Source organism: Musa acuminata, chromosome BXJ3-4 (genome assembly GCF_036884655.1).
Source record: "Musa acuminata AAA Group cultivar baxijiao chromosome BXJ3-4, Cavendish_Baxijiao_AAA, whole genome shotgun sequence".
In the NCBI taxonomy this organism is placed as follows: domain Eukaryota; kingdom Viridiplantae; phylum Streptophyta; class Magnoliopsida; order Zingiberales; family Musaceae; genus Musa; species Musa acuminata.
The window spans coordinates 35437868-35571231 of NC_088352.1; the positions used below are offsets into that span (position 1 = coordinate 35437868).

Below are 133364 nucleotides of genomic sequence, written 5' to 3' on the forward strand. Positions count from 1 at the left end.
CCCCCCCCACCACTCTTTATGCGTCACCGCTCATCAACCTCAACCTAACTCACTCCTTTGTTGCTGACTCAACCCACGGCCCTCTATCGCTGATCATCGCCCCCCAATAAATTTACAAGGATAAATTTATCATAGAGTATTAAATAAAATTTTGAAATATAATTTTACCAAACAGCATTTACCTCAATGCACACTTATAATATAATTTTCAGCATTCCATAATTATACTTTTCTTCAACTGTATACTAAAAATAAAAATATGTCCCCAAACAGTCTTCATATACACAAGGATTGCCTGGTTGAAAAATAAGTCGCATGGATCAAATCAGCACTTTCTAACTGGTCATGACTTGCAGAATAGAATTTAGACATTGTAAACGAAATAAACAACTGCCACATTTTGTGGATACTACAATTATCTACAACTTAGAAGGGCAAAGCACAAAAATCCATCGGATTGGAGAGAAAAGGCCTGTTGCACACACATGTTGTAACTCAACCCTACCCTTCAAGCACAATGCATGATAGTACAGTATGAATTATCAATAAAACCAAAGCAATTTGGGCATCAAGGATTATCTGATAAATAAACTATACTATTATATTTTGTTAAGCTAGGCTAACAGCGACACCAGTCACTTACTATGACTATTACTTTCAGACAAAATCCAAGCATACCTTCCCACAATTGCAGAATACATCCCTAGATCCAGATATGAAATGAAAAATGCTGGAAATATCTTAATAGTGCACACCACAGAATAGCATGGGACTTGCTCATTTGCATAAACCGCTACCGTAAACCATCACTCCCTTAGTTGATCGATGCAGGTTGTAAGTCGAGGGAAGCCAATATGGATGAGTTCAACAACTGCAACCTCCAGACTGTGACTGCGACTGATATGAATTTGCATTTGTCGCCCTCAGATTTACATCGACCATGTCTTCCTGCTTTGTTGAAGAAAGATTTTCCATCCCTGGCAGAGCTGCAGCAATCTTTCGGAACAGCGCCTAAAAAGACCAAAGCAGCTGTTAGTGATCACTTCAATAATGGATGCCAAACACCAAATTCCTTAACAATCTGAAATGAGGAGTTGAGAAATCCTTAGAAAAATGTATCAGTGAATAAATTGAGTAGCATGCCAGAAATTAACCAAGTGATCTTCTGAGTTTCCTGGTATTGGTTGACGACCTCCCCACTTTGTTAGAGCCTCAATCCACTCGGGGTAAAAATAGATCGAATCCTATTTCACTTTAAAAATGTTGTCTGTCTCTCATACATCACTTTTATTTAAGGTTCATCACCAAAGTGATTATTTGGAACCTCAAAAACAAACTGTTACAAAGGAGGACAGCAAACTCTGAAGGATGTTTTGGCTCTGCTTTATCAGGCATCTCTTTGCTTTAATAATAATTTGTAAAGCAAAAGTGTAAAAATATGTTGTTGTCAAATTTAATGGTTCATTCTTCCATTATCTGGCCAAAAGAAAAGGACAAATTTACAAGGGAAAAATGTACCTTTATATTGAAGCCAGCTTTTGCACTTGTCTCAATAAACATAACACCAAGTTCCTGTGCCTTGGCTTCTCCTTCCTCTATAGAGACTTGTCTATTTCATAGGATGAAAATTATAACTCAACTATATGAACCATGAATTACAATTAAATAAACAACATTAAAGCCCCAGGCAAACATGCAAAACTAGGAAGAAAAAGTTGTCATACAATGATGAAAAACAAAGTTAATAGCTTGTTTCACATGGTGAAACAAATTTGATATAAACCCAGCTTCGACTTGATATAAAGGTGTGAAAATAGCAATAGACAACAAGTATTACATATTTGTTCTCAAACATTCAGCATAGATGTTCATAATCAGATGGATTTCTCGCTTACATGTCCCTAGAACAAAAACTAAAAGAAACCAGATGACAACTTCCATCACTATGGGAACATTCACAAACTACTTCTGCACAAATTAGGGTAGCAAATCTGATACTCTTTACTACGATTTTCAGCTAATCATTGTAATACTATAAAAGCAAACCTGAAAATGCATTTCCTTTATGGTGGTATATTTAAGGCACTTTATATTGATGTCATAGAACATAACTAGTTTGACTATCATGGGAAAGAACTTAGTTGATGCAGTCAGCTTGAATACTTTAACCTTTTCAAAACTTCTTTTCTTTCCAGAATAGATTTCATATCTTTGCAACCCATGTTAGTCAATTGCTCAATTTGCTTGATGTAGGGTAGTGTCCTCGAGCACTAAGATTAAGTATTCTTAGTAAATTTACGAGTTAGATCCTGAAAAGTGGTTGGCTAGTCATATTGAAATGTTTAATCAAACATACAGTGAAAGAAATTTTAATTAAGCAAAACCTTCAGCATCTAATATATTGGAAGTGTCAAGCAGTCAATTTTCTTAGGTGTTCTCATCACTTTTTAAAAGAATAAATAGTTTTCAAAGTCTCTGATGGTTAGTTAATTAAGGGAGTATTCGTTTTTAGGAAAAAAAGAGTAAATATTTGAATTTTGATTCTTAATGGTTGCCAGGACAGTCAATTTCCAACTCCTCCCATTCTTTTTCCTTAATATGCTGCTGCTGTTCCCATCTTGGAAAAGTTGACAGTTATTACTGGCACGATCCTAGTGGTGTGGCTGTGTACCAATAGTGTTGTTACAGTCGGTTACCTAGACAGACCCGGTTAAAGCCCTAAGCACCCTTCGCCCAGGAGGCTTACCTTGATGGGCTGCATCTAGTTGAGCACCCACTGCTTAGGCAATCAGCCCACTTTTAATATCTTATTTTATATTTGTCCGTCAATCCTTCAATTTCTTCATGTTCATTTTTTATCACTGGTTGTTTGCATTAGCAGTATTTTCTAAATTGTAAAATTTTTAGCTTTCTATATTCATGGTTAACAGATTAAATTATGATGTTTGAATTTTAATACTAGAAAGATAAACTACCAACCATATTTTCACAGCACATTGTCTCATGAAATATTGTGTTAGAAATTGTGGTGGCCACATATTGCATGATTGCTATTAATCAATGGTCTTACATTATGTAGTATATGAATTTGACCAATTTTAATGACCACATATTGGATCTCTGCTCTGTTTTTTGAGATGAGACTCAAGAAAACTTAATGCTATCTACAGAAGTATTTTTTTCTAAATGATAAGGCAAGAAGGAATTAATTTCATCTTCATTTTATTTTTTTTAATTTTGTTTCCTAAACAAATCACCTAGTCTATAAGTTCACTAAATTACGAATAAACATACAAAGGCATTGATCACCTCTTGTCAACCAGATCCGTTTTGTTCCCAACAAGGACGATGATAACATCACTTCCCCTCTCTGTTCGAACCTCTTCAATCCACTTTGAAGTATTTAAGAAAGATTGTCGGCCTACATCACAAATAGCAAAGGAATAAATAAAAACCTCCTATGACCAATATAGGATGATATAACCTAAAAGGAGAACATGATCTACAGTATGAATCTTGACTATGCATACATCCTATATTGTCAGCAATCAGAAACAAAAAATAGGGGGAAATCATTGGTCATTTTTCAGTTAAAATAAATGCATGAACTAAATACACAAACATCTTGTTGAATACCCAATAAGATTTACCAAGAAAGCATACTTGCAACATCGTACACAATGACAGCAACCGAAGAGTCTCGAATGTAACTTGGGATCAGGCTCCTAAATCTCTCCTGCCCAGCTGTGTCCCTGAGAATAATCAGAAGTCAGCAATAAGAACTTCAAAAGAGACAATCTTTTAAATATAAAAAAAATTCCTGAGTCTAAGTTCTTATTAATACATTATATATTGCTTTAGATCCATGCTAGCCTGCATTTGTAATATATTTTCTCCACAAGAATCTGGCTTTTATTCTGTTCCCTGTTCATAACTGCTGGGCCTTTGAAAATCCAATTTTTACTCATAATGATAAGTCAAAACCCTATTACCAGTTTAATTTCACTTGAGAAACAAAAAAAAAAACACACAACAGTTTTTTCTACAAGAAGCAAAAATATCTAGGTAAATATTGAAACTAGAATGAAATGAACAAAATACAAATAACTGCCCAGATGTTCAATCATGAGGACTTATAAAACCTAAATGCACCATATTATCTGACTAAACTGGCTTCAAGTTTATCATTTATCATACACCAGATTCACTGTTCTAACAATACTAACATATCCTGCAACATGAAGTTCAGGAGAACAAATTGACATGGCAGAGAAGGGGAGAAAAGACCTCATAGACATCCTAAAATCTCTTAAATATTACAATAAAGAAAAGTAAAACAATCACAGTGACAATGAGTATAAAGCATAATTTTCAGGCAGGTCATGAACCCAACTCGAAGTTTGTATCAATCTCATCTATTAACCAACATAGCACACAGTAATATCAGATTTTATCATTTTGGTCCATTCTTATCAAATATCTTGAGATATTCAGTCATAACAAGTGGGTCAAGAGCTTATATACCTCAGTATTCTAAATTTACAAATATTACAATGGGCTAAGATATACCAATATCTCATTCTTCTCAATATGCTGAGACTAACGAGTAACAATATTGCCTTCATAAATTTCCAACAGAATAGTAAGTACCAGATGCAAAGCATATTTTCTTGTTAGCACCCACTTTGAGCAAGTGTTACTTTGTCCCTTAGATGGATCCCCAAATTATAATTTTGCACTAACACTATTGACTTTAGAAACAATTTCCAACAGAAGATTAGTGAGTACCAGATGCAAAGCATATTTTCTTGTTAGCACCCACTTTGAGCAAATGTTATTTTGTCTCTTAGATATATTCCAAATTATAATTTCACATGATGATAGAGAATAACAATGTTAAGAAGAAGAATAACAAACCATAAGCACAAGCAGTCAAAAAATATTTAATATCAAGTGTTGTCATAGTAGTAATAAAAGGACAATAAGATTTGTGAATGGTGAAGAGCATAGAATTGAAAATGTAGCAGTGAAGTTATAACTCTACCAAAGCTGCAGTCTGACTGTTCTATCTTCAAGGTACATAGTCTTTGATAGGAAGTCTATACCAATTGTAGCCTGTTCATCATGTTAATACTTAAGAATGATAGAGGCAAGATGAAGAATTAAAAGAGAATATAAACACTAAATTAAACTTGCTTAGGGAAAAGGTAGAATGATACAAACTTACTATATTGTGAGTTTTGCTTTCCATGAGTAAGAAAAATAAACAAGAATGCCTATGTTGACAAAATTTATCATCATACAAAAGGCATAAACAACAAATAGACCTCATTCCTCATTTGTCATGTGATATTTGGTATCACAGGATCCTATCTTGCACCAAATTTAATCCTAGAGCTTGTTCTACATCATATATTGATACCAGAGCTTCTAGTTTAGGTAAGATGTTCCATCATCGACATCAATCCAAATTTTCAGTCATATGAACTCGAGAGTCGAGACAAATTCATACACTAGAAAAGTTGCCATATGACAATTTTAATTTATTTTTCTTTTGAGTAAACTTTATTAGTTAAGAGGGGATTTACAAATGCCATAAGTTGCCATATGACATCTACTTACTTTCCTAGATTACTCAGGAAGAAGAAAAATGAAACCAAACATAAAAAGATAGAAATAAAAAACCTTGGGAATTATTGAAAAGTTTATTCCTACAAGAAATTTAAATTTGACTGGAGATTTTACAAAGAAATTTTTGTGAATGCAAAGATTATCCTGAAAAATAATTTTGAAAGTAAATCATCCCTGAATAGGCAAAGGAGGTTAATAAACCTTGATTTTAAGAAATTAACATTGTTGATTGTGATTTTATTTATTCTTTTTTTTTATTGTACTTAGTGGTCTACAAAAAGGAACAAAAGGCATGTATCAGAGAAGATGATTTAATAAGTGAAAATTTTATTTCATATGGTGTGAGACAATCTAATTAGGAGTGGTTCATAAAGTCAGCATGAGTTTGGCATTTATCCCTGGCACTGCAATGTCATTGTTCATGCATGATGTGATTCCGATTCTCTCTCTCTCTCTCTCTCTCTCTCTCACTCTTCACTATACAAGAACCTTCAAATGCTTCTCCTACATATATGAGTTATGAAGAGAAATACTATTAGCAATCCCAATGAAAACTGCAATCAGCTATAATATTTCAAAGGATAGATATTAATAGATCTGTCCAAGTATTCGCAGCAGCCATCTTCTATGAAAGTTTCAAATATCCAATTCTTATAAACAACATTGTGATCCCAGTAGTGTAACAAGCAACTATGAATATTTTTCCACATCAATTAACATATAAAATTACAAATATGAACCAGTATGTTGTGTTACTGAAGCTGAAGTTTCAATCATTAATTGATCAACATTTGGAAACAGATGATCACCAATATAAATCAGAAAAATATAAAGTTTGTATCACTTCAAAAGATCATGAGGCTTAAAGTCTTCAATAATAGAGAGTGAATATGACTTGGAAGGTTTAGCCACAATGGAACATATAATCAACAAGTTTCACAGAGAAACCTTGTTTCAAAAGACATCATGGACTGTTGACATAGATGTCTTTGCATTTGTACATTGAGAGGAAAAAACCTAAAGCATTAAGGTTCATACATTAGTTTCTCTTGATTCTTGCCCAAACAAAATTCTTCTGTGACAGATATACAAGTCTTAAGCCAATAAGTCTCTATAATCTTTTAAATCATTAAGCCAATAATATCCAATTCAAGAGCAACACCACGTATTCACAACCATCCAGATCCCAAAAACCTGAAGGCAAACGGGTCATAATTGAATAATTCGAATAAAACCTAATTTACAGATGTCGAATCAAGAAATGCACAGATCGATCTCGATCCAACATTGCCACAAATAACGAGACCTTAATCAAGAACATTAACAAACAAAGGAAGGGCAGAGAACAGGATTGGTGGAACAAGAGCACGAGGAGGCCTGATCTCGGGTTTCAAGAAGAAGAACAAAAGTAAACAAAGAACGTAGATCGACCTGGTATGTGTTGTCGAACTTGTCGTACATGAAGCGGGTGATGATGCTCGTCTTCCCCACGGACTGATCCCCCAGGAACACCAGCTTGTACTTTGCGAGCGCCGACACCGGGGCCATGATGATCCGTCCGAGATCGAGACGCGAAGAAAGAAGCAAAGGAAATCGAGATCTCAAACGAAAACCCCTTGTTGCATATAATATCCCTTTTCCTTGGCAATTATTGTTTCCGTTTTATTGGCCGCGAGCGGCGAAATGCGTCAAAGCGCGTCGCTTGTCGAATTTGTTGTTCCGCTGGAACAGTTTTAGGCACTGTGGAACTAGGAAGAAGAAAAAGGTGCTGCTCGCCTGTCTGATCCCGGCCAGGGTTCGGAATTTGTTAGTGGGGCACCCACCTGGAAACACTGAGCATATAACATACGTCAGTGATACGATTACATCTGCGCCGTCCATATGAAACGTTTTTAACATCAGTATAGGGTTCTCCTAAATGACGAATGCGAGATTCGAACTCATAATCTTAGATAATTTATTATTATTTTTAGATAATTAACCTAAACAAACTTTTAATAGTAAAGTTTTATTATATGATACCTTCATGTTTTTTTTTTAACTAGGATTGTCCCTTTTTTTAAATCAGGATCAAAATATCTTTTATAGAATTTAAAAAATATCCGATATTCATTAATCCTTGATGACTCTGATTTTAATTGAATCAATTTGTTTGACTTCAATTGGAATGATTAAAACTCTAAGTTTTTAATTTATTATTATTATTATGGCCTACATCTCTTTTTTTTTTCTTTTTCTTTTTTCTCAAATCACTTCTCTACCCATTCCATTAACACAAGAGCAAGGTGCAATAACTTAACGATAGTGATGGTTGTCGTTACGATCTTCGTCGTTATCATCATTGATAATAAAAAGTAAAATTAGAACGAGTCATAACTTTCTTTATAATAGTAGCTAGCTAGTGGGTATCCCCTAGAGAGAAAAAGAAGGAGTCTCGTTGACGGTGTTGGTGGTGGTGTTATCGACATCGGCTTCCTATAAACAAGTTGTCGCTAGAGAGAAGAGGAAGGGGGTCATGATTGTCATCGGCAAGAGGGTAGGAGGTGGATATTACCTTCCCACTAATAGTACATGAGCTTTCTTATTGTTCACCTTTACTATGACTTGATTGGGCATCGAGACTCCATAATCAGCATAGCTATGCGTGGTTGTCATCATCGACCCATATGTTGAGCCTCAACGATTAGTTAGGCAATGGAGCTATAGCATAACTGTCGCCAAAGTCCTAGGAGGTGCAAACGTCCTTATTCCCATTAATTGTTGTCGCCTTCAACGAAGACTTGTGAAGCCTGGGTGATTAACGATTCATCATCGTATCCTCATTTAGTTTGGTGTAACCTCGTTAAATTATTTTATGACTTATTACAATATTGGTAAAATATTTGTAGTATAGTCGAGCATTGTAGCATCGATTACAGCAACCTATCATTCAGTGTATCATGAATCATTCGCTACAATAATAACAAAATGTATAGTATTAAATGAATACATATTTGTAGTTTAGTATTATTTATTTGAATGACATTTAAGTATATGATATTTAATACAAGGCTGATCATCTTCCAAATGAATTATTTTGTTTCCTAGATGACAAACACTTTTAATGAGACATAATCTTTGTTGATATCAAAATTAAAAGTAATTTTAAATAGTCATCCAATACTAGACCAAGTTGAAGGATCTATTTCTATACAACTTCAAACATCAAACATACAACTTCAAGAATCTTCTTCTATACAACATCAAATTTATAATTTTGATTTGAACAAAACATTTGGAATGGATGACAATGAATATAGTTATGAGATATTCGAAGAAGCGTGCGTTTAGTAAAGAATATCAAACAAATTTAAATATAACATGAGTATAATTTTAATAATTTCACTCCAAACCTATCAAAACTTCTCTATAATAATTATAACATAATTCTAAAATGTATACTATCATTTTTCTAATTTATTTTTAATTTTACATGATTTACAAAATTATTTTTTAAAAATTTATTTTTATACAATTGAAGTGCCCTAAATTCTTAGTTTCTTATGTGATTTACATTTTAGAATAATTCAAAGCAAAACTTTGCTCCAAATTTTTAAATAAAATTATAATTTGTCAATAGCTTTAAAACATATATATATATATATATATTAACATATAATTTTTTAATTAATTATTAATATTTATTATATTAAATAAACATACAGGATGCTCAAATATGAATTCGAACATAAGACATCATACATAAGCAAATTATTTTAACCATGAAAATTGCAGAGTAAAGATTATATGGCTGCTTAGATTAACTCGGAAAAAGAAGGAATTCATACAATCCCTATAGAGTTACCAATGAAATTGAGTTTATTTTTTTTTGCTGAATAGAGAGGAAAATGGATGGTGGCTTTTGCTGATCTTTCTTCTTCTTCTTCTTCTCATTAAGTCACTGCAAGCGTGCAGGTCAATTGGCACACAGCAGCAACCTAAAGAGACAAGTCTTTCTTCGCTTGGCCCAAATACAGAGGAAATGAAAGGCAGTTAGCTGCACAGCAATCTGCATCGCTGTAGCAAAATAGCATTATTCGCTAACTCTCAGTTACTACTTGTTTCTTTTCCTTTTGTTTCCTTGGGTTGTGAGAGACGACGGGATAACAACTGTGGTCATATTTTGACTTATAAATCTTAGTCAAGATAGGAGTTTCTAACATAATTAGAATCAAAGATTTAATTTTATCTTTGCATAAATAAAGAACTGATGATGTAATAGCTTAAAGACATGCAATTAAAAGGGGAGATGAACAATTGAAAATCCTCTGTTCCGATCTATGATTTCAACAATGTGGCGATGGTGGTCACAGTGCAGTGACTCTGCCACAGGATTGCTCCATGACAGAGATGTTTGATGACTGCTCCAGCTTCAGCTTCCATGGCATCCGCCTCAACTCTACAAGTGGTAGCTGTTACATTCCCCTCATTGTCAGTCAGCGTCATTCTGCTCCTTTGCTGATGCTGCTGAACCTATTCACCTTCCTACAGGAGATCTAATGATATATATATATATATATATATTGCTTGACCTCATGGGGATTCAAGATTTCTCAGTGAGATCTGTGTGTGGCACCACAACCTCACTGCTTCAACGCGTTCCGCTTGGCGTGCACCGGCGAGAGCTCCATTTGGCTTGCTACGTTTGTGGTCGCAAACCATCAAAGGGCCGTTTAATGTACGTCTAACGCGACGACAAGAAGCTAGCGGCCATTTACGATCAGAAGAGACAAATTAATGGGGATGTGTCTGCGACTGTAGCGGCATAGCCTTCTCGTTCATTCAACAGCGAGAAGAATTGAATGTGGATGGCTCACATTCATCAACCCCAACTCTCATGGCACGAGTACACAGGTTCAACTTCAAGGAGCGGCAGGTGGCCAGGCGCAGGGCAAGAAGAGCAGGGAGTAATGGGGGGCATTAAATCTGCGACTGCAGCGGCTGTTGCCTCCGCCCTCCCCCCACCCCCTTCGTGATCGCTCGACACCCATGAGCACTGTGCACACACGTCCACGCAACGAGAGCGGAGAGGTATATGTACCGGGGAAGCACGCTCTCGGGAACCAGCGACAAGTCACCGCAGTAATAATTCCCAACATCCACAAAACATTTCCAAGGAAATCGCTTTTGTTTTTGGTTTTTTGTTTTTTGTGCTGCTTACATCGGGGTGTGGGTCCCGCTGGAAGATCTCGGTTCTGGGCCGTCTGATCATAGGGTAATATTGTGAATAGGGAGAAAGGTTCGTGGGTGTTTTGGTAATATGGTGGTATTCGAAATAAGCTTCGGTGGCGGCACCTGAGGAGATCGACGGGGGAAGAAGGGGGGGAGGGGGGGAGAGACGGGGTGGGAAATGACGGCTATGCCCCGATCAGCCACCGGTAAAAGCCGTAGTAACCACCCTCCTCCGCCTCCCGCCGGGCGCTCCCCTCCAGATCCCACGAGTGCCGCCCCACGGAGCCGCCGCCGTCTTCGTCGTAACGGCAGCTCCACCGGCCGGAGAAGCGAAGCGATGAGAACGACGACGACGCCGACGAGGCCAGCCGGTCCACGTACTCCTTCAGCCACCTTCGCCCTCCCCCCGCCGCTTCTGCCACCTCCTCCCCCGGCGCCCGGGGAGACGCGTCGGCCGCGCTGTCCCCTGGCTTCACCACCTTCTCCGTCCGCCTCGTAATCCGCGCCACCACCGCCTCCACCTCCTCTTCCACCAGGAACTCGAACGACGACCCTATCGAGTACGTTCTCAGACTCGGTGGCAGCGGTGGCGGGTTGTTCCCAGATTCTTCCCCCGAGGAAGTCCTCCGGTGACTGACGCTGCCAATCTCGATCCTAAAGCTGCCGGATCTTGAGGTATCCCGGTCGACGGCGACTGGCGGCGCAGCCGATGACGGCGGCAGCTGAAGGGGCGGGATGGGCAGGGCGATGGAGGCGCGGCAGAGGGGGCAAGAAGGGGTGTTCCTTAACCAGGGTTCGACGCACGACGAGTGGAAGGCGTGGCGGCAGGCAGGGAGGAGGCGGAGCTCGTCGTGAGGGCGGAACGGGCAAAGGCAGACGGCGCAGTCCGGCGAGGACTTGGGGAGGGAGGCGAGGGCGGAGGCCAGCGTGAACACGGGGAGGGAGTCGATGAGCGCCGCATTCTCCCGATCGGAGAGGGCGGAGTCGGCGGCAGCAGCGGAGGAGCCCGAGGCGGAGCGCGAGCGGGCGAGAGACACCGACAAGGCAGTGACGGCGGAGGAAGAGCGGCGTCGGAAGGAGAGGAAACGGAGGAGGAGGTGGATGGAGAAGGAGGCGACGATGACGAAGGCGATTATGGCGGCGATGATGAGAAGGCTCGGGCTGAGAATTCCCATAGGCGAGGGGTGGGAGGCGATGGAGGGCTGGCGATCGACCTCCACCGCTGACATCCGGGGTCCAACCGCCGGCGCCTGCGGAGGCGGCGGCGTAGCTGGAGGAGGGGGAGGCGAGTCCATGGCGAAGGCGGGGAGAGAACCAGAGAAAGGTTTCTTTTGTTGCCTTATATATATTCTAACTCTCTCTCTCTCTCTCTCTCTCTCTCTCTCTCTCTCTCTCGCTGTAGTATATGTTATTAGTTCTCATCTGACACAATTTCTATTAAAAATAAAAAATAATGGAACAAATTTTTTATGTATATTTTCAGATATTTATCATATATAACTATGAGCACTAGACATTTATAATAGCATTCAAAGAAATATCTCAGTAAATATAATAAATTTAAGTCTTAAAATAATTTTATTTCCACTATTTTTTTCTTCAAGTTCCAACTCTATCTTTCCTTTCTTGCTATCTTTTATAAAATCAAAATATTCATAAGAATTAACACATAACAACAACATTAGTAATAAATCATACTTTTCTGACTACTTGAGATCAACTATGTGAAATTGAGCTCAGTAAAAAATATTTCACATATATATATATATATATATATATAAAATAGAATTAAATAACTACAAGTTGACTGTTGAACTCTTTGCAATCTTCCAAATGGATTTATTTCTTTCTAAAAGCACTTGCATGACTTTTGGAATCCCCTAGGGTTTCAAAACCCTATTTCCCTAGGTAGCATGACAAAGAAAAGATGTTTTTGAGTACCCTTGAGCAGAATGGAAAAGGTAAAACCCTATTTCTCATATGAGCAATTTCTCCCTTTCTTCCATCAGTTGGTTTGCTTCTGTTGATTGCTTCACATTATAGGGAGCCTTTAACTCAGAAAGTTGATAGACCTCCAAAATCTATGGTGGAAAGCCTGAAATGGATCATTGCTAGATCTCAGTTTTATTTACTGGAACTCATTATATGCTGCAGCATTCTCCATGATGTACATTTGAATCAGTGACAGAAGGCATTCATTCAGCTCTGCTCCTAGCATTAAGTAGCATTATGAGAGCAGAATAGTTTTCTTGTGCAGGAAATACCAGTCCAATTATAATTCGTGTGTTTAAAAGAGGAATCAATGGATGAAACAAGTATGCTTTGTGTGGCAAACTCTGGATAGATGATTGCATGACAGGAGCACTAGTAAGCGTGAAAAGAATCCTAGGCAGATCACAAAGTTTCAGGAACAGTGACACTTTGCGTTGGATGGACCTCTAACAATTAATTCATCCGAATGATAAGTTTGTATACTCCATTATGGAAGCAAGAAGAAAAAGCAGCAGACATGTCTGTTCTGATTGATGGAGGAGTTTACTGGTTAAACCAAGAACAGCACTGTATGCTGCAGTAGGTGGGGCACTCAACATTGCATCTTGCAATGGATCACAAACAATATTCTCATCACATAAAAAAAGTCCACAATTTTCTTCTTCCTGAGAGAGGGAAAAGCCAAGGAGAACAAAGGTTGAGGAAATTGTGTACAAAACAATGAAACATTTTAATGTGGAGAAAAAGAATATATAATCTACATTGAAATGAAATATTTTTTATAATCATCTCGATTCACAGTCTCTCTCATAATGACTGGACTGTGGTTTTGATGCTATAAAAGAGTCTCACATGTTAAAGAGATATTCTGTCATAATTTCTCTAATTTGGATATTCAGCAACTCGGGCCATGTTGGCTTTAGTCATCACCTTGAACCGATGATCTTAATCTGTCCTCCTCACATTGCAAGCAGTTTTTTCCAAAACTACTATATGAGATTAAATAACAATTGATTTTTGATCATAACCATGAGCAGAAGATTATGGTTTGAAGAAAAGAGGCATAGAATATTCACTCAAACTTGTGTCTTAGAAGTTAATTAATCAGCATCATGACAACTAAATTAGCCAATGTCTAATGATAGTTGATATTGTGACAACTGAGATGGCTATTGCCTTGCACCAATGCAAGAACAGCAAGCAACCAAGCTAAAGAAATGGTGGATATCAGTGTTTGACATGGAAGGATTCTTTTGTGCTGGTTCTAAAGTCATTCTCCAAAGCAGTGGAAGAAATTTATATCAGGTAGGTTGCAGTGAACATGCTTGTGGAACATAAACTAGTGCCCCTGGAGGCAGAAGATATGGTGGTGGAGAGGGGGAGGCAGTCGTTTCATCTTATAAAGAACTACATTAAGCTAAGGTCAGTGATAACATAAACCATGTTCCTTAGCGTTGACAATGATAAGGAGAATGTGAGTAATATTTTTTTAAGTTTGCAAGTGCTAATTAACAAATCAATGGAGGAGTGCAGCAGGTGTGCTGTTTGTTCTCTGCAAATTCTAGACAGCAGCAACATGTGCCCACTCCTCACAAGAATATTTGGAGCTCATAGATTACACCAGGCTGAGGGAATGTACTTTTTGGCTTGTACAGCAAAGGGGAAGAAGTGGCATTGGCTTCAGCTAAAGTGACGAAGAGTGTTGTCGATGAGGGAATGCACTCTGCAAATTCATGGATGTCTGAATCCAGCTTTGCCAGAGTGTTGATAGTTTCTCTTGTTATGAATCATGATCAAGACATTCATCTACTGATTAATTACTAGAATCCAACTCCTACTAGATATTTGTAGTTATGTTTCCTTGTAAGTGCTACATGGAAGATAATTATCATTAAAATAAAATGTAGTGCATGAGATTACCCTCATTGTAGGATAAGAAGAATGCCAATGCAAGTAGTTTTACCACTGCCAATAGAGAAATTATTTTCGTTTAAGGCTTACCCTTCGAAGCTCCTCGCTTGAAGGGGATGTCAACATGTATATGAATCCTTTGGCACTGAATTATGAGCATTGAGCAGAGGCTTAATCAAGTACTCGCGCAATTGGTACAAACTTTGTTGAGGCCCCATCTGAATCATGTCTTAACTTTGTATTCCTTGCAGATTCAATTGAAGTCTCTGCAAAAGTTGGAGAGTGCATAAATGAGCAAGAGTTTATCTACACTAGAAAGAATCATAAAAATTACCTTTAGAAGTTACCTAGTGTGAAGAACATCACATCACAATTAAAGATCTCATCTTTCTCAGAGCACATGAAGGTCTTCCAGTGAGGCCAAGAGGTACTCCACATATTTAAGCTCTGTGATTTGCATAAATGTTGATCTTGGTAGGTTCAACCACCACCCACATCTCACATGGATCAAGCATGGGAAACAGATGCTGAGCAGCAAAAAAGAAAGGCAAGTCAAACATTCGTCCTTTTAGTTCTTGCCATGTGTGTGTTGTTTCTGGACAAAAGATTAAATCCACCATAGTCTATCCCCCCACCTCACTCTTCCCCAACAAAATGTGGGTGTTCTCATTGTGGTTGTCATCTGACATTGCTACTGAAATATTCCTCTGATGGTCTATAATTCATCTGCATCCTAATTCTTATCCAAGTATGTATGCAACATGAGAGCTGAGGAGAAAGTAGGATGCCCTTTCTTCGTCTGCAAACATGCCTGGTTTAACAAAATGGATGTCATCATTAGTCCACAGGTGATAGAAGCAGCCTTTTTGTTCTCTTTGGGACTGTCGGTGGAGGAGTGTGGTTAGAATAATGATACATAGAGTTCTCATGTCTGCCCTTTAATCTGCTTCTTTACTGCTCCAACAAGGCTTCTGCCTCTCCACACTACTTGTAATGTGGTAAATGGGGAACACAAGCTCTTCCCTCCAAATACATTGTCATGATGCTCTCTTCACTAGTGGATACTTGCTCTCATTTCTTTTTGAGTTTCTTCCATAGCCTCATAATGAAGGGAACAACAAAATTTCATATGATGGCTCAATCAAATGATTGCTCTTGCTGTACTTCTAAAGCTTTTTTCTGCAGATAAAAAAGAACACAAGAACTGAGTGAGGAAGCATGCTATGCCTGGAAAAAGAAGATAACTGTTCTTTTTTTCCTACTGGAATGGTTGGCTCAAATTTCAACCCATGAGATTGTCTCAAGCTGGTTCTGAGACCAGTGTTATTGCAGAATATTGAACAATGAGTGGCTTCAACATTTGATTCAGTTGTTGAGATAACAACAGTGCTGTTGCCCATCTTGGTGTAATGCTGTTGACTCTGGCCATAAAAATAGTGATGATTAAACATTCTGACTCCATGATTAGCATCTCAAGGCTCTTGTTTGGTGCCAAAATATTCCATGGCCACTGACATCATTCCAATTCCCACCCCATACTTAAGAAGCAATTCATTCTGATCTATACAAAACTTTGACCAAAGTTGGTGCTGTGGATTGTCCCCTGCACACCTAAACTCTTTTGGACTAGATTGAAACAGGCACAAAGTTCTGCCACTAGCACTTAATGTAGACTTCTAACCAAAAAACAATTGCAGGAACTATAAGAGTAAAGCATATCAAGGAAATATCTGGGGTGAATGAGGAACAAAATAACCTCATAACTAGTAGTTGATGAACATTTATTATTATTTCCTTTTCATAATTTACTTCACTGATATTGTCTCTCAAACTTCAATTTATTTGTTCAAATGCAGCACATGAGGCATGAACTGAAGTTTGCTGGTGATGCTGGAAACCTCTTTTTGTTTCTTGGATTCTTCTAGGTACCACCCAGTTAGGATAATGGATTCAGGTAATGTTGTGGTCCAAGACATACAATTAGCAGGATGTAAAATTGATAGCCAAAATGTATGATAACTTTTAAACAAAATTCTCAGTAACTAATATCATGGGAAACTTGAAGCTGTTCAAAAAAGGATATCATCAAGTTAACAACTGGACTTGAATATTTATATGTCTGCCTGAGCTGCCATGCCCAGGACTACATCATCCCAACAGCACAATACATGGAAATCAACATGAAACTCAGGAACCAGAGCCTCTAGAATATATGGGTGCAGTAGCTGACCGCAAAACTTCAAACAATCCCAGAGGGTAAAGTGTTCCAAATTGTCTGATAAATCCTTGTTTTACATCTGAAGCACTTGAAGCATTCTGTTTGGTTTCCTTGAGGAGCAGACCATATCTTGAAATATCCGGAAAAGCCTATTCACATGAGAATGGAGTGTATGACCCATCAGCAGTACTTTAATTAGTAATACCTGGGGCTCAAATAGCAGAGAAAATATGGAGTAACAGGATCCTCCAGCAAGAGAAAATAGTAACCACATATTACTCGTATGCCAAGAATTGAACACTCATTGTAAGATCCTAGATGAACCAGCAGAACATTCTTCACAGCTCAGAAAAATTTATAAATGTTATAAAGACATCTCAAAAGCATCTATTGCAGAGAAGGCTGAGAAGCACTAGCAAATCAATGAAAATAAGCTTCCAATAATGGTGTGATTTGAGTTATTACACGCACATCAATAATACAGAGTTTTGTAATCTGAATTGAAGAGGCCACAAATCCAAGGACCATATAAGTGGCAGTTTGCTGTCTGCACAAAAATAAATAAAGATATCAACCTCCAAGAGTAAGCAAATGGAAGATATCTAAGTATGTTTTGTAGCAAATCTATTAACAGCATGAGACAATGTCTCGCATCATTCAAGCTATTTATTTAAATTATAGGAAGTGGGGTTTTAAAATGAAGTGATGTGTAGGTAAAGGCATATGCCACCCATCTAATTATGTGCTTTGGCTGGGGCTTCTGGAAGAAGGTTATCGACAGGGTGACACATCAATTCAGAAGCTTGAAGATGACAGATCCTAGCTGAATAATCACTTTTGGAAGCAACAACATATAGTAGTCCTGGTAGAAGCAGAGCAAAACGGGAGCAATTGCCAACCAGCCCAACAGGAAGACGCTTTAGGAGCAGGAACATCAAGTTCCAGCTTTGCAAGCACAAAAGCAAGGGCTTTGTCAAGAACTATGCAAGGTACCCAAAATGTGAAGCCCAGTCGGCATGCATAACCCCTGCCAAATGGAAATAAACAACTATGTACCTGTTGCATCTGTGGGAACATCAGCGTCAACAAAGAAATGAGAAGTCAAATTACAAGAAGCAAATCTATCTTATAAGGAATAATAGTATCAGCAATATTTAGTAAAGGAGTAAGAGTTAATAATGTACGAGTACAAGTCATCACCAGCAGGCTACCAGTTAATACACCAAAAGGAATTACAAGTTCAATATGTATTTGGTGTCCAACAAGTAACTCTGCTTAAATCAATTCCCACATTCCCTGGAAATATGAATATGATACCACCCACCATCATATCCCACTTTAGTGTATGAAATTCATTTTACTTACATTACCTTGAAAAACTTCATTATAAATAAAGAAAAAAAAACTTCCTTACAATGAGATGTGATATATGTCAAGGGCATCAAAATAAAAGGAGATCTAGAAAAAATGATTCCAACAAGCAGGCTCCTAAAAAAGATTGAATGGGATTATTACTTCAAGATTGGCAGAGTTTGCATCAAAAGAGAAGTGATCTCTTTATTTGCAAACCCAAGATAATACTCGTAGTTGATGGAAATATCACTTTGTTTATATCTTGTTTATAACGCATCAGTGTCACTTTATCCAATCTAGGTAGTCAAAAAATTGTTGTGCATGTATAACTTTGTCCATTTCTTGGTGATCATGTGCAACAAATTGGACAATAAGCACAAATCTACTAGTAAAAGTAATCAAATCTTGTAATGAAAAGCAGATCAATTCGATTAAGATATTTAGTTCTTTTACATGTTCCAACTGAAATAGGATATAATTAACTCGATAGAAGAATCAATCTCACCTGCTCATAGAACAAGAATGGACCGAACGCCGCGGCGATACGGTACTCACTGCGATGCCCATGGTCAGAAATCTCCTTGACGCCTCCCACGGCCCGCGTCTGCAGTGATGCCTGAGAAGGTGCACAAAGAAGTGGTGAAAGAAGCAGATAGGGACGGGCAAGATGAGCCCCCCGGCGAGATCCTTTCCTTCCTCCAGCAGAGAGAGAGGGAAAGGAGGAGAAAGCCGAGGAGGTAGCCATTGTACCGGAAGTGGATGTAGTCGACGATGCGGAGCCCGTGGGACCAGAGGGAGGGGACTAGGAAAAGGGGCCCGTCGCCACCGCCCATTACCACGCCACCTTTGCTGATCTCTGTAACGGGAAGTTCCGCAGGCCCAATTGCCAACAAGTTATCATTTGGGCCAAAAGGTCGAATTCTATTGGGCCCAAATGACATTGAGACGAAACTGCCAGCCCGGCCTTTCCATTGGCCTCCATTGTGGACCCGGCAAATAGCTGCCGATGATGAAAGTGGGCCCTTGGGGATGCGAACCAACTGGAACGCGCTCCTCCCTGTTTGGTGGTTTTGCTCGATACAATTGATCCGGACCCAAGAACACCCAAAGCAGTGAAACCCTTCCTTTGTCTTCCCTTCTCCTCCGCCCCCATTCATTCGTACCATTCCAACTCGAGAGCCAGAGAGATCGAGTGGCCGCCGCAGCAAGCCATGTATCGTCACGCCCCGCGCCTCCTGACTCGTGTCATCGGTGGAGGAGGCGTCCGCCGCAGCGCCACTGCCCGTGCCTTCTCCACTGATCTCCCGGCTGCGCCGTCGGAGGATGCCGCGTTCGTGGAGGCGTGGCGGAAGGTGGCCCCCAATATCGACCCGCCCAAAACCCCGCTCGCCTTCATGAAGCCCCGCCCACCCACCCCCTCCTCCATCCCCTCCAAGCTCACCATCAACTTCGTCCTCCCCTACCAATCCGAGATCTCCAACAAGGAGGTTTGCGCGCTCCGTCCCTCTCCGGCAGATCCATCTAAATCTCGTCTAGAGTTTTGTTTTGAATGTTGCGATGACGTTGCATCTCTTGTTGGTTCATTTGATTTGCATGTTTTAGGATCTGAACTCGAATTGGATGCCTTTCAATTGCTAGATTGTGGGTATTCTACATCTTCTAGCAGATGAGGGCTTAATAAGTCTTCACATAAGTTGTGCCTTTGAAATACTTAAAGATAAAGACAATCCAAGGAAGCCTTAGGATTTCTTGTCTGACGAATATTAGTAATTGTAGATCAGGGGAAGGTAGACTGCAGTGTATAAATGTGTATGAATTTATCTGACTTAAAAAAAACATCCATATGTCTGAAGTATGAGGTCATGATTATGTATTTCTGATACTTAGAGAAGAGACTATTTTTGAAACTGCATAATGATGTTTTAATTTTGTACCGTCTTGTTCATCACTATTTGGTTCAGAATTTTTTTTTCTCTTATTTTGAGAATTTGCTGGAACTGAAATGAATGTACTTGTCCAGCTTTCGGATGTTCTCAGACCGTTCTAGTTTGAGCTTGATTACAGCAGTGATACTTGCTCAATATGTGTATTAATTCTTTTCTGAAACATTTGGATACAACTTGGACACTGGTTTAAAAATAACAATGTATTATTGGTTTTTCAGAAGTTTGAATGTGGTGACACCATTTTGACTCGTTCTCTTCAACTTGGGTGTTGATTTTTTTTATTTGGGGCAATGTTAAGAACCATGCATTTGGAACAAGATAGTTACTGTTTAGAAGTTATAAAAATGTTCTTCGTATGGGGGAAACCAAAGGTGTTACTTGCTGAACATTTTTTGGTGTTTTGTTATAAACAATGCTTTTCAATGGAAATAAGCTTATGACACTGAAAAATAACCTTTTTTTGCTCTAGGCTGTTCTGAACTTAAACTCTGCAATAACATCTATAGAATTCCATTTATGGGGGCATTGCTTCTTTCACAATGCAACATTTCTAACCTGATATATCGCTTGTAAATGGCATTAATTCATAACTTCTCAACAGTCACTACAAATCTTTACTGAAGTTTTCCTTTGGTACACCATTCAAAAAATGTCAACAATTGTTTAAATGCTGTGTTGTTATTTTTATGGATTCTCTATGTTGTGATGCATAAGAAGCAAGGTCTGTCATACCGGATCGTACCGCCCGGCATGAGCGGTACGTACCGGCCCACACTGCAGCAGTATTGTAGCGCTCGGTGAACCTGAGTGTACCGCTCGGTACACCTGGGTGTACCGCTCGGTACACCGTACCGTACCGGTATCGAGCTCGGGTCGAAACGTTGGTACGGTACGGTACGGTACGGCAGATCTTGATAAGAAATCTACTTGAAACTCTCATAAATAGACTTGGAATGCTTTTTTGGGCTTTTGGATGAATTCAGGACATAGGGAGGTTCTACATGCAAGAACTTTTTTGTTTTTTTTTTCATGCAACAAATTCTTATCCTTAGCAGGGAAGCTTTGATGGAATGAGCAATATCATTTTTTTTTTATCACATGCAAAAATTAGGAAACAAGTGACAGAAGAAGTTGAAGATTAATGCTAGATCAAATGCTAGAATTATAAAATAAGTGACACAGAAAAAGTTGAAGATTGATGCTAGATCATGTGAAAAAATTAGAAAATGTAACACAGAAGAAGTTGAAGATTGATGCGAGATCATATGCAAATATTAGAAAATAAGTGACACAGAAGAAGTTTAAGATTGATGAGAGAGAGAGAGAGAGAGAGAGAGAGAGAGAGAGAGAGATAGAGAGAGAGAGAGGTCTCATATAAGATTTAGAGCAGATCACTGAAATGAAGATGGCAACAAATGATGGATGCTACACTGGACTAATCTGTTTATGAGCATTATGATTTTTTTTCTTTTATAATGAAAGGCTGTGCCGTGAATCATTTGAGTACAGAAATTTTGTGATGACTTTTTTCCTATCATAGATATCTTTTTTATTATCAAGAGGTCTGAATAAGTGAATATTCATTGGTGAATATTCTAGCTTTTAGAATTTTCAATTTTTATAGAGAAAACTACAAATGATTGATTGTTCAATTTTATGTTTAAGATATAAACAATGAACATCCCTCAAGTGTTAAAGAACTCCATGCCCACATCTAATCATTTAATTCTAGACTTGAGGAAGTTGGAACTGCTAGAGAAAGGGAGAAGGATGGCTGTAATAATTTACTGATAAACCTTCCATATGAACAATACTATCAAACCTTCTTAAGTTGCTAAGTTGTTGTCTTTGTTTGCCGGAAGCAGCTACTAAATATAGGCTATTCATCCTATTGTATTCTATTAAAATATTATTTACTGTTGATAATTTTGAAAATTTTATTTCTTCGTTCTTTTAACAGCTTATCTACCTTCAGGTTGACATGGTCATTGTACCAGCAACTACAGGGCAAATGGGTGTTTTGCCTGGGCATGTTGCCACCATTGCTGAGCTGAAGCCAGGGCTCCTTTCTGTACATGAAGGGAGTGAAGTCACCAAGTACTTTGTTAGCAGTGGTTTTGCTTTCGTACATGCTAACTCAGTTACAGACATAGTTGCTGTTGAGGCTGTTCCTGTTGATCGCATTGATCTAAGCCTTGTCCAAAAGGGACTTGCTGACTTCACCCAGAGGCTAAACTCAGCTACAACGGACTTGGAAAAGGCTGAAGCACAAATTGGCGTTGATGTTCATAGTGCACTGAATGCTGCACTCTCTGGTTGAGTGATAATGTTTATTCCTTAAGATGTGATCCTCTTGAACCCATGTTGAACACAGATTAAGGGCTAACTCTCAATGTGAGGAAAGAGGGGAAGCTACAATAAGTTTTTGTTTCAACTGAAAACACATTTTGGTATTTTGATAACTTAATTGTGATCCTGCTGTAAGACTGGATTGTTTGGTATTTTGCTTGTTTTGCATTTTAATCTTCCCTTTTTTGATATAATTCTGTCGATTTTTTCTGACAGAACATCCAAGCTACTTCTTCTTTCCCACCTTTGACAATGGCATGTTTGTTGCTGTTCTACTTATGTCTTACTTGACTTCCTAGTTTTTGATGGAATATGAAATAGGGTTACGAGGAACAGCTATTTAGAGGGTGTGTCTACTGCCATGGCTCTATTTTGCTATGAAAAGCTGCTTTTGCAATATGTAAAAGATTCTACTGCCATGGCTCTGCCTTTACTACTACGATCTGCTTTTGCAATATGCAAGTTTTGTTCAGTCTAAGAACTTGGAACAGTATCATTGAATCTAATCTGGGTCATATTAGTTTCAGCTTGATTGATAGCTGTTAACCTTGCTAAATTGAAATAGGCACGTCTGCTCAAAAGTTCGACTTGATATCTTTTATTGCAAACCCATTATGCTAGTCTTCCTTTCATCTTGAGATTTATCTCTAGTCAAGCCTCATTCCATTATGAGACAATGGACATCTTGAGTGTATAGTATTGCTTCCAACAGTGATGTGTTCATGTCATAATGGTGGTAACTTCTGCACGGTTGCTAAGCAGTCTGCAGAACTATTACATTGTAATATATAGGTCAAACAAATTAGGAATTCCAGTTACTTTATTGATTTTTTGTTCAGACAAATATGTAGCTGAAGTCTGTTTTATGATATGCAGGCACAAATTATGATGCACCTTCTTGTTTAATCTTGAATCATGCTTTTGTTGTTTCTAGATTGAATAGGCTGGATTCATGGTTTGAAATGAAAAGATAGTTTGTGTCCTTGACATGTTGATTTCAAGATCTTTCTTAATCATCCAAAAGGTTAAATTGCCATATTAGCAAGAACATGGGAAATAAGGTTGCTATTGGGGATTGCCATGACTCTACTATGCACTTGCTCCTGCCCTCCAGTTTGAGTTAGTCATGAAGAAGCAACCTAAAGTATGGTTTTCAACTTTAAAATTCAGGAGGAGGCAACTCAAGGTAGTTTAAGAACCATTCCTATAAATTCATGGCAGATGAAATCCAGCACCTTCATGGAGTCTTTTTCTTGCAACATTTTGGTGTTTTTTCTATGAACCTGCAAAAATGTTCAGGCAATTGCCTTCCTTTCTCTTTTGATGTTCTACTATCTCTCTTCTCTGTTACATTTCTCTTGGTGGTTCGCACATCAAGTTTACCTTATAATGAAAGTTGTGGATCAGCCATATCTCAGGTAACAGAAGTAATTCTGATAATTTTTGCTAGTTTAATTGAATGAAGTACACAATTTTGCAGTTTGCAATGATGCACTAACTACCACACTTGTATCAAACAAACTTAAAAAGAGTTTCTTACAAGCTGTCTTTTGTGAACCTGTGTATCTGCACAACTTAGCACACTAAAACTGCAAGTTCTTTTTTCCTTCAAAAATTTGTATTGATGATTAAACTGTTTTATCTATGCTGAAGGAATTTTCATTGTTGAAGGCTTTGTTGGCACAATAAAATCCTGTGTAACCAAAGTTGGATCTTCAAGAATGCCAGGTATTGATTGGGACCTTCAGGTACTGTTACATAATTTTCTTTAACTTTGTTTGCATGGCCTGTCCAAGCCCCAGCCCACATGCCTTGTGGTTGATTGTCCTGCCACCACTAAAGTGTTGGATCTGCACCCAATGGTCAATAGTTTCTTATGCTTGCCATTTAGGTATACATTAATTATGGCTCACCAAAAACTGCTCATGCTAATTGTCCCAGCACTCTTCACAGATGGTGGGGTAAAAAGGAAATTGGATTGTGATAGATATGCTTGTTCTTCTCAGCTATGAGGTCGCACCCATGAAACCTTTTCTCTTTAGTTTTGAGACAGGAACTATTTGATCAGAAGAAGAAATGAGGTTGGGTTTGTGTTATCAACCAGATGTCACAGTACAAAAGCACCAAGAAGAACATGCAGTTAAGAGAGATTGGTAGGCATTTTTTTGGTTTAGCCTGAGACTAGGCACACACAAGTCAATGCTGAGGTGTGGTGAAGGCAGCATAAAATGGTCTGGACATGGAAAGATCATAATTGCACACCATCACAAGAACATTGTAAGTTTAGGCTTACTGAAGTTTTTTTTTCTTTCATTTTTCAGGAGATCGATCGAAGGATTGCAGAGAAAATAAATGTAAGTCAAACTTACCATGAGGAATATCTTGTCCTAACTCAAAACACAGGATCTCCTTTTTCTTTTTTCCCAATCCACTTGGTTGGTAGCTTGTTTTTGTCCTCTTTTCTACTTTTTATCATGTTAGAATAAAACAAACTCTTCTACACTGTGTTCTAGTACTGATGCAAAACATTGAGAGAAACTTATAATAATTTTAGACTTGAACCTATACTCATTGGCATCACCCCAAGTCTATATTATAATAACACTTGTCTTCCTCTCTTTTATCTAGGATAGCATCCTCCCATTTGGCTTCTTCTTTATCCTTTGGGACCACTATTGAAGATGTGGGTGTTGGATTCATCAATTTCCATGACAAACAACAAAATGTACATGTCTTTGACAATTAAAGCTGTCACAAGAGGTTCATGAGTTTGAGCTCCTGTGGACCTTGGCCATGCAAATGGATGGATATTGGCCATTAGTGTGATACTGCTGGAACCAATGACCTCTTCGATGAAGCATCTGAGTAAAGGGAAAAGGTGGTGAAAAGTGAAAAAGATATGATCTTGCTTTTTGTATGTATGTATCCACCAGCAAAAATGTCTGCTATGAAGTACAATCACAGTGTCACATGACACTGGTTGCCCACCAGGTGGTGGTGAAATTAAATATGTAAATTGAAAGCTCTCTCATTCAAATTTAATGTGTTCAGTGAATGATTGAGTCAGGCTGGATTGCAGTTTGATTTAAAAATGATTCAGTTGAAGAAAATAACATAACATGGAATTTTCTCCATTGAATCAGCTATCTGTGCTTGGTAAAGTAAGAACAGCTCTATTGATCCACATGAGAGAATTAAATCCATCTCTTGTGCTTTAGTGGTGTAAAAGAAAAGGACATTACAATTTCAATAAGTATATAGTTGTTTAGGTTACATTGGATTAGATCACTTTGACTTTAGAGAGAAAGAGAACAATTTGATGAGGCATAGATTGCCAAAACCAATGCAAAAACTTGGATAGCAACTCCTACTCTGTGAGCATTTTCTATGGTAGTAAAAGTCAAAAACATTTGATACAATGGAAAGTAAGCTACTTTTGTCTCAGAAAGACCATTGACACAAGTAATCAACATTACTAGTCGAATTAGATCTCAAGACATGCACAGAGCAAAATCCAAAACTTGTTGCCTAAGAGGTGATGTCAGTGACCAATCTGTGGCTTTCATCAGTCACAGCAAGATGTTGCAGATCGGCCATTTTCTCGAGACTGCACAGCTGAGCCAAAAGAGGACGCATTTACTAATTACCTTTGTTTCTTGTTGCCGCCTCTGATCTCTTCTCCGCTGGGGCCATCATTGCAGGGCTACTTGGTGTCATCCAAGCAGCAGTTGCCACATTCGCATATCTACCCTTGTGCAAGTCACGGCCATGGCGGGGCGACGTTGGATGGTCCTGCAAGATCATTCTTTGCTTGACGAATCAGTGGACGGAAGAGACTGGTGAGCCGAACGACGACAAAGGCTTGGCTTTCCGACTCAGCGTGTCTACGTTCCTATCCGATCCATTGTGGATTCTACCTCTGATTAGAATGTGCAAATAAATGTTTCATGAAGCAGATTGGATAGAGTAGGGAGGAAGATTGGAATGAACAACGGGAAGCCGCCCTGGCAAAAGTCCGAACTCGCACGCGAAGTGTTCGATGTATTGCTTCTGCCTCCCCCCTGCTTTTTCAATACCTAACAAATCCATGGGCGCATCTTTGATGTTGCCGTCCCTCCTCTCCTATTGCTATGTGTGCGCTACAGAGTGGAGCAGGACTACCAAATCCTCTTTGGATGCAGCGACAGCTTCCAAGAGGGGGCCTGCTGCATAATGGATGGATTCGATGCTCAGCCATGACAACAACCTCCTTGGAAGACTCGCGTCAGTATCGATTTCACCATCCTGATTGCACATCAGGAGGAAGTCACTCTGAAGGTATGCGAAGGAGATAATTTCTTTTAGTTGCATGTTTCTTTTATTGTCATTGTCTAAGCTTATAATAATTCTTAATGAAGAAAAAATAAAATGAGATTTATGTGAGACTTAATTCTATTGGACTCAATTCAAATTAGGAATTCAAGAAGCTTATGTTGATCATTGTTTGATCAAATACAATATTGGTTTGTTTTCACTTGGAAAAACCACAGTTTTTTCTTATTATTAATGAAAAGTAATATTGTCTCTATTTTTTCACAGATGCAATCATTTATTACTCCATTTTTTGGTGATCTGTTCCACCGACAACTTCAATTTCCTCAGTTTAATCTGCTATAAACACAATTAATAAAAGTAACAGTTTTCTTTTCCTACTTATGCGTATGATACATCCATGAAAGTGGACATTAGCTTGATTTGTGTTTTCTCTTTGTGCCAGTAATTTAAGCTTCTCTTATTATTATATCAGTAACTCAGAGTTTATATGTCTAGTCTTACTTAGATTCAAAGTAATCTTGAAAGCTGTAATTAGATTTTGGTTGCTACTCTTCCTTCTTGTATGAAAAGCAAATGCCATATCAAACAACATGCACCATAGAAATTATTCTACCTGTCATGAATCAAAAGATAGATTCAAGAATGATCTTTGGGTGCCACCCATTATGATTGAAACCAATTTGCAGCCACCTGACATATTATAATTTTTCATAACTGTGTTGCACGTTCTTTTATAATGTCATTAAGAATCATATTTCTTTTGTCAAGTTGTGTGTCTTCTTAATTAATTATCTAAATAAGTAAGATCACTTCTCCCAGTGATGTACCTATCGTAACACCAATTGATTTATGTCAAAATAAGGCAGCTTCTGTTTTGCTTATATGACAAACTCTAAGAAAAAGATTATTACATACCATGTTGGTATTAGTCAATTTGATATCATTATATCCTGAATTAATTGAGAAAGAGCATGCGTGAGTGTGTTTAATTTCCATTTCTTGTTTCTCTGAGGCAGGGAAAGAAGGAGAAAAGAATGGGCTGATGGTTTATTGGAGAAAGCTAAGAGAAAGGAACAACACAAGAAACAAGAACAATAAATGGAAATCCAAGCAGCAACAAGCACACAGGAGTCCCTGCTCTATCCCCCCATGTACAAACAAGCAAGCGATTGCCAGGCAACATCATCCCATTTATATCCTCCCCACATGCCTACAGGCTGCTCATCATTAGCAAACTCACCTGGAAAATCTCAACACATGATGCGGCCCTGCAGGTGAGGAGAAGTGGATCGATCCATTCGAGAAGAGAGATTGATGGTCGGCAGCTGCTCCTGCCTTGAGAAGAATTCCAACTCACCAGCCTCCTCTCCCTCTTCTTTGTGTGCTTGAGAGAGAGCAGAAGCAAGCCATCCTTTTGACTGTTCCTTTGCGCTTTTTTCTGCGTTAAGGGAAGAGGAAGAGCAGGGAAAAAGAGTTACCACTTATTGCTTCTCAATTTCTGCTTTGCTCTGCTCAACTTTGTGCTCATCAGTAAGTAGTTCTTCATTCGAAGTTTGCGGTCAAGTTCCAATCTTGATTGGCGAAGATCGAATTTTGATGGTTATGGTTGACTTTTGGTAGATGGATTGACGCAGAAGCGAGCGGGAGCGGAAGGAGATGGACTTCTCTCAGGCCGTCCTCGATCCGTCCGCCAATGGAGGTGAGCAAAAGTTGCCTCCTTTCGGTGCTTATGAACGGTCTGTTGCGGTTTATTCTTCTTTCTCCCTCTGAGATGAGATGGGTATCGTGAACAGCGGCGCCGAATCCCGGGAAGAGAGGTAGGGAGATCGGAGTCCCGGTGGCGATGGCATTACCGCAGCAGAACCGATCTATCGATCTCTTATCGTTGCAACCACAGCCTCCGCTTCCGCCCCCGGCGTTGGTCCGCTTCGCCCAGCTTCAAAGCCATCCTCCTGCCGTCGTCTCCACGGGCCTTCGCCTCTCCCCCGAGGAAGGACTCCTTTCCACTTTTTCTACCTCTTTTCTCTCTTCCATTTTCTCTGAGGAGCTCGCCGCCCATCTCAACCAACAGAAGGGAGAGATCGAGCAGTTCCTTTGCGCCCAGGTACCATTCTGTCGTCCGCCAAATATCCGATCGCTTCGTTTCCTTTGGTCTTGGAAATGAAAAGATACCCGAAATTGGATCTTCATTCCTCTATGGCAGCGAGATCAGCTGCGGCGGGCGTTGGCGCAGAAGCGGCGAAGGCACTACCGTTCTTTAATAGGTGCGGCGGCGGAGTCGGCCGCACAGAGGCTACGTGAGAAGGCAGCGGCGGTGGGGCGGTTGACGCGGCGGATCATCGAGCTCGAGGACCACCTTGCCCGCCTCCGAACCGAGTCCATGGCGTGGCAAGCCAAGGCCATGGCCGACCAGGCGACGGCAGCTTCTCTCGAGGCCCAGCTCCAACAGGCGGCCGCGGCTGCAGCGTCCCGGGCGCAGGGTGGCCCGTGCGGCAAGTCGATACCGGCCGAGGACGCGGAGTCGATCTACGTGGACCCGGACCGAGTCGAGATGAAGCGGGCGTGCCGCGCGTGTCGGGCGCGACTGGCTTCGGTGGTACTCCTCCCCTGCCGCCACCTCTGCCTCTGCGACGCCTGCGACGGCGGGGAAAGCCCGGCCGAGTCGTGCCCGGTTTGCGGCTGTGTCACAACTGGGAGAATCCAAGTCTTGCTCGGTTGAGGCGACGAATCCCAGCCGTCCAAAATCCCCATGAACAAAAGAAAATAAAAATAGAAAACGTAAAACATTAAAGAAAAAGAGAGAAGAAAAAGGAAAAAGAAAAGATGAGGAGAAGTCGGGATTTTCTAACTCATCTATTTCTTTTTCTTTTCAGCTTCAAATTTTCTACCAATTTATCATAATTTCATGGTTTTATTTCGTGTAACTATGAAGCCCATCGGCACCGTTCGTTTCGTCAACTTGGAGAGGACCGCTTGATTGCGCTCACGTTTCCAAATGGATAAGCTCATTTGTAACTAATTACCGGACCAAATATTTTAGAACATTTTTTTTCTAAAATAGCTCTCACTAATTTATTTGTCTTTCCTTCCATAATTTATCTTTTTTTTTTTTGTAAATCCTAATTTTTCCCTCTTATTTTAATTATTTTTTAAAAAAAATGTGAACCATTTCGATTGGCTCTTTTTTTGTCTCCTTTCTCTTCGGTCTCTTTTTTTTTTCCTTTTTTATCTCCCTTCAAATTTTTTTTTTTTTCGACTCCTCTTTCTCGTTTCTTTCTTGTTAGTACTCTTACATGGAGAGAGAGATGACAATGGTGATAGATGAGAAGAAGAAAGAATCTGATATGAGAGAGGAAATAAAAGAAAGATCGAATTTCAATTTATATTTTCGGTTTGACAAAAATCATGTAATAAATTTAAAAATAAAGGATATGTTTATATATTTACAAAAAGATTATATATACACCTATGTGAATTCTCAATGACATCATCCATAATAATAATAATAATAATTAGTAGTGGATTTATTTTTTGATAAATTGTCTAATATTTTATAACTTAATGCTTAGCCAACAATGTAACTTACGGTTTAATAGTTAAATGATTGTGGAATATTAATGGTTAAAAGGATATAAATGATATATCATCTAATGACTTAAGCAAAAAATATCAACATAATAATTTTTTTGGGCCATTGGATATAAATGTTTGAGGAAGTTCTCTGCCTCCTCTCAATTAATATTTTAGTGGGCTCAGATTAGTCCACAATTCAGTGATATCTGTATACTTATTGAGGGTTTCTTTTAGGATGATCAGATGTTCTAATTCTTTCATTAAACTTGCACAGTGTGTTGAGGAATCTGATAACCAGGTTGGTTTTAGTATCGAGCTTGTGTTGAGAGGAAATCCCTAAAAGCAACGAAGAGAAAAAAACTATTAACATCAAGAGAGCTTGACATTAGCATCAATGCATCCCATCCATCAGTAATGGAGGGTAGGCATATTGCATTTGATTAGGCAACACTGTATGCATTAAGTCAATCAATCTCACCATGGGAAGATTCAACATCCAAGTGCAGCTGTGGAGCATAATTATCATCAACTTCACAGGAAAATATTCGTTCTATCTTCAATCCAAGATAAGCGATTTGTGCTTATAAGGGTATAGTTGATCTACTTCACATCTATGACTCCAATTTCTAACTTCAATCCTAATGAGAAATCAAATAAAAATCAATAAAATTGAAAGAAATCTCTACAATCTCAAATTCGTGACTACAAAATAAGAAAGGGATTTACACACAGAAGCCCCATGTTCTTCGTTACTAAGAAAAACGAAAGAGAAAGAGGGATAATAAGAGCAGAGATTACTAAGATAATTATGGGGAAACATCATCCGTCAAGATTTGTGATGACATTGGATCTCATTCGTTCTTATCAAATGATAGACTCTCCTCGTTTAAGATTTGTTTCGATGTCTTTGTTTCATTTATATATAGGTATACTAAACATAACAAAATGTCTAAACTATAAAAGACAAGTAAAACTTAATTCTTATGTCTTATTGGGAGACAGACACATAGTGTGCTCTTTTTGATAAAGTTCTCTTAATTGCTTTAATGGGCTCAAATTAAATCCATAATTTAGTATGACAAGGATATTGAGATTAGTAATCTATAGATATAACGAGGGCTTTTTAGTATGATTAAATCTTTCAATACTTTTTATTAATTAAGGTATGTCTTTAACAATAAGGATAAATGAAAACCAACATATATAATCTAAAAATGTGTGTCTTCAATAATAATGATAAAAAATAATAATAACAACTTTTATAAAAGAATCAACATATTCTAATACGGTTAGATAATTAAAATGCTTCTCTTATAAGAACCGAAAAAAAGTGAGAGATGTCCGACAAACTATAATTATCATTGTACGTAAAAAAGAATATCACTAAATTTTAAAGCTAAATATATTCACCAAATCTTAACTTTATTTTATAAGCATATCGACAATCTAAACAGGTATAACGGGAGAAATTAAACGCAATCGAGAGTATAAATCTATATATAAAAAAAGGAGATCTTTTAGGTTATTATTTTATCATCAACATCTACAAAACTAATTAAGAAATAGAAGGAATAGAAAAAATGTAGAGAGAAAGAGAAACCTAACTATCTAATAAGCTACATTTGTCCTTTTTCTAGCCCTTTAATCACCTACCTCGATGTTGATTATGATGACTTCTCAATATGCCTTGTCGAGGGCATAGTTGATCCACTTCCCATCTATAGTTCTAATTTCCAACTTTAATCTCACCTCAAAATGTTAACTGAGAAACTAAATAAAAATCATTAACGTTAAAGAAATCTCTACATTCTCATGCCAAGAAGCCCAACAAGAAATGAATTTGCATACAGAATATTCTTTGTTACTCATACAAGCAAAAGCTAGAAAGAGGTGATTAGGTTACTAAGATAATTATGAAGAGACATCATTCATAAAAACTTATAAAGTTGAAGAATTCTCTCAAATTTATGGCTAATAAATCAGAAAGAGATTTACACACAGAAGCTTTCTATTCTTGATTGCTTAGAAGAACAAAAGAAAAAGAGGGATTTTGAGGATAGGAATTACTAAGATAATTATGAGGAGACATCATCCATCAAGATTCGTGATGTCATCGTTCTTATCATATGATAAACTCTCCTTGTTTATGTTTTGTTTCAAGGCCTTTACTTGATTTATATATAGATATACTAAACATAACAAAATATCCAAACTAATAAGTAAAACCTAATTCCTATATACTGTTTGAAATCCTTTTGGAGGAAGTTCTAAGAAGTTTGTTTGAAAACACATAAATATATATTGTTTGAAAGTACACAATGGACTTAAATTAAATCTATAATTTAGTATATGATGAGGATGTTGAGCGATCATGACAAAAGAATAATAATCGATACACACGTAATGAGGATTTTTTTAGTATGATCAACTCTTCTAATATTTGTATTAAAACGTGTGTTTTCAACAACGAGGATGAATGAAAACTATAATCTAAGACGTGTGTTTTCAATAACAATGATAAAAATATATATATGTAAGGAGGAAAAAAATAATAGTGACTACTTTAATGAAAGAATCAACCTATTCTAATACAGTTACACAATTAAAATACTTCAATCCAATCAGGTCTCTTAGAAGAGCCCAAACAAGGGAGAGATGCCCAAGAAACTATAATTATCACTACATTTAAGAAGTAATATTTACTAATTTTCAAGGCTCAAATATGTTCACTAAATCTCAACTTTATTCTACAAATTAGCATATTGACAACGTAGAAAAAGAGAAATTAAAAACAATCTAGAGGAGAAATCTATACAAAAGGGATATATTTTATGTTATTCTTTTGTCATCAATATCTACAAAATTAATTATAAAATAAAAATAATAATAATAATAGAGGGAAAGAAGAAACTTAATCATATGAGCACTTGTTCTTGAATATATGTTGGCGATCATACGGCTTCATAGAGGATGCGGATGACGTCCGACATCTTGTCCTTCTTCTTGTTCGTATATTGCTTGTTGAGGGCATCATTAAACCGCTTCGGATCCATAGCTCTAATCTCCACCTTCAATCCCCCACCTCAAAACGTCATTCCTCATAGAGAAATCAAACAAAAACTCTTAGATATGGAGAAATCTTTACATTCTTGTGCCGATGAGCTCTTAATTTTAGGATTGATAGATAATAAAGAATTTTACATGTAGAAGTCTCTTATTCTCTATTTCTTGAAATAGTTGTGGGCTACGAAGATAATTATTAACCGATGTTATCCATCAAGATTCATAATGTCATTATATCTCGTTTGTTTGAAGATCTTTACTTCACACACATAACTCTTTACTTATGGAGAATGTCTAATTAACCTCCGATTCTTATTATGATAAGACTCGAACGGGACGAAGCTACAAGGAAAGCCCCCGAAGCATATGCATAGTATTTAGCACCGAAGAACTAACAAGCAATTACTAAACAAGTAACGAAACATGAAACTAGTTGCAATAAGCAAAGAAAAAGATAAACTCATTTTCTTATGTATTAGGAGTTATTAGAGTTTCAATAAATAATGATGCAGCACGGGCAAGTCAACAAGAAACGCCAAAAGATGTTACGCAACAAGCAACTATTAACGTTGTTCATTGACCTAATAATTAGTATGAGTTATTAACGAGTCCTATTTTTGGTGTTAGTAGGAGTTATGCACTGAGTTCTTTCTTCGTCGAGTTAGTGGAGTGTTCATGACGTTAGGAGAGTTGGAGTCCTTTAACCCCTATGTTCAATTATTTACCTTTCTCCTAGACACTAAGCTCCTGCGGGCGAAAATAGCACACTCCTATAAAGAATTAAATGAAGAAGATATAAAGATAAAAATTATAGAAGAAACTATGAAATATATAAAATGTAATTGCATAGTTCATTTAGATAGTGAGCTCTTGATAACTATTTATAAATTTCATCAATAGCGAGCATAAGCCGCACTTCGAAGCACAAGGGAAAAGCAAAGTCAACCCAAGTCAAAGGAATAGGAAAAAAGCAATAACTAAGGTAAGTCAAGTAAAATGAATTGAAAAGAAAGCAGTAACGCTACAAGAAGTAAAAGTACTAATGTATACGGTCAAAGCCCGAGTGCTAACGAAAGCAGTTTTGTGTGTTTCAGAGCAGCAAGTAAGGAGTCCGCTGTGAGGTATTTTATGTGAAGCAATGTTGTGCCTTTCTAAGGATTTCTATGTAGGGAGAGCGCTATCACTTAATTCTTCTTTCTTGTTGAGCAGTTGCATTGGTGAGAATGAGGAGTTTTGGAAGCAAAAGGGAGTCAGCTGTTGTTGTTTGTTGAGTTTGAGTTCACGAAAACACACTTGTCTTTCCTACGGAGCGGAGGAAGCGTTGACACTTCTCCTATTTATTATTTAGATGTGCGTTTGTTGTTATATCACACAATATCTTTTATAAAGATTCTTAAATGAATGGATGAAAAGATCGAGCAGATCTTTTAAAGATCGCATCGTAACCCCCACACCCGACTCCAGCTCCTATCGTATCCTTCATGACCAATCTCGTTCCTGAGATAGAGAAGAAGAAGACGAAGATCTTTACATGGTTTGTTTTTCCATCTACCTTAAACAAATGCTGAATCTTTTGACCTGTTTCTCTTGCGTAGGCTGTATGCATCTCATCTGATATTGTTGGTGCAACGCCAGTGATCTTTGAAACCATGATGCTTCCACCCGACCAAGTCTCGGCGCGGGCCGTCGGCCTCGTCCTCGGCTCCCTCTTGATTCTGGTCTTCACCTACGCCTGCTTGTGGCCGACGGAGATGTCGATGAGCTTCTTCCGCTCTGAACGTTCGCTCGACGCAGTAAGTTGCACGCTTCATCGAGATTCGATATGATGATTCCAATCATGGAGAAAGCAGTAAAGTTACTTGTGAAAATGTTACCCAGGAAGAACTAGAGAGAGCTCTACAGGGCGCGTCCATGATGAACAGGACGCTGGTCATCAGCCGAGTAAACAAGGAGCAAGCCGAGGAGAATGGCATGCTACGCCTCTTTATCCGAAGCTTGCTAGAAGGGGAGGGGACGGAGTTCTTGATCAAACACATCCTCTTCGTGGCCGTTGATGAGATCGCTTTCGACCGGTGCACCATCCTGAAGCTTAATTGCTACCGGTTGCCATCCATGGAGCCTCTGAATCCTTCGGAAGAGCTGGTTTTATCTGGTGGTCTCGACATGATGTGGGGAACAGGTCTCCTCCTTGGAGAAGTCCTGAGGCATGGTTATAGCTTTATATTCACAGTAAGTAAATGACGACACTGAAGCGATGGAAGCTTTAGTAGCACTCACCAAAACTAATGCCATGATCTCTTCTTCTTACTACTACTCTCAGGATCTGGATGTAATGTGGCTGAGAAATCCATTCCCGATGCTAAGCTATGCCGGAGAAGACATGCAAATATACAATGGAGAACCTAATAATTCTTCCCACTTCTTCTTCGGCTCTGGTTTCTATTCCGTAGCTGCAAACAACAGAACCATCGCATTATTCGATCAGCTGTATGCTGCAAGGATCGACTCCAAGATCGTGAATGGAAAGGACATGTTGACGTTTCTTTTAAGATCTATATCCCGGGACGCCTTTCAGCGGCTGGGGTTGAAAGTGCATTTCTTGGACGCAGTATACTTCAGTGGTCTCTCTCAGGAAGCCATTGACATCACGAAAGTGACAACAGTGCATGCGGACTGCTGCCCCAGCGAGGAGGCCAAGCTTGCCGATCTGACTGCGCTCGTCGATGCTTGGAAGACATATCACAGGAAATCGAATGTCACATTGCTAGTGCGCAATGCCTGCACACAGTCAATGAATGTAAGTTTTAGATGCAACTAATAAGCGATTCAATGTCTGGTTCTTATCGAAGGCTGCATCTCGTTTTGGATTTGGTCAGACATCAGTTGCATCCAATGACGAAGATGAGCTTGGAAGAGCGTTGCAGGGAGCTTCCATGGCGAACAAGACTGTGATAATAAGTGTTCTAAACAAGGCTTACGTCGAGGAGAACGGCATGTTGGACCTCTTCCTTCGGAGCTTGCGGGAAGGCGAGGACACAGGGCTTTTGATCAAACACCTTGTCCTCGTGGCAGTCGACAAGACGGCCTTGGACCGATGCCGTGCCCTGGGACTCCACTGCTTCCAGCTCGTCACCGATGGCATCGACTTCTCCAAGGAGGAACTTTACATGTCCGACGACTTCATCAAGATGATGTGGAGCAGGACTCTCTTCCTCGGAAATGTCCTCAGGCGAGGATACAACTTCATCTTCACAGTGAGTTACTTCATCTTCGTCGAGTCTCACACCCCATTTACTTACTCACCTGTCGTCGTCGTTGCTGTCAGGACATGGATGTGATGTGGCTAAGAAACCCATTCTCCCAGCTGCATCATCAAGGAGAAGACCTGGAGATTAGCTGCGACAGATATAATGGCCAACCTTTCGACCAATCCAACTCCATCAACACAGGCTTCTACTTCGTGGCCTCGAACAACAAGACCATCGCATTGTTCGACGAGTGGTACGCGGCGAGTCGCACATCGAAAGGCATGAAGGAACAGGATGTGCTCTACAGCATGAAATCTCAGGGAGCATTTCGACGGCTGGGCATGAAGGTTAGGTTCTTGGACACTGCATACTTCAGTGGATTCTGTGAAGACAGCAGGGATTCACGTAGGGTGACGACAGTGCACGCAAACTGCTGCCGAAGCATCAAAGCGAAGCTTACTGACCTGAAGAGAGCGCTTCAAGTGTGGAAGACGCATACCGGCACAAGTATCAGATGGCCTCCCCACACCGCTTGTGCTCACTCCTGGGGATAAAACTCTGTAAGAACAGATCAAGAAAGCAAGGTTTTGGTGGTGCATTTTGTTTCAGCTTGAAGCCTATGTAAATAATATTTAGACCATAAACTCACTGATCACCATATACTTAATTCAATGTATATGCATGCAGCATATTTTCTTCATGTTATAAATTTAGTATATAATTAGGATTCATACAATTTTAAGTAACCCAATCAAAGAATCTTTCATATCGGTAAAAGGTTCGATCATCGTAAACTACTACTCATCAATTCTTATGAGAAGCTTTCATGATTGAGCCTAATCAATATCATACTGAGACTGATGATCAATGCAATACATTTTTCATGTCATAAATTTTGTATAGAATTAAGATTCATATATTGAAATTAAACCCATCAAAAAGCGCTTTACATTGGTAATGCTCAATCATTGTAAACTACAAATTTCATCCCCAAGTTTCATGATTGATGCAATATATTTCTCATGCTACAAATTCATGTATTTTAATTTATCGAATCAAAAAAAGTCTTTTTTTTTTTTTATATTGGTAAGGCTCAATCCTTGTAAAATTCTCATTCAATTCCTATGAGAAGTTGCCTAACCAAAATATCATTACAAGACTCATAATTGATGCAATATGTTTCTGATGCTACAAATTTAGTATATAATTAAGATTGAGGCTGATCAATATCATAATAAAACTTATGATCTATGTAACATATACTAAAAGCCTAACAATGGAATTAAAGCCCATAAATTTTAATTAAATCAATAAAAAAATAATTCAAAGCTGTGTTTCAATTGTATAAAACATTAGACATCTCAAAAATGGTTTTTTTTATTTAAAAAAAAGGTGAGAGAATCAATCATGTGATACCAAATCAACAGATTCGATTTGTAATAATCAATAATAAAACAAGGAAACAGTAGAATAAACAAAAGTAAAGACATAATAAATGAAAATAAATATTTTTGATGGTAATAGGTACGGTTTCTCCTGCACAGAGTTAGTGCGTGAGACGGTTTTAGAGATTGGGCGTATTTATAGATGATGGTGGTGGAGACGGTTTCAACCGCCGCTGAACCGTTCGTCTCAATCTCATGATTGCGGTTCGGTTCAGTTATCCGCTCGTCAGCCTCAACGATCCCACGTGATAAGTTGAGCGAACGGGTTGGAGTTTGCAAGCCAAATGTAATAATTTGCGATAATCGAGTTTTCTGGCTGGTCGTAGCCGTCAATCCCATCAAACGCACAGTTATGATGATCCTGCACCGTTCAATCCCTTGCATAAACTCCTCGGCACCTCTGATGCATTTAAACGATTGCGTGCTAACACCAAAAGAATGAAGTGCCACATCATCGTCCTAGAAAAACTCGAAATCCAGATACTTCCCTCCGGACTTCACGTCCGCACCCACAACCCTTTTGCTGCTGGTGGTAGTACCGCCGAATCCATCGGCCGCGCCGAACTTTAGCGGCAGCTCAGCCTCGACCGGCCGCGGTACCTCCGGCGGGGTACTGCATCGAATCAGCGCCCAGTTCACGCCCTCGAAGAAGGGATGCTGCTTTATCTCCGTGGCTCCCCTCTTGACGCCCAGCCTTTGCTGCGGCTCTTTCACCAGAAGCCCTCTTATCAGATCTCTGCTAGCGTAGCTGGTCGATGGGGCCTCCGAGAAGCTGAGCTGCTGGCCGACCACGTTGAACAGCGTCGCGCGGTTGCCTGAGCCCTTGAACGGCGTCCGGCCATAAAGGAGCTCGTGCAGGAATATACCGAAGGTCCACCAGTCCACAGCACTTCCGTGGCCCTCGCCTTTGATGATTTCAGGGGCTAAGTACTCGTGCGTCCCGACGAAGGACATCGATCGAGCAGTTGTTGGCTCGACGACGAGCTCGGGCAGGGCGGCGGCCTGCTGCCTCGGCACCTCAGACCATGGTTTCCTCGTCTTCTTCTTGCTTCTCTGAGGGAAGAGTCTGGGCATGAAGCACGCGGGCTGGATGCAGACGGAGGAAGGCTCGATGCAGGCTGGTTGAACGCAAAATGCACCGGCTGCCCGTTTGGAAGGATCGGAATCGAGCGATGAGGTCTTGATGAGAGTTGGGGAGACGGCACACCTCAAAGAAAGATCGAAGTCGGAAAGCATTATGTGCCCGTCGTCACGAACAAGTACGTTTTCTGGTTTCAGATCTCTGTATACCACACCCAACATGTGTAAATACTCGAGAGCAAGTAGTACTTCCGCAGCATAAAATCTGTCCATTGATGAAAGAAAACAAATCCAAAATGTCAATAATATGATACATGAGTCCAAACAAATATGTGTTAGTATGATTACAGCATCGCCCCTTTCAGTAAGACTTCTATTCTCAGAAATGCTACAGCACAACGATAGGGCTTAAAATAAAACTCAGAGGATCTCAAGTTTATTTTTTGTTTAGTAATACCATTTTGTTGAACATGAAATATGTTGACAAAGCTTCAGAAAGGACTCAACATGGCTTATATATATATATTGACCAGAAAAAATTATAACAGTATCATATGCAATGATATTATTGCTCAACATATATCAAGGATCCTTTTCAAAAGCTTTCTTTTCCTATGTAGCTCTCCTACAAATCTCGTGTGAGGATTCTAAGTATAATCTTCAAATGCAATACTAACTGACAATGGATACAATAGTGGAAAGAAGTCTAGCACAAGCGGATGCACAATCAAACATAGATGACAGTGTAGCCTAAAATACACGGCACTTTTCAACTGAAAAGTAGAAAGCCCATGTAAGATTGTCTTAAGACTTTCTATTAGGTTTCATTTTTTTTAACTGCAAAAGCATGTACATAGTGGGGAACCAGAAAGCAAGTAGCGAGCCATTAGCATCAGGCTTGTAAGAGAATGAAGATCACTTTCTTGTTGATCCAAGTTGTATCAGTTAAGTTCAGAAGAGATATATCTACCATCAGAACTACTATAATCTTAAAAGGATATCTTCAATTTCATGTATTACAACATAAAGAAACAATGAACATTGTCATATTTCTTAAATTCCACCTCAAATTCATAGTGACGTTTTAAAATGAGGCAATATCAAGGCGGATTAGAAGAAGCCTTATTACCTTGGACAAGTGTCATGTATAATAACCCTAATTTGATCATATTAAATATGAATACTTGGTGCCAACTTGAGTTCAGATTCTAATAAGCCAGGTTGTTAAGTGTTCAACTTTGTTGAGCATGGGAGAGTTGATACTGTTCAGTCACTATCCTATTGTTATAGGTTCTATCAGAAACTGTAATTTTTCAGCAAAAGAATGTATAATTTGAATGATCCCCATTATTAGATGCCCTTATGCAGATCAAAACATTGTGAAGCAACTACCTCATAAGAACTGATTCATTGTGTTGAGATGTTTTAGTAAAAAACTTAGAATTACACAATAGAATCTGCTTTTTTTTATTTTTTGTCGAACTTATCAGTTTGACAATGACTATACTTCCTAACTTGTATAGAGCGCTTCTGAAAAAAACTTGCACAAACATGGCAACCTCTGAAATTACTTCTATCATGATAAAGCCTTCGAGGAAAATCATGTCTAAAAAAGCATTAGTTTGTAATTTCTAGAACAGGTCATAGGCAAAATTAGTTTTTCAATCATTACAGAGGCAAGAAATAAGGTAATCTCACATCAAAAATTTGTATAAGAATGCCAGGGTGCAGGAACATGTGTAAAATGACAACTTTACATAAAGGATGTCATGTCATTTAAACAAAAGAAAAATACTTAAAACTATTGTAGCTTAGCACTGTTGTTTTTTGTGTCATATGAAGAAAACTGAGGATCGAGTCATGTCTATAGAAAGGGCATAAGCGAGTTATATTCAACTTACCAGAAAAACTAGTAATTAAACAATAGAACACTTAAAGCAACAAAAGAAAAGATCTCTGTTTTGTAATTTTTACCTTGCTGCATACTCAGAAAAGTGCTTCCCTTGCTGGCGTTGCCTCAATGTATGCAAATCACCACCAGGGCAAAATTCCATGACCAAGCATGAAAATCTATCAGTCTCAAAATGTGTATACAGAGTTGGTAAGAATGGGTGATCCAGAAGTTGAAGAATCTCCCTTTCCGTTTGGGCCCTGGTCAGCTTCTTCCTGCTTGCAAGAGAAGCCTTGTCCATCACCTTCATAGCAAAGTAGCACCTTGTGCCACTCAATTCTGAAAGATAAACACTACCAATATCACCACATCCAAGCCGTTTGAGCAGTCGAAAGTGACTCATACCCAGTATACCATCCCGAGCCCGAACCGCAAGAATAGCCTTCCATCTAGGGTCATTTCCCTTGTGAGGCTTGTTAGCACTTCCACTAAGATTACTCCAGCTGCTATCATCACTAAGACCGCTGCTATCACTAGCTCTACTGTTGCTGGTTTTAGTGCTTTCAAGCGAGTCGAGTATCATACTTCCCTTGGCACTTCCGCAGGCCCCTCCCATGGTACCATCACTAGTGACTCCTTCACTTCTATATGTGCTCGTGCAACTGTTTACAATGCTCATGGCAGTTACCACACCAGTGCTGTCAATGCTACTGTGAGGACTGACATTGCCGCTCGGGGGAAGGGAAGCATCCCAAACACACTCCTTTTCTTCAGAATCTGGTGCTAAATATGTTGCCTCCATTGTGTGTGATGCACGCGGAATAGAAAACGGAGAAGATACAGCACCTGGCTCGTTTGGCTCGACACTCTCACCTCTTGATGCAAGAGCTGTATTTGGCTTTGGTGCAGGAAGCTGTACAGAGAGATCTTCAGTGAAAGGACCTTTTACTGAGAGGCCTCTCATTAAGCAACGCGTATCAGACTTGTCTTGCTCTATCGCCACATATACCGTCGTCACGAGATCACTATCGACAGGCTCTGGAGGATGACTTGCCCCATTGAAAGAACTTCTGCCTTCTTCAAAGGAATCCATGCTCCTGAAGCTATCAACCTCAGGGGCTAATTCATTATGCTCTCCCAACATGTCTTTCCCTTTCAGTGAACTTACAAGTACAGGGACATCCAAAATTTGAGATTTGAAAGAAGTGGGTGGACATCGTTCACTTCTCAAGCTGCTTGTGTGCACACCCGGTCCTTTATCAAGTGGAGGAAGCTGCGGGGACAACATCTTCAACTCAGGAATCTTATCCATCATAAGCGGACCTTATCGTCGCCTCTGTTCCAAACAATTATATGATTCCTTCAATACCACAAGTTGGGAACTTTTACTTCTATAGAGCAATCCAAATGAAAAAGACTTCGCTGCGAGATGGCATGTCCCGTCTTCTCCCTCCCAAACTATGAATCAAGAATACCCGTCTTTTTTATGCTACAATTGCTAGAGCAGGCGATTCAAGACTTGAAGCCGAACTGAGGACTCCCCTTTCTCTTCTTTCCAGAAACCTAACATCCCCCAAAAAAAGCACTGATTAGAACAAACCGGAGCTGTTGATCTGCATCCCCAAATCAAAGCAGTACAGACAAGATCTTGCAGAAGGAGCTATTCCTGCAGATCACGATTCTACTTGGTACTAAATACCATCACTGGCCAAAAAAACAATGAAACCAAATAAAAAAAGCGTACGAAATCGTTCGTTCCAACCACTACAGTGGCGAACCACAACCTAACCAAACCTTTCAAATCTCAGTGCACCTTCTCATTTGAAGTCAAAATAGAGAGAGAAAGTCCCAAATGAAAAAATCATGACGATTGCAAGAAAAAAAAAAAGGCCTTAACCCGCACATTCGATCTTTACATAAACGCTTCGAGGAGTAGAAATCGTAACCCAGAAAAGAAAAACGAGAAGCGATCTACGTCACAGACCGGAACAGAATCAGGCGATCGCGCACCATCAAGAGGAGGCGGATCTAGTCCAGTGAAGGATTCAGAAAAGGGTTTCTTGAGCTCGATGTTAGGGTTTCCTTACCCTCTTCTCCGAGGAAAGCAAGAGAGAGAAACAGTGGCAGAGGCAGCAGTGGGAAGAACTGAAAAGAGCAGCAACGGATTTCTCTGTTTCCCCGTCCCGCTTTAACTTTAGCGTCCCGGAAGTGGGTCCCACCGAGATTACCCAATCGCGTGCGTTACCCGGTACGAGGCACCGGGTGGGAGAGCGGGCAATCAGGGTGGCTTGCGTCAACCAATCGACGACTTACATTACACGGTGGGTCGATCCGACGGCCAACGATAACCTGGCCGACGGGTGGGACCCGACTTGCTCCCTCGTCCGGCGACACCAACCCACCTGCCGCGTCGCCACCCGCACCAACGCGGACACCAACCCATGCGCGCGATCACCGTCCGACGTCCTTGACCGCGTCGGTTCTTGGTGAGATCTCGACCGCCCATCTTTCGTGGTGGGACCATCATGTCGGCTAATGATGCGACGTTATAGCAGTCATATAATTGTCCGCAGCGATCACAAAAAGTAATTATCAATTGAAATAAAAACATTACAACGATAATTGCATTTGTTTTTAGATGGACGTATAGAATGATTCGCGTAACCCAATGGGTCAATCTTGATCCGATCCGACCCGAATCGGAGAATGTAACACGATAAGAACATTACATTCATTGTAACAGTGATAAAAGGGGATGTGACGTTTAATTAGAGAGGCTTAGAAATAAGGTGTCAAACAATATATGGATATTATTCACATCAAAAGCATGTTTAATTAGAGAAAATTAAGGACACATAATTATATGTAATACCAAATTAAAAATATAACAAGCCAAGTCATTACTTAGTGGTCACCCAAATTTAGGCAGCGAGGCCAACTTTTTTGTCCACCAGATGTTACCAGTCTCCCAGCAATAATTGATGGTCAAGTTGACCAAGAAAGCCACATTGTGACATGTTTGACCCATCTTTTTTCTTTGTTGCTGGTATAATTTTGTCTCTTCCTCCTCCAATATGATCCACTCATGGCACCCTCTGCTCCTGTGAGTTGCATGCTGATGTTGTTGACACTATCAATTCTAGGAGAAGAAGAACAAGGTTGCAAGTCCTAGGTTGGTTCTAAGCTTCTGCTTGTGATTAAATGATTAGGTTCGGATCTTGATGGTCATTATTTCATCTTCTTTTTCTAACAAGTAATGCATGGGGATCCTCCCATTCAACCTAATTCCTTTCTTTGCACAACCTAATTCCTTGCTACTGTAGACCCAAGAAAAGAGAGACTGGAGTGTTGACCTCACATCTATTGATCATCTGCAACAAAGGTGAAGCAAGCAAACCTGTGAATCTTGTTGGCCATTGCAATGGTGGTACTGTTTGACTGCAACAATCATGTCTTCCTCTTTTCGACCAGCACTTGTAGCAGATGCTGAAGTAGCATGCCTCTGCTGCGTGCACTGGGAGTTCATGTGATGGTAGGGCGGCCATGAGAGAGATGGAACCAGCGATCCAGCCTCAGTTGCTTCTTCGGAGGGCCCATGTCCACTTTGGACTTGCGAGGACATCGCCATTTCCCAGGGATCTCTGATGCTGCTGCGACCATGGCTTGGTGATTGGATTTGTCCCCCAGAGGACTTCTCGGAGCTCCATTCTTGTCCTCTGGCTGTTCCATTGATGACATTGATGTTGGTCTGATGATTCCACCTTCTTCTTTAGATCGTCTCCCATCTTTTTCCTGCTTCTTTTTAGTGTTGTCAACGTGCATTATATCGCTATCTTCGAACCAATTTCTCCCATCAGTCCTGTCGCAGCTCTTGTTCTGCATAAGACTTGCTGCTGCTGCTGCTGCTGAAATACACTCTGAACCCGAAGAAGATGAAGGCAAACAGCCTCCCTTTTCTTCAGAAAGCGTTGCGAGAAGTTCCTCACCGATTAGCTTCTTCAGATTCAGCTTTCTCTTTGGCTGTACGTGATCAGTTTCTCCAATCCATTCTTTTTTATTCCTTCCCGTGTTCTTGTTCCTATTCGAGCAATCATTCCATTGATTTGGCAGCATCTTTAGGATGTCACTGGCTCTTGAACGATCCTTACTCTTCACAGAAACAAAGCCATCATCTTCAACCCACTGCTTTGGTGACAGCCCATTGGTATCGCTTTCTTGATGCGAGATTTGCCCATGGCAATTTGTCCTCTCGAGTATTCTCTTATCAGATGAAGCGGGGCTCTTATCGAGGCTACGATTGCCGTGGGCACTGCAAGCATCATCATTTCCTCGACGAGGTTTCCCTTCATCTCCCAGAAACGAATCCTGGTTGTTCTCTTTCAGCATAAAAGAACCAGCTTGTTTGCAGGACCCAAAAGATAAGCCTACGTTGTGATACGAGTTCCTCCCGTGTTTTGGGAAATCAACCAAATTGCAATCCTATAGATAAAAAAAGATGGAACAGCAACAACAGAAGTCGGATTGATGGAGGTGGAGTGAGAAATTAGCAATTAAACTGACCCCGACAAAATGATGTGATGGAGAAGTTATACCTTCGATGCAGAGGAACCGTCCACCAGTTCTTGGGTTTGGCTTTCGTCTTCCTCAAGTAGTAGAGGACTACCGAGACTATCGGGAAGACCCAAAGAATCCGGCGACTCGTAAACATAGCTAGAGAACCAGTTGCTGATGTCGGGGGGCTCTGAGAGACGGGAAAAGGATCTCAGTAGACGAGCACACGGATGCAAAACGGAGAAGAGCAGGGGAGGTGAAAGAAGACAGAGAGGACTCACGGGAGGGGAATGAGTGCGGAAGCGAACAACCTTCCCAATCCTACACGAGGATTCAGCAGATGAGGACATGGAAGGAAAAGCTTTGAGCTCAGATTCGGCCGGAAAGAGGCGCGATGTACTGTACCTGCGATTGGCGGGGATCGTGGGGAGAGAGGGCGGCGGCCTCTGCTGCGCCTTCTGGTGATTGCGCCATGGCGGCGGGAATGGAAGCGTTCTCCCCCGCGGTTTAGTGGGTTTTCTACCTCTCTTCAAAATTTCCCGCGAGGAGTTTCGCGGGAGATTTTGAGTGCGCCTTTTCCGCTTCGTAAAATGGGCCGAGACTTGGAACGGCCCACGCATTAAACCGAACTAATTCGTAATATAATAGTCATAAACGCCGTGTTAATCATATTATAATCATCCAATTAACCCTTCCTAATTTTAATATCTTCGATTAAAGAGGAATGCACTTGATACGACAAATCAAACTTAGGTCAAATCGTATACAATTCCCAATCTTCATGTACATAAGGAAGAGGAGAAATCAATGAATCAAATTTGGACTCGCGAGGCAAGCCGGATCCTTTGACTGGACCGGGCGACGGACGTCGACCGGATTGAGCCTTAAAGCTTGCGCCCCGCTCAGATAGACCTTCTTGATGTTGGGCCGTTGCAGCTCCAGAAGTCGGACCAGACTCCTCTTGGTGTCGGACCGGAACCCGAACCCGGTTCCCATGAACCCGTCCACCAGGTGGAGGTAGGCCTCCAGGTCGTGGCAGCAAGCGGGTCCGGCGTCCGGCCTGAGGTAGGGCGAGTCCCGGTTGTCCACCCTCAGCTCCGAACCCACGTGCTCGTACTCCTCACTGAGGTGCGGCAGCCCCGCCGCCGACGGTACCATCGTGACGACGTCCTTGTCGTTGACCACCCGCAGCACGTTGACACCCCTCCGCTTCAGCCTTTCGGCGAACGCGCGGTTCCCCACGCGCGGCCCGCCGAAGGAGACCACTGCGATGGGCGGCACCCGCGGGGCGCACGTGCTCAGCTCGTCCGCCACTAACAGTGCCAGGGCCGCCCCCAGGCTGTGGCCGGTCACGGTGATGCTGAGCTCCTCCCCCTCGTAGACCTCCATGAGGCGGCGCACTTCCTCCACCACCGCCGTCGCGAGGCTCGGCACGTGCTCCCCGGCCGTTTTGTGCAGGCTGCGGAACCCGCAAGCCACCTTCGGCACGCCTCGTTGGCCAACTTCGACAGCGGCTTCAGCTTCGGAATCCACGGGGACGAGGGCCGTGCGTAGATTCTCGGCCCACTCGAGGCAGGTGGCGGTGCCGCGGAGAACGATTGTGACGTCGCGCCGACCCATGCGGCGGACCTCGCGATCGTTGTCGCAGACTGCGACGTAGCCGATCCAGCTGGAACGCTGGGTGAGCCACTGCGGGGCGGCGGGCTGCGCCCAGTCCGGGAGGTCGAGAGAGGAAGTGGCGAAGAGGGTCTTGGTGTGGCGGTAGAAACGATCAGGGAGTAGGATGTGGTGGTGACGAGAGGAAGGCGATGCAGCGGGGAAGACGGGCGAGGGAAGGGAGTGGAAGGCGTGGTAGGCGGCCTGGACGAAGTCGCCATACCGGACGAGCTCACGGCGGAGGTTCTCATCGAGGGGGTCGAGGAGGCCCGACCAACCCGTTTCGCCGTGAATCTGGCGCCAATTGGCGGCGATGAAGTTCTTAGGGGAGGATCGCGAGCTATCGGAGAGGAGGCGCTGGAGGCGGGTCAAGCTCGTAGGGGACATTATCTCGTCGGCCGCCTGCTTCCTGAACAAATCAGGAAATAGAGAAGCCAGGTTGAACGGGTTCATCATCATCCCTCCTCTTTCGCCGGCACCGCTGCGCTGGTTGTTGGAATGCTGCTTGAGGTCAATCTCGGGTTGAAAAGTAGGTTGCGGCGGCGAGGGTTTGAGGAGGACGCGATCGAGGTTGGCGAGATGGATCTTGGTAGCAGAGGTGGTGACCGCGGTGGTGGCGCCGCTGCTTTTGACGGACGCAGGGCGGGAGGACTGAGGGTTGAGGCGGGAGCCATGGCGAGAAGGCAAGGAGGCGCGGGAGGGAGAGACGTGGCGGGGTGGTGCCCCGGCGGCGGCAGTTCCTACGGCCATAAGTATCAGAAGAACGAAAGCAGGATTTGAGTTGCCTGTGCGTCGTAGTTGCTGTCGGAACAATGCGCAGCCACTTGGTCGATGGTGCAATGTAAGGACACCTAAACGTGGGGCGGCATATATATACATATAGAGAGAGCGGTCGTGGTAAATGTCAACAGTCATGGCACCGCGTTGATCAAAATAAATAGGAAGTCAACATTTTGCCTCGTGTGCATGCGTGGAACGAGTTAAAGCGACGGCTATCTTTGTATCAATCTTGCACGCCGAAGAAAAAATCTACCGACTCCAACTCAATCGACGAATCCACACGGACGGTTGTTTCGATTCAAACCTATGTTGTGTAAGTTGATTTGGGTTCGGATTGCGGCCGGTGTTACGTTCAACTACCGTTTTCTTCATTGTATTACTGAAACATGTACGAACGATTCAAGTCACTGGTCATTAGCTCTCTACATGGACGGCTTGGATTCAGGCGTAGTGTTTGTGCCCCCCAGGATCTGTACTCGTATCGTCGTTGGGAGACATGGTTAGTTCACCATGGAAGTTAATTGGCACGAGGAGGCGATCAAGTATGACCCAGTCGGTCAACGTATTCAAAACGACGCGAGGAATTCCGTATTCGCCACGACAATCGTATGAAAAGCAGCCACGTCATCTACTGCCAATCCACACCCGTGTTTGCGTTGACCGAACAAGGGAGTGAAAGTGATGGTCGGCTTCTTCCGTCGACCGCGGCATCGGACCTCCCCACGATAGCGAGCTCGATCAAAAGCTTTTATTCTGCGACCTTGAAACTTTGCTGATGATGAACAAAGTTTGCGGGCGACCAAGAAAAGATAGATTTTTGCCTACCTCGAGCCGGACTCAGACCACCAGCGGATGTTTGTGGAAGTCCAATCAAAGATGTTACAGAACATGTCAAAGTTCCAACCTGATCCAGTAGTCCTCCGCCGCCGCATCACTGCTCTATTGCGTTCTCACTTGTATTCTGGTGGAGGGCGTCGTTCATCTCTCGAACACTCCTCTGGTCATCGCCATATCACCACACTCGACGCATTCAGCACTGCTCCGATACGAGTTCCTTCCGCCAGCAAATGGCGTTCGACGCGACCACGTTCCGTTATGCCATTCGTCGAACAGGCGGCGGATGTCCGACTACCTGCCGGCGCATGAAGATTGGCAGAGATCGGCCGGGACGAAGCACGCACGCGTCTACATCTCGAGTGTGGTTGAAGCATATCTCATTTGCTCCGTGACACGCACTTAAAATACCGATACCCATTATTTGAGCCACCATTGTCGAGGAAGAGCCATTTGTGCGGCCAATGGATTCGCAGGTATCGTAGGATAGCCTGAAGAGGCCGGATCACGATTCGTGTTGAGCTGCTGTTGGTGTGCTAGTAATGGTGATAGCTCTTGGGTGTTGCTCGTTCACCTGTTGTCTTGGCGAGCTTCGTGTCCCTCGCGAGCATATCGTTATCGTCTCGCTTCGTGTTTGGGCAACATGAGGTCAGTCTCGTTTCCCACTTGGATCATTTGGGCAAACAACTCCAATGTGTGATGCTATCAGGAAGGAAACAAATAGCCTTCCTTACCCACCATTTTGCTACCTCGAGAAATTAGAGTTAGGAAGACAGAGGCAGAGAACTACCTTTAAGTCAACGTTTTAGTTCATGAATTGTGGCCTGAGAAGGTAAGATTATTAATTGGAGAAACCATTTGGTATATGGTTGTTGGACGGAATACCAAATGCCATGATTTGTATACCTGTTTGGGCCCAAATTGGGGGTGTAAAGACGGCAGTCATATTAGAATAGGAGATTATCTTGCATGGTACGACTACATCAACTGCATAAAATACACCCCATAAATGCATCTATCAAATTGGTAGATATTATTAGCTGCAATCTGGCAACCCAATTGCCACTCTCATTAGTTGGGTTAGCCCAACTAATCGATGCTCGATTGCTTGACTCGCTAATGTAATCAATGCACTTCACGTCCGAGTGCGACCCAACATCACAACGAGCATGTCATATGATCATCGCTGTTGCAATTATTAGCCCCCACAGTTTCAACTAACTGCGTGATTCCAATTACTTCATGGCCTTTAAAAGCAAACGCTGGTGTGAAGCTCCATCCATCCAACCTCATCACCATCCTTCGTCTTGGTTTGCCTTGTGCTCCGAGAAGCCAAGATGGCCACCGATCCTTCTACGCCGAGGATGCTCCACGTCGACGCCATCCAGACGGCACCGCCGGGGAAGGTGACGGCACCGGGGCAGGCCCGGCGGATCTCCACGGCGGCGCCGCTGGGCCCGGAGGTGCTGCAGAGCCGGTTCCAGGCGGTGTGGTACTACACCAAGGCCGGGGAGGAGTCGCCGCTGGCGATCGCGGCGTGGATCAAGGAGTCGCTCTGCGCGGCGCTGCCCGGCCACCCGGTGCTCTCCGGCCGGCTCCGCCGGGACGACGGCTGGGAGGTGAAGTTCAACGACTCCGGAGTCAGGCTGGTGCAGGCCACCGCCGAGACGACCATGTCCGAGTTCTTGGCCTCCAAGGACAGGAATGGCATGGAGGCGCACTTGGCGTACTGGGACGACGTGGACGTGCAGTCTCCCAACTTCTCTGCACTGTTCTACATCCAGGTCTCCCTTTCCGGCACCCCTAAAAGAGAAAGAAGAGATGATGGCACACTAACCGTGGCTGGTGCTTGCAGGTGACTCAGTTCCAGGGAGATGGATACGCCATTGGGATAAGCTGCAGTCTGCTGCTGGCCGACCCCTTGTTCTTGACGCGCTTCCTGAACTCATGGGCCCAAACCCACGCGCAGATGCGGCTCAGCAAGTCGCCCATGTTCCACCTCAGCTACTTCCAAAGACCGGATCGCTCGCGCCATCTGAAATCGGTCGAACTCGAGTCGAGTCCGGTCCACTCTCCCTCCTCCACCACCACCATGCTATTCGAGGCCGATCGGGAAGCCATCACCCGATCCTACGGCCAACTCGCGGTGGCTTGCCTCCGGGAGGCGACGAGGAGGCTCAACGTGGAGGCGGCGCCAGGGTTCTGCCTCCTGATCAGCGACCACGGGGGCGAGTTGACGGTCGAGCCATGTGCGAACCCGAGCGAGGGTTCGTCGGCCGAGGCCTTGGATGTGGTTTGGTGGGACCAACTCGGCGTCGAGGAATGGACTCTCGTGCAGGGGACTAAACCCGTACACGTGTCGTGCCGGATCGCGTCGTCCGGAGACGGGCGACTTGTGGTGGTGATGATACCGCCTGGTGTGGAGGGTGATCCAAAAGTGGTGGTCAGTGTCACGCTGCCCGACAATTGAAGGGTTCAAAGATGAAATGAACGCTTTGGTTATATGTTGTGGAATAACTATGAGGAGTGATGAGTTACTTTGAGTGCTATTAAGTATAATGTGAGCTCTTTAATATGTTAATGTGCAAATTATAATTGGTTTAAACCCTCTTCAAGTGTGAGTTGCCTTAAGATGGGAAACACTTGGTGTTTGGTACACAATCTCACCTAATATTTGGAAACGCTGGAACAACACCTCACATTGCAAGAATCACAAGCCACAGGTTTCTTAAGATTACCTTCCGGCCGACAGTCCACAGGCAGCCTGGACTCAGCATTGAATTGGCCAAACCCACACCCCCCACAAGGAGGACAGAGCATGAAGCATACAAGAAAATGTTAGATTAATGGTATTGTGGTATGAAGTGCAAGACATTGCCGGACTCATGAGTTTCTTTCAATCCATCTTAGCAAGGAAGGTCTGTCGTACTGAAACGTACCATCCGTACTGGATGGTATGTACCGGTCCGACAGGTTATCGGTACGCGGACCGCTCGTTATTGGGCGGTACACCCCAAAAACCCCCGTATCGGGCTATACGAGGTAAAATCGAGTGGTAACGATCGAAATTTCAACCTTTACCACCCGGCACCACTCGGTACCGCCCGGTACCACTCGGTAACGATCGATTTCGACCGTTACCGTCCGACACCACTCGGTAACGATCGATTTCGATCGTTACCACACAGTAGCAGTGCTATAGTATTCCAATGGTCAATTTGACCGTTCGAGCTTTTTCTCCTTATGTTTAAACTATTTTTCTCTCCCCTATTTCAGTATATTCTCTTAAACACTCTCTCAAATTTTCTTTTTCTCTCCTAAACTCTATAAAACAATGATTTGTGAATTCAATCGAGGTTAATTTGGGAAGATTAAGAGAAAAAACTTTCTAATCAAAAGGTATGTATTCATTTTTTTTTAATTAGAAAATAATTAAGATTATCCTAACTTTTCTAATCAACAAGTATGTATTTGTAACTTGAAAACACTATCCTAACCTTCTTTTTTCTAATTTTCAGATATTTTGAAGGGATAAATCGATAAAATCAGGTGTACCGTTCGGTACACCTCGATATACCGATCGATATACTCGTACCGTATCGAGTCCGGATCGAAACTCCGATACAATTGAGAGGGTTAAAAGGAGGGGGATTTTAGGACCTGACACTCTGTTCAAAACATTACAGGAAGAACCACAGGATGAAGAAGCTGCTTGTTATTGGTAGGGTCGACTAATCATCTGATGTCTGTCCGAAGGAAGAGAAGAAGGATTTAGTAATATTGAATGAGATGGAGACTCTGAAAGGAAGAGCTGCAATGTGGGATTTGTTGGAGGAAGAGGTTGGCTATCTTGTAGGAGCTGCAACCTGAGGAAGCCTGACAGAATGCACTGTGAAGAGTAGCTTGGAAGAATGAGTCACATGGAAATAATAATGCTGTCATACTGTTTCTCTCTCCAGCTTGTATGAATATTTAGGAGGAGATTTGTCTTCTCCTGCAAGGTTTTGGATGACTTCAGTGTCCAATTAAGCATATACAAGTATAGCTACATTACAGGACAAGAAAACTGAAGTGACACCCACACAAAGTACAGACCACCACATTTTGACTTCTGCTGCAGCAGATTTTACTCCATACAAGAAAACTAAAATAAAAACTTGATAGATTTAGACATGACTTGATAAATTTATTAAATTGTAGCCAGGGAGAGAAGAAATCCATCAAAAAGATATATTCATCAGATTAATAATCAAAAGTATATTAAAAAATAATATAATATTTAATATAATTTAATAAAGTTTATTTATATTTGTAAAAAATTAATATATGAGATTAATTATAAGACCTTAAGCTATGAGTAGGAACCTTTACACTCTCTCACTTTAAGTTATTTTATAATTTAATCATTTTTTCTTAATTTAAAAAAATCTTAAACATAACTCTTGAACATTTTTTCTTTCACTAAAATCCTAAAACTTTAGATGTATTTCTTATAGGAACAAATTCTAATTCACTAATAAGTTTCAATTTAATGAACTCTATCAAATAATTTGAACATGATTAGAAATTTTAAAACTATTTACCAACTCTAATAATCTTCTAGTGAGTTTTTCTTTTACTTTATACCTTTTAAAAAAATTAAACTATTGACTTGAAGAATTCATGCAAACCAAATTAATTTATGGTCTAACATTTGATCCCAAAATACATAACAATGCATCATATAAAGGATTTTGTTGGGGGAGGAAGAGATAAATCAAAGACCAAAAGAGAAATCCACTAGAGATCAACAATCAAAAGCAAAAAAACTGAAGCAATATTTAATATGATTCAACAAGTTTCATTTATATTCATAGACAAAATTAAAAGTCTTAGAAATCTCCCTCATGAGCACCCAAAATGTCTTGACTCTCTCTCACCCAAACCGATATATTTATAGGAACAAACCCTAATTTATTAAAGGGTTTTGATTTAATTAAAATTCTCAACTAATTTAAATATAATTAAGACTTCTAAAATTATAACTTGTACAAACTTAATATAGCTTACTCTACATATAGAAACAGATAATGCAAAAGGTTTTAAAAAAGACACCATATGATTTGTTAAAGTAAGATATCTATTGATCTTACTATTACTACTTTTATCTTTCTACAAATTGGCATAACAGCAAAAGACAGGGCCAACTCATCCTTACAAGGCTAGCCTACTGTGTCATACCAGCCTTGACATCATAATGTTGTGACCCTATGAATACTACAGTTATTCCACAGGAATTGATTGCTGTTGGCTTTTGTCAAGCAGATCAAATTCAAAGCCTATAATTAATTATGTTTACTTTCGAGTTTATGTGAACACCCTAAGTGGTCATCAATGTTAACCATGTCAATTTAGTCTTCTTTTCAAAAAAGAAGTGACTCAAATATTGGCACTTGATATCTTCATATATTGAATTTGATGGGTGTCTGAAATTATTGTAAGACTTGGTTAATTACAGTGCCAAGATAGAGGGTTTAGGAAGAAACCCATGGCATTGAAGAAGGGTATCCCACCAATATAAAACATGCAATGTGCATGCATCTGCAACTTGTGCATTGCCAGCTGAGGTGGAGGCAGATGACAGATTGACCATTGTGCTGTAAACTGCTGTCCTGTAGCTCAACCCTAAATTTCCAAACCTATCCATTCCCTGTTGATTTGATGTGACTGGGAGCACCTTTTCCTATCTTTCTTGGCTAATGAGAAAACTGGGGAAAGGGAAACGAAGCCAGGAGATCAACCACCTCTGTTGTAGTCATTTACTTGGAACCTTCTCTCCAATGTGTTTCATGTTGTCTGATTCTGATTTCAGTGGCCATTAGTGGTGAAGTTGAACCTATCAAAGACTTTAAGATGCCTTCATTTGCTAGATTTACTTTTTAGATCAAGCAAAAAGATTGATTGTTGTAAATGACTTCCAGGTCGTTGTCTGTCTGTCCATCATAAATCCATGGGTGATAACCCTTGATTCTTACTGCAGAGGCTGTTTCCATGGTGAGTTGACAAGGCTGGCAAATCCAATGCATCAACCATGGTGTGATGGATTCATAATCCAAATAAGATTCTCTCTCTCTCTCTCTCTCTCTCTCTCTCTCTCTCTCTCTATATCTCTCGATATATGTATATTAGATTGGGCCTCTGTGTCTCCAATTACCAGCTCTTGAGAGAGACGGTCCAATGGCGGGGATGGTGGAGGAGAACCATGCAGTGCCGGGAGTGGTCTCCGTCCTCTCCACCATCCTCGAAAGGCTCGCGGAGCGCAACGACGCCGTCCGCGGCCGCCCTGTGGCGCCGCACCACCGCGCCTCGGCCTTCCACGGGTTGACGAAGCCGTCCATCTCGGTGCGCAGCTACCTCGAGCGCATCTTCCGGTACGCCGGCTGCAGCCTCTCGTGCTACGTCGCCGCTTACATATACCTCGACCGCTTCCTACGGCGCCACCCTGCCGTCTCCCTCCACTCGCTCAACGTCCACCGCTTCCTCATCACCAGCGTCCTCGCCGCCGTCAAATTCGTGGATGACATGTAAGCAACGGAAGTGGTGTCGTCTCATTTTCTTTCTTGTAGGAGCTGTAGATCCACTCTCTCTCTCTCCTCTCTCTCTCTCTCTCGCTCTCTCTCAATATATATGTGTGTGCAGACACTACAACAACGCATACTTTGCAAAGGTGGGGGGGATCAACTTGGTGGAGATGAACTACTTAGAAGTCGATTTCTTATTCGGCATAGGCTTCGAGCTTAACATAACTCCGGTCATGTTCACCTCTTACTGCTCCATTCTTCAGAGGGAAATGTACTCGGAACCACCTCCATCTCCCCCAAGGCTTCACAGCTGTTCGACAGAGGAAGACCCCAGCAGCGGCTGCCAGCAGAAGCAAGTAGCAGTTCATTTGGTCTTTTCTGGCACATAGTTAAGCACGAATCAGTGGGTCAAACAAATGATACCACTCCTCCTTCACTTCTTCTCTCCCTGTATTCCAACCGCCTGTACATAATTTTCTTTTCGGATGTAGAACGATTCAGTAATTAAGCTGCTAATTTAGATTCATGGTTGGCATCCATGATGTGAAGTGGATGGAGAAGTGTTCTTCAGGTCCATGTTAGATTGTGCCATCCACTATCTACAAGGGTAATAGTTGTGAGATTCGGGATGGATATGCTGTCATCTCTTCCATATGAAGCAAAGAACTAAACTATGCGGAGATGGTTATTACAACAATTGCTATTTTGTATGTGAAGATATCAGCTTTCTCCCACAAGAGCTGTATCAAAAGTTAGAAGCTGGCCATGTGAGCCTCCTCCATCATGTCTTCCCCACATGGCATGATATATATATATATATATATATTGGAAAGACTATGTATGGTTCTGTGGCTCAGAAGTCCAAATCAAAACGATGGTGGTAAGGTGTATGAAGTTGTTCTCATATAATTTTCTGTGAGGAGGCATATGTGAATCTAAATTAGATCATCTGATTGGGATACATACTTTTACACGTCCTTAACAGCAGTTGTAATCCCAGTACTGCGGCGGCCGTCCACCACGGAAGCTCCATCCACCACCACCACCTGAATCAAAGTCACCACCCGGTCCTCCATATCCACCACCACTTGCACCGAAGCCATCACCCAGTCCTCCATAGCCACCACCACCAGCACCGAAGCCACCATGCGGTCCTCCATAGCCACCACCACTTGTACCGAAGCCATCACCCCGTCCTCCATAGCCACCACCACCTTCACCGAAGCCACCATGCCATCCTCCATAGCCACCACCACCACCACCACCTTCACCGAAGCCACCATGCCATCCTCCATAGCCACCACCACCACCACCACCTTCACCGAAGCCACCATGCGATCCTCCATAGCCGCCACCACCACCACCTGCACCGAAGCCACCACCCGATCCTCCATAGCCGCCACCACCACCACCTGCACCGAAGCCACCACCCGATCCTCCGTACCCAACCCCATACCCATAATTTCCTCTCTCCGGTTCGCTGCCGCTGCTGCCGGTACCGAATCCATAACCCGACGACGATCCCGATCCAGTTCCATACCCGAATCCGAATCCCTTCCCGTTGCCGGTTGGAGTTTGGCTATAGCCCGAGCCATAGCCCCACCCTCCCCTGGGGCTTGACCCCCACGCCCAACCGTAGTCCCAGCTGCCACCGGGGCCAGAGCCATGGCCAGAGCCACTGCTGCCATCATGTGCACCTCCACCACCACCACCGGGTTGGTCTTCGCTGGTTGCACCTCCCGTCCTGTCAGCGACAGAGTGAGCAAACCATGGCAAGGCAAGCAACAAGAAAAGAAAGAGGGTCGTCATTTGAAGCTGCTGCTCCTGGACTCGCATGTAGATCTCCTTGCTAATGTTGTTTCCTTTAATGTGTGGGGTATTTATAAGTGGATGTGTGAATCATATGACACTTCGGATCCTTGAGATATTGCGTCGAAAAGTTGTGGGCGGGCTCTCGAATCGTCAACCTCCCACCACCGCCACCTTATCAGGTCGGAGACGATGTTCCAAGCGTGATGTTTCTAATGCTACTTTACTTGGATGACCAGACTTGCCCTTAAAGGTGATGGTGTCTTGGTGCTGTGGCGGTGCTTAAAAGCTTGCACGTTGTAATAGACAATCCTTGTTTGACTCTCGTCACTCGTCGACGTCGACATCCACTTCCCTCTGTCACCGTGTGCATTTAAATCCTCAAGCTTCGACGAAATTGACATCTGCAACCTTCGCCCAACATGATTCAGGACTCATCTCTTTACCTACGAAGAACTTGTGATACAGCAAATATTACTGAAATATGTGTAGATTTATGTCAGAGGGTGTGAGCAGTCTCCGAGAAAGGAGGAGCCGAGCATCTCGCTGATTTCCACTGCGTGCGGAACGCTTGTGACCAGCCCCGACGCTCGCATGCACCATCGGCTCTCTTCGCATTTGCTTGCAGTCGACACGTTACGCCTATGCCTCAACAACTGGCAGCCATGCCGAAGAAAGATGTCTCCTGCAAAGCACTCTCTTCGATCGATCGATCGATGGTCCATTGCGCCACAACACGCCATGCCGGGGAAGAAGAGACAAGTGCATGCATGAGATGCCGGTTGTCAACGTATTTGTCGCACGTTGGTAACATCATCGATGGGTTATGTTTCAGACACGACAGGTTGCAGATCCATTAATTTATTATAAATGGAGGTTGCCAAGACACGATAATTTACCTTAGAAACAAGCAACGGTAGCATTTAACGGACGAAATAGAGCCATTACATGAGAAAAAGGGAAGACACGAACTGCAGGTAGAAGGGTTTTAGGGTTGGCATCGTTGTTCATGTCCATTATTACAGATGGGAGAGCATGTTGTGATCACTGGGTGGCCTGGTCGATGCGCTGCTGCGCCGACTCCTTAATGTCGCGAGCCTTGGAGGCGAGGCGTTGCCGGGCCTGGTCGAGCTGGTCGGCTCCCGGCGGGTGCTTCCCCGTCAGGTACTTGTACATCCACGACAGCACCGAGAGGGCCGCCAGGCCGAAGCCCCCGGAGGTGAGAAAGCCGGTGGCAACCAGGAAGACGGCCATCGCGGCGGGGACGAGCACCGGGCTGAAGATGACCAGCAGCGGCGTCGCCACCGTCAGGCCGATGACGGTCACCGCCAGCGTCAGCCCGGACAGAACCAGCATCGACCCTCCCGCCATCGCTGCCGTCGCCGCCTTCACCACCGTATGCGACATCGGCTGCTGCTGCTGCTGCATCTGCATCTGCTGCGGCGGCCGGTCTCTGATATACTCTGCCATCTCAAGCGATCAAGAGGAGATGATAACCTTCGGTTTGCTTCTTCAGTTTGCTTCTGTGAGAGGATGAGGGCGAGAACAGGGGTTAATATAGTGGGGAGCGTACGTGACGCGTGCCCGGGATTCCTGATGAGAGCTGGTGTGCATGGGGCAAGGGGGTGACGCGTGGGAGGCAGCCTTGGCTTACATGGAGCGATACAAGCGAGGCGAGCCAAAGGTCGAAGATGATGGTGGGTACGCGGCCGAGGTCTCGCCTTGATCTGCTACGGGTTGAGCTCGGTGTTGTCGATTGAGCTTAGCAAATGATGGGCTCAACAGGCTCTCGAAAAGCGGTCTAAACTGGGCCGAATTGGGCTTTGACATTAGAAAAAGTCTTCGAGCAGCATCTAAGACCATGCACACGCCCTAGATTCTGGAATCTATCCTGCAGTTGGAGAGTCAAAGAAGCTATGCGGTCACAAGATCTCACGCTTAGTCTTCCGCCGTGTGCCTGAAGTGGTAATCTTCTGAAACTAACAGTTCGATGGCTTGAGACCATGTCTATCTTGTTTGACCAAGGCAGTATACTCATGCTAAGTTGTTCCACACTATCCAAGTTGCTAACTCGATGCATGTCTATCTTCTGTTTCCCCATTTTATTGGGTTTTAGGACAAAGAACAATCTTAACAGGTAGCTTAGATCTCATTTGGAACAACCAATGTTATGAAACAATCCAATCGAATTAGTTTAAGATTTGCACATCTTTCGTTTAGATTTACTCTTATTGATTATATCCTCCGCACACAAACACAAATCCTCCGCTCTTACGTACATTTTTTCCTATTCGAGACAGTAACAGTACTGCTTCTTCCACTATCTTTCTTACTGCCATTCTTCTTTCAACTCACGAAGACATGGGAGACGAGGCTCAGTTGTCCGACCGGACCAATCGAGCGAATTCCGGTTCGGTTCACGAATTGCGAACCGGCCTGCGACTGAACTGATTCCGACACCGAGCCTTCTGTGAAGGAGACCGAAGGCGGGAGTGAAGACGATGTGATGGCCGCCTCCGTCTCTTTCTTCCTCCTCTTGGGCGAGGCCTTCTCTGAAGGAGACCGAGAGGAGGAGAAGGAGGATAGTGATGAAGAAGATGAAGCAGGCTCCGGCGCAGACCGCTTCGACGGCGCCGCCACCGCTGGGGACATCGGTTCCGAGGTCTCCTCCGACCCGATCTGTAACGGGAAATTGAGCAGAGCGCGGGAGCCGCGCATCCGGTAGGCGGCGCGGTCGTAGGCGAGAGCGGCGTCCACCGCGGTGTCGAACGTCCCCAGCCACACCCTGGCCCCGTTCTTGGCCGGGTCGCGTATCTCCGCCGCGAACTTCCCCCAGGGCCGCCGCCTCACTCCCCGGTAATGCCTCTCCTCCGCCGGTAAGGGCTCCACAGACGAGGGCGTCCATCCGTCGTTCCGCTGATCGTCGAATCTGGAGCTCCGGTGGCAGGTCGGCAAGCGAGGTAAGCTGGCCGCAGAAGAGCTGAGCTCGTCGGGGTCGTCGAGGAGGTAGCGGCGGACGTACTCGAGGAGGGCAACGTCGGTCTCGGGGATGCACATCTGGGCGGGAGTGTAGGATCGAAGAGTGACTGCGAGTTGGGAGGCGAGACGGCGATCGAAGGCGGCTTTTAAGGGTGGGGAGAAGGGAGAACGCCCTCGTGCTTCTTTGAAGCTTCCTTCTTGTGTTTGGCACGTGCGTGATATACCAAATTGGAGCTAATTTATTTAATATTTCTTGTTGTATTGATCATATAAATCCACACGCAATACTCTATTTTTATCCTTTCGTAAGTAAATACACTCTTATTTTTTGGATTGTTATTAGGTAAATAATATATAATTACATTAATAATTCCTTGCTTTATCCCATTTCTTACTGGAATCTATCTGCTCCAAAAATAATGCAAAATCACAAATTGCCAGAGAATTAAAAATGAGCCTCAGATGATAGAAGAGATGTCAACATGAGTAATGAGTGTAAAGAAGATTATCTCCTAAACTCCGAACAATCCTCTCTCCACTGAGTTTGTCACAGTGTAGTTTATTATGGTGGGGGCTATGGTTGACCTTGAAAGGACAAGATTGTAGTTAGTGGGGAGGGGTTGGTGGACCAAGGAAAGGTTCCGTTGACTGGTCTTGCGCATTTATGACTTTGACCATTGACCTCACTTCCCTTCTTGCTTGTGGTAGTTTCCTCGTGGTTTCCTTGTTCGATCACGAGGCGAGACCACAATGTTTGGATAAAGAAGCCGCAATATTTGCTTAAAAGAAGAGAGAGAGATGTGAGGATGTATCTGTGGGATAGCCTATGTGACCCCACATGACATGGATGAGGTTGCGGGGAACGGTCAACTTGTTTGACTCCATTATTGTCCCACCTTGGAGACCATCTCGGTGGAACGCTGGGGTGCTCAAATGCATTGCAGCGGACAAGAGGGTTCATCTCGTATGAGACGACATCTTTGGCATTGTCTCGGTCTACCCAAACAAAAACAAATAAGAGACTATATTCGTACTCTTTCTACCACCCCACAAACTGATGGCTCCCATGCACTCCATTCAAACACCTTCTGCCCCCAGTTTCCTTCTTGATTTCCTTGGTGTTAGAAATCAGAAGACAGAAATCTTAGTATTTTGATAGAGCTCGTAGAATCAAACGTCGAGATCGAATAATATAACATTATTATGTTTGATATCGTTGATTTTGTAGGAGATATATGAGAGGAGATATATCGTAAGAAAACCCGTATAATGCAAAGTTGGTTCGAAGTAGTTGACTAAGAAACTGAGGTTTCCATCCCAAAATTGCATGCATCGCCACTTCCACAAGCTCAAAGAACCAATGGATGAGTGGGATGACATGAAGAAACAGCATGAACTTGAGAGATGAGACGATCCTTAACCCCATAATTGACCTATGAGTGAAAACTCTAACCAAAGACTTCCATTTCATAACTCGAATCAAACCTCACGATAAGACTATGTTTCTGGCCACAACTGTGAACCCTTGAGAGAGAGAGAGAGAGAGAGAGAGAGAGAGAGAGACGGCAAACTCTTGTCAGCTTCCTCTTGTAGGGATATCGATTCTGAGATACAATGCTATCTCACCTCTCTATCCATTGCCGGCTAGGTTTTGTTCTCATCTATATGGCAGATGAACTGAGAAACCGAACAAATACGCATCATCTTCTTCATAGACTCAGCTGACAAGTTCTTCTGAGAAAGACTTGGTTGGGTTAGGTAGCATGCATCAAGACAAACTCCACCTCCTTGTTTGTTCTTGAGCCAAGTCAAGAGTGCTTAAAGATTCTTTGAACTGATGCACCTCTAAGCAGCAGATAAACGCCATGTTTTGTGGCCATTTTGATCTTTAATTAACCTCTCCACTTCCTTGCTTGTCGAATTCTTCAATTCTTGTGGATATATATCCATAAGAATTAGGTTATCCTTTATTCTAATAATACTTACCAATCTCACCTGTGCAGTGAAACTTACCATAACTTCCGATTACTATGAAGAAGGAGCACAATAAATAGGACCAAAACAATCATTTAATTCTTATAATTTTTATGGTGCATTGTTATTCGTTAGATTCACCCAATCTCATATAATTCCACATGGCATCCATGTTAATATTTGAGTGTTGGTAAATTGTATAGTATTTGGATTGCCTCACTCTAATCAAACAAAACTTCATGGCACACTATGAGGTTTGATCATCCTATTCTTAGGGGTAATTACATATTATCTAATATAATTAATTATGATTAAATATCTCGATCCTTATACTTTAAAAAGTAGTATTGAGATCCATACATTTACGAAAGTAAAATATTTAACCTCGATTTTTCTCATATTCGTCGATAAAAAAAATCAGTATAAAATGACACAAATGAAAAGAATAAAAAAATAATTTTATTATCTATTAATTTTATATAAATCTCTCATTCGTAGCGTCAAGGCTTTCGCATATACAAAGCTAAATTTTATATTTCTCTCACCTTTTTTTTGTCTCTCTCTTAGCGCATGTTTTATCCTATGGAGAGAGCTTGGGACATGACGATGGGGTTCCTCTGCCACTGCAATGTGCAATCCTTGATCTCGATGCATTCAAATGCTACAATCTGTGCTATTCTGAAGTGATCGTGTACGAAAATGGAGAGGTTGCAATAGCAACACTAGCATAGTTATGAGCTCTTCCTTCGAACCGGAAAGCAAAGGCTGCTTCTTGCCTCCTCCGCTCCCTCCCACCTTCCTCCTCCTCCTCCTCCTCCTCCTGTTGACCTGTTTGCGGGCTCCTCCTCCTTAACTTAGTCTAATTTGTTGGCGTTCGAGTTTGGGGTCGGACAATAAGTCATCCTCCGCAATACAAGACCAACTGTAGGAGCTAGAGCGGTAGCTACTCTTGGACGAGGAGGATGCGCACCGTCGATGTGGAGTGATGCGATGCAGCAACTCACATCACCGTCGATGCCTCCGCACAACAATTGTGGTGGCAGCGGCTATCTTAGGGTCCGACAACAAGTCGTCCTCTGCGATGTAGGACCAGCTGCAAGAGCTGGAACGACGACTACTCTTGGCCGAGGAGGAGGAGGAGGATACAATCAGTGCGTCATGCTCGACTATGACCACCATCGAGTAGAGCGACACGATGCAGCAGCTGACATCATTGTCGTTGCCTTTGTCGATAAAATTAATTAGGTGAGGAGAATTTGAATTAAATATTTTATTTTATTAAATGTAATTTCCACATCACCCTTTTAATGTGCTTTTGTATTCGCTAATAGCCTTAACTTTTGACTATTCTCCACAACGTATTGTATGTATAATTTAGCAGTGTATTTGGCATTCTGACCGATGAGCTCATCATTGTCATTTCACAACCCGATTTGTTTAAGGGACTGCAATCGATTATAAAAAGATTAAGTCACTTTCAATTACACTTGAATAATTCATTGTATAGATACGAGTCTTTGTAATTAAACCGATTAGATAAACACAAATATATCCATGAGATGGACAACTTTGATGCCTCTAAAATGATTGATGGGGAGGAATAGCGACTTATTTATAATGAGTTATCTATCATTCCTTGGCATATTGAAAGGGTCCAAACAAACTTTTCGCTTCATAAAGAATAGGAAAAAGAATTGTTTTTAACGTCATCTTTGTGATTCTCTTCTAGAAAATAAATAATAAAATTATATATATATATATATATATATATATATATATATATATATATATACATAAGAATGTAAATATTTAACTATATAAGTATTCATCATCAACCGTAGATGTCACGGAATGAAAGCTTAAACGAGTAATAAATCTATCTGTCTTACAACTGAAAGTTCTACCGATGTCAGGTTTTTCGTGCATTGACCAGATTAGTCGACATAAAAGGAAGAGATCGAATAGGAATATATCATGAGCTCACCTTGAGTCGCGGATAATCCAACGGTGGTGATGCAGCCAACAGCAGTGATGAGCGACCATGAACGAGTCAACCCATCATCATTGTCAACTCTGCGACTGCGAACAGTGCGAAGCCGAGGAGACGGAAGCTTTGACCGGATTCTCAACTCCTTTGTAATTCAATGCTCTCGGGTATTCTCTTTGGACCATTCCATGGCAGCGAGTTCGTTGACCATAATGGAACATTTGAGTTCATCTAACTCCGATTTATCTTGTTACGGAAAGTAACTTTTTTAGCCGTGGCCTCGGGGCCGTCGCGGCTCGGTTCGGGTCCGGATGACGGGGGGATCTGGTCGACGTCGGCCTTCGGGGTCTCCTAGCGGCTTGGCACTGTGGCTCGGGTCGGGAGGTCGGTTCGATAATTCGGGTCGGCGGTTCGGGTCGAGAGGCAGCTCCGCCGCAGCATTAGGAAGAGGCGACGTCGTCTCGCACCTGCACACAGGTCGGGCCGGGAGCTCGGCCCGACCCCTGAATGTTTTGTGTAGAAGGGATTGTGGATGAGGCAGAAGAAGAGCCTCTGAATGTTTTGTGTAGAAGGGATTGTGGATGAGGCAGAAGAAGAGCCTCTGAATGTTTTGTGTCTGAGTGAGTTCCTTTCCAGCCCAGGAGCCCCCTCTCATTTAGAACTTGAGGGTATTTATAGATGAGTTTGATGTTACCTGATGTGGCTGCTTGCAGGGGCAGGACAGTGCCCCGCGTGGCGTCTGACATGGCCACTGGGGCTGCGTGGAGGACCGAGCTACCGCAGGGTATGGGCGAGCCTCGATTGACGTACTCCTGTCGGGTCGACATTAAAGCTTGCTTCCTTGGGCAATACGTCCACCTGGCAGGGAAGGACAGCCAAGCCATTTTTTCCCCCTATCATATCTCATCGCGAATATGTCAGTCCCGTGAAGAATGACATGCTGTAACGAGTTTGACTTTCGGGTTTGCATCGAAGACGTTCGTATCCCACCTTTTGAAATCATGTAAGGCAGTTGATGACTGCATGCGCTTTACGAATAGCGTATGTGAACGACACACCATTATGAGGGCCGAGCTCGGACACAAAGCACAGCTAGTATCGATGTGGATGCCGTGTTAGCCGCACCGGAGCCGACCTCATCCGTTGTCGATGTGGGATGCGTTGCACCGTGCCACGGCCTCGCACTTCTGCGGAAGGGATGTGGCACACGTGCGCCGCCGGGCGGTGAGCCGAGTCGGGGATGCGGACGGGTTCCGCCCTTACCGTAACTAGTCGTTTTGGCTGTCGCTTTCCTGGCATCAATACGACAGCAGCAAGGGAAAAAGAAACGATCGCGCACCGAGCTGGAGGATACTGTCCTTCGTGGAAGCAGCGTTGCCTTTTCTTTGCGCCCTATAAATAAGGAGACCAAACTCGATTCCCCACACTCATCCATCCGTCGCGCTTTCCTTCTTGCGCCTCTATCGTGTTCTTCTCTTCGGTAGATTCGTTCTTGACTCATGGCGTCGGGGATCGGCGGCTTTGGCGGTCCCACCCTCGACTTCATCCGCGAGCACCTCTTCGCCGACCTCCCCCCGACTCCCCCCTCCTCCGCCTTCTCCCTGCCGCCGCCCGTCGCCACCGGCTCCGGCTACTGCTTCCCCGAACCGGACGTGCCCATGATCAGCTTCGGCGCCGACTCGCCTCTTCTTTCCCCCGCCTCCGCCGACCGCCGGCCCTCCTTCACCGTTGCTCTCCCACCCGCTCCCCAGTTCGGCTGGACGGAGGCCTCGGCGAAGGAGAAACGGCCCGCGGCGGGTCAGGGCGACGCCAGGCGGTACCGGGGCGTCCGGGAGCGGCCGTGGGGGAAGTTTGCGGCGGAGATCCGCGACCCCAACCGCCGGGGGTCGAGGGTCTGGCTCGGGACCTTCGACACGGCCGTGGATGCCGCTCGCGCCTACGACCGCGCCGCCTTCCAGATGCGCGGCCGCAAGGCCATCCTCAACTTCCCCAACGAGATCGGGTGCTCCGGCGACAGGGCCTCGCCCCCTCTGCCGGCTGCCTCGGGGAAGAGAAAGAGGGACGCGGAGGAGGTGGCGGAGGCGAGGAAGATCAAGAAGGAGGTGAGGTCTCCCGAATCCGAGGTCATCGACCCGGACCATCTGCCGTCAGGGTGCCCCTTGTCACCCTCGAGCTGGGACAGCTTGTGGGGCTTCGAGGAGGCGGACACGAAGGGCTTGTTCGACATGCCGCCGCTGTCTCCGCTTCCATCGCTGGGGTGCGCACAGCTCCTAGTAAGCTGAGGCTCGAAATGGGCAACGGGGAAGAAGACAAAAAAGAGAGACTATATATATATATATATATATATATAATATAAGAATTGGATGTAAATATGAACATCTCATGGGATCATAGCATGACATTTTATATGGTTTCATTAACTTGTGTACCTCATCTACTACTGTAGATCGAAGGATCTCCGAATTGTTAACATCATTGAGTTCATTGTTCCCTTTACTACTTGGAACGGCAGGCTACAGTCTCATCTCTCTAAGTTGCACTCATCAGCTTTGGATGTTTTACCTTTTACATACATTATTGAGACTATGTATTCATCTTAGGGAACTTTGTATGTCTTATTAAAGGGAAAAACTGAGGCTACCAAAAAGCTTACAAGCTTATATGGATTGGTGATGATATTTGTGGATCCATGAGATGCTTCAATGACCCTAATACCGACATCAACCGAGCTTTTAGTTATTATGATGAGCTTTTATTTGTGGTGGAGTAGAATGAAACAGTAAAAAAGATACATCTTTGTTGAGATGTCATTATCCTATAAAAAGAATCGAAGATAAAAATTGTAGAAGAAACTATATTTCTTATTGAGATGTTCTCTCTATTTATATAGATTATGAGGAATAATTTTTCTCAACAAAACAACAAAATTTTCTAGTACAAAAATACATAAATATTTTATCTCTGAGTTTTTAAAGTATTTAAATAATATACTTTCTAAAAATTTTCCTTAAGAAGATTGTATTTGAATAAGGATAACTAAAGGATTTATAATTTATATAAATTTAATTTTTTTCATGAATATAGACGAAAATGATCGAACCATAGTATCCGTTTTCTCTTCCATCTCAACCGTTACCTTAGAACACAGTAACCTTTAGAATCCTTCCATTAGAATCTGTCATCGCTGCACTGGAGAGCGACACTCCAACACATTCTAATCATCTCCGGGTTTCCGGAGCTATAGACGGGAAGCTCTCTTTCCCCTTTCTTCTTCTCCCAACTTCCCCCCATAAATGAATCACGAGGCAAGCCGGTGGCAGCAGGTGTGGAGGTGTATATATTTTAATGAAGAAGAAGACATCAGAAAAGGAGGTTTTGACTATAATGCTCCACCATGACGGCAAGCTTTTGTCTCAGTCTCGAACTCTAAGGAAGAATTCAATACACAAACAAATACGCAACTGCATGATTCTTTTATATCATCATCATCATCTTGAATTCTAAAAAGATGAACATGCAGCAAAATCAAAATCATAGAATATGGACCCTAATATTGTTCACCCACTAACCCTAACATTGCAGTTGCCGTGAGGCATAATATATTTTAGCCCTTATTTTGTTACCAAGAGAATTCGGATTATAACTGGAATTACACAAGATCAAGGTTGGATTTGTTTGGTTTGTAACTTGGTGTTCAACATATCACCTTAATTATGGAATTTCTTGATACGTAAAGTTTATATTATCGTCATTGGACTAATGTTTAAGGTTCCGTCAATACACGTTTTTGATAGGGTCTATAAAATAAAAGAAATTTTTTTTCTTCGACTCAACATTGATTATCGTGTCGCAAGGAAGAAATCTTACCGTGACGCTAAGGTTCGTTATCATATTTATTTATTTTTATTCATTGTAAGCTGGTTGTGGTTTGAAAATTCTAGCTGATCAGACTAAGAATTCAAGACCTGTTATGCAGCTAAACACAGAGGGAAGTCTTTTTTCTTGAGAGGAGAAGAAAATGTCTCAAACAAAGCCATTTCACAGAAGACAAAACAGCAGTCATCAGGTAACAACGTCTCATCACTTTCGAGCTCAGCTTCTGCAGGACTGGGAATGGGTCACAGAGAACTTCTGAAACATCATTAAGTAACCTGTGGCTTCCTCCTTTCCACCGTGAAGAAAAGAGGGAGAAATAGAGAGCAGAAGCTTCACTCCCTGCAGATACCATTGCAGCAGCTATCAGCGTGGTTCCGTAACTTAGACGATTGACTTGGAAGCCATAGAACATAATGGATGTGTCCGATATGTATTGTCACGTTGCGGTGTCGAGGGTTGACCATTTGGCGGGTGGTGAAACATGCTTGTGTCTAATCGTTGGAACTTTCGAGCACAACAAATTCAACGTTGACCATGATGGTTGATATGGCAAAAAATGGTAAACCCCACCCCCGGCGACTTCCCCCGCACGTGGACAGGCGCGGCGCCCCAGGGAGAGCAACGAGGGCAACAGTCTGCGTCCGGACGTTAGCCTCACGGAGCCCGCAGCCCCTTCAGTTGACCCAGCACAGTAGGACGAGACAGAAGTGGGTAGCGGTTGAAGCTCGCCCATACCCTGCGATCCCCCGTTCCCATACGCAAGGTCCTCAGCGATGTCGGACGCCATCAGAGATACGGCCCCGACCGACGGGATGGCGCAGCCGAGGATGCCGAGTTCCCCTATAAACGTCCCCAAGCCAGAAGGGAGAGGTAAGGCTAAATTCCCCCCAAAAACAACCGCCACCGCATCTCTCTAACTTGATCGTCGGAGGGGTCGGGTCGAGCGCACCCGACCATTGTGCAGGTATCAAGCCGAGGTCTCCCGACCGGGACGCACCGGCGATCCCCGCTCGGGAAGAGTCGCCGCATCGCCCCGAGTCCGAGGCCGCACCCGACCATTGTGCAGGTATCAAGCTGAGGTCTCCCGACCGGGACGCGCCGACGATCCCCGCTCGGGAAGAGTCGCCGCATCGCCCCGAGTCCGAGGCCGCACCCGACCACCCCGGTGGAGACGAGTACCGCCCCAGGGAGATCCCCGCCATTCGGACCCCCGAACGAGCCGAGACGACCTCCCGGGTCACGGCTAAGAAAAAGGGTGTTTACACTAAATAGAAAAAAGGTGTTTACACTAACATAATGGCGCTAGAAGGAGGGCCGGTCCGAATGTCAAGCGATCCACAGGCTCACTCCGACGAACCCCCAGCCATCCGGTCGCACACGACCGACGCGACGGAGGAAAACCCCCAACAGGAGGGAGTTCGGGACGAGCGCCCCGCCGCGACCTCGGAGTGCTATTGGCGATTATTCAACGACCCGGGCCTATCGCCTCCCGTCGCCAATCCCGGTGGCCCCTCACCCGTGCCACCAGAAGCCCTCTACGACCTCACGCATCAGGTTCGGGCCCTTACGGGAGTAATGCAGACCATCATCCCGCTGGTCTCTCCCCCGACGTTTTCACACTCAACCTTACCCCCACCGCGGCAACGGCCCGCCGACGCTCAAAACGCCGCGCCGCTCCCCGAGTCTCCCGCTTCGCCTCCGCGCCGATCGATCCGACCCGGGAGCCGAGGAGCGGAGGAACTAGCGGCGCACCCGACGCTTGTAGCCCCACTTTCAGACTCGGCGGAGGGTCTGTGGGCCCAGCTACGCCTCGTAGGCCGCCGGCTGGACGAGGTGCAGCGCGAGGTTCGCCGGGCCGGGGGAGACCCGGGGGCCGAACAACACCAGGGGTCCCCCTTCATCCCCGAGATTCAAGAGCAGGCCATCCCGCCGCATTTTCGGCTCCCGTCACTAGATGCTTATGAAGGTGCCACCGATCCGGCAGACCACGTGGCTGCTTTCCGCGCCCAAATGGCGCTATACGGGACGTCCGATGCCCTGATGTGCAGGGCGTTCCCGACAACCCTGCGGGGCCCAGCCCGAGCGTGGTACATCAATCTGAAGGCCGCGACCATCGCCTCTTTCGACCAGCTGGCCAGGGACTTTGAGCTTAACTTCCTGGCTCATGCCAAGCCGAAACCGTCGGTGGCGATGCTCCTCGGGCTCAACCAGAGGGAGGATGAGCCCCTTTCTCACTTTGTGAACCGCTTCACCACACAAATCCGCGGCCTATCTGATGCTCACCCTTCTTTGATGATGCAGGCATTCACGATGGGCCTGCGCCCTACCCGATTCTTTTGGTCTCTGGTGGAGCGACCCCCTACTTCGGTACCCGAAATGTTGCAGCGTGCGAACCAGTACATCGCTGCCGAGGCATGGATGGTCGGGAAGCGTGACGAGCGCAAAAGGGTCAAGCCAGAGCAGTCCCAACAGCAACAGCCCGCCACCTCCCGGCGCAGGGCCGGCGGCCTCAACGATGCGGTGCCTGGGTCCCCTCTTCCGAGCCTGAACTCCTCTCGGACCGAGATATTTCTCCATATTAAGGAGAAAGGCCTTCTCAAAGACCCCTACCCGATGAGGAGTCTGCGCGAGCTCGCGGACCGCTCCAAATACTGTCGTTTCCACCGACAGCCCGGTCACGACACCGAGGAGTGTCGGGAATTAAAAAGGCAAATTGAGGAGCTCATCCGCCGAGGACACCTCGGTTCGTACCTCCAACCAGACAAGGAGCTCTCGCCACGCCCGGAGGGCCCCATCGAGCGACACATAGATATCATAACCGGCGGGCCGGCATCCGGAGGGAGTTCCACGGCGGGTGGAAGGGCATACGCCAGGGCCTCCCGGGCTGAGGGCTCCAAACCCGAAAAAGGTCCCGAAGTCACCTTCCCGACCGAGGGATCTGAACTAGCCGAGCATGATGACGCACTGGTGATATCAGCCAGAATCGCCAACGCGCAAGTGAGAAGAATCATGGTCGACACTGGAAGCTCGGCCGATATACTTTATTGGGACGCCTTCCAAAAGCTCGGCCTGGTAAAGGAGAACATGAAGCCGGTATGCTCAACACTCACGGGGTTCACCGGCGCCTCGATCTCGTCACTAGGGGTCATCACCCTGCCCCTAACTTTGGGAGCCTTCCCGAAGGCAAAAACGGTGATGACCTCCTTTCTGGTGGTCGACCTCCCCACGGCATACAACGCCATCCTAGGACGGCCAACCCTCAACAAGACCCGAGCCGTCATCTCAACTTACTATCAAACCATCAAGTTCCCGACCCACGATGGGGTCGGGGAAGTGGCGGGGAACTCCTGGGAGTCCAGGCGCTGCTACTTGACCGCTGTGTCATTAAACAAGAGAGCAAGGATCCAATCCCCGCTGGAAGACCCCCGGGAGGGAAAAAAACCAACCCCCCGCCCCGAGCCGAAGGAATCCACCGTCGACTTGCCGCTGGTCGAAGGAAGGCCCGATCAAACAGTCAAAATCGGGTCGGAACTCCCCGAAAAGGAACGACAGCAGCTCGTCGGCCTACTGCGAGTCAACGCCGACATCTTCGCTTGGACGCCGGCCGACCTAGCAGGAGTCCACCCGGAAGTCGCGCTGCACCACCTGAACATCTCGTCCGACGCCCGGCCGGTGAAACAGAGGCCCAGGCGGCAGGCCCCGGATCGGCAACTGGCCATCCGAGAAGAAGTAGACCGGCTTCTGACGGCCGGTTTCATAGAAGAGGCAAAGTACCCACAGTGGCTCTCCAATGTAGTCCTTGTCAAAAAACCTAATGGGAGCTGGCGGATGTGCGTTGACTACACCAGTCTCAACAATGCTTGCCCAAAAGATTGCTACCCCCTGCCAAAGATCGACCAGCTGGTCGACGCCACGGCCGGCCACGCCCGACTCTCGTTTATGGACGCCTTCTCCGGGTACAACCAGATCAGGATGGCACCCGAAGATCAAAAACATACAGCCTTCATCACCGAGCAAGGGATATATTTTTACAAAGTTATGCCGTTCGGGTTAAAAAACGCCGGGGCAACCTACCAGAGGACGGTGAACAAGATGTTCGCCCGCCAGATCGGACGAAACATGGAGGTATATGTCGACGACATGATCGTAAAGAGCCGAACGGCGGAGGCTCATCCCTCCGACCTGGCAGAAACATTCGACACTCTGCGGAGGTTCGGCCTGCGCCTCAACCCCGCCAAGTGCGCCTTTGGTGTGACCTCGGGAAAATTCCTCGGATTCATCGTGCACGAGAGAGGGATTGACGCCAACCCGAAAAAGATACAGGCCATCATTGACATGCGGCCTCCTCGGACGATCAGAGACCTGCAGCGCCTTAACGGGAGGCTAGTCGCTTTATCGCGTTTCCTCTCCCGATCGGGAGATCGCTGCCACTCCTTTTTCCGGGCCCTGAAGGATCCGAAGAACTTCCGATGGACGGCGGAATGCGAGACGGCCTTCGAGCAGATGAAGCTACATCTGGCCAGCCTCCCTCGACTCGCTTCGGTCTCCCCAGGGGAGAAGCTGAGTCTCTACCTTGCCGTCTCTCGGCACGCGGTCAGCTCAGTTCTAGTCAAAGAAATTTCCGGCGATCAACTACCGGTCTTCTACGTCAGCCACATGCTGAGCGGACCAGAAGAACGCTACCCGCCGATCGAAAAGCTGGCGCTGGCGCTCGTCCTGTCGGCGCGGAAACTCCGCCCCTACTTCCAGGCCCACCCGATAGAGGTAATAACCGATCAGCCGGTTCGGCTTGTCCTATCCAAATTCGATGTTGCAGGGCGTCTCCTCAAATGGGCAGTGGAGCTCGGCGAGCACGACATACAATACATACCTCGGACCGCCATAAAAGCCCAATCCGTGGCAGACTTCATTGCGGAGCTGACCCCGAATACCGGCGAAGAACTCGAGCTGCTGCGCGACACCTGGACCCTCCACGTAGACGGCTCGGCCAACGCGAAAGGCGCCGGCGCGGGTCTGGTACTGACAACACTTGACGGCCGCTCGATCGAGCGCTCCTTCCGCTTCGGGTTCAGAGCCACCAACAACGAGGCGGAATACGAAGCTCTCCTGGCGGGGCTCCAGTTGGCACTGGAAATGCAGGTGACCGACATACGCGTCATCACCGACTCGCAGCTGGTGGCTAGGCAGCTCGACGGCGAATACGAGGCCCGGGACCCGACTATGGCGAAATACCTAGCGCAGGTAAGAAGCCTGGCCGCCAAGTTCGCCCATTTTGAACTATCGAATGTTCCTAGGAGAGAAAACCAGCGAGCCGACACCCTGGCTAAACTGGCGTCCGGCCCGTCCCCCCGGGCTCGACCCGAGACCGAAGAACTCCCCCGCCGAGCTATAGAGGTCGTCGCCACCGTCGCTCACGGCGCGCCGGCCACTTGGGTACAGGAGATGTTACGCTTCAAGCAGGACGGGACCCTGCCCGACAATACAACTACAGCTCGGCGCTTGCGTCGGACGCAGGCATGGTACATCGAGGAAAGAGGACGGCTGTACAAACGGTCTTTCTCGCGCCCCCTGTTGCGCTGCCTGGAGCCGAGCGAAGCCTGGACGGTTCTGTCCGACATGCACGGAGGGGCTTGCGGGGAACACATAGGCGAGCGAGCCCTGGCGCACAAGGTACTCCGACATGGGTACTACTGGCCGACCATGCGCCAGGACGCAAAAGCTCTCGTACGGCGATGCAGCTCGTGCCAGGAGCACGCCCGCACCGCCCGCCGGCCGGCGGTCCTGTTCACCCCCGTCGACTGTGCCTGGCCATTCGCGCAATGGGGACTGGACATACTCGGGCCTCTCCCGCCTGCCTCCGGCCAGCGGAAGTACATCATCGTGGGAGTGGACTACTTTACCAGATGGGTCGAAGCCGAGCCCCTAGCGACCATCACGGAGTCGCAAGTAAAAAGGTTCGTATGGAGAAACCTTATAACCCGTTTCGGCCTACCCCAGTCCATCGTCGCCGACAATGGACCGCAGTTCGCCGGCAGGAAATTCCAAGAGTTTTGCGCCAACCACAAAATTCAACTGAGGTTCAGCTCGGTGGCTTACCCCCAGGCGAATGGGCTAGCCGAAGTAACCAACCGGGCCATCGTCGACGGACTCAAGAGAAGGGTATCCGCTACCCGATCGGCTTGGATCGACGAGCTCCCGAGCGTCCTGTGGGCGCTTCGCACTACCCCCAAGACCCCGACCGGGGAGTCCCCCTATAGCCTCACGTTCGGGACCGAGGCCGTGTTGCCACCCGAGGTAGCCGTCCCGACTCCGCGGACGACAGATTACAGCGAAGAAGCCTCGGGTGAAGGGCTCCGATCAAACCTGGACCTGCTCGAGGAAAGACGGGCCGACGCACACCAGAAAGCCCTTTCTTACAAAAGAGCCGTAGCGAGGGTCTACAACCGGAACGTGCGACCCCGGTCGATAAAGTTAGAGGACTTGGTCCTGCGCAAAATCGAGGTCAGCCACCCCACCCGAGTAAGGGGGAAACTGGCCCCAAAGTGGGAGGGACCCTATCGGGTCATCGGAGTATCCCGACCGGGGACATTCAAGCTCGCAACAATGGATGGCGACCCCGTGCCCCGGACTTGGAACATACAGAACCTTAGGAAATATTTCGTCTGAAGAAATAGACAATACGCAAACACAGAAAATCGGAGGAAAAGATCGTCTTATTAAAAAGGAGGGGATACAGAAGCCAAAACCCATGCACAAAACCCTCACACCCTCGTTCCCGACATACAAAAACGACCCTCACTCCTCTCCCGGGGTCTTCGGGCGGTCGTCGAACGGCACGTCCTCCGGCATGTCCACCTCCAGGTCCACGGGGTGAGAGGCGAACGGATCCCTTTCCACCTCGGAGCCGGGAGGGCACGAACCGAAGCGACCCAGGGCGATCCTGTATCCATACTCGTAGGATACTCGCCCCATTCGGGTCAGTCCGAGCTCAAAGTTCTCGGACTTTTTGTAAGCTTCGATCGCCTCCTTGTCCTTTGACGGGCGGAGGCGAACCTCCTCAGCCAACGCCTCGGAAGCAGCGCGGGCTTCAGCCTCGGCCTTCTCCGCCCTCTTGGAGAGACCAAGCGCCTCTGACTTCGACCGGCGGAGCTCGGCCCGATCCAAACGAAGGAACTCCTGGAGCTCCTTGACCGAATCGCCCGACCGCTCGAGCTCTGCTCGTAAACGCGCCACTTCTTCCTCGGAACAGGTCGCGCGTTTTTCCGCAGCCGCTACCGCCTAGGGGCCCGACCCAGCCCGAATCTCCTCCAGCCGACGACACAACTCGGAGTTGCGCTCGCTGAAGTCCCAGATTATCTGGCCAGCATCGCGCACTCGGTCCATCAGCGCCGTCGAATAATGGAGGCCCTGCCACAAGAAAATAAGGGTCAGCGCACAGTCACAGGGATGCCCGGAGTCAGCAAAATGCTTACCAATGTCAGAAACCTCCCCGCCTTGCTGAGCATGGTCTCCGAGGGCAGGGTGTACAGGTCCCGGGCCAGGTCGGGGTGGAGCACGCCTCGAAGGAAGGCGGCCGAGGGATCTCCCCCGGCCCATACTTGGTCCCCTCGGGACAGCCCCTTCCATCGGGCGACCAGCGGGTCGGAAGCCTCCCCTGTTGGAAGCTCGCCCATCACCGCTGCCCATAGGGGCTCGTCGGCCCCCACGCGTAGCCCGCACAGATCATCCACCGTGGGCAGGTTCGCCCTCTTCCCGGCCGCCCCCTGGCTGGGCCCTTCAAATCGGGAAGGCGCCTCCTCCCGAGTGGTCCGCTTGGCACCCACGATCTTTGGAGGAGTGGTCCCCGCCTTGGTTTTCCCCGGACCCGTCGTCCTCGCCTTCTTTGACCGACGTCCCTCGGGGATCTCCAGTGGGGCACCCGCCGAACCGGGCAACGGGTCGGCTGGGGAACGCGGAGGGGAAGCAGCGGACTGGCGCGGGGAAGAAGCCGACGAAGAGCGACCACCACGGAGGGACAGGAGCTTCATTCCTGCGGAGAAGACAGGCGAAACCGTCACAAACTGTGGAAACAAATAAAACGTGGAGAACACCCTCTATAAACATACCCCCGAAAGCCGGGCTAAGACCCGCCTCGGCTAGCCACTCCTCGGTCATAGCTCGGATGGCCTGAGAGCCGGGAAGGATTGCCCGAAGCCTCTTCAAATCCCGACACTCCTCGTCGTTCAAATCCGGGACGGTGTTATCTATCACCCTCACCGCCCACCGAACCCCAAAGCCCCAATCCCTCGGCCAGCTGATGTAAAAAAACCGCCCCTTCCACCCTTTATTGCTCGAAGGGGCTCCCCCGACGCGAAAGCCAGCCCGGGCCGATACGAAATAGCCCCCCGGCCCCTTGAGAAGGCGGAAACATGAAAGAAAGAGGTTTCGGGTAGGGGTGATGTTAGCGTAGTAACACTCCCCCATGAACGCTACCAGGTACCGCCATGAGTTAGGCGTCACCTGGGAAGGCGAAATCCGCCAGAGAGATAGGCAGGAAACAATAAGGGGGTGAAGGGGAAGGCGCAACCCAGCCTCTAGGGCATCTTGGGTCAGCGCAAAACCTCAGGGGATCGGGTCGTATGACCGCTGCCCCGGATCAGGGGCAACCAGGACAAACTCCTCCGGGATGTAGTAACGCTCCCGGAGCTTTTCCAGCGACGACCCGCTCACCACCGAGTCGAGGTCGTGCGGCCACATTAGCGCCTCAAGGGCTCGCGCCGCCTCCTCGTCCGGGGAAGACGGAGGCATGCTCTCCCGGACTCTGTCGAGGGACGAAGGCGAAGAGACAGGTGAGAAGGACATTCCTTACCGGCTTTTGGAACGAACAAGAGGGACGACGAGGGAGCGACTGTGGGATGGTAGCGTGGGAGAGGAGAAGGAGCGATGGCAGAAAGAAACGACGAGGCCCAAGACTCAGCAGCAGAAGTCACAAAACGGGCAGGACACGCCATTTATGTAAGGAAAAACCCGCCGAAAGAGACGTCCCTTCGCCTCCCCCTAGCGGCCGACAGCTCATCCGCACACCCGCTCGCATCAGGGGAGACCAACGGACACCCCATCATAAATGCGGACCCAAAGCCGCTGCAAGAAACGACGTAGAGAACGGCCACTACGACTTCTCGACGCCTAAAAAGAACGACGATCTTGCCTCATGTTTCCCGAGACCACCTCCTCGGCGCGGCCAGCCCGCCCGAGACGTGCTCCTCGGCCGCATGTTTCCCGAGACCACCTCCTCGGCGCGGCCAGCCCGCCCGAGACGTGCTCCTCGGCCGCATGCTCCCCGAGACCACCTCCTCGGCGCGGCCAGCCCGCCCGAGACGTGCTCCTCGGCCACCTGTTTCCCGAGACCACCTCCTCGGCGCGGCCAGACCGCCCGAGACGTGCTCCTCGGCCGCGTGTTTCCCGAGACCACCTCCTCGGCGCGGCCAGCCCGCCCGAGACGTGCTCCTCGGCCGCATGCTCCCCGAGACCACCTCCTCGGCGCGGCCAGCCCGCCCGAGACGTGCTCCCCGACCAAAGCACCTACGCAGCGCGGCCTGCTCGCCCCGAACATGAGTCCCAGTCGCGACCCGCGAAAAGAACCGTCGCTTACCGATCAAAAGCCATGCCTCGAATCCCCACCGTCCGATGCCGAGTCATGGCTTCCTTTGGGGGGGGGATATGATATGGCAAAAAATGGTAAACCCCACCCTCGGCGACTTCCCCTGCACGTGGACAGGCGCGGCGCCCCAGGGAGAGCAACGAGGGCAACAGTCTGCGTCCGGACGTTAGCCTCACGGAGCCCGCAGCCCCTTCAGTTGACCCAGCACAGTAGGACGAGACAGAAGTGGGTAGCGGTTGAAGCTCGCCCATACCCTGCGATCCCCCGTTCCCATACGCAAGGTCCTCAGCGATGTCGGACGCCATCAGAGATACGGCCCCGACCGACGGGATGGCGCAGCCGAGGATGCCGAGTTCCCCTATAAACGTCCCCAAGCCAGAAGGGAGAGGTAAGGCTAAATTCCCCCCAAAAACAACCGCCACCGCATCTCTCTAACTTGATCGTCGGAGGGGTCGGGTCGAGCGCACCCGACCATTGTGCAGGTATCAAGCCGAGGTCTCCCGACCGGGACGCACAGGCGATCCCCGCTCGGGAAGAGTCGCCGCATCGCCCCGAGTCCGAGGCCGCACTCGACCATTGTGCAGGTATCAAGCCGAGGTCTCCCGACCGGGACGTGCCGGCGATCCCCGCTCGGGAAGAGTCGCCGCATCGCCCCGAGTCCGAGGCCGCACCCGACCACCCCGGTGGAGACGAGTACCGCCCCAGGGAGATCCCCGCCATTCGGACCCCCGAACGAGCCGAGACGACCTCCCGGGTCACGGCTAAGAAAAAGGGTATTTACACTAAATAGAAAAAGGGTGTTTACACTAACAATGGTCAACAGACCAGGCCTCGTTCGGCGAAGAAGAAGAAGACGGGAGACGATGAAATTGTTGCAAACTGAGGGAATGAGATCAGAAATAGTGAGCGAGAAGATGAAAAGGCTGTGTCGATGGTCTAAGGAAAATGATGAAAGAAATGAGTGCTGAGATGCTTGCAATCTTTGGTTTTGTTTTGACTATTGGACATTAATGCTTGTGCTTGCGAGCATCACGTCGTCAGAGTCAAATGTCTTCGAGTCTTTCATCCGCCAACGATCTCTGGTGGGCGGTTAAATCTGAAGTCAACCATCACGCCACCGCCGTCACCAATGTCTCTAATGGTTCAAAATCTCTTAGGCAAACGAAGTTAGGAAGGTCAGTCTCATCTCTAAAGTTGTTAAATTTAGATGATTTGACGATAGTTAGCTAATTAGTTGCTTTATTACTTTGATGCTAAAAAAAATCAATAATCAAATATAAATTTAAGATAATTGACATAAGATTTAAGCGGCAAAAAAAACTCAAATCATTGAAAAATTATATGATAATAATTTAATATTATGGATGAATTTCTCTTCTACATTAATTCAAATCCATAAATCCAAATTTCTTATATATTCTCCACTTATTTCTTTAGATGAAGTCATAGGAGCACCTAAAGCATTTTCGTCAATATATCTTTGAAATTATATATATATATATATATATATATATATATATATATATATATACATATATATATATAGATAAATAGATATATATATATATATACATATGTATGTATATATATATATATATACATATGTATATATATATACATACATATGTATATATATATGTATATATAAATATATATACATATGCATATATCTATATATATACATATAATTTATTTTTAATTTAATTAGGTTACGACGCGTGGCAGGTTAAACCTGATGCGGACAGCATCTGTTTAAGCCGTGGCCTCGGGGCCGATGCGGCTTGGTTCGGGTCCGGAATGCAGTGATCTCCGTGGGGGGCGCTCCTCGAGGTCTCCCGGCGGCCGTGCGTGGCGGTTCGGGTCGGGACGTCGGGTCCGCAGGTCGATCGCAGCTCGGGTCGGCGGCAGCTCGGGTTGGCAGGTCGGCACAGCTCGGGTCGGCAGGTCGGCCACAGCACCTGAAGAGTCGACCGTCTGGTACCTGCACAAAGGTCGGGCCGAGGCGCTCGGCCCGACCCCTCCGACGGCTAAGTTAGCGATGTGGAGGGGGTTTTGGAGGAAGAGATGCCTCCTTCCAAGTGTAGAGTGTGAGTGTGTCCTTCGAAGTGGGAGTTTTTTCCCTCTCCGTCCCCCCTCTTCTAATGAGCAAGAGGGTATTTATAGGGAAGCAATCTGCTTCCTAAGCTGCCCACTTGCAGGGGGCAGGTCGGCATTAATGTGCCTCGGTCAACGTGTTAGACTTGAGTTTTGGCAGGGGGGCAGGCTGGTATTAATGCTGCCTCGGTCAACGTGTTGGCCAGTTTTACCAGGTGCTGAGGCGTGATGGGACAGGTGATGTCAGCCAGTCTTGTCGCCATTATTTCCCTCATCATATTCCCCCCCCCCCGAAAGGAGCTATGTGTCGGTTGTCACGCAAGGGGAGCCCGATGCATGGCTTCTGTCTTCAAGTGGGCTGGCCGTGCGGACGCAATTTTGGGGAGAATGGAGCTGAGGAGCATAAGGCTGTTGGGCAGGTTGGGCCGACGAGTTGCGAGTCGGAGATCGAACTGGAGCGACTCGTAATGAGCGGATCGACGAGTCGTAAGTCGGGAACTGAACTGGAGCTACTCGTAATGAGCGGATCGACGAGTCGTAAGTCGGAGATCGAACTGGAGCGACTCGTAATGAGCGGATCGACGAGTCGTAAGTTGGGAACTGAACTGGGGCTACTCGTAATGAGCGGATCGACGAGTCGTAAGTCGGAGATCGAACTGGAGCGACTCGTAATGAGCGGATCGACGACTCGTAAGTCGGGAACTGAACTGGAGTGACTCGTAATGAGCGAATCGACGAGTCGTAAGTCGGGAACTGAACTGGAGTGACTCGTGATATGACTGGATCGACGAGTCGCAAGTCGGAGGCCGAACTGGAGCGACTCGTAATGAGCGGATCGACGAGTCGTAAGTCGGGAACTGAACTGGAGCGACTCGTAATGAGCGAATCGACGAGTCGTAAGTCGGGAACTGAACTGGAGTGACTCGTGATATGACTGGATCGACGAGTCGCAAGTCGCAGGCCAAACTGGAGCGACTCGTAATGAGCGGATAGACGAGTCGTAAGTCGGGAACTGAGCTGGAGCTACTCGTAGTGAGCGGATCGACGAGTCGTAAGTCGGAGATCGAACTGGAGCGACTCGTAATGAGCGGATCGACGAGTTGTAAGTCGGGAACTGAACTGGAGCGACTCGTAATGAGCGAATCGACGAGTCGTAAGTCGGGAACTGAACTGGAGTGACTCGTGATATGACTGGATCGACGAGTCGCAAGTCGGAGGCCGAACTGGAGCGACTCGTAATGAGCGGATCGACGAGTCGTAAGTCGGGAACTGAACTGGAGCGACTCGTAATGAGCGAATCGACGAGTCGCAAGTCGCAGGCCGAACTGGAGCGACTCGTAATGAGCGGATCGACGAGTCGTAAGTCGGGAACTGAGCTGGAGCTACTCGTAATGAGCGGATCGACGAGTCGTAAGTCGGAGATTGAACTGGAGCGACTCGTAATGAGCGGATCGACGAGTCGTATGTCGGGAACTGAACTGGAGCGACTCGTAATGAGCGAATCGACGAGTCGTAAGTCGGGAACTGAACTGGAGTGACTCGTGATATGACTGGATCGACGAGTCGCAAGTCGGAGGCCGAACTGGAGCGACTCGTAATGAGCGGATCGACGAGTCGTAAGTCGGGAACTGAACTGGAGTGACTCGTGATATGATTGGATCGACGAGTCGCAAGTCGGAGGCCGAATTGGAGCGACTCGTTATATGACTGGATCGACAAGTCGTAAGTCAGGAACTGAACTGGAGTGACTCGTGATATGATTGGATCGACGAGTCGCAAGTCGGAGGCTGAACTGGAGCGACTCGTGATATGATTGGATTGACGAGTCGCAAGTCGGAGGCCGAACTGGAGCGACTCGTTATATGACTGGATCGACGAGTCGTAAGTCGGGAATTGAACTGGAGTGACTCGTGATATGATTGGATCGACGAGTCGCAAGTCGGAGGCCGAACTGGAGCGACTCGTTATATGACTGGATCGACGAGTCGCAAGTCGGGAACTGAACTGGAGCGACTTGTGATATGAACTGAGCCGGCGAGTCGCAAGTCGGTGGTCGAACTGGAGCGACTCGGGCTATGAACTGAGCCGGCGCGCGGGGTGGTTACGCGCGTGGTGCCGCGGGGTCAAGGTGCCGAGACGCGCGGGGTGGTTACGCGCGTGGTGCCGAGATGCGGGGGGTTGCGCGCGTGGCCGAGGAGCCGAGAAGTTGACGCGGGCTGGCCGCGCATGGGGCCGAGTGGCCGAGGTGCTCGGCGCAGGCGGGCAGACCGTGCTGGCCGTGCGCGCGTGGCCGAGGTGCTCGGCGCAGGCGGGTAGACCGTGCTGGCCGTGCGCGCGTGGCTGAGGAGCCGAGAAGCTGACGCAGGCTGGCCGCGCATGGGGCCGAGTGGCCGAGGTGCTCGGCGCAGGCGGGTAGACCGTGCTGGCCGTGCGCGCGTGGCCGAGGAGCCGAGAAACTGACGCAGGCTGGCCGCGCATGGGGCCGAGTGGCCGAGGTTCTCGGCGCAGGCGGGTAGACCGTGCTGGCCGTGCGCGTGTGGCCGAGGTGCTCGGCGCAGGCGGGCAGACCGTGCTGGCCGTGCGCGCGTGACCGAGGGGTCGAGGCAGCGCTGGCTGCGCACGGTGCTGAGGGGCCGAGGCAGCGTATTGGCTGCAGCGCGTTGCTGCGCATGAGGCCGAGGGGCCGAGGCAGCGTGATGGCTGCGGCGTGTTGGCTGCGCATGAGGCCGAGGGGCCGAGGCAGCATGATGGCTGCAGCGTGTTGGCTGCGCATAAGGCCGAGGGGCCGAGGCAGCGTGATGGCTGCAGCGTGTTGGCTGCGCATGAGGCCAAGGGGCCGAGGCAGCGGGCTGCACCGTCAGCCGAGCAGCTGAGGCGGACGACCGCGCATGGGGCCGAGGCAGGAAGTCGCGCCGTCAGCCGAGGAGCTGAGCATGGGCCCGAGGGGTCGAGGCAGCGTGTTGGCTGCGCACGGGGCCGCGGCAGCAAGCTGCGCTGGCTGTTCGCGCGCGGGGTGCCGACGCGGTCGGGCTGGCCGTGCGCGTGTGACCGAGGGGTCGAGGCAGCGCTGGCTGCGCACGGTGCTGAGGGGCCGAGGCAGCGTATTGGCTGCAGCGCGTTGCTGCGCATGAGGCCGAGGGGCCGAGGCAGCATGATGGCTGCGGCGTGTTGGCTGCGCATGAGGCCGAGGGGCCGAGGCAGCGTGATGGCTGCGGCGTGTTGGCTGCGCATGAGGCGGAGGGGCCGAGGCAGCGTGATGGCTGTAGCGTGTTGGTTGCGCATGAGGCCGAGGGGCCGAGGCAGCGTGATGGCTGCAGCGTGTTGGCTGCGCATGGGGCCGCGGTAGCAAGCTGCGCTGGCTGTTCGCGCGCGGGGTGCCGACGCGGTCGGGCTGGCCGTGCGCGTGTGACCGAGGGGTCGAGGCAGCGTTGGCTGCGCACGGTACTGAGGGGCCGAGGTAGCGTTTTGGCTGTAGCGCGTTGCTGCGCATGAGGCCGAGGGGCCGAGGCAGCGTGATGGCTGCGCGCGTGGGGCCGAAGCCCTCGCGGGTTGGCCGCGCGCTTGGGACCGAGGCAGCAGGTTGCGCCGTCGGCCGAGCAGCTGAGGCATGCGGCCGGTATGGGGCCGAAGGGTCAAGGCAGCGGGCTGCACCGTCAGCCGAGCAGCTGACGCGGGCTGGCCGCGCATGGGGTCGAGGTAGCATGTTGTGCCGTCAGCCGAAGAGCTAACGTGGGGTGGCCGCGCATGGGGCCGAGGCAGCAAGCTGCGCTGGCTGTTCGCGCGCGGGGTGCCGACGCGGTCGGGCTGGCCGTGCGCGTGTGACCGAGGGGTCGAGGCAGCGTTGGCTGCGCACGGTGCTGAGGGGCCGAGGCAGCGTATTGGCTGCAGCGCGTTGCTGCGCATGAGGCCGAGGGGCCGAGGCAGCGTGATGGCTGCGCGCGTGGGGTCGAAGCCCTCGCGGGTTGGCCGCGCGCTTGGGACCGAGGCAGCAGGTTGCGCCGTCGGCCGAGCAGTTGAGGCATGCAGCCGGTATGGGGCCGAAGGGTCAAGGCAGCGGGCTGCACCGTCAGCCGAGCAGCTGACGCGGGCTGGCCGCGCATGGGGTCGAGGTAGCATGTTGTGCCGTCAGCCGAAGAGCTGACGTGGGGTGGCCGCGCATGGGGCCGAGGCAGCGTAGTGCTTGCTGTGCATGAGGCTGAGGTAGCAGCGTGTTGGCTGCGCCTGAGGCCGAGTGGCCAAGGCAGCGAGGCTGCTTGCTGGCTGCGCACGAGGCCGAGTGGCCGAGGCAGCGAGGCTGCTTGCTGGCTGCGGACGAGGCCGAGGAGCCGAGGCAGCGAGGCAGCAAGGCAATAAGGCAGCGAGGCAGCAAGGCAGCGTGCTACTTGCTGCGCATGAGGCCGAGTGGCCGAGGCAGCGAGGCTGCTTGCTGTATATATATATGTATATATAAATATATATACATATGCATATATCTATATATATACATATAATTTATTTTTAATTTAATTAGGTTACGACGCGTGGCAGGTTAAACCTGATGCGGACAGCATCTGTTTAAGCCGTGGCCTCGGGGCCGATGCGGCTTGGTTCGGGTCCGGAATGCAGTGATCTCCGTGAGGGGCGCTCCTCGAGGTCTCCCGGCGGCTGTGCGTGGCGGTTCGGGTCGGGACGTCGGGTCCGTAGGTCGACCGCAGCTCGGGTCGGCGACAGGTCGGCGGCAGCTCGGGTTGGCAGGTCGGCACAGCTCGGGTCGGCAGGTCGGCCACAACACCTGAAGAGTCGACCGTCTGGTACTTGCACAAAGGTCGGGCCGAGGCGCTCGGCCCGACCCCTCCGACGGCTAAGTTAGCGATGTGGAGGGGGTTTTGGAGGAAGAGATGCCTCCTTCCAAGTGTGGAGTGTGAGTGTGTCCTCCGAAGTGGGAGTTTTTTTCCCTCTCCGTCCCCCCTCTTCTAATGAGCAAGAGGGTATTTATAGGGAAGCAATCTGCTTCCTAAGCTGCCCACTTGCAGGGGGCAGGTCGGCATTAATGTGTCTCGATCAACGTGTTAGACTTGAGTTTTGACAGGGGCCAGGCTGGTATTAATGGCGCCTCAGTCAACGTGTTGGTCAGTTTGATCAGGTGCTGAGGTGTGATGGGACAGGTGACGTCAGCCCGTCTTGTCGCCATTATTTCCCTCATCAAAACCCTCGCCCGAGCCAAGTAGATACTTTTGGTTGGTTGGCTAAGTGTGCAAGCCTCGATCAAACACGATCAAGAGATCATAAGATAATTATATATATATATATATATATTTATATATATATATGTATATAGATAGATAGATAGATAGATAGATAGATATATATATATATATATATATATATATATATATATATATACATATATGTATATATATATACATATATGTATATATAGATATATATATGTATATATAGATACATATATGTATATATATATATATATATATATATATATATATATATATGTATATATGTATATATATGCATATATCTATATATATACATATATATATATACATATACATATATATATACATATAATTTATTTTTAATTTAATTAGGTAACGACGCGTGGCAGGTTAAACCCCCGGCCGAGCCAAGTAGATACTTTTGGTTGGTTGGCTAAGTGTGCAAGCCTCGATCAAACTCGATCAAGAGATCATAAGATAACTCGACCGCCCTGCACTGGACTCACCCTTTCGGCATCCGCGAGTCACCGCCCTGCTCGAAGCCGGCGCTTTCCCTTACAGCGTGCCTTCCGCTCCTCCCCCTTCGTCTCATGTCTTCCACCAAGGTGATCTCCGTTTTCCCTCTCCCTTTCCCTCTCGCTCTGGAGTTCATACCATATCCATTGGGTTCTGATCGGACAGTCGGGCATTAGGGTTTCGATTCCGTTCTTTGATCTCTTGATTCTTGTTCTGGCTAAGAAATCTGTTTGTCGTGGTGGTGATTGGTTCTCCTCGTTGTTTCTTGTTCAGATGGATGATCGAGGCTCAGTACGATCCAAAAGGCCCCGCAGCGAGGGTAGGGTTTTAATCAAGGCAATTGTTGTTGTTGTTACTCTTGGTTTGTGTCTGATGTTGGTATGGCTGTTGGCTTGGTGGAGTTCTTGCTACCATGTTTTTTTCTATTGGTTTACGTTTTTGAAAATGGTACTGTCAAATATTGCACATCATTATGCATATTTGTTTGTTGGCTTTTCAAAAGAAGGGTGGAGGTATCGCCGCTAGAATTATGCTTGCTTGATGTCCAAGTAAGGTTGAAAAGGGGATAATGTTTTCAGCATGATTCACTGTGTCCTTAGAAATAAGTGATTAAAGGTGAGCTAAATTAGAACAAGTGACTAAGAGCAACGAATTTATAACTAAGAATTATCAAAAAGCTAGACAACTAAGAATATGCTTTTTAACCTTATAAAACATGGATGAAAACCATTTAATGAAATAAGAGCAGGTTCTTTTGGACCAAAAATAAATTGTACAATGTGAGCACATGGAACATCTAAATTTTAACCTTATAGAAACTGGACTTAATTATAGGAAAACTCTAAGACTAGGCCTTGAAATCCTAACCTAGTTGGCAGTTGGCACGCAGCCATTAACCAATAGCATCAGAGCTAGTCCTTCTTTTGGCTAGGGATAAGAAAGGATGGTAACTAAATGATATAAAGTATTAGGTTTGTCAAATCATCTGGTTGGCTCATGTGAATATTGTAAGTTTATGCTTTTCTTGGTTGGAAATGGAGAAAGTTAATTATTTCTATGGCAAATTTCTACAGTCAATAATGGAATATCTCATGATGGCATGGTGTGAAACCATTTTTCGATCATCCATTGAATTTGAGGTTGTACGAAACTGCTTGTAGGTAAACCATGTTGCTGCAAACTTTGAGGTGCGGTGGCACAGAATTTGTCCTGAGATTCCTGTCCTCGGTTGTAGACTGTGGTGCAAGAAAAAGGCTTCTCATACTCTTGGAGTTATTGTCGAAGTCAGTGTCTCTTAATAGTTTGCAACATGGCTAAGAGTGTTTGGTTTAACTGTTGCAAGTTTTGTAACATCTGAAAAAGGATAAATAGCTAACACTCAATTTATAATTTCTATATGGACAATATAGCTTTCGAGTGAGTCATGTAAGGACTTTGTGATGTCACCAGGCGCCCAGGTGAGGTGAGGTGAAATGAGGCCCGAGCGCTCGCCTATTGGGCTGGGCAGGCGACTTCACTCAACTGTGGTCCAAGGCTCACCTGGGTTCCCCGTCTCTCCCCCTTGCCTCCATAGGCCTCGTTGTAGTTCCCCCATTCCCCATTCGCTCTTTCCCCTTCCCCGTTCACCGCTTCCTTCTTTGTTGTTTGTCAATTTTTATGGTTATGTTTCAATTTTTAGATAAATCAAAGTTGATTATTTTTGTTCAAGTTTGTGAGAACAGCTGCCTGCTTTGCTGTTTGTCTAAGTTTGTGAGAACAGCGGCTGCCTTCTAGGTTTAGTTGACTTGGGAACTCTAATAGAGCTTGAGCAGCCCTGTTTCTATTAATTAAAAGCAGCTGTTTATTTTTATTAATCAGGATATATAATTTTTAAATTATAATATTCGGGAGCGTCTCGCTTCACTCGGACGAGTGCCTAGCCTCAAGCATTTTGGGACCGTGGTGCCTTGTGGCGCTTAGTGCTTTTGACTACACTGGTAGGACTAAAATTTTTTGTTATCCACAACAGACAATAAATCCTGCATATCAACGATGCTTTTAACAGTACTTTTCAAGAGAAACATACTTCAACGGCTGGATGTTTGTAATTTATGGTTTAGCAAGAAAATATTATATTGTGACTCGTATGTCCTAGGTTCAAACTGTTGAACAATGTCTCCCCAATCGACAATGTGTCATTCAAAGAGGTTTCCTTTTTGCTCTTCATTTATTTTGTGTTTTTTATCGTATGTCCTGTTTAACTTGTTTTCTTTATGTCCTGATAATCGTGTGGGTGTTTGTTATATCATGTATGGAAGAACAAACAAAACAATTACCTTTCTCCTCTCATACCTCTGTGGCTATTATTTTGATAAATCAAGTGCTATAGTTGTAGTGCTGCTATTTCCTTTTGAAATTTCTGTTTTCTATGGTCTCTGTCACAGTTGATTGTCTTGTATTTTTCCATGTTATACTTGCAGAATCTCAATTGTCTTTCTCTTGCTACTCTATGTTTTACTGAATGCAGATACTTTATCTATATTCTATAGTCTTCTTTCTTATTCTTTTTCTGGGATGCTTCTGGGACTTCTACATATGTAGGTAGTTTAGGATCTGTCTTCAGCTTGCAGTTGAAGAAGGCATCATATTTCATCTCGTTATGCAATAATTTATGTATTAATACTAAGTCTGAATATTCTTTTGGAATTTTTTAAAGGTTTTAGGCGTGATGGAGATTGGACTTGCCCTCAATGTGGAAATGTGAACTTCAGTTTTAGGACAGCATGCAATCGTGGAAGTTGTGGTGCTGCCCGGCCATCTGCCAGTCCCAGTCCAGTGAGCTTAGTTTAGTTCTGTCATAAGGATCAGTACAATGCTTGTTTTAGCTGCCTATTCAGTTTGATATGTTCTATTGATGGGACTGTTACAGATATACATGATTATGATTTCTATATACCATGATCATGGTTCCCTTACCATGATTGCTGTGACTTGATGAAAGAAATAAGAATATTCCTGATGCAACATTCTTAGTAGATTGAATGTGGCATCTGATTAAAGAGCCCATATAATCATTTGATGGCGAAATCTTATACAATTTGCATTGTATCATATTCAAGTAAGAGCAGGTTCTGGACTAGAGAGTTATTTGCTTGCAATTACTGTACTGTGTCATGAATTGTGAAGCATTTTATATTGGGAAACAAAGTAACAGTAAATGGATTCACTCTGCTGCATTTGTGCAACTTTGACATAAAATTCTTGCCACATTATTTTCTTCAGTTCCTATCTGTCTTGACGAGAAGATTCTTTTGTGGAATATACTTCAAATTATATGGATGTGTTTAAACACATCACACTTCAAGATTTAACTTGATCTTCCTGTATGACACATTCTTGTTTTGTTTTTATTAGAGATTTGAGTAGTTTTTGTGACTTATTTTATTGCTTTGCAGATAACTAGAACAACGCCTGTCCATGGTACTTTTGATCATCCAGGGCCTAGTTATTATGGTGATGTCGGGGGTCCACCACCCATGCGACTTGGAATGTTGAGTGGCTATCCTTCCTCCTTTACACTTCATCGGATGCAGTATGGTTATGGACCACCCAGTGGTGCTCCTGGCCCATACAGTCTTCTCTCTCCATATGGTCCATCAAGACCTCTAGGAGGTTCTCTCTCTTTCTCCCTTGAGTGTGCATATGTATGGATGATCCTCTGTTTCCTATTATGAGTGCATGCTCTTTTGCTTTGTATACATTCAGGAAATTTTTCATGCTATCGCGTTTTGTTATTGTTGTTGTCGTCATCATGTTGATGTGAAATTTTTTCCGTGTTTGACATATGTTGCATGCACACAAGTGATTTTCTTTTCCATTTATGGATGCTGCAGTTTATGGTTATGGCCCTGGTCCTGTCATGGATGGATATGGTGGCCCTGGTACTGTCATGGATGGATATGGTGGCCCTGGTCCTATCATGGACAGATATGGCTATGGGTACGAAGGATCTCCAATGCCGGTACACTTTAATTTCTCAAAGTATATTATTTTAGGCTTCTGAATATTTCTGTTGTTTGACTAATGATTCCCAAACTTGGATTGTAAAGACATCAGGTCCAGCATCTAGAGAGCTGTTTGATAATAGTACTTCACGTAAACGTCGTGGAGGTAAATTCATTATTTTCAGTGTGATCTTTTTAGAATTTGTTTTTTTAAAGATTCATGCTGACTTCTCTTTTAAGTCTCAAATTATCATTAGTCCAATGCATAAACTATAAATGAACATTATGCCCTGTAGTGATTGCAGCTAAGCTTTGAACAACATGTTTGACCACTGCAATTTCAAAATATATGGTTTCTTGTAATGGTATCATAGAAAGCACATCCATCTAGTATATTAAAATTTGCCCATTCATATAAGCTGGATGCGAAGATGTAGTACCTTTTGTTTAAGCAATTTTATAATTCATCAAAAAATGGTAAAACTAATATCTTCTTCAAATACTTGGATTATTGGGCATTCTGAAGTAATAAATTTCATTGATCGATGATAGCATCTAAATTGGTTATTTCATAGAAAGATCATAATGGAATGCGATTATCATATATTTTTGTCGCTTTTGTTGCTTGCTGAATGAACTGCGATGTAAAATGATAAGATGCCACATGTCAAGTATAGTTGTCCATGTCTAGGATCAGTATATATAAAACAAAATCATAATCCACTTGATTAGATACATAGAAGAAACTTTCATAAATCTATTTAATACTGCTTCTTATTCAATGTTGGTTCATTCTAGTGTTCAGTTAAGCATATTGGAAGAAATAAGCCTAGTGTTGCAGCACATCGTTGAATTACGAAATTAGTCTATTCTCAAATCTAGTGAGAACCTTACTCGGTTCATCATAGTGGAAACTGCTAGGCGTACTTAGCATTGGAATGACAGGATATCATGGGAAATGGTATATCCTATTCACTAGTATGGTACTATAGTTGAACAGCATAGGTGAGAAAAAGAATGCATCCGTGGAGAATCAGAATTGAATTAAGTGAAGATTACTGAGTGTAGGAAGCCCACCTTTTACATGAAAGTGTTCCATTCAATGAGAAGAAAAAGTAACCTCTCTCTAATTATCTTTTAAACCATTGCTGTTCTTCTTGGCTATCTTCTGTATATTACATTCTAATGATGATTAGGGAAATTTATGACAAATGGCTTTTTGTGGTTATTTTTAAGTTTTTTCTATTGGTTAGTTTATGGCAACTGTCATTTGCTAGTATTTCTAATGATCTTGCTTATTTTATAGAGGGATTCTTTCAAACTAGTAGTTTTTAAGGGGTCTTACTTTGTGTCATATATCTTTTGGTTAAATCTAATATATTCTGGTTGAAACTAATGTTCTTTCTTGATCAGTCATAACATTTATTTGGATTTTGTGTAGGTCCTGATGGGTTATTGGAGGGTGATTGGATATGTCCTCAATGTGAGAATGTTAACTTTGCCTTCAGAACAACTTGTAACATGAAGAAATGTGGAACTCCTAAGCCTACCACTGTAAGTCTCTGTCTTTTTCTTTTGTTTCTTTTTCATTTATCCTATTTTCACCTGTTACCTTATTTCTATGTTGAACTATTTTCTAAAACATTGTGTCCCTAAAAGTACGGATATTCATCTATGGTGGTCATTGATTTAGTTTTTGCAAATAAAAATGGCTGTTGCTATCCACTGTGTTGATTGAATGGCTAGGATTGACCTAGAATTTCAGCGTAATGATTAATAAGTGGTTCCTTGAACTCCTAGGTTTAAGGACAATTTGATGCCCAAATTCTTTGATATTCTTGAATATCAACTATTGGCTGAGTGTTTTTAAGACAATGCAATGAGTTATAGTGTCATGCCTCGCATGCTCGCCTTTGCTTGGGATTTATTGGTTCATCAACCATACCTTCTGTAATATGAGAATTACATTTCGTACTTGGTGAACCTACATAGCACAAAGTTCTGAATTTAACACAACCATACCTGCCCGATCCTATGACTTCTGAACTAAACATTCATGTCCGACTAAGAGTTTCAAGTTTAGCTAGTCAGCTGAGTAAAGAAATACTTGAACAATAAGATTTCCGTGGTGATAAATGAGATAAGAATCTAGCATGGTTGGCTATCTTGGCGTAAAGCTATTATGACTTCTACGGCTGAGAAAAGTGGTAAAGTTGCTAGTTGCTAGTTGCATTTTGCATATTCTTTTACTGCTGGGGAAGCTAACTGAGCTTGTGGAGTACATCAGCTAAGCATGTCACCATGCTGTTTGTCGTGCATTTTGAAGGACTGATTCGTATTGGTGTCCTTTTGTTCTGTGATCCTTCGTGTGCTAACTTCTTCGCTGTTCATGGTTAGGCCCCAAACCGATACAGCAAGGATGTATCAGATGCCCCAGAAGGTAGCTGGACTTGTGACAAATGTAACAATCTCAATTATCCATTCCGGAACGTGTGCAACCGGAAAGGCTGTGAAAACGAGAAGCCTTCTTCTACTTAAAGCAAATAGCTCAGGGACCAATTGGCGCACTTCATATAGCCTCAATTGGATTCTTGACGCTAGGTTCGTCGGATTCTCCATTGCAGTTTACCAGCTTTTGCTAGTTGCTAAAATTCAATTTTGTCTCTCATCAACGGTCGTTTTCTGAGGTATTGCTGATGCACACATATATTGTGATGATGGAGACAATGCAAATTTATTTGGTTGTATGCATTTTCTGAGCATAGTTGGATCCCTTGTATTCGCTGTGGTACCATTAGGTTCTTTTAAGTTTTGGTACTGTTGAATAAAACCTCTCAGAATTGTAAGATGTCGCTGCGGCGTTGAACTGACTTGTTGTGATACTAAATAGGACAAGTTTGTAGTTTTATGTGCGTACATATGACGATGGTTTCTGCATGTTCGAGGGTCCAATTGACGACGGTGACCTGCACCGACTTCATTCTGCAACTGTGTCTAAGTTAGAAACAAAAGCTGCACCCTCGGGTGGTATGGCTACTCGACACCCCCGCTATGGGATCGGGTGGACGCATCGGAGAGCTTTGGACTCCCGAAGAGAGACACTGCTTCTACCTCCTCCAGCGAATCCCGTCTCAACCTGTGGCCACTTCCTCCGCCGCCGCCGCTACGCTCCTCAAAATCCAAGCCTTCCTCCTCCGACGCGGCACCCTCCACGCCAACCTCTCACTCTTCACCCGCCTCATCTCCGCCTTCTCTGACCTCGCCGCTCTCGCCTCTCCCCTCGTCGCTGCCGCCCTCCTACGCCACGCCCGCCGCCTGTTCGACTGCCGCCCCTCCCAGGACGCCTTCCTCTGCGGTTCCTTCATCCGGGCCCTCGTGCGCAATCGCCTCTTCCGCGAGTCAATCTTCCTCTACAGGGATCTGTTGAGGCACCCGCCTTCCCCTGTCGAGCCTCCCTTCTCCCCCGACGGCTACACCTTTCCCTTGCTCCTCAAGGCCTGTGCCGCCCTCTCCGGCGACCCATCGGAACATAGAGAAGGGCCTCAACTCCACTCACACGTTATCAAGACGGGATTTTGCGGCCATGCCTTCTCGTCCACCGGATTGGTCGACATGTACGCAAAAACCAGCGACATGACATCTGCGAGGAAGGTGTTTGATGATATGCCGCTGAAGAGTCTGGCATCGTGGACCTCGATGGCCATCGGTTACGCAAGGGGTGGCGAAGCAGGTGCTGCCATGGAATTGTTTCAGTTGATGCCCGAGAAGGACACGGCAGCCTTCAATGCGATGATCGATGTTTTCGTGAAGAAAGGCCACATGGCTTCCGCCAGGCGACTGTTCGACGAGATGAGTGATCGAAACGTCGTTTCTTGGACCAGCTTGATCTCAGGGTATTGCAAGGTCGGGGACATGGAGGCAGCCAGCGTACTGTTCGATGCAATGCCAGAGAAGAATCTCTACTCCTGGAACGTGATGATTGGTGGGCATTGCCAGAACAGACAGCCCCATCAGGCACTGGAATTATTTCGGGAGCTGCAGTCCACTTGCTGCCTTCCTCAACCCGACAATGTGACCCTCGTCAGTGTTCTCCCTGCAGTAGCTGATCTGGGCGCGATTGATCTCGGTAGGTGGATCCACAGCTACGCTCGAAGAAAAGGCCTGGATCAGGTGATCACCGTTTCTATCGCACTAGTCGACATGTATGCTAAATGTGGGGATGTCTGCGAGGCGAGACGAGTCTTCGACGCCATGCCGATCAAGGATACAGCCGCGTGGAACGCCATGATCAATGGGCTTGCCGTGAATGGTCGAGCGAAGGCGGCGTTAGCTGTGTTCACTGAGATGCGGCGAGCCGGGGTCTGCCCGAACGAGGTGACAATGATCGGGGTTTTGTCCGCTTGCAGCCACGGTGGGCTGGTCGAGGAAGGTCGGAGGTGGTTCAATGAGATGGAGGCACTCCATGTCGAGCGCAGGGTCGAGCACTACGGCTGCATGGTCGACTTACTGGGACGAAGTGGGCGTCTCGGGGAAGCCGAGACGCTGCTCGAAGAAATGCCCTGCGGTCCTAACGGGATAGTCTTGAGCTCTTTGCTCTTTGCCTGTGGGCGCCATGGGGATATGGTGAGGGCCGAGAGAGCCATGCGGAGGGCAAGTGCGGTTGAGCCTGGCAACTGGAGGAACTACGTCGTGATGAGGAATCTGTACGCAAGGAAGAAGAAATGGAGGGACGTGGAGAGGATGCAGGAAGCCGTGAGGGACCATGGGGGCAAGAGGGAGGCAGGATGTAGTGTGGTTGAGGTTGGCCACAGGGCTTGGGAGTTCGTATCGGGCGACAGAGTTCACCCTCAGAGCCAGTCCATATACGAGCTGCTTGATGAATTGCTGCAGCAGATCAAAGGGCAAGGGGAGGAGGAGGAAGACAGGTTAATCCTCGCAAGCGAAGTCCAAAGCACATCTGTCGCTGTGAGCTGAGCCACAACATGCTGGCAATTGGAGTTCATCGCAGTCTATATGAGTCCACAGCCTGTAATTCCAAGCACCATCACTCAATTACTTGATTGTTTCATCCCAGCAAGGAGGACGGAGACTCTTAAATTTACAGCTCCAACATAGGAAATTAAAAGAACATTCAGATGGAGAACAGAGAGGTTGTGATGATATCCTGCAGACATGCACTTCATTAATGCTTTGACAGAAATACCCATGTCATGCAACAAAAAGTTGAATCAAATTGAGGCAGCGCAATGTCTGTTGATCACAATATCCGCATAACTGTTACAAGGAGCAGATTTTATTACACCATGTTTATAGATCTTTCCAAGAGAAAGTAGAACAGGCAAATTTTTGATCACACAACTAAAGGAGTACTTGATCGATCAAAAGTTGCAATAACCCGCAAGATCGTCCCTGTAAGCATAATAGACAATTGGATTAACTGACACATAGGATACTTCATATAATCTTGCAATCAAACTTGGAAAAATAAACCATCGACGCACGGGGCGAATTCTCGAGGAAATCCCTCTTTCGGGTTTTTTTGGAAGGTGCCCCTCCTTTTTCATATTTCTCAAGGGACCGCTACATAATCCTCGTAATACTCTTTATTGATGCAACAACAGCTATCTTTTTTAATGGACTCGTCCATGAACTAGTCTATGCGATGAATTGGTCCAATTCCTCAGTTACAATGTTTTTGAATAGGCTCATAGGTTTTTCAAAATATTATAAGCCTATTCAAAAACAAAAAGAAAATGCTGTGACTGACATGAAGGACTTCCTATTTGTTTGCTGTTGTATCCAAACTAATAAAAATATATATTTCAAACCATATATTTTATATGAGCTGATTTGTGTTACATTTTGAGTTAATTTGCTTCAATTATAATATTTTTTGAATAGGCTTATAATGTTTTGGTAGAGGTGCCAAAAATACTGAAGTCTATTAAAAAACATTGTTCTTATTCCTAAACCAATAAGGATAATTATTTGAAATCCTGTTTTGCATATATGCTAATTTCTATGGGGTTTTGAGTCTATCTGATTATAGTATCTTTGGATAAGCTTATAGCGGTTTGGTAGAGGTGCCAAAAACACTATAAGCCTACCCAAAATTGACATAAAAACATTTCTATTTGGTTGTTCTTGTTCCTAAAGTAATAAGACTAATTGTTTGGAAACCTATTTTGTATATAAGTTGATTTCTATTAGGCTTTGAATCAATTTATCCCAATTATAATGTTTTTGAATAAGCTTAAGGGTTTTGATGAAAGGACCAGAAACATTATAAACCTATTAAAAAACATTGTAACAGAGTCTGACAGACATATCATCAATATAATAGTAGATTCACAAACATATCATCAATCAACGAGAAATATCACAAACATCTAACAACATATTCAACAAGAAAGAAATGTTGGGGCTGAGGTGCCAAATTAGAATGAGATGGGAATAGAATTATTTAAGAAGTTAAATTCTCCCTGTTTTAGTGGCGAATCTAATCGATTGGTAGCAAAACAATGGATGATACAATGGAGAAAATATTTTATGTATTAAATTGTTCTAATGACCAGAAGGTCTCTTTTGCTACCTTTATATTGGAAGGAGAGATTAAGTGGAGAACGACTAAAAGAATTTCCAAAGTCAGGCAGGAGTCTTATCACTTGGAGAATATTCTTCAAAAAATTTAATGAATTGTACTTTCTTGATTGCATCAAAGATTAGAAAGAGATGGAGTTGTGAAATCTCATCCAAGAAAATTTGATAATTGGATAGTATTAAGCTAAATTCATTGAACTTTTTAGATTTGCTATTCATATGACTAATGATGAATCTAGAAAGACAAAATAATTTGAATGGGGGCCAAGGCCAACTATAAAGAAGTCGAATTTTAGTTTTAAAACTCAAAACTTATGTTAGTGCTGCTGATAGAATTATGATAACTAAAAGAGATATAAAGGAAATACAGGAGATCAGAGATAAGAAGGGTAAGGCCAAGCTCACCAATAATAATAATAAAAAAGAAAATGAATCAAAAGTTGGTGACAAGAGGTTTAAGATATTGTGCAAGATGTAGGAAAAATCATGAAAAACGTAAGAATTAGATACACTTCTTCTCAAATAATCAAAAAGACAGATTTGAGAAAGAGGAGCCACAACATCATGTGCAAAATATGGAAACAATCATAAAAAGAATAGGAATTAGACATTCTTCTTCTCAAATAACCAAAAAGATAACATTCTCCAACAAATTTTCTCCCGATGCACAAGAAGAAAAAAATAATTTAAGAAAAATCAGATCTCTGTGGGATATTATCCTATGCCTAAATCCTAAGTCTAATAGCTAAAGATTTCCCCAGCAGAAATGATATATAAAAGTAGGAGCCTCAGACACTAGCTCAAAGGTCCTACGTATGTATAGCAGGGGTGCACATCAGTGGGATTTACGCCAGCTTCATCATAACCAAATGTATATAGGATGAACCTGAAATCCATAACTGAGAGAGTTCCAGCTTGGAAGTGGATTCAAGTTGGAATTTAGCTTGATAAGAGAATTCCATTGTGTTTACCCTCTGGACCCAATCATGCTTGAGCAAGTCCGATCAATTTGAGTGAACCTTCCACCACATGACCCTATACCAATCAACGCAAGCAGCAATGCAATGGAATCAAGTTTACGGGACAATCTCCTCAAAGATTCATCATAGGAGCCAAAAGAAATTGACCGAAGAAAGGAACAAAAAGGAAAAACGACCAAATGCACAAAAATTAATATGCTGAAAGTGCTAAAAAATCAGTCTCTGTTTAATTGACTTTATGCTCAATAACTTCTAAGAGAAGAGAAGGATGCAACTACTCCATCTATAATCATTGATCGGATATACAGGTCAAGTCCGTGTGGAATAAGATTGATTCACGTCAACTAGTTGGATGACATGACTATTTATTGCATGATGTACTGCTAAAGACTACAAGCTAGGCAAAAGTCAGTGAGAGTTAATAATGTCCAGGGAATTCTTAGAAGTAGAAAGACACCAAACTCGATTTCCCTAAAATTGAGGCAATAGCTTGAGAAACAAAAGAATGGTTGCATCCTCCTCTAAAACAAATGTATTGGAACCATTCTATACGACATGTGATATCACCCAACATGTGATCCTCTCAGTCTAATTAAGCTTTAAACACAATATCTTCTGCTGTGATATCACCTTAAGCCAGTAGATGAGACATGATTTATCGATTTATATTCGGAACAGTTTTCTTGAACCTAATGATATTATCAATGAACAAACACCTTCCCAATTCAATTGATAAGCCGAACACATGCAAGGCTACAGTTTCTGACCAAGATTCAAATGATGAGGAAAAAAGTTCATACCTTTAATTTGACGGCGAAGCAATCATACCAGTCTTCCGCGCGTAAGCAAAGATCCCTCCAGCGTCAATCACCGGCCCGGCATCCCCAATCGGCTTCAACTTGTACTCCTTCCCGGTCGTGTGATTCACCAGCAGATTCTCCCCGAGCTCAACCGTCACGATGTCCCCCGTGGTGCACTCCTTCCACAACCCAACCCCTTCGGACTCCACCGGGTAGACCTCGCCGGTGGCCACCGAGTTCCGGAAGAAGATCCTGGCGTAGGACTCCGCGACGACGGCCCTGGCGCCGGCAGCGCCCAGGGCGACGGGGGCGTGCTCGCGGGAGGAGCCGCATCCGAAGTTGGCGCCGGCAATGATGACGGGAAAGCGCGTGCGCGTGGCGCCGGGGCCAACGAAGGGGGTGGTGTAGGCGGCGGAGGGGAGGCCGACGAGGGCGTAGGAGCCGAGCTTCTTGTACTCGTCAGGGTTGGAAGGGACGAGGGTGAGGTACTCCGCGGGGATGATCTGGTCGGTGTCGATGTTGTCGCCGAGGACGTAGCAGGGGCCGTGGAAGGTGGCGGGAGCGGTCTCGGCGGGGGCGGATGTCGCGCGGGGTGGGCGGCGGAGGGGGAGGTGTTTGGGGGCGGAGCGAGAAGCGAGGGTTGGGCAAGAGGAAGAGATGCGCTTGGGGAAGGATAGCCCGTGGCGGAGGCGGGAGATGAGGAGGGCGTGAGTGGCGTGGCAAGAGAAGGAAGGCTTTGCGCCCACCGTTGCCGCAGCAGAGGCTGCCGCCGCCATGGCCATGCTCGAGACGCAGCTATGCGATGGAAGCCCCAATGCTTCTGCTCCTTCAACTGTCACACCTCATCATATCGACTTGACCAAGTGGCGACAGCGTGTATGGCTTCCTTCGGACTTAAAACCCTAAAGGGCACGTTTACATATACGTCCTTTGAAGGTCCGCAAATAGCATATATGGCTATTACAAATTTTAATATGACATGTACATGTAGCTCTGGCTGTATTTCGCGACTCGAGTCGTGGCTTCGGATTCTACGGATACCGACCCGAGTCCCACAACCCTCTTGCGCCACGCTGGCAGTCACGACCTGGAGCTGTCAACAAGCACGGCACGAAAGTCGACGTGTGAGAAACGGATTCGCGCCTGCTTGCCGGGTCGTCGGATTCGCTCGATCCACCAAGCATCAAACTACGTGAAATCCCATTCATGTTTAGCCAAGTGTCTACCAGCCTCGTGCGACCGATGAAACAAAGGCTGTTCCGTGCCATGTTCCAGACAGGGGAGCCTTACCCAGCTAATCCCCGCCTCCGTCTTCCTTCCCCCCGCTTTCTTCTCCACGTATATTATCGAAAGGTTCGAAAGGGAGAAACCTCGCCTCTCTTCTCCCTTTTTCCTCCCCCTCGAGAACGACGCTGTCCTCTCCGCGGAGAAGAAGGCCGGGGGCGAAATCTGAATCTAAATCTTGCCGTCATTTCGCCTCAATCCGATCTCGTGGTACCGGGATCCCGGTTCTTGAATCCGAGGCTGAATCGAGGCGTCGGAGATTGGGGATTCGATGTGGAATTAGGGTTTCTAGTGCCTGTTTGCTTCTATTATGTCTAATCGGGTCAACATGGTATCGAGATCTTCCCTCACGAAGAGTGTGAACAATGGGGACAAAGACGGGAGCGGCAGGACGCATCTCTACTTGAATGTTTATGATCTGACGCCGGTGAATAAATACCTGTACTGGTTTGGGCTCGGGGTCTTCCACTCTGGGATCGAAGGTGCGTTATCGTCGAGCTTCCCCACAAGATCTCGTCAGAGTTCAGGAATGGGGATCACGTTTGATTCATTTCTTTCATCTTCTATTTCCTGCTATTATTGTTTGTTTCTAACTAGGGATGCTTACTTTAGGAAATCAATTCGTTGACTCTTCATCCTTTAAAGAATCGTTGTTTCTTGTCACTGTTGATCGCTTCTACAACTTGCAATTATACAAATATTTCCTACTACTAAGTTGGGTTATGAATTTTTGGAACTTTGCTACATTGACGTACAAATAAAATAGGGCTAATTACATATTTGCTTCTGTAGTTATCTCCTCGTAAGATTAGGGTTTCTGGACTTTTAGAAGTCACTTTTAGATCCCCTTTCGAAATTGCTACGAGTTTAGTTCATTTTTCACCACATCGTTCATTTTTCACTTCTGTAGTTTAGTTCATTTTGCTACGAGGCTCCTACATGGAGTCCTCCGCCACTGCATTTGAGCTCCGACTGCGATCTTGGACCGAGATCCTGGCCGTGGAGTTCGACGGGCGATCGGGGCTTGGGGAGTCCGGACTCACGGCAGGGATGAGTTCGTGAGCCGTTGGCTGGTGGTTGCGACGGACGATGACGGCTCTGCTTTGCAGGTCATTGGTTCTGCTTTGCTTCAAATCAAACTATGGCTTTTTTCTTTTACACGAAGTTGGATTGGCTGCGTTGAGAGAGATGGAAGCAGAAATCAGATAGAGAATCTGGGGAAACAGAGAAGGCGAATATTTAATTTAGGTATTGTTCTATTTACTGATGACAATCCTAGAGTATGTAATTTCGAAACCGTAGGGGTCCATATATGATATTTATAAGTCGAGGGACTTTGATGCTATAAGGAGACAACTATAAGAGGAAATATGTAATTAGCCTAATAAAATATTACATTATTACTTGGTGAAAAAATGGTTCAATGAAGCTTTAAGAAACAGAGATGCTTCACAAAGTTGCCTTATTTCTTTGGGCTAAAGAATTTCCTAGAAGGAACATAATTTGTGATTTTTCTAATCACAATCAAATGCCTCAACCATATGATAAGCTTTGGATTAGTTAGATTTAGTTATAGCTCTTCTGCTTTATGAGCCTAAGGTAAATTTTAATGCAAGCAAATGCACATCACATCTTCTAAGTAGTTAGCAAGCATAAACTTGTTAAGGTAGCAGATGCTACATAAGTTTTCAATTCCATTAACCTTATATTCCCAATGAGAAAATGGGCCTTCATTTCCTTGGACAACTGATCTTTCTACTCAAGTTGGTTCATCAATGGCTCTTTTGTGCCGGACACCCATGGTAATTTCTTTCAAGTCCACTGTAATTTTGTGTGATGTTTTTTAGTCTTTTTGTAACTCTAACACAGTAAGTTTGTACTTATGGATCTTGGTGCAATCACTGCAGTGTCAATATGTTCTGTTTCTTCATTCTCTTTTATCTCTCATGATGAAAATGGCAAACTGACTGGTTCCACAATGGTGTCTAGTGAGACTGTGGAGTCATGGTATACAGTTTTTTATGGACAGAAATGCATTTAATATATCGAACAAACCTACAAGATCTTAAATGTGTGAATTAATCATTATGGTGGTTAGAGCAAGTGGAAGGTAAGCCATTGGGAGTGCCATAGTTTTGAGTTTTTCTTGGTCAATGGAAATTCCACAGAAATGAAGTTTTCATTTATTTTATCCCATAAGTCCTGTTTGACAATGATCTAATGGCATATTGACTTCATCTTGCTCCATTTTCACCATAGCTTTCTCTACTGTAATTTACGAAAGTTAAGTATACTTTTGCTTCTAGTTCATGGCATGGAGTATGGATTTGGAGCACATGAGTATCCAACTAGTGGAGTATTTGAGGTGGAACCGAAAAGCTGTCCCGGTTTTATCTTTAGACGCTCTGTGTGGCTGGGTACCACTGATATGTCTCGTTCAGAATTCCGCTTATTTATTGAAGACCTTGCTGGGAAATATCATGGTGACACCTATCATTTGATCATCAAGAACTGCAATCATTTTACAGATGAAGTCTGCATGCGTTTGACAGGAAAGCCAATTCCAGGATGGGTGAATAGACTTGCCCGATTAGGTCAGTATCTTATTTGAAACATGCTCTGTTACCACCAAATAGAAGGTATTAACTCATATGGAGATTGGGAAATTTCAGGATCATTCTGCAACTGTATTCTCCCAGGCAACATTCGGGTTTCAACGGTCGGACAGTTACCAACTCATCCAGCTTGTTCTGGTGAGTGGCCTATTTTGTAGTTTGGTTTTCCTGCTGTTGCAACCGCTCATGCAATAAGCAGCAAGTCGTTTGGACCAGTCTGACAGTATGGTAGTATCAAAACACAAGAATAGCAACAAAAATAGTTGAATGTTAAAATCATAACATAGTAGTTAGTCTTTTATCTACATAGGTTTAAGTTCATCGATCGGCTCCACTGAGCATTAACTGCATTGATAAAATCTATAGACATCTGTCTTTTTTCTATTGCTTCTCAATGTCTTCTTCCCCTTGTGGTCCTTACTAGATTTATTCATTACTTGGTGCAATATTTAAATTTTCAGGATTAACTCTTCATTTACATGATTTCTCCTTGCTATTCTCTACTGGTGCTACCTTAGTTTTGGTTAGAATGGCATCATTATGTAAAATTGCTTATATGTCTCAGTGCATTCAATGAAGGTCCATTTTCTTGGTATGATATTTCAAACTGCTGAAGATTTTGACACATAAAAGTCAACATTTTTATATTTTGCAAAGTTTGGATTCTTTCATATTATTTAGCATACAGTATGGTATTTATTAAAAATCAAAGAACTAGAAGTTTCAACTTTCTTATTTGGCCATGCCTGTTGTCCCATGATTGTAAAACGTTCTCATGTGCAAAAACACTTCGCTCTGACCTACAAACAATTGCATGTTTGTTTTCTGTGATAACACTTCGGAATAGCAGACATATTTGAGAACTGGGTTCATCCGTTTTCTCCCACTTCATGAAGCATTGAGTTATACACTGAAGACTAAGAACCATAAGGTTTCCCAACAAAGTAGAATTTCAGATCTGCAGATTGTTTTAACGAAGTGTGTGTTTAATGTAAATTCATTGTGCAAAAAAGTGAGTGGAGTAAAACTTTTACCCTGACAGACCAACTAAAGCAATGCACTTGGAAGTTTTTATGTTTTACATGGTGTGTTGCGATCAACTTGAGATTAGCTTTCATTTTGCCATGTTGTATAATTAACTATCAATTTCTTACTTAATAACATTATGTTTTCAGATGATGAGTCAGATTTGTTCGCTTGGTCATCCTCAGATGAAAGTGATGAGGAAGATGCAGACTGTCACCCCCTAAAGAAACCAAACATTGATTTTGTTCATTCAATTGACGAGCCATTACGGCTTGCTAGAGATGTCATGTAATATTTTTTCCTGCCACATTGTTTCTGTCTCTGTTTCTAACTTAACCACCAATTTTTACATGTACACGAGCAATCTTCTCTGTGGTTACTGATGCAAAGTCTTCACATCTAGTATATTGTCCACTACCTTGTTCTTTCCCAATGTATGAAGGATTGACGGTCTTTCCGCAACTTTGTGTGCGTGTGTATATATATATATATATATATATATATAATTTTATTGTAGTTTTTAACATTCGAATGCCGCCCTTTAAATTGGTTGTGGTTAATCATGCGAGGATCCAAGATTACATGGGCATAGTTTAAAGAGATGTAATTTATACTACTCGTGATACCAAAATATGGGGTTGTAATCGACCTACTAACTTTTTGTTCCTACATATACAATAATTGATTTATATTTTACAAAAAAAAAGAAGCTGTAGCACATAAATATTCTTCTCCAAAAATTGTACAACAGTTAGATATCTCTCCACCCACTAATAATTGATATCATTATGGTGTGTGTGTATATATATATATATATATATATATATATATAGGTAAAAAAGGCATCAAAATCACGGCATGTCAGTCCCAAATTGGCAACATTTTCGGGCTCACTTCCCATACGGGCCAGTCTTGTTGGATGAAACTACAAGAAGCTGTCCGCTGTTGCGTACCATCTATCAAAACACGCTTATCTTAACGACTCACTGATCCTATCCTTTATTAGCGACGGTTATAGGATCTTGGCCGTCCGTTTCGGTGTCAGAACTGAAACACCGCTTCATTTTTTATTTCCACCACGTGTCTGTCAACAAATGACAAGACACGTTTTCGGTAGCGTCACCTTCGGTGAACGTTGTCCAACACGGCCTTTCGTAAACAGCCTCAACCCGCGCATGCCCAACCAGGCGTATCTTTTTCTTTCTCCTCCCCTCTCTCTCTGTTAGGGTTTCTCCCACTCACTCGATCCGTTCCAAGATCACACCTCCGACGATCTCCTGCTCGCTCGCGATTGCAGTGATGGACGAGGGGAGCAAGAGCACGGCGAGCTTCCCCAAGGTCGCCAGTGGCAGTCGCTCCTCCCTGGGCACACCGGCCTTCTCCGGCGGCCACTCGGCCTCCACCAGCGGCAGCGCTGGGTCTCCATCCAGTCGGAGCGATCCTGCGGCGAGGACGCCTGCCAGCGAAAACACCCTGGTTAGGCTGAACCATCTCGATATCCAGGGGGAGGACGAGGGGACGCCCGAAGGGGCCGTCAGGTGAGCCGTTGATTTCGCCTTTAATTTGTTGCTCTTTCTTCCAATTGCTTGTGCTGACGGGAAATTTTGTTGGACATGTGGGGTGGAAGAATATGAGATCACGGGCCGTCCCTTGTGAGTGTGTGGGTGACCCTGCATTGTCTGGGGTTTTTTGGTTGGGACTAAATTGGGGTGTAAAATTGTGAAATATACATAAGATTGTTCATCTGGATCGCACGGAAACACCAAATTTTGTTTTGGATACCCGTATTCTGAATTTTGCATCCGGAAAAGAAGCATCACTCTTTTGATACTTATGGAAAACAAATTTATGTGAAATTCTCATTTGTCTGAGCATTTAGTTTCTTTTCCGAATTACTATATTATCTGATATTGATGGATGGATTCATCTGGTACTGGAATCATCATTTAGGATTTTGATGCTAAAACCCCTATAACTAGACTCTTGATGCAGATTAAGTTCTTCTTTCCATGATAACTCATATTTAGATCTTTGTAAACTGTCTTTCTGAACCAGTAAATTACTACTCAATCTGGAATCTGTTCTTTTGCCCTTGCACTCACTACTATTTCCTTAAATACCCTGATATCCCCACCACAAACACATCTCAACTGTTAGCATCATGTCGAAAAACATCTTGTCCCTTGTCACTCCTGAACTTAAACCCATCGTGACGTACATGGTGGTGCTACAGTCAGTGTCAAGACTTGCAGAGAAAAAAGTTGGCAATGGAAGTGTTGATTGTAATTATATTGGTGGCAATGGCGGTGACACTGGTTGAGACTCAATTTTGAACTCCAATGAATTATGGCTAAGAGGAATGATAGACTTGAACCCAAATGATATGGGAGGCATCATATGTGAGATTACTAAGAAGAGCTCTAGAATGCTTCTAGAACCATAGAAGTTAACTTCTAAGAAAAATAATCTCTATCTTACAATTTCTAGTCTTGCAATGATTTTTCTGGGGAAAATAAACACAGCTCGAAGGGTTTCATAGCCCAAGTATATTCCAATATTTTCAATGGTACAAACAAAATATTAACCTTCTGGAGAATGTATTGAGACACAACAAATAAACAAAGTCTTATGAAGGAGAAATGGGAGTGTCAAAAGAGAGAGCCCCAAGGTCTGTTATTTATATTTGTGTCTTTCCTTATCTATACGCTTTAGCCAATTTTCCTTTTCATTTTACCCGTGTCTTTTATGAAAATATGATGTTATTATATGAAGCCTGGACACTTCAAAATGTGTGTTGTCTCCATGTCATGTTCAAGTTCGGCGCTGACACTAGTCAAACACTTCCCAACATGTGTTAGATAGTTAAGAGCATACTTGTTTTTTTTTTTTTTTGGTGTATTAGTTGCTGTTTTTCTTCCATGTGATGCCTTACATTTGTAAAATTTGCCATATTGGTGTGTCATACAGTATTGTGTTTGTATTTCATGTCCATGACTGCATGTATATGCTTAACAGATGTCGTTAGATAGAATACAAGAGTAATGTCTTCATGAATTCACAATAGCTATAACATAGTCAGATATTCCATCCACAGGTGTATTTGATTTTTTTTTTTTTTTATCTAATTGATGATGCTATTAGCATAGAATTTTCATAAGATTAATTGTTTTCTTGTAATTTCCAATGAGTGATAGTATTATGGTTCAAGCAGTGGTAAAAAGAAAAAGAGGGGTGTACGAGCAGTTGGAGGTGATAAAAGTGGTAGGGGACTGCGGCAGTTCAGCATGAAAGGTTAATGGAACTCCTTACCCTATGTATACAACACCTACTTCATTTCCCTAAGTTAATTATAAGAAGATGATTCTATGATATTTAATCAGGTACTTCATGAAACTCTTTAAAATAATTTGTAATGAGTATATGTGTGCTAATGCACTGAATTTTAATCTTCCAATAGATATTATGGTATTTTTTCTTTCAAACTTATTGAAAATGTTGCTCTTTGTTTTTGTGTCATGTCTAATCTGCTTAGTCTGCGAGAAGGTGGAAAGCAAGGGGAGAACCACTTATAATGAGGTTAGGTTTTCTGGGACCTTTTTTTGGGTTTGACTATGTTTCTATGGATTTTTGACTTTCTGTTCATATTTTTGTTTTTTGTTCTTCAAGTAGGTGATTTGAATCCAGGATTTAAATCTCAAGCTGATATTAGATATGGTAATTTGTCAAACTAGTATCGTATCTATGTATAGGTTGTCATATTGATCCATATATTTCAGTATTATTAGCAAAAAATAATAAGTGAGATACCTATTGGTACCAACCTGTATGCTCCTGCATTAGCCTTTGATCGGATTAGTAAACATTGATCTTCGTTGCAGTTGTGTTTATTCTTCAACCTTCTTTCTATCATTGTAATTTGATTACTCAGAATTCTTTGTTCTCCATGATTTAATAAAATTTATGGAATTATATTTTGTTGGAAAATACATCTACTATGATTACTCAAAAAATATGATGCTACATGTCACTGTTAAGGTACTTAATGAGCATGTAGTTGGTTTATTTTGAGTGATTGTGTCCTCTGCCATCAATTTTTTTTCTAAGAAATAGTTCATGTGGATACTCAGTTAAGGATCAATTTTCTTGCTGACTGTCTTCCCTTGACACCTTTGTAATTCTCAAATTTTCTTTTCAGGATATCACTCATAAAATAGTGCATATGAAGCATATAAGTCAGTTCTATGTAATGAAACCAGCAATTGTATATTATATTATACTAGATGATCTAAGGCAGTAGAGCTTATTTATTAAGAGCTAGATTATAACCCATATCTGAGAAACCAATGAGCTTTGTCATCCTGTCCGATGATCCAATCATCATGATCTATCTTCATATATGATTGTGATAAACAATAAATTATGACTTCTCTAGAGACGTAGTTGTTTATATCAATGTGAAAAAAGAATAAGATTGAACCGTTGTATATTGATTCTGATATATTTGTTGTGACATCTGGTCGTGAGAGTAGCGTATGTCGGTCCCAAGCAAATGTTTCTGTAGAATCGTGGCCCTGTTGCAGTGTGATGGTCAATTTTTTTATGTGTAACTTGTAAAGAGAGTCGACCGAAAAGCTGCTGCTATAGGCCATAAGTGGTTGTTTTGACAGTCATATTCTGAAATAACACTTATTGGGGTTTGTTACTTAAACTGAGGAAGGTCTTGTTGAAAGTCAGTGGATATTTGTTAGAATTTTATACTTCAGACCTCATATCTTTTTCTTTTCAGGTTGCAGATGAACTTGTAACTGAATTTACAGATCCCAACAATAATCCAGGCTCTCAAGATCAGGTAAATAACAAATTGATTAGCCTGTGGAAGATTCTGCGACTACATTCTCTAGTCTTTTTTAACTTATTAAGCATTATCTAATATGTGAATTCAGCAACAGTATGACGAGAAGAACATACGACGTAGGGTATATGATGCACTGAATGTTCTCATGGCAATGGATATTATATCTAAAGATAAAAAAGAGATACAATGGAAAGGTTTACCTCGGACTAGTCTTAATGATATTGAAGAGTTGAAGGTTTGCATCCACCCTATAATTTTCTCTGTCTTAATGATAGAATAAGATGCAGTGTTATTAAATGGCACCAATCGTCTAATACATGAGTTTCACAATTCATCACAGGCAGAACGTACTGGGTTGAAGAACAGGATTGAGAAGAAAACTGCGTATTTGCAAGAATTGCAAGATCAAGTAAATTACCTGTTAATAATTAGCATCTAATTTTCATTTCATTTAACTAGATTGTGTTTTTTTTTTAATAAATGTATGTTTCTTTTACTTGTATTAGGCAATGTATGCAACCTGATATCAGTCTTTTATTTCTTAAGATTTCAAATTATGCATCATTTTGGGTTATCATTCTGTACTTGCATCTAAGTTGATCCAAGAAAGCATCCAAGGGTGGTGGGGTTTGTTGATTTTTCCCAAGTCCCAAGTAACCCAAAGGAGTCTATTTAAAAGTTGTTTAAAAACAAAATAAATACACCTCATGTTCATCCAAAGCTGAAATTACTGATGAGCTGAAAGCAGATGAATGATGGTGAAATTGATAATTTTTAGCAAGTACCAAGGACTTTATATTGAGTTTTTTTTCTTTTCTTTTTTTAAAAAGAGGGTACAAATAGCTGATATGTAGCTTCTATCTACCATCGTTGCTTTCTTTCCAAACCAGTAGTTCAGTAAGGCAATCTGCAAGAAGCCGAATGTGTGACAACCTGAATTTACTTCATCGAGTAAAACTTTATCGGTTCACTTATGACAAAACTATTATTATTTGGACAAGAACACAAGAAATGGACTAATAAACAGAATGTTTAGATTGAAAAAAAATTGAAAATGTCCTTGCAGCTCAATCACCAGATGAACTGAAAGTCTAAAATCCACTAGAGCAGATTACTGAAAGATGGCAACTGCCACATCCTTTGACCCCCTTTCCCAACAGCTATGTTGTTACGCAAGGTAAATAGGAAGAGAGACAGTGTGTGTGTTAGCTCTCCACTTATGTATAGAGTAGCAAAGCATAAGAAAGGGTACTTCCACAGTTTCAAAGCTTTTCCATTTGCATCCATGATAAACCTTTGAGCATATAGTCTGAGAATGACACTTGGTTGATTTGAACCATCTACCTGCCTTGATAATTGTCACTTTATCATAGGTTGGTAGAACCTTTAGGTGGAAAGATTCCTCCTGCTTGGTTAGAGTTGTGTGTAAGTTTGAAAATCGATCATAATTGCACTAAGGTATCTTTTGTAGCAATGGTGTACCTTTCACTTAAATATGTTTAACTTGATTTTTATTTCTTAAGTGAGTTTTTCATTTTAATATTTTTTTTCTACCAGTTTATAGGTCTCCAAAACTTGGTCCAACGGAATGAGCAGTTGTATGGATCAGGACACATTCCATCAGGCGGCGTTGCTTTACCTTTTATCTTGGTTCAGGTACAAAAACTCGCAATCATTACCTGTTCTTATGAAGTTGCTAATGCAATGGCGTATAAGGCCCTAGTAGGAAATGAGCCATGGTAAATATATTCTTCTCTTGTTTTGTTTTTGCTTCTTATTGAACTAAAGTTACAGCTGATCATTGAAGCATTTCCAGAATTGCACTGAAGCCTGAAAACTTAAGTTTGAGTAGCATATCTCCATGAGCGCTTGATTGCTAATTTCTACTTATTGCTTTTATTTAGTTGAAGTACTTATGAACCTAAACACATTCTTACTGTGATTTAGATGGTATTTTAGGACTCAAGTTTTTGTCATTGATCATTGGACCTTAGCATGTTATCATCATTTTTGGTAATGGTCTTTCTCCTCTAGAGCACTAGAGCAGAGCTCCAAATTGTGAACATGGGAATGTAGTATTTAACAAGTACTCGACATTTTGTTCTACTTATAACTTATGTATTTGAGGCACAAAGTGAGCCAACTATGGTTTGAAATTAACATATCTCATCTGGAAACAGACTCGTCCTCATGCCACTGTAGAGGTGGAAATTTCAGAAGATATGCAACTGGTGCATTTTGATTTTAACAGGTAATTGATATAAGTTTCATCTCTTAGAATTTTTTGGATGTCATTTTCTTGGTGTTAACATGCAGAACTTTTGGTTAATGTTCGGTGGCTAAATACACTGGTCGTTGCATTTCATATGGTAACTGAAAAGAGCATATGCTTGTTAACTATACACCTATAACAGTTAAAATCATTATCGGCCTCGTAATGCATATTATAGCTGGTACATATTATAGCAGGTTTATATATATACACACACACACACCCACACCCAAGTTGAAACAAATAAAAGTATCTTTGTAGACATGAAAGTAAACAAATAAAATACCTGCTTATCTTCATCAGTTGGCAACCACTTCACCCAGTTTTGACATTTGCATCAAGAATAAAGAGAATTTAGAAGATTAATGGCATACACTGGGGCACCAGGTAAACCATGCTAGTGAACCTGATGAGTTACTTTCCCGATAAACAAAATTGAAATGTGATAATTATCTCACCAAAATGCAGAAAGTTGAAATGTACTATTTAATATATTGATGTTTGGTCTTGGACAGTTTTAACAATTTCAAGACTTGTCCAACATTCTCTGATTTACTGACTTGGTTGTTTATAATTTCAAAATGTAGTACTCCCTTTGAGCTGCATGACGACTCATACGTGCTTAAAGCAATGGGATTGTGTGAAAGAGGGCAACATGATGGTGCTCCAGAACCTAGTTCTAATGGAGGTGACTGCTCCAGCATGAGTGGAATGTATCAGCATCACACTTCGCAGGGTTCGATGTCCAGTTCCATGGGTAAAATGATAACTTCTCCTCCTAAACCTGGAATCTTAAAAGCTCGCGTGAAGAATGAACATTAACCATCATGACTAACAACCTCAGTTGTTACCTCTGCATGTTTTTTTTTTTTTTTTGTCGCTGTTGATGTCTTTTTTGTTCTCTTTCTTCCCTTTTGTTATGAAGCACATATAAATTAGGGGATAAGTGGCGGAAACCAATTGGGATTTGTCTGCTAACTTAGCTTTTTAACAAGTTGGAGGGACCTCAAGGTTGGAAGTTCCTGCCTAAGAAATCATGTGTTATTGTAATGTAACTGTGTATTATCTCTTTTCCCTGACCTAGAATGAAATGCTCTGATTCCTGCAATGAGAGATGACTAGATATCCGGATAGAGATGATAAATAAGCAACTAGGAACATACGTGGTTTCTTTCTTTCACTTCGATTTCAATCGAGCCTTTTGTCTGGTGTGCTTTTACAGTTTGATCTAAGAAATCATTTGAAATTATTTTGTCTTTAATCTGGAGAATGCATTTGCTTCTGGTTGAAGGTAAATGAGGTCTTACGAAAATCAAAATATATCTTCTTGGGTAGAAATAATGTGGGGTGACCACGAAAGATATGATGCTGTAGGCAGCAGATCTTCCAACCTTGTGCTCATGAAGGGAGAGCATTATGGCAAATGAGGTGTGGATGATTCCAAATGTGCAGCCAAGGTTGAAAACCTGTACTCTCGAGGAGTGCACAGTTTCGATTACGAATGGGTCATGGACGACTCCAAAGGCCGAACAAACTTGTGCTCTCCGGGAGAGAGGAGTTCCGGCCACAAACAAAGGTTGTACAAACTAGTGCTCCTGAAGAGAGAATAGTTCCGGCAGCAAATGGGGGGGGGGGGTGAGGTGGATGATTTCAAATGTGTGGCATGAGAATCTCAGCTCAGGTTCAATTCTAGCTAGTTAGTTTCCTAGGGATTCACAAGCTCAAATTGGGTGCATAACACGGGCAAATAAATAACCAGAGTGAAGGTCACGTAACGTGGATGAACAAATTAGCCTCTTGAACCCATAACACACAGCGTAGCTCTCTCTCTCTCTCTCTCTCTCTCTCTCTCATAGTACCTCCATTTGCCAGATTGACACATGATGCGCACTAAGCCGTCGCGTGGAATCATTTAGGTGAGGCCTATACAAAATTCCCACACAAGACTTCATCGAAGGCTATACTGTGGATAATTATCTCCCAAAGGAGACCTTTTTCCATGTCAAGCTACAAACTCACTCCCAAGTTGCCCATTCTGCCACGAGCTTCTGTTGTTCTTTTAATCCACTCTTCATTGCTTGCGACAATTGATGATATAATACGTTCATCTGTCGCTCTTTTAATCCACTCTTTGCTGCTCGTGACAGTTGATGATAAAATGCCCACTCTTTTAATCCATTCTTTGCTGCTCACGACAGTTGATGATATAATATGTTGATTTGCATTAGTCAAAGACATGCATGAATGCAGGCTCGTGATGCAGAAGTGCTTTGTAGATTTGATAGTTTTATTTATCATGAATATGATTAAATTTTAATTAGGTTTTCGATCAATAAAAAAAGGTTTAATTATGATAAAATTTCTTAGAAGATAATCTTGATAGAAAAACTCTTCTAATTATTTATTCTAGACCATATGCACTTGTTTATAAATAAACAAGACCTCTTATGGACTAAAAAAATATAATACGTAGATACGTGTTATTATTATGTGATTATAAATCTTTTCTCATCTCCTATTTGTTCTTGGTCCATCGCTAATAGCGATTCTACAAATGATAGGAAGAGAGGAGAAAGCGAATATAGTTCTTATTGTAAATTAGTATTGTCATAGCTTTCAAATTTAATGATAGTGTGTCTTAAGATCACGTAAAAGCTTTCTAAATTATATCAAAGGTATGAATCGTAAATTTGATCTATTGTCATTTAATTTTAGATTTTGACATTAAAGTTCTTCGCATCGCATGAAAGAAGCATAAAGATGGTTTTTATGTTTACGATTGATATTAGAGTTATGTTTATGAAATCAAATATTTTATATCTATTTGTTAGTACCTTTTACTTGTGAAAATGTATTATTCGATTTTTTATTTATGATGCTTAAATTATCCATCTATATTGTAAGTTTATTTTCCTATCCAGCCCATCCTATCATCCATAAGCTCGATATTGGTTAGATACGGCCCTCTTGTTTGCAAGGGGTAATTACGATCTAATTATAATAAACAGTAGTTAATATCTGGCCTAAGACATAAATTGGTAGTTCATTCAAATCATAACTACATGAATCGGCTACGTTAGCACATTAGAATAATTGGATCCCTTAATTTCAACATGTAAGACGGTTTGGGTCTTAATTAATTGACCCACATATACGTAATCATATTGTTCATATAGAAAAGGTCAATGCAACATCAACCAATATCGGGCCTATGGGTCATCAATATTTAGGCAAAATGCAAAATCTGTAGGTAGCAGCTGCAATCGCAAAGGTTTGGTGGCTAAATGTATAATCGCTATTTACAGTTGCAACTAAAGTGAAAAAAAATAGTGATGAAACATTGATAAAGGAAGAGAGGCGTTATTACTTGTATCAAAACCAACACACAGAATTGACAGTGTAATCAATATAGATAAATAAGAAAATTTTGTGAATAAAACATTTTTTCTTATTTTCTGTTTATAATGATCATCTTAAAGTAAAGACAATAGTAGTTAGTACTTAGAGATGATTCATTTAATGGATCTTGATGATGCATGTTATATTGATATAATTATAAATATTTAGGTTTGGATTTATCATAATATTATTTTTCTTTTAGTAGTTGTAAACTCAGTATATTTATGATTTAATAAAAATTAATTTTTTAAATTATGTATGATGGTCGGTATAGAATTAATATGAATATTGAGTTTATAATGATCTTATAATTAAATAGTAAAAATATAATTTTATGAATTCCTTAAGATTATATATATTTATATTTATGGATTACTCCATATTCCATGTTTCAATAAAGAAATATATTTTATTATTTTTATAGATATCCTATTAAGATATGACTATATATATCTAATCGGTCTCGGGTCATTAACATCATAAATAAAGTCGAGAGATATATAAATAAAAATTATCCGATCTGATAAGGGTGATAAATTTTATAGTAATTATAATGAACATGATCATAATTCTATTTTTTTTGCTATATTCTTGAAAATAATGGGGTAGAATAAGATCGCTGGAAAGTAAAATCATACTTTTTATGGGAGATTGATAAGTTATTATTATTTACCTAAATCAATGTGAGGAAAAATTCTAAAAATAATTATGTATATCTTGAATAGAGGTTCTAGTAAATTAATTACATTAACTTTTTGAGTTATGAATTAGTAGGAAACCCAAACATTTATATATTTACGATTGTCCTATAAAGATAAAGATATTCAAATCACATAAAAATAGATTGGGTTTAATGACTATTTTAGCTATTTTATTGGTTATTCAAGAAAATTCAAAAGGGTATATATTTTATTGTTCTAATCATAGTTGAATATGGTGGTTCATGATTTCTAAGAAAATAGTAAATTAATGAGAATAAAAAATTTAAATTTTAAAATTTGATATTGAAAAGTATGGGTTGGTATTCTTTTATCATTTTATATTTGAGATATTATTATTTCTCGAATCACTAAATGATTTGATAAAGTCGAAGAACAAAATAATATTAACGAACTCTCATATAATATTAATATCATTGCTAATGAACTCATAAAATAATCACATTTAGTAGTTTTGATAATATCTCAATGGGAAAGGAGACATGTTATTTTTTATTATTATGTGATATATCTATAAAAATTAAATTATGATATAAGAATTAAAAGGATCTTTAATTATTTTCATAATTTATGAAAAATAATAATTTTGAAAAATTATATATTGTAATAAAAGAAGAGTTGAAATAAGAACTTGTCGAATTGCTCCACATAAATGAGTCTCTCTCTCTCCTCTCATTGCTGCACCAATGGCATGATAGCCGTGTCGTCCTCTAGGAAACAAGTTGTCAAAGATAAGCGGGAAGACTGCTGCTGCCTCTTTTATCCTATCTTGTCTTTTCTCCATCTTTGTTTAGCACGCATGGATAATTGACACATTCAACCACCAATAAATGATACGATTCCAAAAGATCATCTTCCAAATAATGTGAAGGACAACTCAGCTTGACCTGATGATGTTCCAGCCATTGTTGGTTTTTGAAATGAATTATTAGACGAACACATGATCGGTGGTGATATGATGCATTAGAACTGATAACTTCAACGTTCCCAGACTTTAAAGATCTCCTTAAATGGTGTTAATAGAAGCTCTTTAATACTTTCTCCAATCCAGTTGACTATGGGACACCGTAAATTGTCAACACTACATATGGAAGTCAAGATTTATATACTTCATGATTGTGATGAGGGCATGTCAACCATACATCCTTAATTTGGATGAAAACCTAAGTTAAACTTACTTGCAAATACTTTAATATAATCCGCATAGTCCTCCTTGATTTCGTTCCTATTCTACTCTTACATATCAATTGGAATCTAGCGAGGAAAGAACTACATATATACAAAAAAAAAAAAGATAAATAGATATAGCTATGTGAGGTTAGACTCTATATTTTCATGCCACAGTAAAAACCATTAGATTTGCATGTTACATTAACCATTCCTTAATCTAGCTATAGGCATTGCAATAGATTAGGATAAGCCTAGAATTTGGTTACTGGACATGCGAAGAACACATTAAAAAACAGTAGGATTAGACTTCCCAATTAAAATCTACTGCATATGCATACATGATAAATCAACCAAAGCTTCATTATGCTGATGGAATAGCCTACAAGCAATTTTCCATCGCTCAATCATATCATCGCATCTTTAAAGAGCCATGTTGATGTCCATGTGTGTATATTCATACTCCGATAACAAGCTGGTGTAAATACGATTCTCGAGCGGTATCGAATAAATGATCAACAAGAAGAAGTTCATCAAAGATCACAAGTCAATTAGACCTATTTAATCTGTACATCTATTTAATTATCAAATACGATCTTCTCAACAATTTACCCTGAAAAATAAGCTTTCATGAATCGGATTCATGTAGAATAATAGAGAAACATTCATGTGTATCCATAATGATGCATACTCTTATAAGCTTCTATAAACACCGTTGATGCATCCGTCACCGATGATGCATTGCGTTGCATTCCAGCATTGTGGCTTCACTCTTCGCTGAACTTACTGTGCTCGTAGAACAATGTTAATTAACGTCAGGAGTACTCTATCGTTAGCAATATAAACTTTCCGATGCACCTCTTACAAGATGTCTTCTGCTGATGCATAGAATGGCTTTGTCGATCTTGCATTACTTAGGATTGCGACTTCAATCTTCGAGATCTGATCTGTTCACGAATCATCATCTCCAGCAGCCCCAATGATGCCTCAAGAAAATATCAATTTTAAGGATACCATGACAGCAAATCCACAGAGTAAAAACCAGGAAATATCTTGAGCAACATACGCGGACAAGAACTCTGGTGGAACATGTGACGACGTACAAGCTTATCTTATCTCAAAGCCCAGTGCACAATTTACTGTGTGTTACATTTCTCATAGATAGTACGAATTCCCCCACTATTATTGTCGCATTGTCACATCATAATTTGTACCCTCGAGTGTTTCCTCAATCAAACCTAAAGATTCTCGAGGTTCATCGCAGCATCTGATCGGTACCATCTGAGTTCGTGAATCGCTAGGAAACTAACTCTCTCTCTTCGATCAATCCCAAACTGTTCTATATGGGAAATTCTTTTGTGGGGGGTGAAGAAAAGCTTTTAGGATGTAAATGAGAGGAACGAATGGAAACTTGAGTTCTTCGGTTGCAGACTCAACAAGCCATAGCTAAAATCTACAAGTATCTTATCAAGAAGCTCTTCTTTGGTTTCCAAACCTCTTTTATGTAAACGGGAGGGAAGTGTTGGTCTTCTTTTCGATCTTTCCTTTCACACATTAAAAGAAAAAAGGGGGAAGAGAACAAAGAAAAAGAGGTGCTTAGAGAAGAACTTTTAGGTCTCCTATTTTCTTGGTACAGATCTTGGAAGACATTCTAAGATGGTAAAGAAGAAGCAAAGATATCGAAGCGATTAAAGGGCAAGACATCCAACACGAGGTACAGCAAACAAAAATAGCAGAAAAGAATCAAAGACAAATGACAAGAAAAGGGAAAAGAAATAGATCTGGATGGAGATGCGCATTCTGGAGAAGAGAAATCCAAGCCATTCTTTTACCTTGATGAGTAGCGGTGGCAGTGCGGCTCTGAAGAAGGGAAGCCAAGATGACATATAGTTGCATTTGCCACTGCACCTACAGAGTGATGTAAGGTTGAGACTCTTGACGGTCGCCCTCTTTAGGTGCAGGTGCAAATGCAGCCATCTGAAACCATCTTGGTCTGAAATATATTTGCAGCATTCATCTCTCTCTTTCTTTCTCTCTCATGTTGGGTTGGCAGATGTCGTAGAAATCTAGAACCCACCACTCTATTAGCAGAAGATCTCTCTCCCTCTCTCTCTCACTCTCTCTCTCTCTCTCGATCTCTCTTTCTCTCCAACTGAAACAATGTTGGATTGGAAGATGCTGTAGAAACCTAGAACCCACCACTATATTAGCAGAAGATCTCCCTCTCTCTCTCTCTCTCTCCAGCTGAAACCAAGTTGGATTGGAAGATGCAGTAGAAATCTAGAACCCACCATTCTATTAGCAGAAGATCTCTCTCTCTCTCTCTCTCTCCTCTCTCTCTCTCTCTCTCTCTATCTCTCCAGCTGAAACCATGTTGGATTGGAAGATGCAGTAGAAATCTAGAACCCACCACTCTATTAGCAGAAGATCTCTCTCTCTCTCTCTCTCTCTCTCTCCAGCTGAAACCATGTTGGATTGGAAGATGCAGTAGAAATCTAGAACCCACCATTCTATTAGCAGAAGATCTCTCTCTCTCTATCTCTCCAGCTGAAACCATGTTGGATTGGAAGATGCAGTAGAAATCTAGAACCCACCACTCTATTAGCAGAAGATCTCTCTCTCTCTCTCTCTCCAGCTGAAACCATGTTGGATTGGAAGATGCAGTAGAAATCTAGAACCCACCTCTATATTAGCAGAAGATCTTTCTCTCTCTCCCACACACACACACACACACACTCTCTCTCTCTCTCTATCTCTCTCTCTCTCTCCCTGTCTAGCTGAAATCATGTTGGGCAGGAAGATACAGTAGAATTCTAAACCCTCCTCTATATTAGCAGAAGATATCTCTCGCTCGATCTCTCCTGCGAAATCTAGAACCCATCCTTACGAAGATGAAAGGGACACCAGCTTTTGTTTCTTGTAAGCTTGTAACAAAGTAGAGAAAGAGAGGCGCACATGCCGTTTACACGGTAGCTAGTTAGGCTAAGTCCTTCCCTGATGTGAAGCGGCGTGGCAGGTCACGTGGGCTACGGGTGTAACACCAATACGACAAAGAGGGGCAGGTCGTCGTCCCTGTTCAGGTGATGTGGCCGTGTGCATGTCGCTGTGATGGCCGTCTCATGGAAGACCGCCCTCACTTGACCTGCAACCCCGCTTGCAAGCATGCGGTCTCGCATCCTCTCCCTCCACCTTTGATCCCATGACGTGCAAAAGCTCCTGATTCATGGCTGGGTTAAATGCAGATGTTTATATAGTGAGCATACACCACACTTACTACAGTATCAAGACTATATCAATAGAAGGATCGCCATGTGATCTAGAGATTCAAGAAAAATTTTCTAAAATTTCAGAAAAGAAAACTAACTATAAAATCCATATTACATGCCTTGATTACAAAAGACGTTCATCTAAATCTCAGCCGATTACCTTGCTACCATTTGGAAGTCTTCATTGATATTGGACAGTTAGACAAGTTCTAAATTCATCCATTTTCATATTATTTATACTTTTTATTTAGATAAGACAAACTGAATCACCCGGACAAGCTTGCTTCCGTCTCAATCTACAAGTCTAGATAAGATGTGATTGATTGCCTATTGCGTTCGGAACTTGCATCATACGTATGGATGACCTCAATGACTCTGGCTAAAACATGGTCCGAATAGCGGCCTACTCCATGCCAACTTCGATGTAAGCACATTCTATCTAAATCGTGTTGTTGATCTTGCCATGGCTTCCTCCGGTCTAGCAATCATCTTGTTCGAGCTTTTCTCGCTAATGGCCCTTTGCCACCAAACTTCCTCCTCCAAGCTCGGCAACGGCTTTAGCGTTCGATCGGATCCACCCGCCCCCGCCGCCCCTCCATGATCAGACCGGGTATCTAGTTCGCTGCTCGACGTCTTGCGTGGTGACGATGACTACGAAGGGGGCAGCGAGTACCCGACGAACTCGTCGATAGGTATGCCGCGCGTGCAGCTGAGGGGGTTGATCGACGTCCTCATTATCTTCATCTGGAACCGGTGCTTCCCGTGCCCCCAAATGCGCTCCATCGACCGAGCCCGTCGACCAACCGAAGCAGCCATCGGGCTACGACGTGGCCCTTGAAAAATTACTATTTTCGACCACTTTACAAAATCAGTTTGTTAGCTTAAGCAAATTTGCATCAAAGATAGATGCAAGAACACCCGTGCCACGAATGTGGTTGTACACAAACGAAGTGCATCGACTTGAAGAGAACATTTCAAACACACTGGAGGATATGCAGACCATGAAACGAAGAGTGCTAATACGGTGAGTACACTGTTTCTGTTTTTTCACCAAATAAGATTCAGTGTCAAAGGGTCACATGGCAATGTCGATACATTTTTCTTTAGACAGAATATACCCCCACTGAATTAGACGAATGAGAAGCCAGACTTATTTCCATACTAGCAAAATATTTCGGTGCAACTAAGTCTCCATCTAATCGTAAAGTCCTTCCTCCTGCCATATGTCGACCAAAAAATCTATCATCTCCTGAAAATTATTTCAACAAGTTTGACTGTGAGAAAATATTTATACAAAATTAATTTTGAAAGCTAAAAATGGCACAACATAATAATTGTGAGACAACCGAATAAGAAATTACCGATAATGGGATGGGTTGTGAAAAAGGTTGGTTGGTCGAGAGCAAATCCTCGTAGGTTGCACACCAGCTAAAGAAAATAAAATCTATATTACAAACACGGGAAGTAGAATCCATAAATTACCCAAACCCACAAAAGTTTCTCCATATGGACCTTGTTAACACAACTTGGATTTATGATATACAGAGCTAAATATATGATACTCTCCATGCTTGTGCATGATATGCATAAAGGTGTGCAGCAGAGGCACTTGCTATAGGGTTCTTGGAATCATTAGTTGACAAGGTCATTTACGGTCTATGAGATTTCTGATCCAAGAAAGTATAGGAACATTAAAAGAGTATCATCTACAAATGGTATACTATGTTATCCTGAGGCATCTTGCATAAAGGAGGTTTTCTCTGACCTTATTGTTGGTTCTCTTGGAGGTCTATGGGGCCTTTTTGACCGATCACCAACCCACTCCCTTCTTGTCTGATTCCAGGCTATAGCACCTAAAGAGCATAGTGGAAATTATCTAAGTGATACAAAGAGAAGAATTTGTAGTTTGAAGAAACAAATACCATAAACAACAAAAGAAGAATTTGGATTTTGAAGCAACAATTACCGTCAACAACAAAAAGTGGTTTTGGTTGATATCCAGATAACATCTTGTACAGGTGAACGGTGGATAGATATATGAGATGTTGGAAAACAGAGTTTAATATGCATATATAACTTCAGAAAAAACAATTCAACCAAAAATTTAGATTTCATACTGAAATTTTCTGCAACCATTTTTTTTCATAGCTGATTCATGGTGTAACCAATGCTTATGGCTGTTTGGATTCAACTCTAGCAACATATTGTCAATTTCAATTACTTTATGTTCACAACCACCGTATAAAAACTAGAAGTCTTCTTGGCTAGAAAAAGGAGCTTATCAACATTAACAAAGATGTAGTAGCTCCATTTGGGATTTGTATTCCATTAATCTCTTCATGATCTAATTGTTTGATCTCTAAGGACCCAAGCAGGTCATAAAAGATAATTGCACTTTCTTTAGCTAGCAAGCAACATCAGTCCTCATTCTTATCTGACTGGCATCTTTAATGGCTACATGTAACCAAAAGGAAACATTTTTCTTCCTCAAAAAGACTGAAATAATGCCCTTCAAAATAATTTCATTTCTACTGAAATAACCTGAACTACACATTTCAAGCATTATTTTTTAACAACTATTTTTGAAATATATATCAGGAAATTTTAGGTTAAATAAGCACAAGCCCAGCTGCATGTTAAAACTTCACACAAAACATATTTTGTCACTACAACCTTAGTCTATACACAAAACATATTGATATCCTTAGGAAGTTTAAGGATCTGAATGTTTCTAGAATTTATAATATGCCCAAACAAACTCTAATGGTCTGTTGACTTGTATCCTTGGGCTACACGCAAGCAAGCTCTTCCTAGATTATAGTGGTTGTTACTTCTCGTTATTAGAGATACTATCAACACAATTGCTAGAATGCCAGTAGCTAAATTCAGGGTTGAAGAGGCAATCCTACTAAGGAAAACTACTTGAGAAAAGACATACTCAACGAACATGAAGAATATACGACTCAAAAGCAGGGAACAAGCATGGCTACCTTAACATGCTAAGTCAAAAAATTAAGAGACTGAAGGCATAATGTGCTAACACTTCTAAGAAATATAAACATAGCAGACATAGTTAAAAAATAACTCTATTCCTACAGCAATATAGAAGCTTGAAAGGATTAATATCCTATTGCAAAGACCATTGTCGATCTCTATCAGAGGTCTCTCTTCTAATTATTTTAGCTCTACTATTCAAAGTCCATATTCAAGAGGCTAGCAACGTTCTTTCCACAATTAAAGACTACGAGAAACAAGAAGCTGTCTTGGGGTTATGGTCAATAGCAACCCATACATAGATTCGAAGCTTTAACAATGAATACAAGTCAACTACTTCACATCTTAGGTAGGGTATTTTTCTGTAAAATAGTAATAGCTATGTAGTGCAAAACCAAAGATGAGCCTTCAAAATATAGCATGGGAATCAACTGTTTAAAGCCCCTATAATTTGGGTCACTGTCGAACTATAGTTATAAATTAACTCGCCCAATCAGAAGGCCCAACTTTATAATCGCAAAAAATAAGCAAGGTCAACTGTCTTTACCAGGACAAACTAGGAGAAAACAATGCAAAGAATATAAAAGAACCATTAGAGTAATTTTTAACATCAAGTGAAAATATATGCATTGGAAGCCAGGTGCAATATTATGTGAGAAGCAATCAAATATTTCATTAAATCTGTAAAGTGACCAATAGAAGGCATAGTGAGACAGATCGACCTTGGTTGATAAATGGAATATTATTGGCATTTTGCTCCGTTAACTTGGCATCATCATTGATAATAATGGGGCATGAAGAATTGTTCATTGCTAGGGAATGAGAATTGCTGACATCGTTTTCCATTGCTATAAGTTCAGGACTTGATGACCATTGTCTTTTCTTTTGGCTTGATAACTGGCCTATGTTCCACTTCTTGGGTGGACCCAATATTCTATCAGTAGCTGATTGAGATTTAGCTAGCCCTCCAGCACAACAACTGCTCTGTATGAAGACAGAAAAATAAGAGACATTCCTCGTGGCCAAACTGCTGTAACCAGTAACTCATATATTACCTACATTGCACCATTAGATGAGAGGCAGAACTCACTGCCTAAAGAAAAAAGAAGTATGACAACAATCAAAGCACCACCTTCATGACTCATTATCCTTAAGCAAATCTGATACCCACCCCATATATTCTAAGACAAAGTTAATTCAACAAGTTTATCCATTCAGCACGAATGGATGAGCATGAGCATCTGAACGGCAATATGAAGGATTCACACTTCTTGTACAATAAAGACTCAGCAAATTCTTCTCCCTGTTCCTTTATGTTCTGCAAAAAACAATTACACTGTGAGAACAATAGAAAAGATAATGGACATAATCTTAATGAATACAGTAACTGCCAAGTAAGAAACACAAAATCTTTATTTTTTTAAGAATGAACTTAAATAAGTTAATTGTTGCAAAAGACAATGGACAACAAATACGTGCAAACATAAAAATATAACATAATAATGATTCAGAACATTAAAGGTTGATAAATAGGAAAACAACTGTTCGAACAAAATATACTTTAAGTGAGCCATATACAAGAGAAAAGAATGAATTATTTCTTTAAATCAAACTTTAAGTTTCTTAAGCTATTCAACATCACAGGATCATCATGTTGAACCAGTGATACACCAGAAGCTTTAACCGTTTCACATAATAAGCAATAATAACAAGTTGTAAATCTCAACTTTTTGGGGTAGGCTGAAAACGCTCAACAGTTTCAAGATTATAAAATATTGTAACCAGTGAAAAGCTATAAGTTACTAAAAAGTAAGTATAATATCCAAGATAAAAGATGGCATGTTGATGTTTCATCCTCAAACATTCCACACAAAGTCAGGTCAGTCTTTTTCATAACTTGCACCACTTCATATTTAAGTCTTCTACCAGCATGATAATACAAACTAAATAATTTCTTCATGAGAACTACACAGAAATCTGTGCTTCCTCACAGATAGTTTTTCAATCATCATGTTCTATAAGCTTATAAGTGCTTCAACAATCTCCCTTTTGTACCCTCAAGGAAATGTTTTCGCACAATACTTTACATTTCTAGTCCTTTCTGAAATAATAATTTAAATAAACATTTTGATCCCTCATGAGACTAATATCTTCCCTTGCAATCTACTCATGCAGGTCACCTCTGATGTCTTCATTACAGGTGAAAGTGACAAATGCTGCGTCAAAATTATTTACACACACCCCATATGTACACTGACCAATACCTACCACAACCTCTAGAACTAAAATTTTATAGCTTCAAGATTTGGTGAAGCATCATTTAATGGTTATCAATTATTGAAGTTTGAATGGACAACTTCCCTATCAGTCTACAACTATACTTACAATGGAGGTTTGATCAAAGAATACCACATGCTGCTCATCAAACTTTCAAAATTTCAAGAATCGAAGGCACTGGATCGATAGTCCAATGTTTAAAGTTTGCCTTTCCACTGGTTGTTGTATCAGTTTAAATTCAACAAACTCTTTATAAACTTTGCAATAGATTCCATAAATCTACTAGAAAAAACTTTTTGTCTTGCTTTGCATCCTTCTCTGAATCTCTCAAGAAGATCCAACAACAAAAAGATCAGGATATCTGATCGTCCCCGTGCCCACAATCCATAACCCTAATTGGCCCACGCTACGAACTATTTCTTTCGGCAACGACATCGGCCAATATTTACTTCAAAATCCCACACAGAGCTACGCCATCTCGAGTCAAGGATCGATATCATATGAAGCTCCACGAAGGATTCGTCCAACTAGATCAAATCAGCCCGACGTCGAGATCACCGAAACATGCCGTAACGGTTAATTCAATGGGAAAAGGCCAAAAGATGGCGTCCAATCAGGAGAACAAAAAATCCATCAGTTCTGCAACGGAAACATGGAGACAAACTAAGAAAAAAAGCCAATCGATCATTCGATTCACTCAGTTGAAACAAGAACCGTATATTTTGAGTGGATCAACCAAGGAGACTGGAAATCCGAGACTAATCGCAGAGATAATTCGAAGTAGAAAAAGGGAAAGGGAAGGGATCGAACTACCTTGTTTTGGAGCCTTTTGCTTCCCCCTCACTCCGTCGGATTCGCCGAGTGACGCAGAAAGACCGGCTTTGGGGTGAAAGGGAATTTAAAGGCGCCTCCTGGTACGAAGAGCGAGAGCGCCGTTTCGTGTGTCGCGAGTTATTTAACGACTTGGGTGAAGGGGGAGAGGAAGGGGAAGGGCGTTGATATGGAATCATGTAAGCACCATCTTGTTGTACTAATTTTAATTGATTAATCTTTAATCATATTACATTATGTATTTTGAGACACTTGAACTATGTATCACTTTATACATTAATGGTATGCTGCGATTTTAACCAAATAATGGATTTAATTAATAGCTTGGTTATTTAAAAATAGACGTCAAAATTCTTAAATCCACAGAGTTTTCACTACTTAAATCACAGTTACAAGAATTCCTAATTTGCTTATCATAATTAGAAATACTAGTGTTCGTTATATTCACCTCATCGGATTGAATGTGTGATTTTATTGGATTATTCTGATAATTTGTCGTAGTAAAAAAAATACTTGTTAGAACATATTAAACAAATAAATAATTTACTTGTGATGAAAATATTGAAATGAATGTTTGCATTTTTATTTATAATTAATTAGACGTTTATTAATTGAAGTACCATATCAAACAACAATTACCCACTCCACAGGAGTTGGAAGCTGATGAACTTGTGCTGATAGAGAATCTGGATCGATAATGTGATTATAGTACATGAGTATGAAAAGAAATAAAGAAACTTGACCTGAAAACAAAGGAAGAAGCATGACTGACTTCCACACCAAGAAGAAGTGCAACAACTAGGATTCAAATGCACCTATAGCTTATCCATTACTGCAATTAATCGAGTTATGATGCTGCCGCTACAGCAGAGACCATGCTGTCGATCCCACAGATGTTATGACCCCTGCAGAGCCGGTAATAACCTTGTTCTCCCCACTGCTTTCCCCAGGAGTTCTTTATGATCCAGTAGGGCCTGTAGCCAAGCCTCAGAATGGAGTAGCCTCTGGCTCCATAACCAACCAGTAGCACCCCATGGTTTATCCACCTCCTGGGGCAGATCAATGGGCAGGACACCCCTCGAACGTACGTCTGCATGAATGCCGCGTTCAATCCCACTGCAATACCAAGCAATCACGACAGTCATGAAGAGTTCATATGATCATGGTGTGGGAGACTCGGAGGGCTTCTTCTATTCGAGAAAATGACCTGCAAGAGGACCGCGGTGGACAAGGTTGGCAATGATCTGCTCTTCGTCGAGAGGGATGACGGTGAAGTTGGTCACGCTGACGGCGATCTTGTTCTTGTCGAACTTGCACTCGCCTTGCCTTCCGGTGTAAGGGTAAGATTTCTCCTCCTCCAAGCCGCCTGATTGCATCAGGTAGTTGTAGGCGTTCGTCATTAGTCCGCCGCTGCACCCGTTGTTGCACTCGTCTTTCTCCACGGCATCGCACTTTTGTCGAGCACATAGGAGCACAGAAGGGTCAGCAGTTATAGTCATGGAACGAAGCTGCAAGAAACATCGAGGAAGTTTCGATAGCAACCGTGTGATCGCAGTCGATGAGCTGCTGCTCGCTGAGGCTGACGAGCTTCCCTGTGGCAACATAGTTTGCTCCCTCCACCGTTCCCGTCGTGCTGAATGCCCAGCAAGATCCACAGACGCCCTACAATCACTTACTATTGAGAAGCCCTGCAACGATCGAACAAATAGTTCCCGTATTGTGAACTACCTGCATCTTGACGTCCGTGACGGCGCCCTTGTTTCGCCAATCAAAGCTCGAGGGGAGACCACCGACCTCCATGGCGGCAGCGGTGGGGAACTCCGCGCCACGCCCCGGCCAGCCGGCCTTATCCTGGGCCGACAGCCCCGTGAAGGCCGTCTCAAACTCCTCCTCGGTGAGGTCGGAGAAGGGGGTGACCCCGTGCACCGCGGTGGGGTCCAGCGCCTGGTGCTCCGCGGCTCGAGCGAGGTTCCGCGCGAACACCCCCAGCCGGCGCGCGTACTCCTCGCGGGTGCGGTACTCCTTCCCAAACGTCCGCAGGAACTCCCGGAACCGCCGCTCGGTGCTCCCCAGCCGCCGACTCTGAGTCACCTGGACTATCTCCGGATCGTCGGAACCGTGCAATGCGCCGTCGGAGAAGGTCAAGAGGAAGAGCAACACCGCTAACACTCTCAAACCCATCTTTGGCAAAAGAACGTGAGTTACCCTTCCACCGTTTGTTGATTTGCCCGTATGGATTTTGGTGCGGATACCGCGGCTGTGGGAGAGTAAAAAGGCGAAGGGGTCGCGTGGCGATTCAGAGTGCAACCGAAACGGCAGCGGCATGCAGGGGAAAAGCACGGGAGAATCGAACACCTGGAAGTGCTCAGTAAACGTGGCAACATGGCGAATTCCCTCGTGACAGGTAGCCTCACGGGACCGGTCAAACAATGAACCGTTCTTGTATCTTCTCGTTAATTTATCCAAGTTTTACGTTCAAATTAGGGGGCAGCATGTATGAATTTTCTGTGATTTTTTTATGAGATTTTACTCAATCTCACCAGGTCCATAAATGACGATCGAAGAATACTCATGCGACATGAGAGTGCAAAATTAATTGTTGATCAGAAAAATAATGTATGTAGATTGCAAAATTAATGAAAAGATATTAGTGATTGGCATTAGCATATATTAGCATTAATTGTTAAATGGCGTTTTCCAAACACCCAAACAACATGAGATGACAAGTCTTGGTTGGTTGGCTAACTACCAAAGCAAGTACCCCGCTCATCACTCGCAATTTGTTTGGGTAGGTATCGAGGAAAACAACGAACCGGTTCACTGAAAGATTCGTGGTCGAGTGGGAACCGGAACGGACTTGTTCGCCATTCGCCATCAAAGGAACCGACTGTCGTTCTTCCGAAGATCCATGGCTTGGTTCTCTCCGCCAGCATTGCCCCTCTCAGCCGCCCGATCCATTTCCGCCCCATCCTCACCCCGCCGCCCTCCGCATCCCCGGTAGACCTCCTCCTCCTCCGCCAGCTCTCCACGGCCTCTCGTGCTCCTCGATCTCGCCGCATGATCAAGAAGAAGGCGACGGTGGTGGCCGCGATCGGATCAGGGAGGGTGACTCGCGCGAGCCTCGATCGGCGTCTTCTGCAATTGTTCGCGGAGGATGGTTTGTCGAGCGGTCGTCGTCGGCTAACGGAGACCCGACGCCGTCGTCACTGCCCGTCTCAGACATAAATACCTTGAATCGCCGGTTTAGTCCAGCCCAACTCGGACCGTGATTTAGGTCGCCGAAGGACCAAGAACCGGACACGTGAAACGCACGTGAGATTTCTCAATATGACCGTGAATTATATGTGGTTATAATTTGATGATGGAGGAGTGAATTATATGTGGTATCTGAATTAATGTTTGTTTTGATAATTCGATCCCTTCCATACGATCCATACAGTTTTTTCTTTAAATATATATGAAATGAAATATCAAATCCTCAATATTTGATGAGTGAATTTGATATATTACCACTACACTAATATTTAAAATGTGAGATCAATATAGTTATTATAATTTAAAATACACGAATCATGAGGCTAATAAAAAATAATTGACACTAATATTTATAAAAAAGACTCGTCTTTAATTATATCGTAGGAAGAATTTCATCATGTTCTTCAATCCATTTGAAATATTATTTATAGAACCTGACGATTTTAGATTATGGATTTATTTATTTATGCTAATTTTGAAAAGCTTTTATATGGTCAAGTTATGTTCAGGTCTCGTCTCTCACAAAAGCCATCGGTGGAATTTATGCTACCGCATCAGAACAAATCCCTTTATGATTTATGCCTGATACTTATAATTATCCAAGATTAACGACTGACAAGATTATACAAAGATATATAAATTGTTTCTATACTTAAAATAGTGTAATTCCTTGAACGGAATTCTAAGATAACAAATTCACGAACACAACAATACTTCTTGTCGTGGGAAACAACTTTTTTAGCCATGGCCTCGGGACCGTCGCGGCTTGGTTCGGGGGTCCGGATGTCGGGGATCTCGGGCGACGTCCCTCGGGTCGAGAGGTCAAGTCGGTAAGTCGGGTCGGGAGGAAGCTCCGCCGTAGTGTCACGACCTTAGCTGGTTTTGCCTAAGGCGTGCGGCACCCTCGCGCGTCCGTCCGCAAAGGTCAGCCTCCCCGAAACCTCTCATTGTCCCTTAGGACCAACAAAAGAGAGAACGGGTTAAAGAGAACGCCTCAATCGGGATCCACAAGCAAACATGTCCGAAAAACACTTCATAGACAATGCAAATTACAAACAGACTTTACAAGCTATGAATAGTTACACAACAAAGGGTAAAATGGTCCATTACAGACCGAAAAGCTCTCGCACGTGTCTACATGACACAACCTTTATTTACAAGCCTAAAGAGGCCACCAACCCAACTAACATGGGACTATTTAGCCTTCGGCCGCCCCTCTACCTGTTGTACAAGGTATAAACGTGCCAAAAGACAACGGACAGACATAAGCATTACATCCAACATCTTGTTTAGAAGTTTGTCCATTACATTCTCCCCCACTTATCCCTTCGACGTCCTCGTCGAAGCCTTTGTGAACACTACAACTCTTCGCCTTTGCTGAGTCTTCAATCTTCTTCTCCAGCTGCAATGCGCCTCCTAGCTCCCAGCTGCTGTTTCTGAGTAGTCGAACCTTTGATCCACCATGCTGCTTCAACTCGCCAATGACTCTGACTCTGGTGTGGGGTTGGCTGAGTTGTATTGATCCTCGTTGATTCCTGCGGATCCACCAAATGAAGGAAAAGACCATCCTTACTGCGCCAGTCTCTCAAAATTTCCACATGCTGCTTGAACTGGGTGGATGCTTGTTGGAGCTTTAACGAGCATCGTCTCGCAAACTTCTGAAGTTTTGGGTCCTTCCTCCACAAAATCTGCTCATTGACTCTTCTTTTCGGTTAGTTGTCACATCCAAGTAGGTTCGCATCACTTCTGCTTTCGATAGGCATTTCGTTGGGAAATGAAGCGGACAATCTACTCTCAGTAGCACTGATCACCGTCGGTAAGGAATTGACAACTATTGTCTTCCATTATCTTCGAAGGGTCTTTGAACTTGTGCAGAGCTCCTCTGCTGGATAGATAAGAGAACTGGGGTACTTGGTTTCGCCCATTCTCTTAAGAGTTGAGAAGGCAAAAGTTACTTGACTTCGCTCGCCTCCTCGAGGTTGTACTTCATGCATCGAGCTGGTTACTGGCCTTCGCCTGCTCTTTGCTCACACTTCTGAAGCACTTGAAGTGTTTGCACTCCTTGCGTTGAGTTAGCTACTGTGATTCACCTTCTCAATGCCATTGAACTTCTGGAATGCATGAAGTTTTCACCCCAACTTGGAGTAATTCTCTGATAGATGAGGTCGCCACTGGGATTGTACCGTCTTCTCCATCAACCCTGCCGCCTATTCCACTGAGTAGCAAAGGTACAGCACCGCGTACTGCCTGCTTCGTTCCTTGGTCGTGCACTCTTGCATGACCCAAAGTCCTTCACTTACGGCTATCTTGATGAGAAACTTGTTGACACCGGTCTTACGAAGTTTCTTGACCTCTGCCCTTCAGCCTTGTCTCGGTACTTGGAGATTGCCTCTGCATGCTCCACCTCCTCGGCCCCTTTCACGACCAAGCGCTCTCCCTCCATGAGAGCAAGGGATCAATGACTTGCACGGAAGTCCCGCCTCTGCGATACCATGGCGCTGCCATGCCCATGGCCCTACTATCCGTCGCCTCGCCTCTGTATCCCTTTTCTTCACAATCAGTAGAGATGTCTCCGTGGCACTCCTCTGAGTCCACCTCCATTCTAACTGATGCTTGATTTTGGGTAGCTAAGTCCCTCTGGACTCATCGTCGCTTCCTCGCCCCTTTCGACCCCCTGCTTCAACATCTCTGTGTTCTCCAAGCAGTCCGTTTGGTCGATGGAAAGACAGACTGCAACTCCCATGCATGGCCTCTGCCATCACGTTGTAGAGTTTGCACCGATTCTGTTCTCCTTAGCTTCCTTGGTAGCAACGTTCGCTTACTCGACCTTGTCCTCTAACTTGTCGGGCTCCCTTAAGCGAATATGAGCTTTGGAGCAGTCCAACTCTCCAGTTGCTTCGATCATACCTCTGCATGATCAAGTCCCTCCCATGAAACTCACTAGTACTTGCATTCGAACTTTTCCCTTGGTGGAACTCAGCCCCCATATGCTGCTGACCAAGGTTTTCATCCGATGCAAAATTCGGTGCACGCCCGGAAGACCTGCCTCTGCGGTACCATGGCCTTCACTCCTTGAATCCATAGTCCTTCTTGCCGTCGTGTTGTTCACCAAAGCGGAGCTCCCAGTAGCTCCCGATCATACCTCCATATGATCTCATCCCTCACGGGACCATGTCGTGTGTGTCGCATTGCCACGAACTGTTCCACCACGATCCGCTGCACCATGTCGCCTCCTGGTGACATCTCCATTGCATTCTGATCTTTGTGGAATAAACTCGAATTGTGAACCCTCCATGTGTGGCCTCTGCCAATACATCGCAGGGTCTCCTCCACCTTCGATTTTGTTCACTCCTTTGGCAATCGACATTCATCCACCCACTCTTGGGTCACACCTAGATGAAGCACCACTCTAGGACAGTCCGTCGCCTAGTAGCTCCCGAAGTCCACCGACTTCACTGTAGTTTGTGCATCATTGTCTGGATCCTGGGCCTCTGCCCCTACCAGCAAACTCTCCGTTGCGCACTGCTTCCTTCATGGCAACTTGAATGGCAACACAGTGGCATATTCTTCAAGAGTACCTGCCTCTGCGTCCTCTTGCCCCGTGCTAAGGCCCTTCTGAACCCAACTTCGCCTCCGCAAATTGAGTCGCCTTAGTTCCTCCATCAAATGCTTCTCCGAGTTAAGGTGCATGTGCCGCGAAGCTCCCTTCGTCTTTGGCACCATGCAAGATGAGTCCGCTCCGTCAGAAAGAAGGACCCATGGAACAACATGATCCTACTCTTGCCTCTGCAAGAGTTCATGTCCTTGACCTCTGTCTAAGGAAAGCACTATGCCTCTACTCCATGTTCCAACTTCTATGCTAGCTCCCTTCATGTGGCTTGGGTACTTCGCCAAGTTACACCCAAGTTGTTCCGCTCCTCGTTTTTGCATTGAGTCGATGGTGGCCCTCGCGCCCACCATTCCACGGGTCAACCCTCCCTTGAGTCCGATCTCCATATCGACTCTAAGTGTGTCTTCATTTAAGTTGCTTCAGGTCACTCCCCCACTTGATCTCGCAATGCATCCACCAATGCATTCTCTCGAGCGAGATCATGCGGCAACTCCTCGCTGCTTGCTCGGTCCATTGAGCTTCGTGGAGTTGTTGTTTGTGAGGTACTCCTCCTCAACATGTAAAGTCCGTCTTATATGATTCTCCCTCTAGAGTGCCGAGACTTATCCCTCCTGGATAACTGTCCCGTTGGAGCAACATCTCTCTTCGTTTCGGAGACCACCATCCCCTTGGACTACTCCGATCTGCTGAACAAACTGTGCAATGTCTTGCCTCCTGCAAACGCACTTGCTAGATTGCGCCTCCACGTCAATACAGCCACCGCTGTACCCCTCAAGGCCTAGCAACATGCTGAACTCGTTGCACACTTCAGCCTCTTCCGGACGTATCCTTTGCATGCCGAAGAGAAAGTTTCAATGCTCCATGGCGCCGAGTCTCGGTCGCCTTGGGATGGCCACGAACATTCCATCGTCCACATACAAGCCCATGCATGAGTACCAAATTCTTCGAGTTAGCAATTCCCCTCACCTCTGTGAGCTTTGCATAACTCTTTTGGTCGTTGAACAACTCATTCCACCTTGGATGGTCTCATTCTTGCCAAGCGCCTCGCTTGCCTAGAGCACCATCAAGTATAGTTGTCAACGTTGAGCTGTAGCTCAAACTCAGCCATCCCAACCTTTGTGCGCTCCAAATTCAACCAAGCTTGCATGTTCTCGTGGTGCCTCTTGCGCGAAGGGTTGGCCATTCCTCTGAATGCCAATCTCAGATGCTCGCTCCTCTGAGCCACTCTTTTCCCTACATCTCCATGCCCGTTTTCCCTCAAACGGTCGCGCGTGTGCTGACTGCCCTCGACGCAGCCCCTCTAGGTCCCCCACGTTTGCATGTCAAGTGTTTCTATGAGTGCTTGTCCCGCTCTGATACCATAATGTCACGACCTTAGCTGGTCTTGCCTAAGGCGTGCGGCACCCTCGCGCGTCCGTTCGCAAAGGTCAGCCTCCCCGAAGCCTCCCATTGTCCCTTAGGACCAACAAAAGAGAGAACGGGTTAAAGAGAACGCCTCAATCGGGATCCACAAGCAAACATGTCCGAAAAACACTTCATAGACAATGCAAATTACAAACATACTTTACAAGCTCTGAATAGTTACACAACAAAGGGTAAAATGATCCATTATAGACCGAAAAGCTCTCGCACGTGTCTACATGACACAACCTTTATTTACAAGCCTAAAGAGGCCACCAACCCAACTAACATGGGACTATTTAGCCTTCGGCCGCCCCTCTACCTGCTGTACAAGGT

The 133364-nt window shown here is 43.7% G+C and overlaps 20 protein-coding genes across 30 annotated transcripts; 10 read left to right on the forward strand and 10 right to left on the reverse strand.

Annotated features, from left to right (window-relative positions):
- Positions 1-639: 639 nt before the first annotated feature.
- Positions 640-7277, reverse strand: LOC135634714 (ras-related protein RABH1b-like). The gene is made up of 6 exons (XM_065145254.1): positions 7063-7277; positions 5045-5115; positions 3664-3752; positions 3310-3421; positions 1519-1609; positions 640-1011 (listed from the first exon to the last, which is right to left on the reverse strand). The coding sequence occupies exons 1-6, from the start codon at positions 7177-7179 to the stop codon at positions 865-867; spliced, it is 627 nt and encodes a 208-aa protein (XP_065001326.1). The 5' UTR covers positions 7180-7277; the 3' UTR covers positions 640-864.
- Positions 7278-10650: 3373 nt separating this feature from the next.
- On the reverse strand, positions 10651-12166 carry LOC103988077 (E3 ubiquitin-protein ligase ATL4-like). The gene has a single exon (XM_009406628.3). The coding sequence runs from the start codon at positions 12135-12137 to the stop codon at positions 11028-11030; it is 1110 nt and encodes a 369-aa protein (XP_009404903.2). The 5' UTR covers positions 12138-12166; the 3' UTR covers positions 10651-11027.
- A 7245-nt stretch (positions 12167-19411) lies between these two features.
- LOC135635265 (ATP synthase subunit delta', mitochondrial-like) lies at positions 19412-22785 on the forward strand. The gene is made up of 2 exons (XM_065146232.1): positions 19412-19803; positions 22238-22785. Exons 1-2 carry the CDS (start codon positions 19528-19530, stop codon positions 22580-22582), a joined length of 621 nt encoding a protein of 206 aa, XP_065002304.1. The 5' UTR covers positions 19412-19527; the 3' UTR covers positions 22583-22785.
- A 3397-nt stretch (positions 22786-26182) lies between these two features.
- On the forward strand, positions 26183-29877 carry LOC103976636 (BOI-related E3 ubiquitin-protein ligase 1). Of its 4 annotated transcripts, none has more exons than XM_065145281.1 (8): positions 26188-26450; positions 26568-26652; positions 26757-26928; positions 27942-28101; positions 28200-28455; positions 28546-28624; positions 28719-29029; positions 29129-29877. In XM_065145281.1, exons 6-8 carry the CDS (start codon positions 28582-28584, stop codon positions 29642-29644), a joined length of 870 nt encoding a protein of 289 aa, XP_065001353.1. In that variant the 5' UTR covers positions 26188-26450; positions 26568-26652; positions 26757-26928; positions 27942-28101; positions 28200-28455; positions 28546-28581; the 3' UTR covers positions 29645-29877. The 4 variants fall into 4 exon arrangements, with proteins under 4 accessions (XP_065001355.1, XP_065001353.1, XP_065001354.1 ...); XM_065145282.1 differs by having other exon boundaries at positions 27942-28076; XM_065145283.1 differs by having other exon boundaries at positions 26183-26450; positions 27942-28455; positions 28560-28624.
- Positions 29878-35210: 5333 nt separating this feature from the next.
- LOC135636410 (uncharacterized) lies at positions 35211-37363 on the forward strand. The gene is made up of 5 exons (XM_065148097.1): positions 35211-35340; positions 35405-35790; positions 35882-36358; positions 36411-36815; positions 36887-37363. Exons 1-5 carry the CDS (start codon positions 35211-35213, stop codon positions 37361-37363), a joined length of 1875 nt encoding a protein of 624 aa, XP_065004169.1.
- A 1295-nt stretch (positions 37364-38658) lies between these two features.
- LOC135582042 (serine/threonine-protein kinase D6PK-like) lies at positions 38659-43371 on the reverse strand. Of its 3 annotated transcripts, none has more exons than XM_065147023.1 (3): positions 43313-43371; positions 41309-42788; positions 38659-39599 (listed from the first exon to the last, which is right to left on the reverse strand). In XM_065147023.1, the coding sequence occupies exons 2-3, from the start codon at positions 42538-42540 to the stop codon at positions 38714-38716; spliced, it is 2118 nt and encodes a 705-aa protein (XP_065003095.1). In that variant the 5' UTR covers positions 42541-42788; positions 43313-43371; the 3' UTR covers positions 38659-38713. The 3 variants fall into 3 exon arrangements, with proteins under 3 accessions (XP_065003095.1, XP_065003094.1, XP_065003093.1); XM_065147022.1 differs by having other exon boundaries at positions 43236-43371; XM_065147021.1 differs by having other exon boundaries at positions 43210-43365.
- Positions 43372-46510: 3139 nt separating this feature from the next.
- LOC135634896 (phospholipase A1-Ibeta2, chloroplastic-like) lies at positions 46511-48264 on the reverse strand. The gene has a single exon (XM_065145615.1). It carries the CDS (start codon positions 48180-48182, stop codon positions 46581-46583), a length of 1602 nt encoding a protein of 533 aa, XP_065001687.1. The 5' UTR covers positions 48183-48264; the 3' UTR covers positions 46511-46580.
- Positions 48265-50316: 2052 nt separating this feature from the next.
- On the forward strand, positions 50317-51621 carry LOC135637085 (uncharacterized). The gene is made up of 2 exons (XM_065149468.1): positions 50317-50830; positions 50902-51621. The coding sequence occupies exons 1-2, from the start codon at positions 50384-50386 to the stop codon at positions 51514-51516; spliced, it is 1062 nt and encodes a 353-aa protein (XP_065005540.1). The 5' UTR covers positions 50317-50383; the 3' UTR covers positions 51517-51621.
- A 3587-nt stretch (positions 51622-55208) lies between these two features.
- On the forward strand, positions 55209-56132 carry LOC135635957 (cyclin-P4-1-like). The gene is made up of 2 exons (XM_065147442.1): positions 55209-55609; positions 55725-56132. Exons 1-2 carry the CDS (start codon positions 55263-55265, stop codon positions 55993-55995), a joined length of 618 nt encoding a protein of 205 aa, XP_065003514.1. The 5' UTR covers positions 55209-55262; the 3' UTR covers positions 55996-56132.
- Positions 56133-56481: 349 nt separating this feature from the next.
- On the reverse strand, positions 56482-57553 carry LOC103987729 (glycine-rich cell wall structural protein 2). Its single transcript, XM_009406152.3, has one exon. The coding sequence runs from the start codon at positions 57440-57442 to the stop codon at positions 56585-56587; it is 858 nt and encodes a 285-aa protein (XP_009404427.2). The 5' UTR covers positions 57443-57553; the 3' UTR covers positions 56482-56584.
- Positions 57554-58297: 744 nt separating this feature from the next.
- On the reverse strand, positions 58298-58923 carry LOC103987642 (oleosin 16 kDa-like). Its single transcript, XM_009406037.3, has one exon. It carries the CDS (start codon positions 58883-58885, stop codon positions 58460-58462), a length of 426 nt encoding a protein of 141 aa, XP_009404312.2. The 5' UTR covers positions 58886-58923; the 3' UTR covers positions 58298-58459.
- Positions 58924-59581: 658 nt separating this feature from the next.
- Positions 59582-60520, reverse strand: LOC103975993 (pathogenesis-related genes transcriptional activator PTI5). Its single transcript, XM_009391192.3, has one exon. It carries the CDS (start codon positions 60470-60472, stop codon positions 59762-59764), a length of 711 nt encoding a protein of 236 aa, XP_009389467.2. The 5' UTR covers positions 60473-60520; the 3' UTR covers positions 59582-59761.
- Positions 60521-65769: 5249 nt separating this feature from the next.
- On the forward strand, positions 65770-66851 carry LOC103975910 (ethylene-responsive transcription factor ERF105). Its single transcript, XM_009391079.3, has one exon. The coding sequence runs from the start codon at positions 65855-65857 to the stop codon at positions 66635-66637; it is 783 nt and encodes a 260-aa protein (XP_009389354.2). The 5' UTR covers positions 65770-65854; the 3' UTR covers positions 66638-66851.
- An 18789-nt stretch (positions 66852-85640) lies between these two features.
- LOC135635510 (ranBP2-type zinc finger protein At1g67325-like) lies at positions 85641-92525 on the forward strand. 2 transcript variants are annotated; one of them, XM_065146620.1, is made up of 8 exons: positions 85641-85783; positions 85968-86013; positions 88390-88517; positions 89129-89345; positions 89567-89694; positions 89783-89843; positions 91119-91231; positions 92075-92525. In XM_065146620.1, the coding sequence occupies exons 1-8, from the start codon at positions 85769-85771 to the stop codon at positions 92213-92215; spliced, it is 849 nt and encodes a 282-aa protein (XP_065002692.1). In that variant the 5' UTR covers positions 85641-85768; the 3' UTR covers positions 92216-92525. The 2 variants fall into 2 exon arrangements, with proteins under 2 accessions (XP_065002692.1, XP_065002693.1); XM_065146621.1 differs by having other exon boundaries at positions 88390-88508.
- A 67-nt stretch (positions 92526-92592) lies between these two features.
- On the forward strand, positions 92593-94940 carry LOC135635509 (pentatricopeptide repeat-containing protein At2g44880-like). The gene has a single exon (XM_065146619.1). The coding sequence runs from the start codon at positions 92729-92731 to the stop codon at positions 94649-94651; it is 1923 nt and encodes a 640-aa protein (XP_065002691.1). The 5' UTR covers positions 92593-92728; the 3' UTR covers positions 94652-94940.
- LOC103975597 (3-isopropylmalate dehydratase small subunit 1) lies at positions 94889-98939 on the reverse strand. Its single transcript, XM_009390643.3, has 2 exons — positions 98058-98939; positions 94889-95086 (listed from the first exon to the last, which is right to left on the reverse strand). The coding sequence occupies exon 1, from the start codon at positions 98837-98839 to the stop codon at positions 98060-98062; it is 780 nt and encodes a 259-aa protein (XP_009388918.2). The 5' UTR covers positions 98840-98939; the 3' UTR covers positions 94889-95086; positions 98058-98059.
- A 485-nt stretch (positions 98940-99424) lies between these two features.
- Positions 99425-103365, forward strand: LOC103975510 (deSI-like protein At4g17486). The gene is made up of 4 exons (XM_009390529.3): positions 99425-99823; positions 101648-101935; positions 102014-102094; positions 103132-103365. Exons 1-4 carry the CDS (start codon positions 99652-99654, stop codon positions 103272-103274), a joined length of 684 nt encoding a protein of 227 aa, XP_009388804.2. The 5' UTR covers positions 99425-99651; the 3' UTR covers positions 103275-103365.
- Positions 103366-104132: 767 nt separating this feature from the next.
- LOC135635422 (transcription factor-like protein DPB) lies at positions 104133-111217 on the forward strand. Its single transcript, XM_065146467.1, has 9 exons — positions 104133-104520; positions 106194-106273; positions 106515-106558; positions 107769-107831; positions 107926-108072; positions 108178-108246; positions 109395-109493; positions 110018-110088; positions 110697-111217. Exons 1-9 carry the CDS (start codon positions 104282-104284, stop codon positions 110929-110931), a joined length of 1047 nt encoding a protein of 348 aa, XP_065002539.1. The 5' UTR covers positions 104133-104281; the 3' UTR covers positions 110932-111217.
- An 8436-nt stretch (positions 111218-119653) lies between these two features.
- On the reverse strand, positions 119654-124904 carry LOC135635458 (uncharacterized). Of its 5 annotated transcripts, none has more exons than XM_065146530.1 (7): positions 124745-124904; positions 124040-124570; positions 122714-122972; positions 122377-122633; positions 120426-120513; positions 120022-120088; positions 119654-119909 (listed from the first exon to the last, which is right to left on the reverse strand). In XM_065146530.1, the coding sequence occupies exons 3-7, from the start codon at positions 122797-122799 to the stop codon at positions 119856-119858; spliced, it is 552 nt and encodes a 183-aa protein (XP_065002602.1). In that variant the 5' UTR covers positions 122800-122972; positions 124040-124570; positions 124745-124904; the 3' UTR covers positions 119654-119855. The 5 variants fall into 5 exon arrangements, with proteins under 5 accessions (XP_065002602.1, XP_065002603.1, XP_065002601.1 ...); XM_065146531.1 differs by lacking the exon at positions 124040-124570 and having other exon boundaries at positions 122710-122747; positions 122826-122972; positions 124745-124903; XM_065146529.1 differs by lacking the exon at positions 124040-124570.
- Positions 124905-125431: 527 nt separating this feature from the next.
- On the reverse strand, positions 125432-127246 carry LOC103987551 (probable cysteine protease RD19D). Its single transcript, XM_009405917.3, has 4 exons — positions 126491-127246; positions 126305-126424; positions 125970-126213; positions 125432-125878 (listed from the first exon to the last, which is right to left on the reverse strand). The coding sequence occupies exons 1-4, from the start codon at positions 127085-127087 to the stop codon at positions 125610-125612; spliced, it is 1230 nt and encodes a 409-aa protein (XP_009404192.3). The 5' UTR covers positions 127088-127246; the 3' UTR covers positions 125432-125609.
- Between the last annotated feature and the right edge of the window lie 6118 nt (positions 127247-133364).

Excerpts from the sequence above, each read along its gene's own strand:
- LOC135634714 (XM_065145254.1), bottom strand. The coding sequence starts at position 7,179 with ATGGCCCCGGTGTCGGCGCTCGCAAAGTACAAGCTGGTGTTCCTGGGG. Across the intron at positions 5,116-7,062 it reads AGTTCGACAACACATACCAG|GCTACAATTGGTATAGACTT; the intron begins GTCGATCTACGT and ends CATGATGAACAG. Across the intron at positions 1,012-1,518 it reads AAGCTGGCTTCAATATAAAG|GCGCTGTTCCGAAAGATTGC; the intron begins GTACATTTTTCC and ends TGGTCTTTTTAG.
- LOC103988077 (XM_009406628.3), bottom strand. The coding sequence starts at position 12,137 with ATGGACTCGCCTCCCCCTCCTCCAGCTACGCCGCCGCCTCCGCAGGCG.
- LOC135635265 (XM_065146232.1), top strand. The coding sequence starts at position 19,528 with ATGTATCGTCACGCCCCGCGCCTCCTGACTCGTGTCATCGGTGGAGGA. Across the intron at positions 19,804-22,237 it reads CCGAGATCTCCAACAAGGAG|GTTGACATGGTCATTGTACC; the intron begins GTTTGCGCGCTC and ends ATCTACCTTCAG.
- LOC103976636 (XM_065145283.1), top strand. The coding sequence starts at position 28,582 with ATGGACTTCTCTCAGGCCGTCCTCGATCCGTCCGCCAATGGAG. Across the intron at positions 28,625-28,718 it reads CGATCCGTCCGCCAATGGAG|CGGCGCCGAATCCCGGGAAG; the intron begins GTGAGCAAAAGT and ends TATCGTGAACAG. Across the intron at positions 29,030-29,128 it reads AGCAGTTCCTTTGCGCCCAG|CGAGATCAGCTGCGGCGGGC; the intron begins GTACCATTCTGT and ends CCTCTATGGCAG.
- LOC135636410 (XM_065148097.1), top strand. The coding sequence starts at position 35,211 with ATGATGCTTCCACCCGACCAAGTCTCGGCGCGGGCCGTCGGCCTCGTC. Across the intron at positions 35,791-35,881 it reads GTTATAGCTTTATATTCACA|GATCTGGATGTAATGTGGCT; the intron begins GTAAGTAAATGA and ends TACTACTCTCAG. Across the intron at positions 36,359-36,410 it reads CCTGCACACAGTCAATGAAT|GCTGCATCTCGTTTTGGATT; the intron begins GTAAGTTTTAGA and ends TTCTTATCGAAG.
- LOC135582042 (XM_065147023.1), bottom strand. The coding sequence starts at position 42,540 with ATGATGGATAAGATTCCTGAGTTGAAGATGTTGTCCCCGCAGCTTCCT. Across the intron at positions 39,600-41,308 it reads TTTTCTGAGTATGCAGCAAG|ATTTTATGCTGCGGAAGTAC; the intron begins GTAAAAATTACA and ends ATCAATGGACAG.
- LOC135634896 (XM_065145615.1), bottom strand. The coding sequence starts at position 48,182 with ATGGCCGTAGGAACTGCCGCCGCCGGGGCACCACCCCGCCACGTCTCT.
- LOC135637085 (XM_065149468.1), top strand. The coding sequence starts at position 50,384 with ATGGCCACCGATCCTTCTACGCCGAGGATGCTCCACGTCGACGCCATC. Across the intron at positions 50,831-50,901 it reads CTGCACTGTTCTACATCCAG|GTGACTCAGTTCCAGGGAGA; the intron begins GTCTCCCTTTCC and ends TGGTGCTTGCAG.
- LOC135635957 (XM_065147442.1), top strand. The coding sequence starts at position 55,263 with ATGGCGGGGATGGTGGAGGAGAACCATGCAGTGCCGGGAGTGGTCTCC. Across the intron at positions 55,610-55,724 it reads GTCAAATTCGTGGATGACAT|ACACTACAACAACGCATACT; the intron begins GTAAGCAACGGA and ends ATGTGTGTGCAG.
- LOC103987729 (XM_009406152.3), bottom strand. The coding sequence starts at position 57,442 with ATGCGAGTCCAGGAGCAGCAGCTTCAAATGACGACCCTCTTTCTTTTC.
- LOC103987642 (XM_009406037.3), bottom strand. The coding sequence starts at position 58,885 with ATGGCAGAGTATATCAGAGACCGGCCGCCGCAGCAGATGCAGATGCAG.
- LOC103975993 (XM_009391192.3), bottom strand. The coding sequence starts at position 60,472 with ATGTGCATCCCCGAGACCGACGTTGCCCTCCTCGAGTACGTCCGCCGC.
- LOC103975910 (XM_009391079.3), top strand. The coding sequence starts at position 65,855 with ATGGCGTCGGGGATCGGCGGCTTTGGCGGTCCCACCCTCGACTTCATC.
- LOC135635510 (XM_065146620.1), top strand. Across the intron at positions 86,014-88,389 it reads CAAAAGGCCCCGCAGCGAGG|GTTTTAGGCGTGATGGAGAT; the intron begins GTAGGGTTTTAA and ends AATTTTTTAAAG. Across the intron at positions 88,518-89,128 it reads GTCCCAGTCCAGTGAGCTTA|ATAACTAGAACAACGCCTGT; the intron begins GTTTAGTTCTGT and ends ATTGCTTTGCAG.
- LOC135635509 (XM_065146619.1), top strand. The coding sequence starts at position 92,729 with ATGGGATCGGGTGGACGCATCGGAGAGCTTTGGACTCCCGAAGAGAGA.
- LOC103975597 (XM_009390643.3), bottom strand. The coding sequence starts at position 98,839 with ATGGCCATGGCGGCGGCAGCCTCTGCTGCGGCAACGGTGGGCGCAAAG.
- LOC103975510 (XM_009390529.3), top strand. The coding sequence starts at position 99,652 with ATGTCTAATCGGGTCAACATGGTATCGAGATCTTCCCTCACGAAGAGT. Across the intron at positions 99,824-101,647 it reads CTTCCACTCTGGGATCGAAG|TTCATGGCATGGAGTATGGA; the intron begins GTGCGTTATCGT and ends TTTTGCTTCTAG. Across the intron at positions 101,936-102,013 it reads GAATAGACTTGCCCGATTAG|GATCATTCTGCAACTGTATT; the intron begins GTCAGTATCTTA and ends GGGAAATTTCAG.
- LOC135635422 (XM_065146467.1), top strand. The coding sequence starts at position 104,282 with ATGGACGAGGGGAGCAAGAGCACGGCGAGCTTCCCCAAGGTCGCCAGT. Across the intron at positions 106,559-107,768 it reads GGAGAACCACTTATAATGAG|GTTGCAGATGAACTTGTAAC; the intron begins GTTAGGTTTTCT and ends TTTTCTTTTCAG. Across the intron at positions 109,494-110,017 it reads TACCTTTTATCTTGGTTCAG|ACTCGTCCTCATGCCACTGT; the intron begins GTACAAAAACTC and ends ATCTGGAAACAG.
- LOC135635458 (XM_065146529.1), bottom strand. The coding sequence starts at position 122,799 with ATGAGTCATGAAGGTGGTGCTTTGATTGTTGTCATACTTCTTTTTTCT. Across the intron at positions 122,634-122,713 it reads CTCTCATCTAATGGTGCAAT|TTGTTGTGCTGGAGGGCTAG; the intron begins GTAGGTAATATA and ends CATACAGAGCAG. Across the intron at positions 119,910-120,021 it reads CACAACCCATCCCATTATCG|GAGATGATAGATTTTTTGGT; the intron begins GTAATTTCTTAT and ends AATAATTTTCAG.
- LOC103987551 (XM_009405917.3), bottom strand. The coding sequence starts at position 127,087 with ATGCCGCTGCCGTTTCGGTTGCACTCTGAATCGCCACGCGACCCCTTC. Across the intron at positions 126,425-126,490 it reads TCACGGACGTCAAGATGCAG|GGCGTCTGTGGATCTTGCTG; the intron begins GTAGTTCACAAT and ends AAGTGATTGTAG. Across the intron at positions 125,879-125,969 it reads CCACCGCGGTCCTCTTGCAG|TGGGATTGAACGCGGCATTC; the intron begins GTCATTTTCTCG and ends TTGGTATTGCAG.